Consider the following 114,821-nt stretch of genomic DNA (forward strand, 5'->3'; position numbering starts at 1 on the left):
GCCTGGGAGTAGGTAATCTTGGAGGGAGCTCTGAGTGGCATGCCTTCAGGCACCACAGACCCCTACCCTAAGTACTCTATGAAGTACTACAATCATTAATTATCCCACATAAACCAACCCATCACCCACTTGGCATTCCCAATCCCCCTCACCCTGCTCTGCTTTTACTTTGTTCCATAACACTTTGTTTCATATCATTAAATGTTCATGATAACAATGAGAGGAATGTAATATCCAAAATTTACGAGTACACCAAGGTTAGTAAGCTTAGAATGTGCATTCATTACAGGATTCCCCAGGGTTTCATCCTTAGACTTTATCTTCTTAATTCCATTGTCACAGATATGCTGTTAATAATGATAGTTATTTTGATGGTGCCATAACAACATTATTGAGCATGTGTTATGTGCCAAACACTGTACCAAGTACTTTACCTGCATTATTTCCTTTAATTACTACAAAAAATTTTGTGATTAGTATTACTCCCATTTTTATTGATGAGAATACTGAAGTTTGGGGAGGGAACACATAGCCAGTAACTGGCAGAAACAGAAGTCATGACTTGGTCTGACTGCAGAGCCTTATCCCTTGTCTGCCAGATTGATTTCTGGGGAAAAAAAATCATTGAATCATTCCTTTGCTTAAAATTTTTCATTGCCTCTCCAGAGCCTTTGAGGGCCCTCAAGAGCTAGCCTAGCCCACCTACCTGATCTCATAGAGGTGAATCTATCTATTTATCTATTTATCTATCTATCTATCCATCTATCTATCTCATTCCTCTCCTCACTCCTTTAGAACCCCACCTTTGAGCTGTACTAGACCATCTCACCTCTGAATGCCCCAGATACCTTGTCTTCCCTCTTTCATTCCTGCTACCTCTCACTCCTTTTTTTTCTAACTCATTTTTGTCCTCAGGGACTCAGTTCAGATGCCACCTCCACTAGGGAGATATCTCTCACTTTCCAAGTCTGGGCTCAATGTCTCTTCTTACATTTTCCCACGGCAACTTAGTCTTCTCATAGAACTCTAATCCACTGTACCATACTTATAGGTCCCACCAGACCAAGTGTCGGCAAGCTTTTTCTTTAAAGGGCCAGGTAGTATATATTTTAGGTTTTTTGAGTTTTGTGGGAAATGTCACAACTACTCAACTCTGCTGCTGTAGTGCAAAAGCAACCACAGAGAGTATAATAATGAAAAGCATGGCTGTGTTCCAATAAAACCTTATTTATGGACATCGAAATTTGAATTTCATATAATTTTTATGTGTCACGAAATATTATTCTTCTTTTGATTTTTTTCAACTATCTAAAAAAATAAAAACCATTTTCAGCTTGCAGGCTGTACAAAAATAAGCAGGTGGGCCAGATTTTGTAGTTTGCCAATCCCTGTACTCTTCCATGAACTTTTAATAGCTAGAGCAGTGTCTCATCCAACTTCATATCCACAGTGTTTAGTACAGCATCCAGCTTATAGTGAGTGCTTAATAAATGTTAAATAAGTAAAACTCATATAGCTAGTAGTGAGTGATAGTTTCAGGATTCAAACCTGAGTCAACTTGACCTGGCAGTGTGATGTCACACTGCCCAATCTATGGCTGATGACATAAGTAATGCAGCACACTCAGAGCAAGATATTCAAGATATTAGCAAAGTAATTCTAGCTAGGAGTGAAACTGCTGGGCCATATGGTAACTCTATATTTTAACTCTAAAAAAATATTTCTTCTAGAATCAGCTTTGGTAAGTTACATTGTCACCAGAGATTTCAATTTTAATTATTTTGTTATTGTCTTTTTGTATGGGGGGTGATATTGCCTCTTTTATTTTAAAAATAAAATCTCATACAGAGTGGCAACATTGCCTAATTGCTAAGAGCACAGCCTTTGAAGCCAGACTGCTCCAAAAACTACGTTGAAACTACGTTGTTTATTTGAAGTTCCCAAGAATATTAAAAATGTATATCTAAACAAAAATTTGTACATGAATGTTCACGAAATTATTCATAATAGCCAAAAGGGGAAGCAACCTAACTGCCCATCAACTGATGAATGGATAGTGAAATGTGTTATATCCATACAATGGAATATTATTTGGCAATAAGGAAATAAGTACTAATACATACTACTTCATGGATGAACCTTGAAAACATTATGCTAGGGGCACCTGGGTGGCTCCATCCGTTAAGTGTCTACCTCTTGGTTTCAGCTCGGGTTATGATCTCACAGTTTCATGGATTTGAGCCATGCATTGGTCTCTGTGCTGGCAGCATGGTGCCTGCTTTGGATTCTCTCTCTCTCCCTCTATCTCTGCCCTTCCCCACGTGTGCTGTCTCTGTCTCTCTTTAAATAAATAAACTTAAAAAAAAAAAAAGGAAACATTATGCTAAGTGAAAGGGTAGTCACAAAGGGTTATGTATTATATGATTCCATTTATATGAAGTGTCTAGGATAGGAAATCTTTACAGATAAAAAGTAGACCAGTGGTTGCCTAGGGTTGTAGAATGGGAGGGTAGTGGGGAAAAGGCAGTGACTACTAATGGGCAGGGTTTATTGGGGAGGGATGAAAAAATTCTAAAATTAATTGTGGTGATGGCTATACAACTCTGTAAACATACTAAAACCCATAGGACTGTATACTTTAAATGGGCGAATTGTTAATTATGTTTCAATAAAACTGGTATTAAAAAAAAACAGAGAAAGAAGTAATTTCCAGAAGTACCTTTGCGTCTGGCTCTTGATGATCATTTAAACTGTATTGTTACTGTTATTGGTTGCTGCTCAAGTTAGCCTACCATGTACCCTTCTCCCCACCACCATTTAATTTGGCCTTATTTATTGTGTTTTCAGATGTTTAATACAGTCCAAGTCTTGGCTATTTCATTTTTAAAAAATATAAATCCTCTTCAAACTGTAGCTTTTCAACCAGAGACTCCAAATTTCTTAAGTTACATAAATGCTTAGAGCAGCATAGTTTTTTTCCAAAGGATATATATAACAGAAAGAACCCTGAGTATTGTCAGGTAATTCATTCTCTTTCTATACAATCTTTTGCACCATCGATTATCTTCTTTATTTTTTCTTTTACAGTTAGAACAGAGGGGTTCCTGGCTCTGGCTCAGTCGGTGGAGCATGTGACTCTTGATCTCAGGGTTATGAGTTCCAGCTCCACGTTGGGTGAAGAGATTACTAAAAAGTAAATAAATAAGAATAAATTTAGAACAGAAAGACCCTAAAGAACACAGAACTCCAGCACATGGACACTCCCTGTGACCTCACCTTTCAATTAGGATTTGGTTACCAGGGTGACCACATTAATTATACATGGAACATCAGAGGCTGACATCAGGTGACAGTGGGGTAGTTTGGACCAAGGCTGGGAATCCAGGCTGATCCTCCTGTCTGGTAAAGGCCAACAATCCTACAAAAAGCGTAATGTCAGAAGTTAGTCACTAAAGGGGTGGTATATAAGGTCACGAGAAGGGAAACTGGCCTGAAACCAGAAGTCTGTTTCATAAGAAAAGAAATTTGTGATTGGTAACTCCAGTAACTGGTGGAACTGTATGGTCTATTAATATCTTAGTTATTTGAAAGCGTAACTATAAGGCAGTTACAGGAGAGAAAGGCAAAACCATTTAATAGAGAAGAGCAAATCAGAGTAATATTAAGAGAAAGAAAAATGAGGTAAAAATTACTTTGAAATACAATTAGAAGGCATGACTTCCAACTAAAAGACTAGGAGGTTATTTTCATTTTCTGAAATTTGGTTTATTAATCTATAAGTGATTAAGTTGAATTCACTTCTCACTGAATACTGACTTATCCATATATCTAATCCCTTCCAGCTTTAAATATTTAGGAATTCAACACTTAGTACTGAAATCACAAGTTGTTTGTCTGGTATCCCTGAACAAAGAGTTAGAAAGAATTTACAAATTAAAATTTAGTGGTTTTATAGAGGCAACAAGCCAACCAGCTGATAGGAATCAGCTCTCCTATCTCTGAGAGACTACTGTTTCTTACATTGTGACATAACTGTGATATGACAACTTTTTTTATTGCTCTTACAAGCTGTGTTGCTTCAACACAGATCAAAGCTTCCTAAACTTCATCAAACATTTTCATTATACTGAGAATACAGGAAACAAATTTAAAACAAAATTTTTATTGTAGATTTTCAAATCTAACCAATGGGCAGGGCATCACACTTTAAAGCTGTAGAAAAAGGAGAAGTAGGAAAGAGACCATTAGACTTCACCATGCTGGAATAACTTAAAATGCCTGCAAAAACTCATGTAGCATTTCAGCAGTAGCATTATACCCATGCAAATGTTTGCCCAAGGATTTCATCAGTAAAGGGATTTGTCAAGCAGTCTTTATCTTCTTGTAGTCCAGAGAAAAGCATATTTTGAAAACAAAACACTGATTTGGTTTGCTTTGTGTAAGTTTGGTAGCTATACCAAACCTAGGGTTGACTGAAGGCCTTTCTATCTAGCAGTGGGGCGTTGTGAGAAACCAGCGAGATGGTCCTAGTTTTTAAGGCTGGATAGAGAAGTCAAGTCCCAGGTCTCACATAGGTTGTCTTTCTCAGCTGTTTCTTAACAACACAGTAAGCTAAACACTGGGTCCTTAATGTATGAATTGATTCCTGTTTGGGGTGGGTTCAATCATTCTCCTTCACAATGAATCTGTAGACATTCCTTGAAGGAATACACAGAAGTCTAGCAATTTCAGCTTCAATGAAGGCACCTCTTACCACACTTTTCAGTTAGGACATCTTTGTCTACCTATTTTACGCGTTGCCAAGCTGCTTCGGACGTTCCTTCTTCTGTAGTGCATTGCACAAATGCGTCATCAAATTGTCCGTGTACACGTGCCAGATTCGCCTTTAAACTCTCATCTCTTCGGAGTCTTGAATCGTGTACCTTCCAGTATTAGCAAGCAATACCTGCAATATCAGTTACTCAAGTAATAAGTAATGAATAGCTGAAGCTGCAACCTGTTGAATGAAAGAATGAATGAACCCTCATTACGCACTCCCGCCTTCCTACACGGCTCCGCTGTGAAAACACTGATTTATCAACAGCGTTAACATTTTGACCTGTTATAGGGGAACAAACAAACAAACAAACAAAACACACAGAAAGAGGCGAATAGAAAAAAAAAAAGGAAGGACGGGCTGCCCAAACTCCGGCAGTTCTCTCGGCCAGGCCCCGCCTCCGGCCCCGCCCCGCTCCGTCGCGTCTGTGCGCGTGCGCCGGCGGGTGCGCGGCAGCTGGTCTGAGCCCCGGCGCTGGGGGCGCGCAGCCGGGAGAGTGTTTGACGTGGCAGTTCCCAGCCCAGCTGCAACTCTGTGCGCGAGACCAGCCTGTGGGGACACAGGGCCGGGGGAAAGGCGCCGCGGGAGCAGCGGCCGCAGCGGGAGCAGGGTCACCGGGGGCAGCTGGCGCTAGGAGCAGAGCGCAGGCTCTCGGAAGTTCAGAGGCGTGCGGGAGCAGAACAGGTAATGCCTCGCCCTGCCTAGCTACGCTCTGGCGGGACAGCCCCTCCCCAGGCACAGCTGGAGCAGGGTGCGGTGCGGGGCCCGGGATGGGGGTTGGCGGGAGACTGGATGCTAAGCTGTGGCAGGGCAGCGGAGGAGACCTCATACTTAGCTCGTACAGCCCTTTCGTGCAGTTTAATAATGGGGGTGGGGTGGGTGGGCGTGGGCATTTTTTTACCCGCCCCCGCCCCCATCTTTTTGTCTTGGGATGCTGGGACTGCGTGCTTAGAGTCCTCACCAGCCCCAAGATTGCAGGGACACTGCCAGCGGTTTTCTTGTCTCCGTATCAACTTAATTTCCTTTTTGGAGGAAGGCAATATCGGAAATATTGATAGTAAAAATGGCAACTGTATCTTCAAGCTTCGGGACATCCTGAGAGTGCAACCAATTTGTCCAAATCCGAACCTGGTCCAGGGTGAGAGGCACACCTCAGCGATAATTGACCAGTGACAATGGCCTGGGGCTCCCCAGATTTTGATCCTAGGCCTGCTGTTGCCAAGTGGCTTTCTGCCATGTCGCCGCTTGAAGCTGAGTCAGGTTTCTGTAACTTGGTGCTGTGTGAGGAAGTTTGACGTGGCAAACCGGGCTGCGTGAGGAAGCAAATTCCTGTCAGGACCAGTAGAGAGGGACCCGACTGCTTGCTTCCTGCTGTTCGGAGTGAACATCCCGGCCTTGCCTCTCCGTCACTCAGCAACAGGCTGCTACGTAGGTGTGTGCTCCTGCTGACTTCCGAAATGTGCTTGGTTGGATGAGCTTGACCAAAGCTCAGGCTGCCACGTCTCTCTCTGCTGAAGTGGGAGGAGGGAAAAAAGTGTTGTCAGTAACAAAGTGGACCAGCAGGCTTCTTCCTGTCTCTCCTCTCTGCAGTTCTTTCCTTCCGAGGAGAGGAAAGCGATCTTACGATATTTTCGCTTGGTGCTTTTAATTTTGGAAACGCATAGTTTAATAGGAAAATGAAACCGAATAAAGAATGACATTTCCTGAATGTAGGTCTATTTCAAGGCTTAGCAGGTATCACCGAAATTTACCTTAAAAGGTAGTATCGTAAAATAACAACAGGAAGGGTATTTCTATGCCAGGTAAAAGAAACCGGAGAGAAATCGTAGTATCAGTGTTTTATATCTGCCAAATCTTTAGAAACTTTATTTTGTAAGAGGGACCTGAGGCCCAGAGAGGTTCTTCACCTTATCCCATGTCACACAGCTAAGTATTAGTATATTTATAGTGAAAGCCTACTTCCTTTGCTAGGATTCACAGCCTTTTTTGTTACAAAAGATTTTTTGACAGTAGTTCTGTGTGAAATGTCTCTTGTCTTGTGAAACCTGGAAAAAATGGAAAATTTAAAACAAATTGATGTTTAGCTTCTGAGTAGAATCAAGGTGGGTATGTTACATTTGTGTGTGTGTGTGTGTGTTGCCTGAACATATATGAAATTGCTTTTTTTCTTTGTTCCTTAAATATATGTGCATATGTTTTCAGAAGTGTGATATTTAAATTAGAAAGAGAGTCTGTCATCTCTGAATGAGAAACCACTGACAACTCCCAAATTGTTGTAGGCTGCAACCTGCCTTAGTCATTTCATGACTCACAGAGTGAGTCCATTATCCGCTCCTTTATCTTCTGCTATATTTGTTGGACTATTGATCTCTCTTCGTCCTAACTGCCTAACGAAAATTACTAATTAGGATAGCACTGAAATGACACGAGCCAAAAAACATTTGGTTGCAGACCACTGGCAGTTGTGCTGGTCAGTGAATTGAATGACTGTGATTATTGCCAGTGGCATGCTTTGCGCTGAAACAGGGCCATGGAAACCAAAGGCACAAACATAGGAGACTATCTGTGAAATAGTTCATTCTTCCAAAGAAAAAGTGATTGGCAAGTTGTTATTCATATTTTGTGCCTGAGAATTTGCCTATAGAAGCGAGTTACTGAGTTACATAGAGCTATGATTAGAGCCTGTTTAGGGGATAATGGTATGATATGTTGTGTGATATGAAGACGTCTCGTGCACCTGATATTTTCCTCAAACCATTGTAAATATTTACTAACGGCATTCTTATTTTTAATAGCATTAAGTAACTCAAAACTCTCTTGTTGACGTTTTTTTTCTTCTTTTGCAGGCTTCTTTTGTAGAGCTATCCCTTGGAATGATATTTTCATAATGAGTCAACAAGGATATGTGGCTACACCCCCCTATTCTCAGTCCCAGCCTGGAATAGGTCTTTCTCCACCACATTATGGACACTATGTGGACCCATCTCATGCAGGTTCTCCACCAGGTAAAGTGCATTATTTTGGCTTGTATGTGATTATTGATTCTCAGTACTCAGAGACTTAAGACATTCTGAAAGAGCAGCTTTGGGAGTGTTGAATGGTCATTATATAATGCAGTGGTTTGAGAGTATAGGCTTATTTGGAAAAGTATATTATAGAAGAAGCCTGCATCATCAGTTTGGTTATTGCTTGGAATACAATGAGTTTGGTTTTAAAATATAGATTAAAACAACTGACGAATGGATAAAGAAATTGTGGTTTATATACAGAATGGAGTACTACGTGGCAATGAGAAAGAATGAAATATGGCCCTTTGTAGCAACGTGGATGGAACTGGAGAGTGTGATGCTAAGTGAAATAAGTCATACAGAGAAAGACACATACCATATGTTTTCAGTCTTAAGCGGATCCTGAGAAACTTAACAGAAGACCATGGGGGAGGGGAAGAAAAAAAAAAAAAGGTTAGAGAGGGAGGGAGCCAAACCATAAGAGACTCTTAAAAACTGAGAATAAACTGAGGGTTGATGGGGGGTGGGAGGGAGGGGAAAGGGGGTGATGGGCATTGAGGAGGGCACCTGTTGGGATGAGCACTGGGTGTTGTATGGAAACCAATTTGACAATAAATTTCATATTTAAAAAAAAAATAATTAAAAAAATAATATGACCTTTGATTATTAAAAAAAAAATAGATTAAAACAAAGAAGCTCCTGAATGTTTTGTTTTTACTGTTAGACTTGTTCTTGCTATTAATCAGTTGTGTGGGGTTATTTAAACATTTAATAAAAAACCGAATTAAATATGTACATATATATCGTACATACTGTATATATTATATATGTATATACATACACTAAAGTGCTTTTGGCAATCATAAAAAATCAGGCTTGATATTGGAAAAATATGATTAGATTCGTATGTCAAAGATTACAAAGTGATAATAACAAAAACATGGCCTTACCTTGAAATAATTAGTGATTGAAATCATTAATGGAGTGGGATTACCATTGCTCTGATGGAAGTTGGCACCATGAAGCCACCTCCCTTTATCAAAAGGCTGCTCTGAGGGACCCAAGTTTCAGGGTCAGGGGTGAGGCTAATAAGAGCTTGTTTCAGGTCTAATGGCCCCAAATTTCCTAAAAATATTTGTTTAAGACAGTTATTAGGAATTCCGAGAGAATGCTGAGGAATTCATCTCAAATCGTTGTGTAAATCAGTGAGTGTCTCTTGGGGATCACTAGGACTGACTCGGATATGTAGAATCTGGGCTCTGCTGGATAGCGTGTATGGAGTGCAAATCACTGAGGGCTGGGGAATGCCCTGTAGGGAGGCTTGACTGCAGCAGCCACACAAAGTTTGTTTCAGAAGATGCTCTAAAGACTGAATTTCCTGTGGAAAGTGACTCTTGTGATTTAGTCTGCCCCTAATTTTTAAAAACCTTCAGATGAGGCATCCCCCTCTTGTCCAGAACCAATATTCCCCATAATATTTATAGATCTGGATCCTGTAGGAACTTTTTCTTGTTTCTCTCTATCTGGTGGTTCATTGCCCCTCTGCATTTGTATATGATGAAGATTATAAACTGCTCTTTTCGAGTGCTTACCATGTATCAAAAACTGGTCCTAAAAGCTTTACGTGCATTATTTTATTTAATCCTCACACAATGCTATGCAATAGATTAGCCCTGTTTTGCAGCTAAGGAAACTGAATGGCTGGTATACTATGATTTATCCAAGGTCACAGAGCTGGTGGGGTAGCGAGGATGCATACCCAAGTATCTCAAGAAAACAAACAACAAACCCTAATACACACCTAAGTAGAACATTCAGTATCATTCACTCTTCCTTCCTCTCTTCAAGACAGCCATGTTTTTAAGAAATTACTTGCTTTCCTCAGTGACTCTCCATCCTTGCCTCTCAGTCCCTCCATGGCTCAATGTAGTCTGCTCCATAGCTTGGGCCCCATCCACTCTTCCCCTTCTCCCACCAAGGTCATCAGTGGCCCTAACACCAGATGCAGTAGACACTCTCCTGTCATCTTTTGAATTTGACACTGCTTATGGCTCTTCTTTGTATAAAGCTCTCTTCTCCTTTGGTTCCAGTGACACCATATTTTATTATTTTTCTTGGTGGCTTTTTGGACATCTTTTTCTAAGGAGTCCCCTACCCCTTCTATATGACCATCAGTATTGCTGTTTCTCCTTCTTTGTTCTTCTTATTTTTTTTTTAATTTTAAGTAATCTCCATGCCCAATTTGGGGCTTGAACTCATTACCCTGAGGTCAAGAGTCACATACTCTACCAACTGAGCCAGCGAGGTACCCCTCTCCTTCTTTGTTCTGTCATCACCCCTCTTCTCTCACTCTATAGGTATTTCCCTAGGCTGTAACCTTCCATATGAAGTACTAATCTCTCAGATCTATTTCTCCAGCCCATATGTCTCTCTTAAGCTACAGACTCTTATTTTCAATTGCCCACCTGTGTACGTGGGCACATTGAACTCATCATATCCAAAATAATTCAGAATGTTTTTCATAAAACCTACTTTTCCCTGGCATTCCATATCTCACCCAGCATCATCATCATTCACTCAGTTATCCAAATTAGAAATTTTCACTATTAAAAACATTCTCTCCCTTTTACCTTCTTCAATCCAACTGTCCTCCCAATTTCTTTTTTAAAAACAATTTTTTAAATGTTTATTTATTTTTGAGAGAGAGAGAGAAAGAAAGAGGGAGAGAGAGAGAGTGCTGTCAGCACAGAGCCTGATGCAGGGCTCGAATCCACGAGCTGTGAGATCATGAACCAAAGTTGGATGCTTAACTGACTGAGCCACCCAGGCGCCCCCCTCCCTATTTCTTTTGGGGAAATTGTAAACCTCTTTCCTACCTGCTTCCTCCTCTCTATCTTGTCACTCGTCTTGTTCAAGCCATCCATTTCTCATCTGGATTACTAAAATAGTCTCTTAACCATTCTCTATCTTCAGTACTGCCTTTCTCCAGACCATCCAGTCCTGTGCTAGAGGGATATTTATTTTTTTTAAGCTTACTTATTTGTTTTGAGAGAGAGAGAGAGAGAGAGAGAGAACATGCAAATGTGAGCAGGGGAGGGGCAGAGAAAGAGAGAGCGAACCCCAAGCAGGCTCCGCACTGCCAGCACAGAGCCCAAAGTGGGGCTGTGAGGCCGTGTCCTGAGCCAAAATCAAGAGTTGGAAACTCAACCCACTGAGCCACCCAGGTGCCCCTGGAGGGATTTTGCCTTTCTTTTTCTTAAAACCTTTTATAGCTTCCCATTGCCTCTGATTGAATTTTAGGCTCCATAGACCTTCATTAATTTACCCATTTTCTTTTTTTCATCTGCCAAATTATCATACCTGTTATTGCAATCGTACTAAGCCATTAGTCATTTAGAGTCTGGTTTGTACTGGTGCTCTCATTTGCACTCCACACTACCAGAAGGTGGATCCATGCCTTCATGTTGTCCTCCACACTCCTGCTTTAGACTCACTTCAAGCGCTGTGCCTACAGATGTTTCTGACCACTGTTCTTTCTCAGGCTTGTCTATAAGTCCTTTTTTCCTTTTGTGTTCTTCTAACATCTGTGCAGGCCTCTATACCATTTGCCACACTGTAGTTTAATAGATGTGCCTGGAGCAGGGAAGGTACCCATTAAATGAGTGTGTGAATGACAAGCTGCTCCATTCATCAGCAACTCTGGTGTTTACCAGTATTAAAACAATAATAACAAGGAAACTTCCTCTGTTGGATTAAAACCTTCACACTTTAAGCCTTTTTTTTTTTTTAATTTTTTTTTTTTAACGTTTATTTATTTTTTGAGACAGAGAGAGACAGAGCATGAACAGGGGAGGGGCAGAGAGAGAGGGAGACACAGATCGGAAACAGGCTCCAGGCTCTGAGCCATCAGCCCAGAGCCCGACGCAGGGCTCGAACTCACGGACCGCGAGATCGTGACCTGAGCCGAAGTCGGACGCTTAACCGACTGAGCCACCCAGGCGCCCCAATTTAAGCCTTTTTCTGCTTATTCAATTCTCAGATGGATACCAGGCTATCAGACTCTATAAATATACCTTTTTGTAAAATATGGTGTTTTTGTTGAATTATTTAAGGCTGCTACTACATTACCCTAGCCTTTATTTCTCTGGGCTAAGTGACCCTAGATGTCCTAATCTTCAGTCATCAGGTGCCTTCTTTTCTAGTCTTTTGGTGACCCTTTTATTGGTTTTCTGGCAGATAACAGGCGATCTAGTTGTGGTTCTTTGAAGTATCTGTTCTACCATAGATATGAGCAGTGCTAACTCTTGTTTTGTGTTTCTCACAGATCATACCTCCATTTGTGCCTATTGTGTGATGCTAGGGCTATGTAGTAAAATTTAACACATTTATTGAGTGAGAAAAATACTTGCGGCAATATAACAATGAATAAAATAAACCTAATCTCAGCCTTTAGAGTACTTACTTACCTAGTGGGACATGTGTCAAGTACCTTGATAGTGGCAATACAGGGGGTGTAGTAGTATGATAAAGGAGATGGAAGGTGGTATGGAAGTACATGTCAGGGGCACATAACCAAGACTTATGGATAAAGGGAATCCTCCTGGAAGAAATGACCTGGAAGATGAGTAAGAGTTGGCCAGGTAGTGAGGCAGCTTAGTGGGGTCAGGAGGTGGCACTTTTGAGCCATTTGCAAGAGGTTCAGCATGGCTGAGATGTAGAGTGCCAGCAGTGAGGGGTATGCCTGGAGTGGAAAGCAGGGCCATCTTAAGACTTTATTTAGGCTTTATTTTAAGGTCAGTAGGATGCCACTGAGGCATTTTAAGCTAGGAAGGGTCATAATCCCATGTATATTTTAAAAAGAGTTATATTCTACATTAGAAAGGATGGAGAAGGCATCAGACCTGGACACACTGCTTTCTGGAATAGGGTTTCTCATCCTCAGCACTGTTGACACTTGGGGCCAGTTAATTCTTTGTCGTGGGAGGTTGTGCTGTGCAGTGTAGGATGTTTAATAGCATTCTTGGCCTCTACTCAGTAGATACCAGTACTCCCCCTCCTATCCACACCTGACCCATCCCCATCCCCAGGCCTTGACAACCAAAAATCTTAGACATTGCCCAAATGTGTCTTCAGAGGAACAATCATCCCTGATTGAGGACCACTGGTCTGGAAGCTGAGAGGCAAGAACTAATATTGATGTCCTGGAACTTATAAGGTAGGGTGATGGAAGTGGTGAGGCTTATAATAAATAGCAAACTTATATACATACACTACCGGGCACAGTGCCTCGGGAAAAGTAGTCATTACATGTCCATGCAATAGGGAATTTATCTTTGTTTTATTTATTTAAAATTATATGTGTGTGTGTGTGTATGTACACATATATATACACATACACACATATATATATTTAAGCATGATAAGTGCATTCCTTAATCACCATCATCTATTTCACCTGTCCTCCCACACTCATCTCTCTAGTAACCATCAGTTTGTTCTCTATAGTTAAGAGTCTATTTCTTGGTTGGTCTCTCCATCGCTCTCTTTTTCCCCATTTGCTCATTTGTTTTGTTTCTTAAATTCCACATATGAGTGATATCATATGGCATTTTTCTTTCTCTAATTTTGCTAGAGTTAATACCTATTCTTCTCAAACCATTCCAAAAAATAAAAGAGGAAGGAAAACTTCCAAATTCATTTTATGAGGCTAGTATCACCTTGATACTAAAACCAGATAAAGGCACCACAAAAAAAAAAAAAAAAAAAAGAGAGAGCTACAGGCCAATATCTCTCATGAATGTAGATGCGAAAATCCTCAACAAAATATTAGCAAACCAAATCCATCAATACGTTAAAAAAATCATACGTTAACGGGAACCCTCTTGCTCTGTTGGTGGGAATACAAACTGGTCCAGTTTTCTCTGGAAAACAGTGTGGAGGTTCCTCAAAAAATTAAAAATAGAACTACCCTATGACCCAACGATAGCACTGCTAAGAATTTACCCAAGGGATGTAAGAGTGCTAATGCATAGGGGCACATGTACCCCAATGTTTATAGCAGTGCTTTCAACAATAGCCAAATTATGGAAACAGCCTAAATGTCCGTCAGCTGATGAATGGATAAGAAGATGTGGTTTATATATACAATGGAATACTACTTGGCAATGAGAAAGAATAAAATCATGCCATTTGCAGCAATGTGGATGGAACTAGAGGGTATTATGCTAAGTGAAATGTCTGTCAGAGAAAGACAGATATCATGTTTTCACTCATATGTGTATCCTGAGAAATGTAACAGAAGACCATGGGGGAAGGGAAGTAGAAAAAAATAGTTACAGAGAGGGAGGGAGGTAAACCATAAGAAACTCTTAAATATAGAGAACAAACTGAAGGTTGATGGAGGATGGAAGAGAGGAGAAAGTGGGTGATGGGCATTGAGGAGGGCACTTATTGGGATGAGCACTGGGTGTTGTATGTAAGCCAATTTAACAATAAATTATATTTAAAAAATAAAAAAATAAAGTGCAAAAAAAAATCATATATCACAATTGAGATTTACTCCCAAGGTGCAAGTGTGGTTCACTTTTTGCAAAACAATCAACATGATACATCACGTCAACAAGAGAAAGGATAAAAACCATATGATCATTTCAATAGATGCAGAACAAGCATTTGACAAAGTACAACATCCATTCATGATAAAAACTCTTTGCAAAGTGGGTCTAGAGGGAACATACCTGAATGTAATAAAGGCCTCATAAGAAAAATGCACAGGTTATATCATACTCAACGATGAAGAACTGAGAGCTTTTCCCCTAAGGTCAGGAACAACACAGGAATGTCCATTCTTAACCACTTTTATTCAATACAGTACTAGAAGTCCTAGCCACAGCAATTAGACAACAGAAAACAATAAAAGGGATAAACTTTTTTTTTCACAAGTGGTTTTTAATTTTGGTTTTAGTTTATCAGATCCAGGGCCAAGTCCAAGATATACTTTTCTGTGATGTTGTTTTGGTCAGGAGTTTTTTTTGTTGGTAGCAGAGACTATTATAGTAGAAAGTGATTTGTTAAAGGTATCAGGAAGCTAAGAGAATGTAGAGAAAGCCAGAACCAGCTTGGGAGTCCATGGTCCATAGAAATGCACACTCCACACAGGACCATTAGCAGCCACTGCCTTTCTACCCCAGAACCACCATTTCCGCTTCCTGGCCAGGGTCTCCCAGTGATGTGTTGCTTTGTTGAATTTAGAATACATGGCAACTACATTTGTAAGAGGTTTATGCAATGGATGTTCCGTCTTTCTAGCTCAGGACCATACAGAAGGGCAAGCCAGAAAGGAAAATGGAATTGGTATTGAGTAAGCCAGTCTATATCTGCCATGATATTAAAGACCAGTTTGTGATTTTAGATATTTTTCTTTTGGCATAAGCATAGTTATTAGTTCTTTCTTCTGGTATGGTTTTTCTTATTAAAATTCTCGTACTGCTCTATAAAGAATTCAATTTCTCTTTATCTCTGACCACTTTTGAAAATACCTGTAACGTGATCAGGAGAAGACTGTGACTTTGCAGATAAAAGTGATACTGGTTTCCCTTTGCCCTGAGGATAGAGTCCAAATGGCACATAGGACTTTGCAGCCTGACCCGACCAACCTGGACAACCTCTGTTCCAGCCACTTTCCTTCATAATCTCTCTGCACTGAACCTTCTGCCTGTCCCTGATCATGCCATGCTCTCTCATACCTTTGCTCAAGTTTTCCCTTCTGCCTGAAACCCTCTATCCTGTCTCTACACTAAGAAAACTCTTGCTTGACTTGCAAGATTCAGCTCAACCAGTCCTTTCTCTTTGAACTTTTCCTTGATTTCTTTAGGAAGAGTTAGCTTGTCTTTCTGCATGTTGTAACATTCATCACATGACACTGTCATTATTTGTTTACATGGTTGTGAATTCCATAAGAGCTCTCAGTGTCTCAAAGGCACATTGAATGTATATTGAACAAGAATGAGTTTGAAACGTTGCCATAGAGTTGATTTTCAAAAACAAAAAGGAAAGAACATTTTAGTGAAATTTGTATATAACAATACTGCTTGAATATATTAAGCTGTTTTTTTAAATTTTGTTTTTGTAACCAGAAATTTATTAACGTGTGTGTCTCATGGATACATATGGGAATACTCAGCCATAAGTAATGCTGAAAACTGTTTTTTTATTTTCTGGAACTATATATGAGGATTGTTGATGAAATTGGTATTTAGCTATTACTTAAGGAATTCGAATATTTCTGGTTTCTTGTAGTACATATAATTATTATTTTGGCACTAGTGTTGTGGATTTTCTACTTTTGTCCAAAATAATGTTTCAAAAATGAAAATGCAAGTGTACATATAATTATGGTGTATATGTTCTGTTAGAATATAAATCCTTGAAAAAAGGAGGACAGGGGCATATGGTCAGAGGAGAGGAAAACAACATTTGTTGATCAATTACCTTATTTATCAGGCATTTCTGGGTGCTATTATACCTATTGTCTTATTCAATTCTCAAAACAGTCCTTGGAGACAGGGAACATTACTGCCATGACACAGTGTTAAAAGTTGAGGTTTCAAAAGACAGAGGTATCTTATCAGGGTCTCAGCTGTTAACTGATGGGGGAAGGAATTCAAACCCAAGTCTGTGTAACTGCAAATCTCGTGTTTTTCTAACTTTGCTGGCTTTGGAGTTTAGAACTTTGTATAAACATGTGGTGTTATAAGACTATTGGGGTGCCTGAGTGGCTCAGTCAGTTAAGTGTCCGACTCTTGATTTCTGCTTAGGTTCTGATCTCATGGTTCGTGAATTTGAGCTCTGAGTCAGGCTCTGCTCTGTCAGCTGGGGATTCTCTCTTTCCCTCTCTCTCTGACCATCCCCATGCTTGCACTAGCTCATTCTCTCTCAAAATAAATAAGCATTAAAAAAATATTGTTTTTCTTCTTAGTATATAAAAAATTGCTAAGTAAGACTGTGACTGTAAAATTAATAAAACATTTTTCTTAAGTTTGAGGAATCCTGTTTTAAGAAAATAAAACCTTTTTGAAAGTTTTGATAATATTTATGAATACAGCCATTTCACTGGTTATATTACATTCTGTATTACCCAAGCATCTGAAAGCTTGCTGTCAAAAGTATTATGATGATAATATAAGAAACTTTAATTGGGCAACTACGTGGTCACCCAGGTAATTCTCTTGCTATCTGAGAGAATAAGCTCTCTAGAGGAAGATAAAAGAAGAAAGGAGATGTTGGATATGAAATATCATCATGAAATCAAGTGGAGGAGTGCATAGAAGCCATCTAGGAGGTCACTGATAATGGTGCCAGAGAGAAGGGTAGAGTCAAAAGTAAGTTGAACAAGAGGTGCCTGGGTGGCTCAGTCGATTAAGCATTCAACTCTTGGTTGTGGCTCAGGTCATGGTCTTGAGGTTCATGGGTTCCTGCCCTACACTGCGCTGTCAGTGCTGAAGCCTGCATGAGATTTCTCTCTCCCTCTCCCTTTGCCTCTCTCTCTCTCTCTCTCGAAGTAAACAAATCAACTTAAAAAGAAAAAGTAATTTGAATGAGCTGGTACAAACCAAGCAGGTTGGAAGTGGAGAGAACAAATAAAGACATGTTGTCACAGATGATCTAATCGAAGCCTTTCATTTTGCAGTGAGGGAAACTGAGGTCCTTAAAGATAAAATTTTTACCCACACCGTGCATGTGTTAGTAAATGGCCAGGTGGGGCCTTGAACTCCTCTGACCCACACTCAGTGATTTTTCTTCTGTACCGCAATTACTCTAGAAGAGAAAAATGTCTGCAAATAGTTCTAAAGAGAGACCTTTAAAGATCTATTTGACAAGAGCTGCATGTAAATGAAAACAGTTACTGCCAGGAGCATTTCATCATCACAAGGGATCCCACCTTGTGTATGACTGAGTGTGATAACTTCAGCAGTTTAGCACCCAGCTATTTGGAATCTTGGAAGAATTATTAACTCTGAAGGCTTGCTTTGCCTTTGTTGGAAAAACAGATGCTACTTTCCTTTTGTTTTCCTCATGCTGTAATTCAAAGACATTTTCTAACTTTTGATTTTGGCTCAGGTCATGATCCCAGGGTCATGGGATTGAGCCCTGTGTCCGGCTCTGCGGAATGTGGAGTCTACTTAAGATTCTCTCTCTCTCTCTCTCTCTCTCTCTCTCTCTCTCTCTCTCTCTCTCTGCCCCTCTCTACACCTCCTGTGTACGTGCACACTCTCTCTCTCTCAAAAATAAAAAAAATAAAAATAATAAAACACAAAGGCATTTTCATAGAATTTTTTTCCCATAGTTAGAGTTAGGCTCTTTATGATACCTCATATTATTTTGTTGTTGTTGTTGTTGTTGTTGTTTTTGGAGTTATTTTCTGAAATCCAGAATGGCATTTTTCATTGCATATTCTAGCATTCTTTGTGTGATTGTGTGTTCTATCAAGGTTTTTCTACCAAACGCAAGTTTATTTCTTCTGTTTTAGTTTCTGTTTATTTTATTTTAATTTTTTTTTAATGTTTATTTATTTTTGAGACAGAGAGAGACAGAGCATGAGCAGGGGAGGGGCAGAGAGAGAGGGAGGCACAGAAGCTGAAGCAGGCTCCAGGCTCTGAGCTGTCAGCACAGAGCCCGACGCGGGGCTCGAACTCACGAACTGTGAAATCATGACCTGAGCCGAAGTCGGACGCTTAACCAACTGAGCCACCCAGGCGTCCCTTAGTTTCTGTTTAGTATTGAGATAATTCTCTTCTTTCTGCTCTCCTATCATTATGATGGTCAAATAACTATGGGAGAACCTGGTGTTGATAGGTCTGTGATGGTTAATGCAAATTTAAAGGAGAACTTGTCTTAATCCATTTTTTCCCCTCCTTCCCCTCCTAGTTTTCATTTTTAACCTAATGGCATGGCATCCTCTCTCTTTGCACATTCATACTCTTCTAAATTCATGCCCTTCTGTTGCAGGTATGATGAAGCCAGCAGGGCCTTTGGGGGCTGCTGTCCCTGGGGGGATGTTGCCTCAGGGCCCTTCACCTCCTGGACCCCATCAGTTTGGCCAGAATGGAGCTCATGCCCAAGGGCATCCTCCCCAAAGGTGAGCTAGGTAGATTTCAACCCTCATTTGTATATTCTACTAAAATGGTCTCACAAGTCCCTTCTAAACTTGCATGTTTATTGATTGAAAATTTGACCTCTTGATTCTGCCCACACCCTTGAAAGGACTTGCTAGAAGGCTGCCCTAGGAGACAAAGCATTTAGAAAAGGTAGGAGGGGGAAGAAAAAAACAATGCTAGTACATACTAAAAAATATATAAAAAATTACTTGTATCAATACCACATTTTAATTTTGGATTATATTCCTCTTGTTTTAGAGTTCTGTATTAATCTCTAATTCCTTCAGATGTCTATGGCCTGTATTCCCCAATAAATTTTAAATTCTCTATCCTCTTGAATCCTTCATAGAACAGATCTCAGTGCCAGTAGGTGCTTCATAAATATTTTAAAAATTAAATCAGATTGTGGCCAACGGTAAAAACTGGATTTGATATGGAAGGTACACAGATGCCGATGAGGGATTTTTGCAGGACAATAGTAAAAACAACAGAGGAAATAAATCTTCTGTTTGTGTTTTTATAATGAATTCAGGAAGGAAAAAGTTGAAAGTTGGAGGCAGGCCTGAAGAAGCCACGATAGGAGATGTAGGAGATATGTAGAGATGTGCACCCCACTGGGGACTGTCACTTGGGAGGGGAGCCAACATCACACCTTCCCTGCTGGAAGTCCCATTATTGTTTGTCCTGTGAGCTGCCACTGTTGAGACTCCTAGTGCCAAGCTGTATGTAGTGTTCACTTTGGAATTTCTCCAAGGGTTACCTGGAGGCTTCATTTCCCAGGTTCCTTTCCCAGGCTGTTAGGCTGTAGGGTTGGGTGGGAGGAGTAACCCCTCAGTGTGAATCTGGACCCTGCTGCTGCTGAAGCCATTTAGTTATCCTTTCAAGGAGCCTGAGAGTAGTCCCTGTTAGTGGGAAAACTCTGGAATTTTAAAAATCGGCAAGTTAATTCTCTTAGAGGCCATTGGTGAGGTTCGTACTTCCTGGCTCGTTTGTCATGATAACTTCTACCATTGGAACGGTTGCTGTGAGATACAGAGTGAAGGTTAATGCAGGAAACAGGATGAGTGAGTCTAAGTAATTTGGTTTACATGTGGTTTAACAAGGAACACAAAGTCAATGGACCTGACTCAGGACCTGAGTAGTCTCCTTAGCAGTGGTGGTGGGGCACAAGGATCAGAGTAGAAAGGCTAAGAACCAAGATGCCTTTTCCGGCTCAAAAAAAACAAAAAACAAAAAACAAAACAAACTAGTTGTGTGATGCTGGTGAAGTTCCTGGGCCTCTAGGCCTCCTCATTTTCTTCACTTGTAAAATGTAGAAATAGAACTCCTAGTCCAGAATACAGAGGAGAAGATCTGGAAAAGTTTATTGTGAACTGCCAGCATTTCAGATTTTTTTTTTTTTAAGAAGAAATGCAGAAATTAAACATCTGGTTTGAAGCTAAGAAAGCTTTTGGTCACTGATATTAGCCTTCATTGTATTGATCTTTTTGGTTCTTTCCATTTATTTCACTTGAATTAGGTTCCTTAGAAATAAGTAAACTGTGGATTTTGCCATCAAGACAGACCTTCGCTGTGTGGTTCTGAGCTCAGCACAGAGTCTGGCACAGTGAAGAGTGTAGACTGTGTAGAGTCAGGACATGTTTGCTACTCTTGGCTGAGGCAGCTGTGCCTGAGTTCCCTCATCACAATTTTAACAGTAATAATGTGGTTGTAAGGATTTTGATGATTAATGCTTGCAGAGAATCTTGCATAGTGTGCAATGCCCAGGAAAGACTCAATATGTGTTAGCAGTTATCAGTACCATTTTCAGTGGATATAGAAAGTCTACTGTCTGTAGCTTGTCCTTCCTACTCATTCATTCTAGCTACTCATGACAACTTAACTTAGGAATTTGGTTTTATTGTGATTCCCAGGGAAACCTTGACAGATTTTTCCCCGCTCTCTCTACTATTTGCTTACTTCAACTTGAACTTGAATTAAAGATTGGAAATGGGTTTAAAAATGAAAAAGTCATGGAAAAGTCAAGTATTCAGACTCAGCGTCCATGTTTTCCATGTTAATTTGCCCTCATGGGACATATTTATGTGTATATAGTTAAATGAAAGGGCAAAGGACACAATGATTATGCAGGTGAATCACACAGGGATGGTCAGAGAGTATAGATGGCTCACGACATCTTCGTGTGACATCACAATTTCTTTGATGATTATAGCACTTCATAGGTGTTGTTTGTACTTAGAGAACCCATCAAAAAAATCTCTTAATTTTTACCATATCTAAACTGTCTACTAAAAACAAGATATAAATCAGTTATTATGTTGATTAAAATTTAAAAATTTATAATTTTTAGTTTTAAATATTGCTCCTTCATAGGCAATGCTTCATAAAATTTAAAAATCATACTTAGTCATTTGTTTTATTGATCTTGGCTGAGGCAGAATAAATGTCTTAAACGTGTAAATGGTACCAAAGTTATCTTCAAACTGTTACTGCTGGGTGGGATTAACCTAATGAATAAAATCTATAACTAAAAATCCATTTTTTAATTAGAAGAGGAAAAGTCAATTTTAAGTTATCTATTTTGATCAAAAAATGATAGATTGGGGTGGAGAGGGTATGAAGAGGAGACTCATCTTCCCCAGTTAAACTGATAGGGTGAAATCTGCTAAGAACTTGGTTGCAGTGAAAAGGAGGTATCAGGAAAAATAAAATAGTTGTTTTCTCTTTATTTCTTTTTTGTTTTCTTTCTTCTTTGTGTGTGTGTGTGTGTGTGTGTGTGTGTGTGTGTGTGTGTGTAAAGCAGTGATGTTTGGTACAGGTTTTGTTTACTCTGTGGACTGAGTATTTAAAACCCAGGCCATTTTACTTCAGGCCAATCTTGAAAAATTTGTTATCTCCACATTCTAACAAACTTCAGCACAAAACTCACTACTTGAACAATTCATTGCAAACTTAAAAATAAGAAGTATTTGAAGTTGAACAGGCCACAGACAATGGAGTCAACTCTCCAGAGGGTTAGGACTAAACTGAGCCTAAATATTCATGTTTTATTAACCCTCTGATAGTAACTCTTTATTGACTGCTGTTTTTGGGGGCACCTGAGTGGCTCAGTTGGTTGTGTCCAACTTCAGCTCAGGTCATGATCTCACGGTTTGTGGGTTCGAACCCCATGTCAGGCTCTGTGCTGACAGCTCAGAGCCTGGAGCCTGCTTCAGATTCTGTGTCTCCCTCTCTCTCTCTGCCACTCCCCCACTCGTGCCATGTCTCTATCTCTCAAAAATAAATAAAAGTTAAAAAATATATATTTGTATGTTTAAAATGTTCTGTTAATTTCATTTCCCTTATTTATTTAGCCCTTTAATACTACTTTACTCTTAAGTAGTATTAAAATTGCTTTTAAAATTCAAATATGTTTAAGATTTATAACATTTAAGTTGGTTAGAAAAACAATTTATTTCTAAAGCCTCATTCCCAGGACATATATTAAGCAATGAAGGATAAGTGGCATTTATGGGTTAAAAGCATGGCCTAATGGTTGTGTATTCTCTCATTCTTTATTTTAAATCATCAGCCTTTTGTTAAGTTAAAAAATACTGAAGGTTGCTTGTGTTGTAACTTCCATTTGAAACATACTTCATCCTGTTTGTACTATCTATATAATAAATTATTCATATAATTTTATATTTTAAAAATATGATTAACATTTGTGACGTATTTGTGAATATATTTTAGATAATTTTTTTCTTAAGCAATTGAATAATGTCCCCCTGTACCCAATTTAACTGCCAGTTCTCAGTTCCTGCTTATTAGATCCAACTCCTATAACAATTCCTCATTCTACATCTACTAATATATTCTTATATAGAATGTACATTCTGCCTGTGTGCAAGTATTTCATGTATGTATCTCTCATAACTTTTGTAAAAAGACAATACCATTTCTTCAAAAAAAGATTTTTAATCAGTGAATTTATAAAACATATTATTAAGACAATTCTTGAAATCATTTCTAAGTGACCAACAATATTTTAAATGTGTCAACACTAGAGTTATGTTTTGCCCTGCCTTTTTTACTCCTAGTGTCATTAATAAATTAGAGAGATAAAGGAAACTTTTATGTGAGAAGTTAACTTTTGTATTTTCTATCTTTATTCAGTTTTGTTACACAAATTATTTAAATCAAAAGATGCTTAATGTAACTGCGTTGGTCTGGTTTCAGTTTTTGGCAGGAGAGGAAATTGACAGCTTTGCTAAGCAATATTGTTTGGGCTAAAGTGTTAATCATTGTAGCTTTATAACCCTTTATAACCAAGTATTTGCTATACGATAGCTTGTACTTTTACATAGAAATAGCATTTTGATCATCATCCATTTAACTCAAAGTGTGGGATATCATCATTCTGTAATATACTTAACACCATACAGCATAATGGTCTGAAGGTTAATTGTAAGTTTTGTTATAGTAATTATTCAGTTTAAGATATATGGAGGAAAATGACAGAAGAGAATTAGTGTGATGTTTGGAAAGTGTGCTTGCTTAAGACCTAGGGAGAGGTTAGTCCTGGTTTTGTCACACACAAATTGTGGGACTTCAGGCAAGCCACTGGCCTCCCTCAGTGGCAGTGAAGGATGGAAGGCAAGAGCGTGGGCCACTCTGGATATAGTTTCCAGTTTATGGAGAAATTGAAATCAGAGTATACTATCTGGGAAATTTTCATTTAACATTTTTATTTAACACTCTAAATTAAAAGGAAGTTATAATGTAATTTGAAGGGAAAGCTTTAACTTTATTCAGCAGATGAACTACAATAGGAACACTGTTCAGATGGAATAAACATACAGTAAGTCCAAACTAAATTAAAGGTTAAAGCATGGTGAAATTTTTAGATGAAAAAGAATGAATGACTTCAAAAGTTTTTACTGAGTTGTTCACTTTCAGGTCCTGTTTTGCAGGGAATGTCCTGATTGCTGAAATTAGTGTGCAGTTGACATTTTATTTTAAAAAGCTGGGTAGGGTATAAGGATAATGATCATAAAGATACAACTACAAAGCATTTTCTTTTTCTAGTTTCCGTTCTGTTGATCATTAACCCTGGTACAGATAAGGCTGTGGTGGACTCAGCTTCCAACTGCATTTCCAAAGCTGGTTCTCTGTTTACATTAGGAATTTTTTGCTAAGTATCTTGTTGAGCCTGTGAGCATAGATATGAGATGATGTTACATGATTCATTTTAAGTTTACACTCAGATTAATTAAAGACTTAGCCTAAAATATCAGTCATTGCCCTAGTGCCCACAAGATGGGCTTATTTAATTTTACAAGTTTTTGATATTTGTTGTTTATCATTTCGTGTGAAACTATGATACTGTTTAACATTCTTTTTTCTCTCATAGATTTCCAGGTCCTCCACCTGTCAACAGTGCAGCATCCTCCTATGCACCATACTCACCCTCTACACAATCATCTTATCCAAGTCCTGCATCCACTTCATCCATCACCCAGCTGGGCAGTCAGCTCAATGCTATGCACATCAACAGCTATGGTAACAGTTTCATTATTAGTGTTCACTGACTGTCTATTTCATTAGCATTTTTAATGAGGAAGGTTTTCTCCACCTTAAAACATACATAACTCTGGCACACCATACTGAAGTAATTTTTTTGACATTTTTATATAAATCATCTATTACGTATGGCTATAATTAATTTTTTTCCTGATGATGCTGCCATTTATTTCAAAATAGTTTGAAGACCCTCAGAAAACCTTATGTTCAATATTAGAGTAATAAAAAAAAAAAACAAAAAAAATTTCTGACTTTACAAATAAACATAGAACAGTGAAGTTAAAATAAGAAATGTGAGGCTAGGTTTAACCTTGTGTTGTTTATAATGGGGCCCTAAAATGAAAAATATAATACTCCTTGTTTCACAGTGTGTTTTGATTCTGTATTTAAATCATGAAAAGAATGGAAGCTCAGATGTTGTGAGGCAGAAAGGAGAATAATAGGAGAGAAAACAGTTACAGTACTGAGATTTGTATCAATAGAAATGCTGTATATTCCAAGTGTGATAGGAATCTTCACTGTAATAGGAGCATAGTCAGCCATTGATCTTGATGAAGAATGTTTCCATTACTTAAAGTTAGTTTTCTGGAAGTATCTGTTAAAAAAACCCCTCTATTTCCTATCTTTTATTGATTTCAAGATGGATAAGTCTCCAGTAAAGCAACTAAATTTCACATAATCAGAAATAGAAAAAATAATCTGGTGTCACATCTATTTCCAATATGATTAGAAAACATGTTAGTGGCCCATCCCTTCTCCCTTGTTATTTCTACCTAATTCTGAAATCTATTTGACCAAGTCAAGCACAGGCCACAAATAATTTATTGAATGTATGAGTTACCTGGATCATGCTTGTTACATGATAAAATTTTCTTCTATATGATTTTCTAGATTTTGTACCAAAATACAATTCCTTAATTAGTGACATGTATCATGTAAAGTTAATGCAACATAGTTAAAATTCATCCCATTAATTTTCTCACCAAATGCTTTTACTCTTTAAAAATTCTCCAGTTGTGTAAAATGCCCCAAATAGCATTTGTATAGCTTTCTGAATGAAAATTCATCTTGTGGCAAAAAAAAAAAAAAAAAAAAAGAAATTGGTGTATAAGTGTGCCTTCTTGTTTTATGTCAGGAAAAGAGGTTTCCCTGTTACATACTTTGTAGAAGTTGGAGAGTTGAGAAATTCAGTGTTCAGTGGTCTGGTCTTCTTTCTCACACAGGTTCAGGCATGGCTCCCCCTGGTCAGGGGCCCCCTGGCCCTCCACCAGCGCCTTCCTTCCAGGGTCCTCCACGACCTCCGCAGCCATCTATTATGCAGCCTGGATCTCAGGTTCTCCCACCACCACCCACCACACTGAATGGCCCTGGAGCCTCACCCTTGCCTCCGTCAACTCACAGGCAGGACGGGTTCCCCGGGCCTGCTCCTCTGAATACCCAGTACCAGCCCCCGCCTCTTCCAGGACAGAGCCTGGGCAGTGGATATCCACCACAGCAGGGTAAGCAGCTTTGCTCTGTGTTACTAGGCATCCATCACTTACTTTTAAGGAAAGCTAGTTTTCGATTAGTGTGGCAAATGCAGAGAAAAGGGGAACCATAGATATTCACACTTAACTCTCTGCCTTTATATAATAAGATGAAAAAATGCAGCATGCTTGGCCGAATAGTGTAATATGGTCAGTGAACACTGCATCTGGGACTTTGGGTTCTAGTCATTTCTTTTTTAAATTTTTTCCAAGCAGCCAACTATGGTCCCCAGATGGCAGGTGGGCAGCTCTCCTACCCAGGAGGCTTCCCTGGAGGTCCTGCACAGATGGCTGGTCCACCACAACTCCAGAAGAAGCTGGATCCTGACTCCATCCCCAGCCCAGTAAGTGCTCTCTCTCACTCCCACCATCTCCCTCACAAAGGACCATTCTTTATTCACTGTCTCGGAAACTCTTCAGTTTGTTAGCATTTATCCTGTCCTTTATTGTTGAAGCACAATACCCATCACATAGAGGCTTCCTTCTTTATGTATGGGGGTGGGGAAACTGGGTTCTGGCATATCAGGGATCTCCATCACAGAAAGCCTGTGTAGATTTTTGTTGTTGTTGTTGTTATCACATAAACTTAACAATACTATTGATGTTTATATTGGCATATATTAGCAGTGTTTATTGATTGTTTAATGAATAATTAGTAGAGTATATAAACATGCTAGTTTAAATAAATAAAGGACCCTTTTCAATAAGGGTAAGATACCCATAGGAAGTGAAAGCACAAGGTATTTTACATTTTGCCTATTGAAAATTGTTCTATATAAAATTAGAGCTATAACTTCATTCTTCTCCATCCAAGTGATTTTCTTTGGAAGATTACTCTTTCGTAACTGTATCAGTCAGCTTTTATTAGGTTATTCTCCATAACACACAATCCCCAGTTTTACTTCCAAACATGAAGATTTATTGATTGCTTAGGTGACCTGTAGGCTGTAGCAGCTGCAGTTTGGCTTTAGGTGCTGCTCTGTGTGTCCTTATCATTCCAGAAACCAGCATGAAGGGGAATCCTGTGTTTGGGACATGTTATTATCACGAGAAAGGGAGAAAAGAAAGAGAACTGGCCAAAAGGTGCAAGAGTTCTTAAAATTTTTGCTCAGATGTGGTACATGTCACAACCACTCACATGCCTTCGGCCAAAGCAAGTCATGACAAAGCCCTGGGTCAATGGGGCAGGGATGTATACTCCTGCTTCAGGAGAAACTGCAAGTCTGTATCAATGAGCCCATATGTATAGTCCTTTTGGAAGAATAATGAAATTGATACAGTTAACTTGGGTCTTTGAAGTGGTTCTATAAACATGAGTAGAAAAAGTTAGAGATAGCCCAAAGAGTACAAAGAGCTACCGTATTAGCCAACTTTTGCTATGTGATAAACCATCACCAATCTTAGTACCCTACAGCCACTATTTATTAATACTCATGAGTCATGGGTCCTCTGGGCAGTTCTGCTAGTCTGGGCCAAGTTCGATGGATTTGGTCTGGGCTTGCTTGTGCACCTGGGGTCAGCTGGAGGGTTGGCTGGAACCTGAATGGCCCAGGATGGTATATTAACTCTCTGTGGCTGCTGTGTCAAATTACACAAACTGGATGACTTAAAACAATAGAAGTTTATTCTTTTGTGGTTCTGGCGGCCAGAAGTCTGAAATCAATGTGTTGGCAGCACTGTGCTCCCTTGAAAGGCTCTATATAGGAAAACACATTCCTTGTCTCATCTAGCTTCTGGTGGCTGCAGGCATTTCTTGGCTTATGGCCACATTACTTTTATTTCTGCCTCTGTCATCTTGTCGCCTCCTCCTCTTCTTTGTGTCTTCTCCTCTTGCCATCTCAAAACTCTTTCTTCCTCTCCATGAGGAAGTTATGCATGATTCCTTTCATGGCCCACCCAGGTAATTCAGGAGAAGTGCTTGTTTTGAAGACTCTTAATCTAATCAGTTCTTTTACCATGTCACAGGTAATAGTCAAAGGTTTCAAGGATTAGAACATGGACATATCTTTTGGGAGGGCCACCACTGATGGTGTTATTCATGTGCCTGGTACTTGGACCCATTTGTTAGTTGGGAATTCTTGGACTGTGTTACCAAGCAGGCTAGCCTGGGTTTGTTCATGTGACTGTGGGAGAGATCTGAGAGGGAAAGTAGGAATATACAAGGCCTCTTGAGGCCTTCCTTGACTTGGAACTAGAACATTGCACTTCTGTGGCATTCTCTTGGCCAGAGCAAGTCATAGGATCACCCCAGAGTCAAGGAGTAGAAAGATAAGACTCTGCCTTTTGATGGGAGGACCTGAAAAGTCCTTGAAAAAGGCACACAGAGGGTAGAGGATTTTGGTTATTTTTGTGGTCTACCCACTTATTCTATGTTTATTTGAATATAAACTTGAAGATTTGTGATAAAGTGTCTGATCCTATAACATGTTAGAAATTAAGGGTTAATGACTCTTAGTGCCTCTATAGATAATTATGTTACCAGCCATTACTTTTATGGCTTAATATTATTTCATTATTCTAGTTAAAGGAATATCCTATATTTACATTGAATTCATCATTTTATCTTAACTTCTTGTTTCTCTGCTTCTATATAACATCTATAGACCCTCTGGTTCATTCCACTTTGTTCTCTGAAGTTTTTAGCTCCAGGTTCACTGTTAATCTCTCCAGTACTAGTTTTTGTCACAATTATTGGCAATTTTACTATCCATCTTTAGAAACTTTCTTTTCTTGATCTTCTTTGCTCCCCGTGTTCTTTTCATCCACCCCACCTCAGTTATCCATAGTCTTACCGTTAATCTTATCATAACCAATTACAGGAAACTTCAACATCTCATTTGAAACCATCTTATTTTCCAACACTGCCTCATATATTTTTGGCTCATTCCCTTTAGGACTACTCAAACCTGAATAATGATTCACCCATCAGGACATAACTCACCACCTTTTCTCTTATATCGCCTTCATCTTCTCACTTATCTTTTGCAACTTAGATTATTTGATCCATGATTATAGGTCTGTCCCTTATATCCTCTACTCTCAACTCCTTTGCCCCTCTCTCTCCACTGCATTCATCTAGAAAAATCCCATTTGTTAGTAAACCAACTCTCCACCTACTCCATGCCTGCACCCCAGATGCTTCCTGGTACTTGAGAAAAATCACACCGTACTTTTAATTTCTTACCACTAAACTAAGGTGAACCTATAGTTGTGTGATTCTAAAACCTGGCTGCACAAAAGAATTGATGGTGGAGCCATAAAAATATTGATGCCTTGGGGCACCTAAGTGGCTCAAGTTGGTTAAGTGTCTGACTCTTGATTTTGGCTCAGGTTATGATCTCACAGTTTGTGGGGTCGAGCCCCACATTGGGCTTTGCACTGACAGTGCAGAGCCTGCTTGGGATTCTTTCTCTGTCTCTCTTTTTCTCTGCCCCTCCCCTGCTGTATCTCTCAAAAATAAATAAGTAAACATTAAAAAAAAAAAAAGTGCTGGTGCCTTGCTGCCCCCTGCTAACTTGATTTAATTAGACTGGGATATGGACTGGACATGGAGATTTTTTTTTTGAAGCTCTCTTGCTGATTCTAATGTGTAGCAAGTTTGAAGACCATCACTCATTTTCCTGGTGACTGTCATTTCTTCTCTCTTCAAACTCCTAACACTTTCTTCCCCTTTCTGACTCTTTACTGATAATCTTGTTTGTTATTTTAGTGAGAAAATAGTAGCAATCCAAAAAGAACCTCTGCATGCTCCGCTGCCACGTCTCCCTGCATCTGTGCCCATTTATCCCCCTCTCCCATTACTGTGTATGAGCTTCTCCTCCCAACCAAGGCTATCACCTCCTAGATTCCTTATGGCCTCTCAAAGATAACTCTTCAGCAAGTATCTCCTGTATTAGAGTTCTGCAAAAAACCAGAACCAATAGGATATATTTGTATGTATCTCTATCTATCTATCTACCTACCTACTTACCAAGAGGATGTATGTGTGTGTATCTATCTATCTATCTATCTATCTATGTATCATCAACAGGATTATGTGTCTGTCTATCTGTCTGGCTATCACTCAATCAATCAATCAGTCAATCAACAGGATGTATGTGTCTGTCTATCTATTTGTCTGGCTATCACTCAATCAATCAATCAACAGGATGTATGTGTCTGTCTGTTTATCTATCTATCTACCAACAGGGTGTGTATGTATATCTTTATCTGTCTATCCATCCATCCGTCTATCCATCTATCCATTTATGTTTCTACTGAGAGAGTTATCTTAAGGAAGTTACCCACTCAGCTGTGGGAACTAGCAAGTCTGAAATCTGAAGGGCAGGCCAGCAGACTGGAGACACAGAAAAGAGTTGGTTTTGCAGCTCAAGTCCAAAGAAATCTAGAGACAGAATTTCCTCTTCCTTGGGATTCCTCAGTCTTTTTCTCTTAAGGACTTCAAATAATTGGAAGTCCTCACATTATGGAGAATAATTTGCTTTACTCAGAGTCCACTGATTAAATGTTAAATATATTAAAACATTTTTTTCCTAAGGCACTAAGAGTCATTAAACCTAAATTTCTAACATGTTATAGGATCAGCTACTTGATCACAAAACTTCAAGTTTATATTCAAATAAATATAGAATAAGTGGGTAGATCACAAAAATAACCAAAATCTAGATTGGCATTTGACCAAAACCTGTGCCTAGCCAAGCTGACATATAAAATTAACCATCACATTCCTCTTTCCTGCATCATCTATACTTGTTTGAAGGTAAACTTTAATTTTTCACTGTCTAGATCATTTTCAGCAGAATATAAACATCCTGTAATACCTTCATCATTAATAAAAGAAGACTCCCTTGGCTTTTCTCAAATTCTCCATCTAGTTTCTACTCATTTATTGGTTCTTTTATAGCAAGAAATCTCCAGAAGAATTGATTCTGCTGTATTCAGTTCATCTCCTCCCTTCTTCTCCTGAACCTACACCAGTGTAGATCTCTTAACCACAGCCCCACCAACACTTGGTGCTTGTCGAGGTCACCAGTGACTTCCATTACCAAATCTAATGGTCCATTCTCAGATCGCATCTTTCTCAACATATCAGCAGAAATTTGACACATCTGCTCATTCCATCCTCCTTGAAACACTTTTTTTCATTTGGTTTCTGGGATACCACCACTCAATCTCTGCTTATCTCACTGGTGGCTCTTTCTTATTTCCTTTGTGGTCTCACCCTGTCTCTCTGACCTCTTACTATTAGAAGTGTCCCAAGGCTTCGTCATTGGACCTGTCCCTTTCTCTGTCGACATTTACTCTATAGATTGCCACTCAAAAGCATGCTGCTCCCAGGATGGCACCATCAGCATCAGCTGGGAGCTCACTAGAAATTCCTGTTCCTAGCCTCTACCCCAGACCTACTGAGTCAGAATCTTTAGGGGTGGGGCCTTGGAATCTGTGTTTAAATAAGTTCTCCAGATGATTCTTAGTTATATTAAGAAGCACTGATGTAGGTGATCTCATCTATTCACATGGCTTTAAATGAGGATTCAGATATTCCTAGTCAAGGTATTTCCTTGAAATCCAGATTCCAGTCCCATTCTTCCAGTTCCTCAGGCCCCAGATCCGGGAGTCATCCTTTGTACTTTCTTTCTTGCACATTGTCCTTTACCTAATTCTGTTGGTCCTGGTCCTGGCCCTGCCTTATGTGCCTATCCTCGTTCAAGCCACTATCATCTTTCCATATCAATTATTATAACTCATCTCCCTGATCTTCCAGCCTGCATACAGCATCCAGGTTTATCCATTCATATTTTGAATCAGATCATGCTGTGACTCAGAACAAAACTCTCCAGTACTCCTCCAGTTAAAAACCAAAGTTCTTACAATGACCCGAAAGACCCTACATTATTTGCCACCTCTGACTCCCTCATGCCTCTCATCTCACACACACACACACACACACACACACACACACACACACCACCCCTCTGACTTAGTCTCTTACCCCTCTTCTCCATCACTTTGCTTCAACCACACCAGCCTCCTTATTATTCCTTAAACATACCAAGTGTACTCCTGCCTCAAGATCTTTGCACTCGATATTTCCTCTCCCTAGATATATACAGGACATGGCTCATTTCCTCAATTCCTTCCTGTCCTCATTACTCATCACCAGTGTCCCTTATACTGTTGTACATATCACTCCATATCCACAGTACTTATTATTACTTGACATAGATCCATCTTATTTATATATTTATTTATTGTCTGTCTTCCATACAGTGTTAGTTCCCTGAGGTCAAGAATTTGGTTTTGTTCTCTACTGTGTCTCCAACAGCTAGAACACAGGCTGGTACATAGTATATACATTCATACAGTTGTTGAATGAATGAATGAATGAATGAGTGTTAACAACAAAAGCAATAATAACCAGTAGTGCTGTGATTCATCTGAGACCCTTAAAATATATACATACAGGTCAGTCCAGTATAATTTTTATCATTAAGGTAATGAAATAACAATACCAGATAGAGCCTGTTTATTTTCCTATTCCCAAAGTTACCTGCTTTAACTGACTAAATAATCTCTTCCTTCTGGAAAGAAAATATAAAATCATGTTTACTAAATTCCTGTTACATGCTAGTCCTGAGCTAAGTGCTCACTCTAATCCTTTTGGGTAGTGCTATTATCCACCTTTTGAGAGTGAGATCACTGGTATCACCATTGAAACTCTTCCTCACTCCCTTTCTGTATCTGCAGGAGGACCACTGAGAAGTGGGGCTCTTCCTATTCCCCTCTTTCTCACCACCCTGAAGCTTACATAATTCTGCTTTGAGCAACCTGCCTTAAGTGTGTACACATCTCCTACCTGGCTTCTCCCTTATTGTTCATTTATCTCAAGAGAACCACTCTTTTTTTCTTTCCCAATTCTGTGATCCCAGAATACTCTATTCATAGCAGGGAAGTATAAAAGTAACTCTAGTGGCAGATCTTCTGAAGGAAAAGGAAATCTATACATTTTGAGGTATCTTTGACATTATCAAAAGTCACTGTCATCAAATCAAAATCCTTTAAGTACCAAGTCATAGTAAAATATCTCTATTGAAATTTCCATGCATTGTTAAATCTCCAGGCCTGTTTTTCGAGAACATGCATTTGAGGTAAAATTAAAAACCTATAGTATATTTTTAAAAATTACTGGAAGTGGTTTTTTAAAAAAAATTTTTAACGTTTATTTATTTTTGAAGGAGAGAGAGAGACAGCGTGAGCAGGAGAGGGTCAGAGAGAGATGAAGACACAGAATCCAAAGCAGGCTTCAGGCTCTGAGCTGTCAGCACAAAGTCTGACACAGGGCTCAAACTCACAAACTGTGAGATCATGACCTGAGCCAAAGTCGGATGCTTAACCAACTTAGCAACCCAGGCACCCCCAAAATTACTAGAAGTGTTTTAGTATTTCTTACTCCCTTTATAATATTCTAGCCAGGATGTGAATTAGTTTAGAAATATAATTACCACATATGACATTGTTTCTTTGGAGCCTGTGCTTTATAAGTTGCAGACAACTAATTTAAAAACAAATTTTTTTTGGAAATATAGTCTATTTTAAGGTTGGAAACTGTTCAATATGTAGATTATTATGCCTTTTAATTTGCTTGCATATTTGACACTTCATTGGTTGAAGTGATTACCATAAATTTTGATTATATAAAAAGTACTCCAATTTTGAAGGAACCAGGTTAACCTTAGGGTGGAAATATAGGATGTAATAGTGTTTTGATTTTTCTGTTTGCTTCTTGTCTCTGTCCATGGTAGCTTTTGGTCTCTTCTGTATCTTATGGTAGTTCTGTTTGGAGCATATTCTTTCTATATCATTAATAAGAACTCAAATCCTATGAAATTAGAAAAACAGAAATGTGTGGATTTAAGGCAGTTTAAATTTATTTCTGATATGCCATAAAACCAATGATATCAGTGCCAGCTAGGGCCTGGATTGGATGAGATGGGAGGGGAAAATGGAGAAGGTAACATTTCAGAGTTTGGGGAAGACAATTTTCATATTAATAGTTTCTTTAGGAATATGAAAAACTATATATCCTCCAAAGCTGTGTAGTACAGTCTGGGCACTTGTCACATTTTTCTGTTTTTTCCCTCTTTTTACTTTTTAACCCCTGTCTCTTGTCACAAAAGAAGTGAGGGCAGGGAGAAGATAAAGAGGTAGAGGAAGGTAATTATTAGGATGCCTTCTTGTTTTCTTCTTAACTCCAATTACTAGATTTTGCTTATTATTTTCATCCCTAGACAACTACAACAGAAAGACAAATTTTTATCTCTACATTATTCATCAATATATATTTTAGAGACATATGTGTCCAAATTAGATGACAAAACCTAAGGACTTTCGTGTCTTCTCATATCTGTACAAAAGGCAATTTCCATGTGGAAACACTATGTTGTTCGTTTTTTACAGTCTCAAGGTGGGGGTGGAAGAACTTGAATGGCAAATTGAGGATCAAGAGGAACTTAAAGTAAAAAGGTGTTTTAGGTTATATTGTAAATCATTTATTCTGCATTTAATGATTTTAGCCTGTATATTTCCTTTAACTACAAAAGTTATTTTCTTTATAAACTATTTTCAATTTCCTTTTCTACCAGAATATATATATTTATATATATTAATGCTTATCTAAGGTCCCAGTGACCAAATTGAGTAAAAGTTCTCTGAAAAGTCAGAGCTCAGAGTATCACAGAACAGAATTTAGCAGCTACTGCTCTAAACTTATGAAAGTAACAAAAAAAAAAAAATTATGAAAGTAAACAAAGGTGGATCTGAAGGCCTGGTAGGCTCTCAGTGAGAATTTGATCTGAAATGAACTGAAAGGATTTAGAAAATACTTATTTGTATGTGTGTGACTAATGGAAAGGAGGGAGAGAGAAGGAATGTTTGGAAGAGTCTTAACTAACTTGCTCTTGATATCTTATATCAGATTCAAGTGATCGAGAATGACAGAGCCACCAGAGGAGGACAAGTTTATGCCACCAATACCAGAGGCCAAGTCCCTCCCCTGGTCACTACAGATTGTGTGATACAAGACCAAGGTATTTATTTTCAAAAATGTTTTTCATTGAGGTTTAAAAATTTTCACCATTAAAAAAAAAGTTTTTAGCGTTTGTTTATTTTTTGAGAGACAGAAACAGAGCATGAGCTGGGGAGGGGCAGAGAGAGGGGGAGACTCAGAATCTGAAGCAGGCTTCAGGCTCTGAGCTGTCAGCACAGAGCCCTATGCGGGGCTCAAGCTCACTGACCATGAGATCTTGACCTGAGCCAAAGTTGGATGCTCAACCAACTGAGCCAGCCAGGCGCCCCAGAATTTTTCACCATTTTAAAAAACTGGATGTGGGGCTCGAACTCACTGACCATGAGCCTGTGACCTGAGCCGAAGCCAGACGTTTAACCAATTGAGCCAGCCAGGTGCCCCAAAATTTGTCACCATTTTAAAAAAGCAGATACACTGACACCCTTCAGTAATCCTATCATTGACAGGGAACCTCTTTATAGCTGATAATGGGGACCAATTTTGTCATCAATTGCTCAAGTTCTGAGAATGTATTATCAACTTAATTCTATTTTCTGCTTACAGAAGTCTAAAGAGTGTCTGGTGAGATATAGTTCAATGTACTAATTTAAGAAAATTGTTTTAAGTTATGAGCTTAAAATAGTACATGCTGTACCTTGGCTTAATTTGTTTACTACCTTAGAAACATGGCAAAGATAGCATGAGTAGAGCAGTAGGGGATTGAATATGAGAAATCAGCATACCTGATTCTAGCCCCAGTGATATTTTTTTTTTCAGCAGGTTCTTTAACATGGGTGCTCTGTTTTTCCAATTTTGAATTGGGATGAGTAAAGGCTGAGCTCTATCCCTACCTAGATGTCCTCTGTGTGTACCGCCAGTTTAATATATCTGCCCTTGTACAGGTTTGTTCTTTCCAGGAATATATTATTTTTCTACCGCTTGTGGCAAGTTAAAACACAGCCTGATGACATCATTATTTATTTATTTCCAGAACGTGTTTTTATCATCCTACACTGAAACTCTATACCCGTTAAACAATAACTCCCCGTTCCTATATTCCCTGCAGCCCCTGGTCTCCTTTATTTTATTTACTGTCTCTGTGAGTTTGCCTCTTCTAGGTACCTCGTGTAAGTGGAATCATACAATGTTTATCCTTTTGTGTCTGGCTAATTTCACTTGGCATAATATTTTCATCCATGGTATAGAATGTATCAGAATTTCATTCTTTTTTAAGGCTGAATAATATTCACTTTTATGTAAATACATTATGTTTATCCGTTCATCTGTTGTTGGACATTTTGCTATTGTGAATAGCCATAGCAGCCATATGTCTGCTGTGAACATTGGTGTACATGTATGTGTTTGAGTCCCTGTTTTCAATTATTTGGGGTGTATCTCGAGACATGGAATTGAGATCATACAGACATAAGGAAGACGTAAGGAAGAGTACGAGGAAGGCTAGGAAGAGAAGCAAGGACTGGTGAGGTGGCAAGGTGCAGGTCTTCATCATGTCTCTTGTAGCCCCGCCCATGGTGGGGAGACACAGCTGCCTGCCTTGGAGCCCTGAAGTTGGCCCAGCCACATCCCTTTGCTGTGACGACCCTTTGTCCGGCCTGGTTTATTAGCCGATACTTACTCGTGCATTTTTCGGGATGGAGCCCAAATCTCAGACATGTGCAGAAAGTCACAGACACACGTAGGATATAGAGGCGGAAGGAACCTTGGCCTCCATTTGCTCAGCTCTTCCACTTTACAGGTGTGAGGGCACTAAGGGCCAAGGAGCTTAAGCGACTTGCCAAAACTCCACAACTGTTTAGGAGTGGCACCTATAAAGAAAAGCATCTACTTAAAAAACACTGTTTGCCTACAAAAAATGTAGATAATGTTTCTTTGGCTACAGTATCGAATGTAAGACCCAACTTGTCCCTTGATTCTGTGCTTCTGCCTATCCTATGAGACCCTGTTCAGGTACCACATACTTTGTATAGTCACCTCTGATCCACATGGTGGCTCGTTGCCTCCCTGGGCCACTTTTTAATGAATTTGCTCTTCTATGATACTTACTATGCTGTATTACAGTTACCTGTTTTTGTTATCACTCTCTCCTACCAGACTTTGAATTAGCAATAATCGCATCACGGATAAACCTCTTTGGCGACAATACTGCCACTGCAGAAAGCTGTCTCCTACCAGACTTTGAAACCAAAGGCTTCATTAGCTCTGTCCCTAAGCCTGTAGCAGGGGGCTTACCTTCATAAATATTTATTGAATGATTAATCTGTTGAATGTTTTCCAGTCAGATTATCCCATAATGCTCTTTATTAAGCATCTCAAAGAGTTTTGAATCTTAATTACTGAACTTGCAAAATTATCTACTCTAGCCATATCTTTCATGCCCCACTTTTGCATACCAATTTATGAACACAAATGCTCAGTGGCTTTTTTCAAAATTATCTTTGTGCACATTATCTTCCTGAAACAAAAGTTTGTTTAGTCACTGTTAGGAGCTCGTTTGTGTGCATATTGCACCTTCAAAAACTAAACCTTTCAAAGAACAAATACTCAATTTCAATATGTTAGTGGTAATTTTGGCTAGTAAAAATTGAGTACAATGAAAAATTAAAATATACTTGAAAATTTTCAAAAATCTTTATTTCACAGTCTGTAAAATCATGTGATGAGGAAGATCTTCTCTAAGTTGTTTTTTTTTTTTTTTTTTCTGGTTTGAGTTATGTGAAATGTGTAAAATAATAGGGTTTGGGCTTGAGCATATTTACATTTATTGCTAATATTTCTTTTTATTTTATTTCTGTTGCCGAAACTCTGGTTTTACTCCATGTTGGTATTTATCTGGACTCTTAACAGTAATGACCAGCCCACCTATCTCCAATGGTTTCCTGCCTCCAGAAGCTGCCTGGCTAGTTTAGTTTTCTTTTTTTTTTTTTCAAGTATTACCTTACCCGAGCTAAAAAAAAAAAAAAAAAAAAAGAAAAGGTCCCATCTTTGCCTGTGGGCAGAAGGATTGATCTTAATTCTTCATCCAGAATTCAAGGCCTTCATAACTATATCCCAACCTACTTGGGATATAGTAAAGAGTTGTGATAGGTTCTAATACCACTTTTGTCATTTACTGACTCCTTAATCTTTGGCAAGTTACTTAACATCCTGATGTCTTAGTTTTCTCCTCTGTAAAATGGGGTCCTACAGGTATCAATCTCATAGGGCAGTTGTGAGACTAAAATGGTTCACATGTAACCATCCTAGAATGATGCTTAATATACTGGCAATTACTGTCATAATTATGAGTCCCGTTTTGGGCTCTCCTGCAGAGAATCTGAGAGACAACAGAAACATGGTACCAACAACAGCTGGATTCAGCCTGCAGTCATGTTAATTTGTCATGCACAGTATTTTGTCTTATTTCTATTTGAAGTCATTGCCATTATGTAAAATCAGAATATTTTATGTAAAATCCAGATTTCTAGCTAGTCCTAAAAAGTAAAATTTGGCAATAATAGTTTAAAGCTAAATAGAAGAAACTCAGCTTTTTTATGTCCAACCTTCCACTCATTCCAGGCCTACCTGTGCCACAAAACCTGGCCAGGGAAAGGCTCCCAGCCCTGCCACAGTACCCAGTCAACCATGCAAACTCAGGACCATGCGCTTCCCAGCACACTGTACTTGCCAAGTCCTTTCACTTTTCCACTCTCCTGTTTCACACTCCTTCCTGAAACCTGCAACTCCTCCTCTCCCAACCTTTTACCTGCTCATACGACCTCCTTTGTGAGAGAACTGCACAATCATGAGTACCCTTCCATGAATTTTCACCATCATATCAGCCCCTGCTGAAATGTGCACCTGTGCTCTGCCTTTCTGGTTTTGGCTGAAAAGGAATGATCTGTGCTCCAGTCAGAAGCCAGCCTCTCTTGCTGTGCAGTACTCCAGTATATTACTGCAATAAGTCTCCCTTCTTTCTCTTATGCCATCAGTATCTCTCTTTTTACACGATTGTCCCATTGTGTTACACTCTCCCCTCTTAAATAATAAAAATGTTTTCATGACCTGTTTCCCTTATAGCTACCCTTCTTTTCTTTCCTACCCTACACAACAAAACTTGGAAGGATTATTGCCAATTCCTCTCCTTAAAAGTTAGGAGTCTCTCAAGCTCACTATAGGCAGGTTTCCCACCCCACCCTCATTCTGCCAAAACTCTCTTCTGGATCTCTAGCAACTTCCATGTTGTTAAATCCAGTGGTCTTTTTTTTTTTTTAAGTTTATATTTAAATTCCAGTTAGTTAACATACAGTGTTATATTAGCTTCAGGTGTACAATATAGTGATTCAACAATTCTATGGGTTACTTAGTGCTCATCACAACGAGTGCCCTCCTTGAATGCCCATCACCTATTTCACCCATCCCCACAACTACCTCCTCTCTGGTAACCATCAGCTTGTTCTCTGTAGTTAAGAGTCTGTTTCTTGGTTTTCCTCTCTCTCTTTTTTTTTCCCTTTGCTCATTTGTTTTGTTTCTTAAATTCCACATTTGGGGGGGGCTCCTGGGTGGCTTAGTCGGTTGAGCATCTGACTTCGGCTCAAGTCATGATCTTGCGTTCATGGGTTTGAGCCCTGTGTCGGGCTCTGTGCTGTTCATGGGTTTGAGCCCCGTGTCGGGCTCTGTGCTGACAGCTCAGAGCCTGGAGCCTGCTTCAGATTCTGTGTCTCCCTCTCTCCCCCTCCCTCCCCTGTTTGCACCCTATCTCTCTCTGCCTCAAAAGTAAATAAACATTAAAAAAAAATTCCACATTTGGGTGAAATCGTATGGTATTTGTCTTTCTCTTTCTGACTTATTTTGCTTGGCATAATACTCTGTAGCTCCATCCACGTCATTTCAAATGACAAGTAAATCCAGTGGTTTTATTGATCCAGCAGCACCACCATGAACAGATAATCATGCTTTTCCTTGATGTACTTTCTTCACCTCTGGGACATCCGGTTAGTGCTTGTTTTTATCCTTCTCAATCCTTTAACTGGTTTCTCCTTTTTCTCTGGCTTCTTTATGTTAGAGGACCCAGGGCTTAGTTCTTGGCCATCCTCTCTTCTCTGGCCACACTTATTCCCTTGGTGGTTTAACCTAGTTTCATGGCTTCAAATACCATCTATATGCTGAAAACTCCCAAGTGTATATCTTTATCCCAGTGCCCAGACTCACATATCTAGTTGTTTACTCAGCTTCACTGTGGGATTGCTTAATAGAGTTCCCAAAGTGGACATGTCCAAAGCCAGATCCCTGATCTCCACCTACATACCCATTAACACACTCCTTCCCTTCCTGCTTTTCTTCTGTCAGTTGGTGCAACTTCATGCTTCTGGTTCCTCAACCCAAAAACTTTGGAGTCATTCCTGATCTCTTTCTATCTCACCTCCCATCTTCACACACACCTCAGACATCACTCCTATCAACAATCAGTGAACTTTTAAAATGTGTGCAGATTCTGGCCATTTGTTAGTACCTCTACTGCTATCAGGCTGGTCCCTACCACCACCATTCCTCCCCTGGTTTCTGTACAAATTTTGTTACTTCTCTGAACTCCTTAACAGCTGCTGTGCCCAACACATGCTCCATGCCGGCCACACAGGCCTCCCTGATACTCATCTTCCATCAGGCCAGACAAGCCCTGCCCCCAGGCATCTCCTTGGGTAAATCCCTTGCTTCCTTGGAGTCTTTACTCAAATGTTACCTTTTAAATAAGGCCTACTCTATAACTATTTAAAGTTGCAGTCTGCCTCCCACCAAAGTTCACCTTAACCAGATGCTTATTTCATAGCATTTATCATTTTCTAATGACCTATGTAATTTACTCATTTACTGGGTTTTATAGTTATTATCTGTATCTTCTGTAAGAACATAAGCTCTACAAGGGAGCAATTAGACAATGTCTAAAACTTAGTAGACATTCAATAAATATAAATATGAGCATAGATTGTAGAATTGCATAATACTACTTTTTTTTAGAAATCATGAAGAAAGTTATATAAATAAGGCAATGTGTTATCTAGAATTACCTTGATAAATATTTAAACATTATAGGGCAGATTTTTTTTCTCTGCAAATTTTAAGTGTGTTCCTTTGACCTTTTCAGGCAATGCTAGTCCTCGATACATTCGTTGCACAACTTACTGTTTCCCATGCACATCAGATATGGCCAAGCAAGCTCAGATTCCATTAGCTGCTGTCATCAAACCTTTTGCCACAGTTCCTTCAAATGAGGTAAGAATGATGAAAATAGTAATTCAAGGAACGCCTGGCTGGCTCATTCGGTGGAACATGTGACTCTTCATCCTGGGATTGTGAGTTCAAGCCCCATGTTGGGTGTAGAGATTCCTTAAAATAAAATCTTAAAAAAAAAAAAAGCAATTCAACAATTTACCAATTCAAAATCCTTCTTTCATCATTGTTTTCTTATTCTGTATTATAAACAGAAAATTGGAGAATATTTATATAATGCAAAAACATCTAAATAGATGAATATTCAATAGAATAACTATTCAATTCACTAGGAAGACAAAAATCTGACAAGCTATCTTTTTTGGCAACCTGTGTACCAAACACTAATGGACTGGATCACTTTTGGCTCTGTTGTAACAATGTGAATACTCAGAAAATATGGAATGTCATATACTCAGACCTCTCATGTGGCCCTTATAGCCTAGTTCGAAGCCCCAGCATCTAGGTGTTCTGGTGAAGGAAGTTAACAGAGCCCAAGGTTCATGGTCTTATTAAGCTGCTTTAATAGTCATGGGCCAAGCTGTTCATAAACTCCTACTTAAAAAGTCGGTATGATTAGAAAGCATATGTCTTGAGTTGGAAAGATGTAGCCAATATATAATTCATTTGGGTGTTTATTTTAAATTTCTGATATTAGGATGGAGTTAATGGATGTTGTGATTAAGACATCCCCCCACACTGCTGTGATTCTTTCTTTTCATGTCCTGAATGGTGGATACCCACATATACACAGAGACATAAGGTACTATAGTAGAGCTAGTAAAATAGGTTAGGAAAAGCTTTAATTCTGGCTGGAGCTTTGGCCATAACCCTATTGCACTAGTCCAGTCCAGTCAGCTACATTGAACCCTGGATTCCTTTTGCTGCACCCAGATTCTCTTCCCAACTGAACCCTCAGCTTCCCTTTAATGGTTCTTTGAGCTTGGCTGATCTAGTGAACACCTAACAGCATCTGAGCAAAAGGCAGACCATCTGCACAGGAGAACAGATTTGTCCCCTTTCGTGGTCTGGCCATGCCAGCTGGTATGGGCAGCATGGTGGGAAGGGGAAGAGGGGTCTGCTTTACATCACCTCAGGGATGGAGGAAACAGAAGAGAGAACGCGTCCGTGTGGACACTGGCTTTCATGCCCTTTGAGATGTCCACTCATTCTCCTTGTAGTATGGCAGAAGGCTGCCCTGTCTTTGGGAGTGGAGTGAACTGGTTTAGAGTGGAGCATAGAGGGGCTATTCCTGGAAGCCAATATTACATGCACTATGGTCTCATATTTGTAAATCAAGAAGTACATTCAGTATTTACTATACTTATTTTAAGGGTGGCCTTTTATATGATGGACCCAGAAATTTAATATAATGGCTATAAAGTCCTCTTTGAATCTTTATGCTTAATAAGGATAAGGTAGACCAATATGTAATGGCAAAGAGATCCATGTTTAAATATGATATGTGTTTCAAATAATAGCTAGAAATAATTTTTTAGCTATTTTCACATTTCATTATGAAAATTTTCAAGCATACAGAAAATTTGAAAGAACTTTATGGTGAACACCTATATATCTGCCACCTAGATTCCACCATTAATATTTAACTATTCTTGCTTTGTCACTTTTTGAGTCATCTGTCCATTAATCTGCCTTTTTTAAATGCATTTCAGAGTAAATTGCAGACATTAATTAGTACACTTCCCCCTAAATACTCCAGCATTATGGCATTAGTAAGAGTTCAATATTTACTTACAGATTGTTTTTCCTTTTGAGGTAAAATTGATTTACAGTAAAATGCACATATCTTAAATACGATTCACTGAATTTTGACAAATGGATATATCTGTGCAACTCAAACTCCTCGGAAGATGAAAAACATTACTGTCATTCTTAGAAGTGTCTCCTGCCCTTTCCACCAGCCTCCCCTAACAACCTTTCTTCCTTGGCAAGCATCGTTCTGATTTTTTTTCCACCATAGATTTGTTTTGCCTCTTCTAGGTGCTCATGTGAACAGACTTCTAGGGTATGCACTCTTCTGTGTTAGGCTTCTGCCAGCAGCTTAATGTTTTAGAGCACCATAAACATGCTATTGCCTGTGTTAGTATTGTGTTCTTTTTTTTAGTGCTGAATAGTATTTTACTGTTTGGGCATACCGGTTTGTTTAGCTAGTCTTTTATGATGAACATCTGGGCTGTTTCCAGTGTTTGGCTGTTGTGAATAAAGATTCCATGAATATTCTTGTACAAGTCTTTCTGTGGACATATATTCATTTCTCTTGGATTAATACCTATGAGTAGTTTGCTGGCTCATGAGGTACATGTTTATTTATTTTATAAGAAACTGCCAGGGGCACCTGGGTGGCTCAGTCAGTTGAGCATCTGACTCTTGGTTTCGGCTCAGGTCATGATTTCACAGTTTGTGAGTTCAATCCCCAAGTCAGGCTCCACACTGATGGCACGGAGCCTGCTTGGGATTCTCTCTCCCTCTCTCTTTGCTCCTCCCTTGTGCATTCTCTCTCTCTCTCTCTCTCTCTCTCTCTCTCTCTCTCAAAATAAATAAATAAACTTAAAAAAAAAAAAAAGGAAAAAGAAACCACCAAACCATTTTCCAAAATGGGTGTACTGATCTACAGTCTTTCTAACATTGTATCAGAGAGCCTCTCTGTTTGCTGTTGTCGTCTTTTTAATTTTAGGAAGTTCTGATGGCTCTGTAGTAGTAACCGTGAGATATATTTTTAATTTCACTTTTTATACTTTGAACAAATTTAAATTAAAAGAGGACTAGTGAATAATATCACACTCACATACCTACTACCCATCATTAACAAATATTAATATTTTGTGATATTTTCTTAAAATAATTTTATGGGAATTAAAGCTTCCTAGCTATATAGGGTATTTCCTTTATCAGGCCATTCCTCTCCTCCCTCCCCTTTAGGGGCAGATGCTATAATGAATTTGTATCTATCCTTCCTATATGTGACTTTATATATAGACTTCATGCTCATGGGTCCATGGTAATACATAGTATTGTTTTGCTTTTTAATGAATCAATTAATTTTAAATAAGTAAAATATAAACTTATATGAAAGGGGTCTACAGTGAAAAAAGGTCTCTTCCTACCATTCTATCCTCCCCCTTACAGATGACCTTTACCTATTCTTTATGATTCCTTCTAGAAATGAAAAATGCATATACCAGCATGTAAGTACACATCCTTTAAAAAAAATAAATATATAAATGGTTGTATAGCATAGAGACTCTTTTTCACATTTCTTTTTTCAATTAAAGTGTCTGGGGGGCACCTGGTTGGCTTAGTCTGTTAAATGTTCGACTCTTGATTTCAGCTCAAGTCATGATCTCACTCACGGTTTGTGTGTTTGAGCCCCGCATCCAGTTTTGTACTTACAATGCAAAGACTGCTTGGGATTTTCTCTCTCTCCCTCCCTCTCTGCCCTTCTCTCTCTCTCTCAAAATAAGTAAAATAAACATTAACAAAATATCTGGCACTCCTACCATGTTGCTACCTACAGAGCTGCTGCCTTATTCTTTCCAACAGCTGTGTGGCATGATATATGAGCAAGATAACCACTGTTGTCAACTGTATGTATCAGTTTTAAAATATGTAAGATCCCAGGGATTTACAATTTTTAAATGTGAATCCTAAAATTGAGGGAAATACAGTAACATGAGTGTGCTTTAAAGAATGTCAGATCAAACCCTTGACACATCTCCCGGAAGGGAGCGGCCGGGGAGCAGGGGAGGAAGGATTGCTCTGGATGTACACTCTCTACCTCACTCATTCCTATGCCACCTGAATCATTTTGCAGTAATCTGTTCTTTTCATAATAAGAAGGTAACACTTGGACCTTGAAAGAGGCTTGTGCAGCAGTTTTGTAATGTATCAGTGTGTGTGCTACGTGGGATTTCTGCCCCTGGGCAGTATTAGCTTCTGTGCACTTTGTCCACAGCAATGAATTTGCACAGTTTTCAGCTACACACTAGTAAAAACCTCTCCTCCTTGCTCCTCCCCATGACCCAGGTGCCCCAGGCCAAGCTCCCACGAAACAGAACAAAACTCAACAGCTATTCATACCCAACACCAGAATCTGTAACCACCTTCTTATCACCATTTAGTATTAACAATGAAATTATTCAGTAATAGGTTCCTGAAAATGATGTAGTATTTAGTTGAGAAAAGCTTTCAAATCTTAGTTCAAGCCCCACCCCCAATACGTATACACATTTCTTTTTCTTTTTTTAAAAGTTTTTATTTTATTTTGGAAGAGAGAAAGCAAAAGCAGGGAGGGGCAGAGAGAGAGGGAGACGGGGGACCCAAAGAAGGCTCTGCGTTGCCAACAGAGAGCCTGATGTGGGGCTTAAACTCATGAACCGTGAGATTGTGACCTGAGCTGAAGTCGGATACTTAACTGATTGAGCCACCCAGGCGTCCCATCATATACACATTTCTCACACAGACCAAATGTGTGTGCTTTCTATTTTCCAAAATTGTTTGATCTGACCAAATACTATTTCCTCACCAGCATGAGGTTTTCCTTCCTTTGGTGAAAATTTATGCTGCATTTTAGTCTTGTGCTTCCCAAAGTAATAAATGGATGAGTTTAGAGTGGTGGCTTATTTTTGGAATCTGACTTAGGGAGAAGCTCTGCTTGAGAAAATAACACACTTTATTCTTTTCATGTTGCTAGAGACTCTGCACACTAAGTAAATGTATTTTGACAGTACTGTGTTTTCTATTGCAGTTCTCTCTACAGAAGCTCTTCCTTTTCTTTAGACCTTTAAAAACAGGATTACTCTGAATACACTGTGTGTGTGTGTATACATATATATATGTACTGACATATATATATATATATATATACACAAATAAAATTGTAAGATATTTAATGAATATACTATATTTAGAAAGGATTACTGTCTCTTACATAGCAGTGTCTCCTGGGTTGAATGAAGACATTCTCCATTTAAAGAACTACACTTACTTTTATATGTTGAAATAGGCTTAGAGTTAAAAAAAAAAAAAAAGAAATATTAAAGGGATATTAAAACACCAGGAAGAAGTTCCTAAAGGTTGTGTTCTCAAAAAAATTGTCTTCCTCTTTGGGGATTAACTTCACCTGAATGAGGTGAGCCACTAGCATTAAGGAACCATCCCTGCTCCACTAGTGATGAGCTGGGTGAAGTAGGATTTAGGGCTCCTTGACAGACTCTCACTTTGTGGTTTCCATGACACCTTACTGGTGTATTTTTTTCTACCTCACAGGCAGGAAACATTTTAGTTCCCTGTGTTTTTTTTTCCTGATGTAATATTGCGGTTCACCAAGGCATGGACTTGGGATCTTCTCTTTTTAGGCTTCTTTTCCTTCCAAAGACCAAATATCATCTGTAACAGCTGCTCTATGTTACTTAAGGGACTAATAGTAGTCAATCTTACAGAGTACTAATGAGTAAAATTATAGGGGTTTTTAAAAAATTTATATTAATTTTTAAATTTTTAAACATTCATTCATTTTTGACAGAGACAGAATGTGAGCAGAGAAGAGGCAGAGAGAGGGGGATACACAGAATCTGAAGCAGGCTGCAGGCTCTGAGCTGTCAGCACAGAGCCTGATGTGGGGCTTGAACACACGAATTGTCAGATCCTGACCTGAGCCAAAGTCAGAGGCTTAAGTGACTGAGCCACCCAGGTGCCCCTGTAAGGTTTTTTTTTTTTTTTTTTTTAACTTTTTAATGTTTATTTATTTTTGAGAGAGAGAGAGAGAGAGACAGAGTGTGAGCAGGGGAGGGGCAGAGAAATAAGGAGACACAGAATCTGAAGCAGGCTCCAGGCTCCAAGCTGTCCGCACGAAGCCTGATGCGGGGCTTAAACTCGTGAACCCTGAGATCATGACCTGAGGCAAAATCTGACACTCAACTGACTGAGCCATGCAGGCACTCCTCTAAGGGTTTTGTTTTTTTTTTTAATGTATGTTCATTTATTTGTTCTTCACATCAACCTATTTATTATCCCACTTTAGATACAAGGAAAATGAGGCACAGTCAGGTAACTCATTAAGGCCAATGGCTACTAAGTCACAGAGGTAGGATTCCAACCCAGGCAGTCAGACACCCAGGTCCTTAACTCCAGTCACTGTGTTGTTACTGTCTCACTCAGTCATTCCTACTTATTCACATACCCAAATACTTTTCTGAAATCTCTCCTTAGGTACCTCATAGAAACCTCAAGCTTAATATGTTCAATGGTGGATTTCTGATCTCTAACCCTAAACCAGTTCATTGTTCCATGTATCTATAAGTGATACTATTATATATTTAACTGCTTGAGCCAGAAACCAAAAACTAAATAAGCAATTATAGTTAATAATAGAAAATGAGGAACATGCTGAAATTTGATATTTATAATCTATAATCAAGTAAATAAAATTTAAAGTATCTTTCTTAAAGGTAAGTGGGTTATATGAATACTTTTATTCTCCATATGAACAATATTTTATTTACTATTTTTAGGTATAGTAAACTTTAAGGTTTTACTCCTTATCTGAGTAATAATTGCCATCATTGCTGCAATTTAAAAAAAGGATATCTCTAAAGATATCTTGATTTGGCATCTATCAAAAGGATATAATACAGTTTTTTTTTTTTTAGTTGCTTCTATTTGACAGAACCTTTTAAAGCATGCCACTGTGTTAGCAACGGCCGATAAAAATAAACCTAATCCAAGCAGTTATGATCAGAGAATGTTCCCTGTGAGCATTTGCTTTGGAGATGTATGCTGTTTCCAAGAGCATATATATCATTGTTGTTTAAGATTTCATGTTCCTTACCATAAATTTTAATTTTTGTATGTTTTTCAAGTGAAACCCATTGCCACATTCAGTGTAATTAACTATGAAAGTAATTGGTTATCTTTTGTTTAGTAACTTGTGATTTTATTTTTGATGCTGTATTTTAAAAATGGAGGTAGACACAGGTTTCAGTGCAAAAGGATTGAAGATTATACTTAATTTTGCATTTTCTTCAAAATAGGAAATCTTCACATTTTAGACAAGTGTGTAGATTTAATTATACATCGCGTTTAGTAATTTCACCTATAAACCAGATGACAGAAGCTTTTACTACATCTGTGACTAGAAATCTGAAATATGTGTATATTTTTAAAATTGTAAATGGATATAATAGTCAAAGTAATTTCTTTTCTTGCTGAATTAATATAGTGCAGATAAGCTTTTATCCAAGTCTTTAAATTTCACTTGATTTATAATCCCCTAATACTCTGTGCTAGGAACTGAGGTGAACTTTAGGGATATGAGGGAAGACAAGACAATTACTCTTGTCTAGGACTTACAGAAAATTTCCAAGTACCCAGCTAATTTTGGTGCAGTGTGGAAAAAACTCTGATGGGTACAACTTTGTTCTGTGGAGTTTAGGTTTCAGGAAGTTTTTTTTTTTTTATTTTTTTTTATTTTTTTTTTTTTTCAACGTTTTTTATTTATTTTTGGGACAGAGAGAGACACAGCATGAACGGGGGAGGGGCAGAGAGAGAGGGAGACACAGAATCGGAAACAGGCTCCAGGCTCCGAGCCATCAGCCCAGAGCCTGACGCGGGGCTCGAACTCACGGACCGCGAGATCGTGACCTGGCTGAAGTCGGACGCTTAACCGACTGCGCCACCCAGGCGCCCCTAGGTTTCAGGAAGTTTTACCTTAGTTATGACTTAATGAAGAAGCTTGTTCTGTTATTAAATACTATTTAAATTCTGTTTTCTTTTTTTTTTTTTAATTTTAGAAACAGTGCGAGTGGAGGAGAAGGGCAGAAGGAGAGAGAGAGAGAGAGAGGGAGAGAGGTAGAGAGAGAGAGAGGGAGAGAGAGAATGAATCTTAAGCATGCTGAGCATGGAGCCTGATGTGGGGCTTGATCCCATGAGCCTGGGATCATGACCTGAGCTGAAATCAAGAGTCGGATGCTCAACCACCTGAGCCACCAAGGTGCCCCTAAATTCTTTTTCTTTAACGATTATTCATATTCTCATAGATTCAGTAGATATGAAGAAGTGATTGCAAAGAAAAAGGAATGGATGTCAAAAAACTGACAAATGAGGTTAACAAAAAAGGAAAAGACTGTCAGATTAGACCCAACACTAACACATTACATCAGGGCTGGACTTCCTATGCATCATTTGCGGGAGGGATTGCTTGGTCATGCATTTGACTTTTCAGTCTTGCCGGCATGAATTAACATTTTGGCAGAGTTTACACTGCAATTTAAGCATCAGAGGAAAAACAATTCTGTCTCACTATAGTATTATGTCTGTGTGTTACCCTTCTTTCAGGAAGATAGCAACTTGTGAAATAGGTGTTATTCAAGTTTATAGATGTAGAAGCTGTACAGGTTCTGAGGCTATTAAAGTCAGAGCTAATGAGCAATGCTGCTGGAATTCGAGATTTCAGATTCCAAGTTCTTTTACTACATCTGGCTATAAATGAGCTTGTTGAGGTTTTATTTAATTAAACATATAAAATGGCATTCCTTTTTCTTGCTGGCAGTCAGTTTAGCAGTGGATTTCTTGCTCCTCCTGTAAACTTGTGAGTTACTGTGAAATGTCCGTCTTAACCTCTTTTCTTGCAGCCTTGTGACTTTAAGCTACTGCTTCATACTCCTTGAAGGCAAAGGCTATCCAAAATCCATAGGCTGGGCATTCAGTAAAGTTACTAGTTGAATAAACGCACTCTCAGGGTTAGATAGATATTTAAAAGACAAAGATAAACCAAACTATAGAGTGGTGGTTGATATCTAGATATTTTAAGCCTCTAAATTAATAATATTTTTTGTACAGTACGTCTTAATTATTAAGTTCCTTGGTAGCACTTTGAGTCTCTTGATAAACATGTCACTTAATGAAGTAAGGGTTTTATCTTACTTTGGCTATCTGATTTTATTTTGTACTTTTGAATGACTACAGTCTAATCAGACTTTGTGGGTAAAGGAAAAAAAATCATTTGAGAGATTATAGATGTATTTTAGCACATACTAATGAATACACATATCAGTATATTCCATCACATATTAATGAGGGGTTATATTTCATTATAAAGAGCAGAACAGTGAAACAAGTAGGAAGAAATCTTGATCATAATAAAGATATGTCCAGAACCAATAAAAATCAACTATCTTCTCCAAAGTACAATAGATGGTAACCAAATGGTGGGACACAGGGTTAGGATCCAGGAAATGACTTAGGTCTCTGCTGTGCCTTATATTATGATCTTGGGTGTTTATTCCCAAGAGGGAGAAGTCTGGCTGTGATGTCCTATAGATCTAGAAGACTGCTAGTGTCTACTTTTCCACTCTATGGTGCATTCAGTGTGGATTATCATGAACTTATCACACATCCTATATATTGTTAGAAATTCTTGTGAACAATCTAACACAATCTAACCCAAAGTGGTTTCATTTATATTATACTTTTAATAAAAGAAATCTGAAGTGTATTATTTGCTTAAAAAACACATGAAGATTGTGAGACTACACATTTTTACATATAGCCCAAATTTAGCTAGCTTTACTGAAAAACATGCTCTGAAATGAAATTGATTACAACATAATATTGTGTCCTTTAAAAAACTTAAAGAATGCTTATAACTTAAATTAGAAGTTATTTCACTTCATTCTGACAGGAAAGCTTCAAGAGTCTGAATCTATTTTTAATATGAGCATTATAATCTGAAGTTGTCTGCTTTAATGCAGTATTTAAAAAGGTATTAACATAAAAACTTGGAAAAATAAAATGCATATACTCAAATAGAAGTAGAATTATGAATATAACATTTAAAATACTTTAATGTATAAAGTTACTTTAGAAACTGAATTTTATCCCTTGATGATTGTGGTCACTGTTGATATAGTGCTATGAAAAAGTTTGGCAGCTGAAGAACAGAATCTTGTCCCTTTTTAGAATGGTGTTATAGCAGACGTACAGAAAGAGTCACATTTGTCAGGGCAAAGGTTGTTAGAATTCTATTTTAAGTTATAGTTTAGAAGCTAACTGCACCAAGCTTATTTTCTTAGTCACTAAATTATTCACATGAATCTTTTTTAGTAAATGGAGAATACCTTCACGAGAAATAAGAATAAAAAAGAGAATATCATGCCTTGATTTAATTTTCAGTGGCTGTGGGTTTTATGACTTTCCATGCCTGGTGATTTAGTGTGCAACATCCATAACGTAGGAGCCAAGACCAGTCTCATTAGACATAGAGCGCTGGGCACTCATGAGGGGCTGCACTGGAGAGGAAATATTTTAGTGCCTCTTGCTACCGTTTTCATCAATTTTTTTTTTTAATTTTTTTTCAACGTTTATTTATTTTTGAGAAACAGAGAGAAACAGTGTGAGTGGGGGAAGGGCAGAGAGAGAGGGAGACACAGAATCTGAAGCAGGCTCCAGGCTCTGAACTGTCAGCACAGAGCCTGATGCAGGGCTGGAACCCACACTGTGAGATCATGACCTGAGCTGAAGTCGGATGCTTAACCGACTGAGCCACCCAAGAGCCCCTTCATCAATTCTAAGGTCCACATTTCCTCACATTTTAACATTTCTAAAACAGGAATATCTCCTATTAACAATGACTTCTTAGCATTGTGTCCTGTTCAACTGGAAGCTTCTCTGTCTCTTATAATTGATGAGATTTTAGAATTAGTGAAATGCACTAATTATGCCTTGCTTTACTAACTTTGCTCAAATTTTGTGGACTTGATAATACAAGGGCTTAAAATGTATACAGTTGATGTCCTTGTAGTGCTCAAGTACGAGAAAAGCAAATATTTCAAAGTTTCATATTTGAAAGTTTACTAGGCATCCCACTGATTAAAACCAAAAAACTTAAATTCAATCCTATTTTGAGAAGGAAGGAAAGAGGGCAGGAGAGTAGTTAGGAAAGGAGAGAAGAAAGAAAACCTTATGCAAACCTTTCATATCTGAAAATGACTCTGAAGTTTTTCTGAACCACAAGTGAGTTTTGAAGCAGTTCTTTGTCAGGAGTTTAGCATAACTACAAGTAAGGTAACAAGGGCAGGAGTGTAGGAATCACACGAAGCTGGGTCTGCAAATTCACTCTACCACTTCTAGTAGTGCGACCTTGAAAAATTTACTTAACTTTTTGGGTCTCATTTCTCTCATAAATGAAATTATGATAACCTCCTTACATGACAGTTACTTAAAAATAAAATAAGCTGTTATAAGGAATGATAGCTATTCTTATTATCATCTTTACATTATTGTTGTGGTTATTTTTTATATGATATTAAATTCCTCCATGGAAAATTTTAACTCAGCAATCACTGATTTTGGGAGTCTACTATATACAAGGAAGAGAAACAAAAACTACAGTAATTTAGGTTTACTGGAAATGGACATTTAAGAGAGATGTTATCACACCCCTTCAGTGATTCCAGTTATACATCTTACATAAGAAGGAGGAAACTGTTAGATATGCCACATTTATATTCATTTATAAGTGGAAAGAGTTGGCTGCTCATTTATATTTTTAAAAAGAAGTGTTGCATAGGACCTGTCATTGGATAGTATATCATAATTTTCTTTTTATTCAAATCATAAACACTCACCATTACATAAACATTTATGTAACTTTTGATTTTCCATAAGATGCTTCATGGACATTTGCTGGAATAATTTCCCCTCAATCTCTCACACCCTGTCTTGTATTTTTAGCCTAATTAGTTTTTATTCAACTTTCAGATTTTGGTTCAAAGTCACATTCTCAGGAGAGCTTTCCAGGATGCCCCACATTTATACTCCTTGTAGCTCCCCTTATAGCATGTCACAGTTTGTGGTTTTATGCTTGTGTATTTGACTGAAGGAAGGGACCACATGTGAATTTTCCTCACTATTGCTTTCCTAAGGCCTGAAATAGTTCCTGGAACATTTTTGCGCTAAATAAATATTTAATACATTTTCATTACACAATATCATTTATATTTGGGAGTAAAATTAGAATTTTGAAGCCAAGTAACTTGATGAGATTTGCAGAATAGAGATCTTTGCGTAAACATTTATTGAACATCCACTTCATGTGTAAATGCTATATTTCTAACCAAATGAGTTAAAAGTAAATAAAATTGAACTATCTAGGAACCAAGCTAAGGCTAGGACTTGCATTTTGGAGTCATCTCTATCCAGGCATCTGACATTTACTTGCATCTCTGTGTTCTATATCAAAGAAAATGTTTTATTTCCCACACATATGTTCTTAAGAAAAATCACCATTTGGAGACTCACTGCAAATTATCCTTGCTTTTAGTGTTGCTGGCAGACAAAACCACCTGTGCTGACTGGGTAACAGTTGCTTAAAGAATTTCCTGGACAGTTAAATTCTTCCTAAGTTTAGCTTAGGTTTCAATTTTATCCCTCCGATGGTTGTTTCTTTCAGTATTATTTCACTATAAATGTGAAAATATATACTGTGTATATGTGTGTATATTTATGAAGAGTGAGAAAAAAGGTGGTATATATGAGACATGTAAAAAAAAAAAAGAAGAGTAGAGTCTTTAAAATGTTATTCATTGTTTGGGAAAATAAGAGCATCCTGGGACAATATTTCTGCAAAAGCAGGTAAAATAGAAGAGCCATAATTATAAAATCTAGTGTAGGTAGATATCATAGAACTCCTCCACCAGAAATCACTTTTATTAGACCTAAACTGAACTACGGAGGTAAACTGAAGTAGCGTATCATAGTCTTGAACATGGGATGAGATCTAAACTTCTTTTGGCTTACTTTGTTCCATACTCTCTTGCTGCTACAGTTTTACAAGTTTTGAACCAATCTTTTATTTAAATACTTCAAATATATAATTTTGACTATATTTCTCCTTTTTCCCCACATTTCTCCTTAAAGGAAAATGATATAAAATGTATATTAGATCATATTTATCAATTTTATTTATTTGATAAATTATGCAGCCATCTTCCCTCTCAGCTCATTAATGGTATATAATAAATATATAGATGTACTTATTCCTCCAGATGCTTTTGAATTGGTCACATGCATTTTTTAAGTAAAAACTTTTTTCTCAACTTTTTTTAACCCTGTTTTTAAGTCTTTCCTCCAAATGGCTTGTGGTTATTTGCCCAAATGAAATTAGCTCATAAAGGATGATATCCTGTGTCACTGGGAAGTGGTCTAGCCAGTAGATGTGGCTGCCCACCAGGGACGGTAACTGAGCAGTATTTACATTGACAGCAGATTGGATTGCATGAAGAACCAGTAATTTACTTAGTCTGCCTTATTAAATGAAGATTTAATTCAGCAAACATTTATTGTTCACCCAATATGTGCCACTTCCTGTTCTTGTTACTCGAGACATGTCAGTGAACAAAACGGATAAAGATCTCTGTCTACCCTCATGGAGCTTACATTTTAACTGAGAGAAGACAAGACTATGAACCTGAAAATGAGAAAATGATGTAACATATGGAGAAAGGAAAAAACGGAGCAGGGTTAGGAAGATGAGGGCTGCCTGGGGAAAGGGCAGTTGGCAGGTTTCAGATTAAGTTGGGTGGTTGGATAGGCCTGATTGAGAAGCTGCCATTTAAATAGAGACTTGACTCATGCACAGAGGACAGTGATTTGAAGGTGTTTTCATGGCCATATGAAGAAGTGATATAAATGAGGGAAGACTTTGGTTAACTTACAATTCTGCTGAGAGACAAAGGGAGTGTGCTCCTAGGCTTATTATTTTTAACACTTTCACCTTTAAAGTGCAGTATTTTATAACTTTCCTTTGAGGAACAGAAAACTGCCACTTATTTTTTTTATGGAAGAAACAAACTTGATTCATAGAGTTTTTAAGTCTAAAATATATTTTCTTCATCCACGCATTCTTATAGCAAATATATCTTCTGCAATTGGTCTATAATTAGACAACAAAATAGAATTCTTCCTTAGGGATAAAAGATAAACTATAATAGGTCAAGGTTTAAATGCATTGTGGGAAAATATCTCTCAACTGTAGAATTCCTAAATATCATAGCTCCTTAAGAAGGAGTGTCTTACTCAGAAGTTTCCAACATCTGTTCCAGCAAGAAAAGTGGTGCTGATCTTTGCAAATATACCTGTAACTTGAAAACCTGGGTCAGCAAAACCAATCTAAACTGACCATTTTTTTTTGCTTTAGGATCATTATCTACCATTTATAATCTAGTCATGAAGTAGGACTGCCAGTCAGGAAAACTGATATAATGCTTTCTTCACTGTATTTATTTTCTCTTTTGAAACCATGGGTACCTTCTTAGAAAAGCACCCCTTCCTTAAACTTTAGCATATGGTCCAATTTGGCCTTTCCACTAAAGAGCCTTCCTGGCATTAGAGACCCCAAATAGAAAGATTACAGCTATATTGCTTTGAGATGCTTTTGGCCATTGTAGGAAAAGAGTCTCCTAATTGTGCATATTTTAGGGTGAACTTAGCATATTAGGATTTATTTCATCCAAACCTAATCTTCTGTGATTATCCTCAGGTTTACACATGACTTCTGTATTTTCCTTCTTCCTTCATTTTTTGGTTTTCTTGTTGTTCAGACTTCTTTTATTTTTTACTTATTTATTTAAAAACCTTTTTTTAAGTTTATTTATTTTGATAGAGAGAAACTGCAAGTGGGGGAGGGGCAGAAAGAGAAGAGAGACTAAGAATCCCAAGCAGGCTTTGCGCTGCAGCCTGACATGGGGCTTGATCTCACGAACCATGAGATCATGACCTGAGCCAAAGTCGGATGCTTAACTGACTGAGCCACCCAGGCATCCCTGTTCAGACTTCTTTTAAACCTGTTTTTCTCTTCTTCTATCTTTCCCTCCTTATCAGTCATTCAACAAGTATTTTTTGAGAATTTACTTTGTAATTAAGGCCCTAGGGATCAGTGGTGAACTTGAAACTTACATATAGTATTAAGGAGTGAATTCTTTAAGTTAGAAACTTACTTTACTTAAAAAATACTTACTTTAAAAATGCTCATTCAGTTAAGCATTGGACTCTTGATTTTGGTTCAGGTCATGATCTCACGGTTCATGGGTTCAAGCCCCATGCATGGCTCTGTACTGGAGGCTCAGAGCCTGCTTGGGATCCTCTGTCTCCCTCTCCCTCCCTCTCTCTCCCTCTCTCTCTGCCCCTTGTGCTCTCTCTCTCAAAATGAATAAGTAAACTTTAAAGAAATAAAAATAAAAATTAGAACTAATATTCAAATATCTTTTGAGTTTATTTTTTAAAGAGTTTTATGAATTGAATAAAATATAGGAGATGATGAAACAAATTTTACAAGTCTCTCGTGTTGATTGTAAAACATGATAGAATTCACTAATTTATAAGAAGGTTTTAAGACCTATACCGAATGAACCAATTTTCTAAAAGCATCATTTAATTTACTGAATGGTGAAATCTCAGTTATCTTCTGAATCGTTACCATATAGTCTGTTTTGTGGCCTGTGTTGTAAGCACAGCCATTTGGGACATACCTGGTTTTGAAAGCTCTCCTCAAAATCAGTCCAGCTTTCCTATTTATCGCCCTCCATCTCAGCTGAATTAGGCTACTTGCTTACTAAGTACCAACATACCCAAGCTTTTCCTCCTGTGTTACACTATTCTTCCTGATTGAAATTGTCTTTTTCTGTCAATCACTGAAACTATAACTCCTCATAACTGCTTATCTCTTTTTGAAAGACGCTTTTGTTGACCCTCAGCACAAGTGGTTTCTTCTCTTATTTGCACCTTTTGCTTACGTGCCTATCATGAGCTGCCCTGGGTTTACAACAGTGTGTTTGTGAGTACCTGATAGATGTTTTGTTTGTTCATTCAAAAACTGTTGACTGCCCACTCTCGCAGGTATTGTGCTCTTGGAAATACAATGATAAACAAATGAGACTTGCAAGTCAAGGACCTGAGAATTTAGTAGTGATACTGAAAAGTAAAGCAGTGTGATGAGTGCTGTCAGGCACAAGATAATATGGGAATGTACAGCTCAAATGTCTAAGCCAGTCCTCAGGGGCCAGGTTGAGACAAGGTCTCCGTGAAGTCAGGAGGAGGACACCCCTTCCCTTGTAACGAGAGGGAGGTAAAGGAAAATATTAGGTAGAAGCTGGCAAATTGGTGGAGGAAAGTCAAGGAAGTTCCTGTCTGAGGTCTTCTATTTTCTTTTTGAACAAGGAAGCAAAATTATCTGCTAAGGGATGTGGAAAGAGAGCTTATTTGGAGATTGGAAAGGTATAAAGTAGCTGCTGTAGAGGAAGAGAAAAATGACAAGAGAAATTTAGTGGTTACCAGGGATCACTGAGTGCTTGATTCAAATCAAAGATCATGAATAATGGAGCCTTTCTCTGAAACTATAGGCTTTTCTATAGAAACAGTCTGCAAAGCAGTTTCTGTATATGTATCACAGAGAAGGCAAATAGATGGAATAAGTGAGTGAGAATTCAAGCTGCAGTCCTGCAATTTATTGGACAAGTTACTTTTCGTCACGGACCCTCCATTCCCTTCTGAACCCATGGATGGCAATTCCAACTCCCAAGGTGGAGTATCTCAATATCAAATTGATATTTTCATATATTTGAAAGCATTTTAAACTATAGATAATACATAATAGTTATGATCTTACATGTATTGTAGGTTTTAATCGGTAAAATTTCTCAGAATTTTTCAATGCTGGATAGACAAGACGAAACACATCCCCTCAATGCAAAGGATCCATTTCCAAATTAAAAAGATGTTCAAATCCAACACAAGCTCTAGATATAGCTATAGGAATAAATAGGCTTACAGTGATGTTGAAGAGAAAAAAGCTGAAAACATCTTTGAAGTGCATTTAACAAGAGGATACTTTTCTGGAAATATGAAAACACAAAGCTTTAGGTTAACAAAGGCCAACTACAAACATCCTTAGAAAGTGTGACAATAAATTCCATATTAAAAAATAAATAAAAATGCTTATATAGGAAATCTATGAAAGTAAATATGGAACATCGTCATGGCATTTTTAACATCTCATTGTGTGGTGTAATAGAGTTTGGCTACATTTGTGTATAGGCAATAACTTTTGGGCAAAAAGGTGGATAAAGATTTTCACAAAATGAGAAGAAGTTTTATGACTCCCAAGAGATGTTAAGATTGCTTCATTCCAAAATACAGTTTGACAACCCTGGACTGAAATCAGAGACAATTATAATCTGCGTGCTTTCTTATGGTGCATTGTGTGTATGATAAATAAAACATACTTCTCTTAAAAAAAAAAAGTGTATGTTTAGAATTAGTACAGTGCACTGAATGTTTTTATTATCAGGCTCTGTTTCTTTTCAGAAGATGCATAACATTTTTAAAAGGCATTCAGAAAATATTCTTTCATGCTATATTTGTTATTTTAAAAAAGTCAAACAAAACAGTACTGCTGTTTAGGAAATATGTGTACAGTAAGTACCTATTGCTCTGTACCCTTTCTTTCCATGTAAGCTGACTGAATATCCTATATGGCAAGGCTAGAAATAGAAAACACGTACAAGCTGCTTCCTATTTCTCTGTCCTATGGAAATGTCTTTACTAAGTGCACTTGATACAGGTTCTCTTTTCATTTTAGCTTCTGGGCATAATCCTCTGGAATCTAACCCTGCTCGTCTTCCAGCATGTCTAATAGTCTGAATGTTTAACATTTTTCAAGGGTAGTTGTTCATCACAGGTTCTGGATTATCTTTTCACATACCATTTCCATGCTTCTCCTTACATCCCCCTGATTAATCTAAGTTATCAGCTGACCTCTTCTTGATATAGATCCAAAAAATAAGCAGTACTCCAATCCCAAGAAGTAGCTACATGCCAAAATACATTTGATAGTATGAAACTATTGCTGCTAGAGATATCTATTTATAGTGGTTTACTGGGGAATATAATTGATGTTAAATACGACCCTTTATCAAGCTGGAGGACTGTGTTACATTTCAGCAGGTTATCTTACTTTAAAACTTTTGATCTGAGGGGCGTCTGGATGGCTCAGTCGGTTAAGTGGTTAAGCGTCTGACTCTTGGTTTCAGCTTGGGTCTGGATCTCATGGCTCATGAATGTGAGCCCCGCATTAGACTCTGCACTGACAGTGCAGAGCCTGTTTAGGATTCTCTCTCTCTCAATCTCTCTCTCTCTCAATCTCTCTGTTTCTCTGTCTCTCTCTCTCTTTCTCTCTGCCCCTCTCTTGCTCACCATCTCTCTCTCTCTCAGAATAAATACACTTAAAAAAAATAAAACTTTTGATCTGATTTAGGGCCCACTATAAGCAAAAAAAATTATCTCCCATTACCAGATTTTATAATTTTGTTTATAAATGGGCTTTAATCTTTTAGCTTCTAGTATATTTCTGCCTGCTCTTTCTTTTCTGTTCTCTTCTGTTCTCTGTTAAGGTATTTCTTTCAGGCACTAAGTAAAGTAGACTATTGGTCATGTGAAGACAACGGTGTAGTCCAGGAAGGAGACTGATTACTTTCTTTGATACTTTAAAAAATGTTTTTAAGCTTATTTATTTATTTTGGGGGGGGGGGAATAGAACAAGTGGGAGAGGGGCAGAGAAGTGAGACAGAATCCCAAGCAGGCTCTGTACCATCAGCACAGAGCCTGATGAAGGGCTCAAACTCACGAATTGTGAGATCATGACCTGAGCTGAGATCAAGAGTCAGATGCTTAATCAGTAGCTCCACCCAGGCGCCCCTCTTTTATACTTCTACTGAAGGAAATAAAGGGAGAAAAAAGGAAAGAGAAATGTATGTTGAAAATGGAAAATATGTATTTTTTCACAATTAGTAAACAAGTATTAAAAGACAGAGGGACGGTAGGTTGTTACAGAATTTGTGTGTGCGTGATTAGAACTTCTAGGACTCTTATTTAGAACTCTGGTGCTGAAAAATAAGGAGGCAGGTAGTCGGGCAATGTGAGACAGTTTTTGCCCAGCCATATCCTGGATATGGGCAAGTGTAACCTTCCTACAGCAGGGTGTTCGTGAAATCTCCGATTTGGCCTCTCTGCCCTACCCCTCCCTTCACGCACACCACTGCCTATGGTTTGATGTTCCAGCAGGAAGATAGATGTTTGCTTTAGAAAATAATTTCTTCATCACAGTGTGCTCCTGAGCACCGTGATGCAAGCTTCTCTGACTTTGCTTTGTTATTTTGTGCTTGGAATGCTAATGTGGCAAGCAGGAGGTAGACGCTGGCAGCAGGAGCATCAGCTTCCTCATGCCCTTCTCTTCCCGGGCTGGGCTGTCTTCAGGTTGCTCGCTGTGCTTTGGGGCTGCCTGTTTCCCCACATGGAGTCAAGGAAAAGTTGGCAGGGGATTAGAAACGTAACGTAAATTTTTCTGGACTATTATCTTCAGTAATTTAGGCAGATTCTATAATTTCTATATAATTTATATTTAAAGTAACCTGTATTTCATGTTGTTTAATTTTGTTTCCCTCAATATTTTTAACCATTAATTTTTCTTTCAAGAGAAGTATAAGTTTCTTAATTTTGTGACAGTAATAGCTGACAGAAGTTTAATGTTATTAGAGCTACATTAAATGAATGTAGCATAATTATCTTGAGTATTTTATTACCTACCGGGTAAATTATGTAGTTTTGTTTTAATTTTTAGTTGCACAGTGCCATCTACTGGATCTGTGCTATAAAAACACCTTCATATTTTCCTTAGCTTTCCAGGTTTGGTTATAAGCTTTTACTATTTAGGTGCTTTCTGCTTATTCATTACTTGCCTAAAAGACTACACAGCAGGACTTGTGTATTCAGACTTTTCTTAGTTATAGAGATACCAAAACAAAGGACATAGGCTACAAATTATAAGAATTCTTCATGTGGGATCTTTCTACATTGTACTTCATTTTTCTTGAGTATTTTTCTTTGGGGATGCGATTCAAATAGTTTAACATTGCTTTTTAAGCTAAAGACAATTCTTACTAATGACTATTTCTCAACTATTCTAATCCTACTTTGCTCTTTTAATTGCATATTTACATGCTTGTTTGTTTCGTGTATTTTCTATCCTGATCGACTGACTACCCCACCAAGGCACATCATATACCCAGCCCCTACTGTACAAATGTTACAGTTACCTGAGAGAATGACAGGAATATTGGGAAAACTGATAATATATTAATATGAGAAAACATTTTAAATTGTAGTAGTAGTACCAAGGAGTTATTGATTGATACATCTTATTATCTATTCCTTTTACTTGGAAAAATAACCCCAAGGTTTTTTGTTTGCTTTGCTTTTAAGTCACATCATTTTAACACTCAACCTTATTTCTCAGTGAGTTATATACTTTCTTGTGGCCCAGAATTGAGCATGGTATTATACATGCACAAAAAAAAAAGAGAGACATTTTATTCAATTAAAGCATCCTAATTAAAATTAGTATCAGTAAAGTATTTGGCATAGCCCTGGTAATCCAAAACTACAAGCAAAAGATTCAAATGTTATTCTTCCTCTTCCTAACTCAGCTTCCCCATCACTTTCATGTTGTATAAGTTCATGCCACACAGGATCAGAACCAACAATACTTTTTCTATTAAAGAGGAGAACAGAAAAGAAAGAGCAGGCAGAAATATACTAGAAGCCAAAAGATTAAAGCCCATTTATAAACAAAATTATAAAATCTGGAAATAAGTTTAAAGTAAATATGATATAATGTTCTTGATAAGGAAAAAACACTTAGAGATTTTTTGGGAAACTAATTAGATTTTTTTTTTTAAAGCCATATACACTAAAGTTGAACTGAGAAGAAAAGTGAGATTAGCTATTTATGAGCTCACACAGACTACTGTACAACAGATAAGCGGACATCTGGAGAGAGCAAAGAAAATCTCTGATAGTTTTCAACATGGCCTGAGAGAGATGAAACAAGGCAGTGTAACTTAGAAACTTTGTTCTGTTGCCCCCAATGAAAATGTAAACAGTTAAAAAGCTTTTAACATTCTTTACTGTCACCTCAATTGTCTGAAGACCTTACTTACCTATCCATCATCCAGTTTCCAAAGAGTGAAAATAGAAAAAAAAAAAAATGTAAATGTATTTAACAGCCTAGATACAGTCACTACTCGACTCCAGTTTATTACTAGACATTACTTTTTGGTTCTGCAAGTTTGAATCTGCCAGGACTGGAATGCTAAGGTGTTAGCTGCTGACAGTTTCACAGTAATTTTAGGCTGGGCCTGTCTTTGGGTAAATCATATCAGTAAAAATATGGTTAATTTTCCTCTTGTTACCTCTGCTTTGTTTGGCAAATAATGGCATCATATTTCTAAAGTCTCTCAGGGAATTGATTATAGTCTTTGAACTCTCAAAATAAAAGGATGAGAGAAGTAAAGTTGGCTGGAGTGCAGGCAAATTGCAGACTTTCTCCCTGGTTTAATTCTTGAAAACATCTTCTGATCTCAGAGGTTGCAGCTGTAGAGAAGAACAGCAACAAAATCATGCTTGATAGTTTTGATCCAGAAATAGCTATGTTGTTATTGCATTTTTGTTATCTTTCACTTCTTATTCTAATTCTCCATTCACTGTCCTGACAATTTCTGGTTGGGTCCTGTATCTTTCTGCTTGCTTTCCTTTTGTTCCCTCAGATTAGTTATTATTGCCAGCTAAAGAGGACAAACATTTGTCAGTTTTTGCCTCTCAAACACAGTGTATAATAAAAAGTATTGTATGTGTCAATATTTGAATATGTATGCATTTAAGTCAAATTCCTGGGGAGGGTTTTTAAAATCTTCCATGGCTCTCAACTTTAGCCATTAGCCTGTATCAGAATATCCTGGAAGGTAGGTTCCCTCTCTTCTAGATCATTTTAACAGTGGCAGTTTACAGTAACAAGTTAGCTAATTAACATGTTTATATAAACAAATGCCTTTAGAAACTCAAACCTATCTTAAATTTATCAAACTATAATTCTCTCATTAAACACAGTCTCTTCTTTTTTTTTTTTTAAAAAAAAAAATGTTTTTTATTTATTTTTGGGACAGACAGAGACAGAGCATGAACGGGGGAGGGGCAGAGAGAGAGGGAGACACAGAATCGGAAACAGGCTCCAGGCTCCGAGCCATCAGCCCAGAGCCCGACGTGGGGCTCGAACTCACGGACCGCGAGATCGTGACCTGGCTGAAGTCGGACGCTTAACCGACTGCGCCACCCAGGCGCCCCTAAACACAGTCTCTTCTGAGCTGAGTGATTTTGACAGAGGAAAGGTTGTTCTGTATAGATACAACAACACCAGTTACCTTTTGTCCAACAATTTTGTGCCAGGCACAATGCTCTGTACTGCACATGTATCCGTCATTTAATCCTTGTCACAATCCTACCAGTGGGGCACGAGAGCTATGCCCATGGTGTGGATCAGAAGAGACCCCATATAAGAAAATCCAATCCATTTTCTGGCTTCCTTGAGGCAAGAGGAGGGGCAGAGGCCAATGCAGAGGTAATGGGAAGTGATCCTGATTTTTTTTTTTTTTTATCCTTTCCCTGATTCTTTCATGTATTATACTAAACCTGTGGTTGTTGTTATTATTTTCTGCTATGTGTTGTGTTATTGTTTTCTGCTATGAAACCTCACAACTCATTTCTCAAACCTCAACAGTAGATTAGTTTTCACACTGAACATCTGGACAGGGACAAACAATAAATCTCAGTTTTGTAAGTTGAGTAGAAAATGGCCTTATGACCCAGCCTCATCCGCCACCTTCTTCCTCCTCCTCAGGTCTCCATTAAAAAGCAGTCTGCTACATCTTTTTCTTTAAAGAAAAACATAGTTAACATGCCAAACCCTGTAATTTTCAAGCTTTTCTAGAAATGTTATCTTTAAAGGAGATTTATAAAAACAAGAAGAATCTTTGTGGTTTTATTCTGAAAGCCAGAAGGGCTGAAAAACAAGGCAGACTCTAATGCTGAGTTTTTCCACGTTCAAGCTGTGTAATGGTTTTTATGCATGTTTATAGGAAGAGCAGTGGAAATATTTATTTTTTCAGTTCTGGCAATTCATGACCAATGACACTGAAAGTACATTTTGTCATGGGATAAAGAAGCAGAAAAGGCAGAATCAGCGTCCTTGCCTAAATAAGTGAATATTATTGCATATTTATTCAGATAGTTGCATTTTTGAAGAAACATTTTGTATTCTTTGATGGAACTATCTAGACAAACTAGACCTGTATACAAACGAATGCTTTTAAAATCAGACCCAATTCGCTGCCTTATTTATAATCAATGAACAAACCTTGCAAAATATGTGATACAAGGTGTCCAGGACATTTTTAACATATGCTTTATTAAATATTATTGCCATCATTGTATTGTTTCTCTGTCTTCACACACTTACAGATAAATATATATACACACATATACATAAATACACAAACATACATGTGTCCTTATTAGTGAGATAAAAATACAAATTAATTTTTGTTTGGGTATGGCCTTGAATTCAGAAGGTATCAAGAGAGGCATCTTTACCTTCCTGGCAAACACTAAGAGTTAAGAGTTCCTTAATGAATCCCTTGGAAGACTTTTCGAATTACAGTTATTGCATAGCATTCTGAAGTACCTTAAAGTCCTATACCCACCTGTCTCTTCATTTCACTTCTTCTAGACTCCCCTTTACTTGGTAAATCATGGAGAGAATGGACCAGTCAGATGCAACAGGTGCAAAGCCTACATGTGCCCCTTTATGCAGTTCATTGAAGGAGGAAGGAGGTATCAGTGTGGATTTTGCAACTGTGTGAATGATGGTAAGTGATGCCAATAAATGCTCTTAGTAAAAGCTCTTCATTAATTGAAATATATTATACTTCTTAGTTTAGGGGAAAATATATATATTAAAGCTTTTAATTACACCTGAGCTTTTCCTAACTACTGGTGAGCTCACATTCAAGAATAACTCAGAGGCATTGTGAAAGAAAAAGTCTCTCAGTTTTATCATCTATAAGCATGAGAGGTAAAATTTTATTTTGCCTCTAACTGAGCCTTTGTGGAAGGGGATTAGGAAATAAAAGGACTTACCCACTTCTGAAATGTTTCTTATAAAAATGAGAAACACAGAAACTTTATGTGGGAAACTGCAGGTGCAAATAAATGCACTTATATGAGGCTGGGAGGGGCGTAGAGCACGTTCTGATTGGTTTCCTTCCATGGAAATTATAAAGAACTTTTATTTTATCTGTGTTTATGGATGATAAGTTGGAGAGATTTTTTTTTCTCTTTATTCCTCTGAATTATTCCTGAATGTGAGCTCATCAGTATTTAGGAAAACTCTGGTATAACTAAGGGCTTTAATATGTGTATAGATTTTTTTTTCCCTTCAGTATGAATGTTGCATTGTTTAACAAGGAAAAAAAAAACATTATTATGAAGGGCTTTTCCAGATTCTTTGTATTTTCAGTTTCATTCCAGTATGAACTGATGTTGGAAAAAAAAAACCCACAAACTTGGTAAAAGCAATTTAGCATTTATTATATTCATAATGTGTCTATTTTTTTTTTAGTTTTTTTGTGTTAAGTAAAGCACATACTCAGCCTGAAACATTCCCACATTCATTTACGTTTCTAGAGTTTTTCTAGAACCATGTAATGATTATGAGAGCATGAACTTTCTACATGTTTTCCTTTGTTCCTTGTCTTTGTAGACATGCTTCCCTGCAGATCATTAAATCTGAAGAATGTATAGTACCCTATCTGCCCAGGAGCCATGTGTCCTGTGGCTGCTGGCTACTCCCTACTGATGAGTGAGCTAAGGCACAACTTTCTGCCTATGTCATTGCATTCATGGCACCTCAGCTCCGTGAGTGTTTTCTGGTGGGAGAGCTCCTTGTTTCCCTGCCCCCTTATTACAGCCCATGGTTTTGTCCTACTTACAGGGCTAGAAAGTGGCATTGTGAGTCTCACAAAACCTTTGGTCAGTTCTTAAATGCCTTGCTATGGAGTGGAAGCATTGGTTTCTAGCCTCATCTCAAAAACTGCCATCCTCTTGGGATGTCTCTCTCCTTGCTATAACTGTGGCATCCACTCAGTGCAAGTTGGGTCTCCCTGTGAGGCCAGATTCTTTTGGTTCTCCACCCTTACTTCTCTTTCTAGGGAAGAATTTTTTTTTTTTTTTAAATTTTTTTTTTCAACGTTTTTTATTTATTTTTGGGACAGAGAGAGACAGAGCATGAACGGGGGAGGGGCAGAGAGAGAGGGAGACACAGAATCGGAAACAGGCTCCAGGCTCCGAGCCATCAGCCCAGAGCCCGACGCGGGGCTCGAACTCACGGACCGCGAGATCGTGACCTGGCTGAAGTCGGACGCTTAACCGACTGCGCCACCCAGGCGCCCCTCTAGGGAAGAATTTATTCCTTGTTTCATCTTGGATGAAATCTGCAACCAAGTCATTGGCTACTACTTAATGTTGGGACCTGGATTTCAGGAGCCCTGTGACAATTCATTTCCCTATACTTTAGTTTTTTGGGGAAGAGTGATGAGAAGGCAGAGACCTCTCCTGCAGCATTTGTATAAATGCCTCCACCAAAATCACCCACACCTCTGTGTCTTTATCCAAGCCCTCAATTTTCTTAGAAAGGTGATCAGAAATCTATGTGGCTTCTAGATCCAAGATCCTCAGTTTGGTGTAACACCCTGGCCTCACACCCAAAGTGTCAGCTCAGAGCACAGCCACTTCCTGGTAGAAAAACCACTCAGAATTCTTGTATCTCCCCGTAATGAATTCTCTTTCCTTGGGTATTCGCTCCTAGGAGGCTGCTATGTTCATTTTCCTATAGGGTTATTCATACTAGGCTCAAACATTTGTCCCTAAGAGGAGCCAGACTCCCATAGATTTACACTGACACCTGCATTCTTCATTTAGGTCTAAAGAAGACAGAGGTTTATGGAAGTTAGAAAGAACCCGGCAAGCTTGATCACATGGTTTCACTCTATTTCCCTTCAAAGTGTCCAGAGATGACACAGTGGGAAGCATGTGGGGTCAAAAGGCATGCAGGAGACAACTGTAGTGCATAATTTACAGTGTGACTTGAATTTTGTCTTATAAACACAACAGATAATATTAAATGCTAATGAATGTGAAATTCATTTTAAAAGGAAAAATTTCATGCGTTACATGTAGATGTGTGAATGAAACTTAACTATAGGTTACACTATGTAGAATTTATCACACCATAATCGTAAATAGCCAACATCATCTACCTCAACTAAAAGTAACAAAATAGCAGGATTAGGCCCTCATAGTTTACTTATCTCAGCTGAGACTGTTAGTTTCCCACTTCCCTCATCTTTTCAAAACATTGAATTTTCCAAATTCAGAAATCCATATGTACATAAGAATGTTATAAAACTTGCTTAAAAGAAATGGCCACGATATAGTAAGAAAATAGAAAAATCTTGGTGATTATTTTTAAGTCCAAACTGCAAAAATAGTCTTGTAAATGTTAGTTCACAACTAAAAATAAAGTAGACTGAGTTGTTCATTTTAACAGAAAACATATTACTTCTGTGGTTTTGCAAATGAAAATGTTGTTCTTTATGAAACGCTTAAAGCCAGAGTATTGCTGGTTATTCTAAATACTTCTATTGTCAGTGGTTTAATAGCCAGCCCTATTAATCTCAAGGCAACAGGAGTTTGTTTTCACAGAGATACCAGGCCATATTTGTCCAAGTGTTCAGTGTGTGACTCATAAGTGTTCCTGTGCTGTTGGATGACTTCCAGGTCTTTGCCAGAACTAACCTTCTTAGACATTTGAATCAAATTAAGAGTTCCTCAGCTGAGGTCTTAGTGGTATAGTCTTTCCCTAATACAGTAATCCTCTCTACTCTGAAGCCCAAACATTAAAAGATTACCATGCAAACTTTCCATGGCTGAAGACGTCTATTAATTAAAGGATAATAAATATTGTAGTTAATAGTACAGTCCAAATAACCAATGTATATTTCTGTTAGGTGTATTGAAAATTTAAATAGTTAGAAAAGCCAGAATTCCTTTTAAAAGAGGTAATTAAATAGGGGTAAATTTTCTTTGTGACAACTAAAAAACACCAGTACTTTTATCCCCTGTTTCTTCACAGTGGTCTAGATCATAAATGTTATGTGTCATCAGTAACTTGCAAGAGGATTTTTTAGAAAACCTTTGTACTTTCCAACACATGCTTTTTAAATAGTGGATATTTAGAATATACTACATTCTAGCTTTAAAATACTTTTTTTTCCTCAACTAATTCTTTTCCTCCCATAATAAATTTTAAGAACTTATTAAGTTGTCTGTGTTATGAAAACAAAAGATTTCCTCTCTTATTTTGTTTTTATTAGTTCCACCATTCTATTTCCAACATCTGGACCACATCGGGAGAAGACTGGACCACTATGAGAAGCCGGAACTATCTCTAGGATCTTATGAATATGTTGCTACTTTGGATTACTGCAGAGTAAGTGTTCCCAGGACTTCAAGTGTTTATATGTTGATGTCAAATTCAAGTGAATAACTTTCATATGTAAAGAACTGACTCTTGATTCACAACCAAAGCATTTTGGTGGTGTCATGGGGATGTAGAAATGCCTCAGATGCAGATCAAGGCTTCTAGGCTGTTGAGATGATTAAATTGCCAAACTGCTCAGTGCAGTGATTATTTTTAAAAACTAAAAAGCGGTGTCAGAAATAGAAAACAGTAATTTAATTGTTGTATCCCTATCAGATAATGTAATCTGGGTTCTTAAAGCAACAGTTCCATATAGTGCCTCTGCTTTTTTTGTTTTGTCAATACTCTCAGAAAATTCTCCCTTTCAGGGCAGAAGCTCAATCAATATGGCCAATAGGACAATGACAGGTTTCTTTACTGCCTTTCTGCACGCTAGCTGTCACCACAATGATTTAAGGCTCTTAGAATTTTCCTTGGACTATCTGAGAGCCTGGGATTCTGGCTTCTGGTTTCTTTCCTTTATGATGTATGCATGAGACTCCTCCTCACGTCCTTAATCTAAAAAATTAAATTCAAAAATTTAGCTTTCCTTATAAGAAAACATTAACTGTTGGACTCCATACTCCCACCTCAGCTATCTCTTCAGTTGTATAAAACACTCACCACGTACTCTGAACTCATCACTCCTTTTTACATCCCCATGCTTTTAGACAAGATTGTTTTGACCAGACTATCTTTGCATCCTCCTATTACATCTATATATACTCCACGTAGCAAACTCCTACTCTTTGTGTAATACCCAGCTGAAATTTTATTTTATGTGAGTGTGTGTGCATGTGTGCACATGTACAACTTTATTTGATTTCACTATGGTAGTTATTTACTAAGTCTTCTATTTTTTTTCTTCCCCATAGAATTTGGTTCATATGTTTGTTTTTGCAGGTATCTCCATGAAATTTAAATCTTCTTAAATGTTTTCCCTCTTCATAGATTTCAATATCCTTGGTGACAAGAATCTTGTCTTTATGGCATCTACCACAGTGTCTAGTGCAGGAAAGACAGTTGATCAGATTATGTGGAATGAATGAATGAACGAATGAATGAATTTGCACGTCTGTTACTATTCCTAGGACTGGCTATTTCCCTTTTCCAATGTCACAGTGAAAGTGACATCATTATGGGTAACTTGCAGGCCTTTAAAATTCTTCAGTGATTTGGAAATATTTTCTTGGGTATCAATCAGTTCAGATTTCGGCTTATATCCAAAGTACCATATGTAGGTAGACCTGAAGAAAGAGTCATCCTGACTTTTTTTCTTACTTCCCTTCCAAATATCAATGTTTACTGATGCCCAGTTCTCAGAAAACAGCCTCCGACCCACAGGATTCTATCAGGTGTTTACTACAGGCCTAGTCCACATATTGAGTATAAGTTGCAAAGAACATTTTTCCTAAATAGAAGTGTTTTGAACTGATTGGATTTACATGTTTTTCAGTTAATATAACTTTGCATGTATTTTAGTGTTTTGTATGATTTTTTCACTACATTACCTGTAACGAGTTATTAAAGAAGAGTTAATACTTTATTAATTCAAAATGTAACCTTTGAACATATTTTGAGAAACACAAGAACATTATTGGTATACATGCTTTATAACAGACCAAAAAAATCCTAAAGTACCAACTACTGTTGTTCTTTACTGCTATTGACTGAAGGTGAATGATTAAGTAGACCATAAATACTTGCATTCTAATTAAATGTAATAAAACCATTATAACTAGTGATATGGAAAATTTATTGATTGATCTTTGCAACCATGGTATAAAAATAACTATGCTCTCAGTTACTAGTTCTCTGCCAAAAAGGCTATATTATCTTGATTTTATGCTTTTTTAGTAGAAACTCCGGCAGAGAGTCAAATCTATTTCTGGGAACAAAAGTCTCAGTATCTTCAAACTCTGTTATCTGGAAACGTTCCAGATGTCTAATTGATGGGAAATTTCACCCAGCAGGCAAGGAACCAAATAAAAAATATCTATATACATTTTGAAGAATTTTTTTGTAAGCTTAATTTACCTTTTATTATTCCAAATAAGGTTTAAAATAAAAGATGGTGTAAGTATCTTCAAATTTAATTATAATTAAAAATGTAAATAATGTATAATAATTAGTTGCTTTAGGGATTTGGACAATGAAAAAGGTTTTATTTAATTTTGCCATCTAATTTTTAACTACAAACTTAAAGGAGAATTACAAAATTACATTTTTTCCGTATTAATTTTATTTTATCTTGATACCAATTTTATATAATAAAATTAGCATTGATTGAATATTTACTATTTGTGATGCTTTGTGCTAAGTGCTTTTTATGTGTTGTTTCGTTTAGTTCTCAAGTGACCCCATGTGGCAAGTACCACCATTACATGGGGAACCTGAGGCCTAGAGCTCTTACGTGCCATACTCAAATCACACACATAGAAAGTGCTGGAGCCAGACTGAAAGCTGTGTTGGCATGTCCTTATTCTTTATCAGTATAGGGTGGATCTGTAAGCAATTATTTAGAAAATCACCATGGTGCTCCCCTGGAAGAAAAGATCCCAGCTCTGTTGCTTAAGTTTTTCATGTAAAATTTTACAGAATATATCTACATACAAAGTGTACCTGAAATATAAAACCCCATTCCAAGCCAGCCTTTTTCTTTTCTAAATAAAGATATCATCTCTCCACCTAATTTTATTATTTTATTTTATTTTTAAAAGTTTATTTATTTTGAGAGAGAATGAGAAAGGGGGAGGGGAGGGAAGGAGGGAGAGGGGTAGAGAAAGAGGGAGAGAGAGAATCCCAAGCAGGCCGATAGCATGCTATCAGCATGGAGCCCAAACTCATGAGCTGCAAGATCATGACCTGAGCCTAAATCATCAAGAGTTGGATGCTTAATGGACTGAGCCGTCCAGGTACCCCTCCACTTAATTTTAATTCATTGTGACATTTAACGAATACCTAACATGTCCAAAACACTTGGTTATGTGCTATGAGGGATACCAAAGCTAGCAAGATAATGAACCTGATTTCAAGATATTTCCCATATATAGACCTGGTAAGTGTATAATTATGATATAAATCCAAATATGATAAATGCCGTAAGAGTCAAATAATTACAGTGCCATAACAAAACAGACAAACGATAATGTATGATTTGGAGGATCAGGGATAAGTGATATTGGAGCTGGTTATACCAGGAGCAGAGTCTGGACATGTGGAAATGAAAGAGAAAACTAAATAGTCAGTAGAAGCAGAGGACTTGCCATTTACTCCACTTTCTTCAGGGGCAAGGCCGGTATTGTAAATGAGTGACGTGGAGTTAGTATGGGGACTAGGATAATTGGAGAGTATGTTCCCTTTCCCCCAAAACACATTCATATTCAAATATTTTTTAAAACACTATGCCAAACAAAATACTTTTCTGGCCAAATTCTTGGCCCAGACCCATTAGACTGTGACTTCTGGATAGGAAATGTTATGAAAATGGCAAACACTTAAATTAGTTGAAGGAATGTGTATTGAGAAATAATGGGAAGTAAAGCTGGGAAGTTGTTTTGAGATACAGACTAACTTTTTATATTCCACTGGGTTTGGCATCATAGCTGTGATCTCCTGGTTTTTATACATGTTGGTTAAATGGGTATTATAGGGAGTCTTAAATTTAAATGCCAGGCCATAGAGAAATTTATGTTAATTCAGTAAGTCATGAGGCTCCTTAAAGGTAAAGAGGAAGTTGTTTCCTTAATCCTTTCATCCATACATTTATTCATTCATTTGGCAGTATTGAGCACTCTTCTGTGCCATGCTCTGTGCTTGACTCTGAGGACTCAGTAAACATCCTGTCCTCAGAGGCAGTGGTACTGTGATCTGTATTGTCTTTTGGACCATTTATTCTGACAGCAGTTTGTATAATGAGAGGAAAGAGATTGGAGACAGAAGGATATTGGAAAATTAATGCAGTGGTCCATGCAGGAGAAAATAAAAGGAGTATAGCAGTTCCTCAAAAAGTTAAAAATAGAATATACCCAAAATAATTGAAAACAGAGTCTCAAAGAGATATTTCCACACCCATGTTCATAGTGGCATTATTCATAATAGCCAAAAGGAGTAGGAGTCCATGAGTCTATACACGGATAAATGGATAAACAAAATGTGGTATATACATATGTGGAATATTACTCAGCCTTAAAAGGAAAGAAATGTAGACACATGCTAAAAACATGGATGAACTTTTAAGGACATTATGCTAAATGAAATAAGCCAGTCACATGAAAGACAAATACTATGATTTTACTTGTTACTTATATGAAGCACCTAGAGTAGTCAGATTCATAGAGACAAGAATGTAGAAGTGTAGAATGGTGGTTGCCAGGGTCTGGAGAGACCAGGGAATGTAAGTCATTGTTTAATGATCATAGAGTTTCAGTCTTACAACATGAAAAAGTTCTGGGGATGGATGGTGGTGAAGGTTGCACAGCAGTGTGAATGTACTTAATACCACTGAACTGTACACTTAAAAATAGTAAAGGTGGCAAATTTTATGTATATTTTACCACAATAAGAATCCAATTGGGGGGCACCAGGGCGGCTCAGTCAGTTGAGCATCTGACTCTTGATTTTGGCTCAGGTCAGGATCCCATGGTGGTGAGATTGAGTCCTAAGTCAGGGTCCATGCTAGAGGTGGAGCCTGCTCACGATCTCTCTCTCTCTCTCTCCCCCTCTGCTCCTTCCCCACTCGCTTGAGCTCACATGCGCGTGCTCACTCTTATCTCTCTCAAACATACATACATACATACATACATACATACATACATACATACATAAGATCTTTTAAAAAGCTTCCTATAAAAAAGAGAAATAATTTTAAAAACAGTAAATGAGGGTCTAAATTTGGGTACTGGAACCAGAAAAGCTTCACAATTAACTGGCTACGGATGGTAAGGAAGGTGGACAATTCCACAGAGAAAATGAGATTTGAAACACAGATTACTTTTGAGGATCATGCTTTCTGTAAAGAATATGATGGGATAAATGTTGTCTTACTTACAAAATTCTGAATGAAGATGCTGACAGGATCTTTATGTGGAGGTGTGCTATAGTTAAATGGAGTGCTGGTCTGGAGCTCAGAAAGGAGACCATGATAAGAAAGAATTTGAGGAGTTGCCTATATAGAGGTGCTAGTTAAAAGAGGTGCACAGAGATTTCTGTGATAAAGCAGGTGGTAACAAAAGAGAAGATATCATTTGAGGAAGATAAGAAAATGAAAAAGCAGTCAGAAAAGTGGGAGAGGAAATGACACCACAGCGCTGTGATAGCTAAAAAAGTGAAAATGGTCTGTGATGCCTAAAATTGGATAGATAAAAGAGAGTTAGGGATGAGAGCTGGATTTTACTTAAAGTCTTTCGTTTGCAGTCAAGAGGTCTGTGACCCTTAACAGAGCGGTTTTGGTAAAGTGTCATGGAAAACCAGGGTTTTATAAAGTTCATACCTGTTAGGCTTGACTGTACAAAGCAAGCTGGATTAAAAGGAGTAATTGATTAAAAAGACAACCAATAATGAAGTCATTAGAGTTTTCTAGGCATGAGATGACAAGCTTCTGGATGGTTAAGAGTAAGGACTGGGTAAAACATGTAAAAGAAGCATTTTGAAAGAATAGTCAATGGGACTCAGTGGTTGAAAGAAAAGGAATAGTTAAATCTAATTTTATGTTTTTAAGCCTTTGGATTGATGTGTAGTGATGTTATTGATAGAGATGTTGGAAGAGAATATCATTTAGAGGAATGATGAATTAGTTTCACATACGTAGAAAACAAGTTACAGTGAAGGACTCCATAGATTTATGGAAACTGTTCAGTGGGGAACTAGTAATGCTGAACTTAAGAGATCACAGAATGGTAACACACATTTGGGTTGGTCACAAAGAGGCTTTGGTTTAATTAATGGAAATGAGAGTGATTTTTATTTGATTTAAATTAATGTAACTCTGTGTTATAAGTTAGATTAGGTGGGAATCAGGAATGATTTGCAAAAAAGTTGCTCAGATAGACAGCAGTAGAGTTCTTTCATTTCTTTGTTGGCCTGATTTTGAATGTGGCAAAACAATGAAGCTTCTATGTTGATGATTTTTAAGTCCTGCACTTCTTTTCTTATTTCAAATGGTAGACTTTTATTAGAAGGCTGTTACCTCTAAGCTTGTAGTGGCTAGAGAATGAACCAGTAGATGAATTGGAGACATCATCATCTAATTTTATAATTATAATAATTAAAAGAATTTTACTTTGGAACATTTTTTTGTCATTTATCATAAAGTTAAAAATTGAATTAACCTTAACTCTTTTTTTTTTTAGTCACTAAATTTGCCTGAGGCTGTTTTCTAAATATTTTGTAAGACCTAACTGAATAATCGCTTCCTAAGAGCTCTTTGAACACCAGCCAGTAAAGGGACCAACAACTATCAAACATTTATATAGCAGCTGCTTTATGTTGTAGTGATTGTTTGAAACAGATAGAGAAAAGGCCCAATATTCTATTTTTAACATAAATATGTAAAGAATACGTAAATATTTGGTAATATAGTACAATTTTAAAGTATACAATTATATTTTAGTATACAATTTCATATCCTTAAAACTGAGAGAGCTTACAAAGGAAGAGATTTGAAAATGGCATGATCCAGTTAATGAAATTCTACTAGTTTCAAGACAAATACCAATTATTGTATGTATTCTTTGGGGGCACAATTTGTCAAGTTTCCAGACACACCTCTTCTTTTTTTTTTTTTTTTTAAATTTTTTTTTTCAACGTTTTTTATTTATTTTTGGGACAGAGAGAGAGCATGAACGGGGGAGGGGCAGAGAGAGAGGGAGACACAGAATCGGAAACAGGCTCCAGGCTCCGAGCCATCAGCCCAGAGCCTGACGCGGGGCTCGAACTCACGGACCGCGAGATCGTGACCTGGCTGAAGTCGGACGCTTAACCGACTGCACCACCCAGGCGCCCCCAGACACACCTCTTCTTAGAAGGAGAGGGTTGTAAGCAAGGCTGGTCACTAGACTGTACTCACCCTTGGGTAATTGTAGTGAGAAAGTCTTCAGGGTGCTACAAAAATGAAGCTTCACTGTTAGATATCATAATCCTGCCAAATTCAATACAGTGTCGCAGGTCGTACTCTGGAAAACAAACAGCTTTTATCTTTTTTTATAGCATCAGAGACTGTGTTCTAAAAAATGATTTAATTCCCCAGATGTTATATCCTAAAATATTAAATGAAAAGTTTGATGATATCTTCAAGGGTTTGAGTGTTTTAATTTGATTATGCAATGTATATACTTTTTAATTACATTTATGTGATTTGTTTGCTTTCCTATAGAAAAATAAGCCTCCCAACCCACCAGCCTTTATCTTCATGATTGATGTTTCATATAGTAACATCAAGAATGGACTTGTGAAGCTCATATGTGAAGAACTGAAGACTGTGCTGGAAAAACTTCCAAAGTAAGGGAACTGCCATTATTTTTCTAATTTGCACAATATTACTGAATTAATTTATTGGCCAGAAAGCAAGTGCTGAACGCCCCGTGGATATCTTTTGCTAATGAGGACATTGGGTAAGTATTTCTAAATTAAACAGCCACCAGCTCATTGAGTCCTTAAAAAGTCAGAGTTATCTTTTGTGCAAAGCAGAAGAAACAAACTGATAAAAATTAATGCTATGGTAAACAACATTCTGAGTACATTTTAATTATAAGGAGAATCCCAACAGTGTGCTGGGAAAGACTTTGGAAGTCTGTTGTCCACTTTCAAAGGGGCTGGTTTTTCAGTGGAAACTGCTAGTTGTGACATGTGGTAGGTAGAGTTCTAAGGGGTGCCAGGAAACTGTACCGTTGTTGTATGGCAGACGTGGTAGCTTTTTAGGCAAATTTCCTTTTTTCCTGTATTATGCACCGTCAAACCCCTTTGTCACTTTACTGCCTCTAGGTCCTATGACTTAAAGCATAAGGTAGATCACTTTCCTTGCCACAACAGGGAGCAGTACACAAAAGGAAAGGTGGAAAGGTATTTCAGCAAACATGGCTATTTTTCATAATATACAAACTAGTTATTTAAGATGGGAGCTGCCATCCAGTAAGGAGACCTGGGAGTGGAGAAAGTCTTCCTTTATGAGAGGAGACATGCTTAAGAAAATAAAAGAGTCTAAGAAATATCATCTGAAACCTAGTGTCTATACCAGTCTCAGCATCTTCCACCCCTCCGTATCTCCTGAATGATCTCTGTTCTGAAAAGGGATGCTTTGAGGGATGGGCTATCCATAGCCCTTAGGGCTCCCTGAGTCCTTGGGTGTCCATTCCTCTATATTCATTCCACATGTGGCTGCTGCACTGGTGCATGTGAGGCTCAGATGAATGAACTCTGGACCTCCCAGGAGTAGTTTTGTTTGTATCTGTGAAGCTAAAGTCATAATATTCTCAAGGATGGTTTGGAAAAGCAGTTGGGGATGTTTAAAAAACATTGAGGTGATTTCAAACTGAATTCTAAAATGAAGAATGAGCTGGGAGCAAGTTGAAGATGGGGCATAAGAAAGGCATGTGATGCCTGCTGACACTTTGTGACTCTAGTTTCTGTTACTTCATTCTCCCAGATACTTGAGAACTGTGGACTTTCTGCTGAATAGGACTTACTTTATAATAGACTTCTCTCACAGGGCTGTTTTAATTCTAAATCTGAAGTTGGAGCTTGATTCATATGAAAGAAAACTATCATTTCTGGAAATGGTGTCTCTCTCTTTCCCTTCTCTCAAACTGGTTAAATTAGACTATGCTATTCTCATGGTTACCTTGCCAACCCCTAGCTCCTTTTCAACACAGTGCTGATATGAAGTGTATAACCTATTGATATGAGTTAATGAAATCACACTCCTTCCTGAGATGTCATTATGACTTATATCTCATTGGAGAGCAGATTGTGGCTTCAGCAAAAAGATAGGAGAAAACAATAAAACGATTTTAAAACAAATCTGGTTGCTTTTTTTCTTCCCCAAAGTTTATTTTGGGATCTGTAGATACATAATTTTATACTTTTTATTGTAAGATAGCCATCAGTTTGATTTACTTCTTTGAACCAGGTAATATGCCAAATAGTGTTTTTAAAGCACAGTATAAGTCTTGATTAATGTCTAAGGTATGTTCATCTCTTACCTGATCTTTTGAAAAGTAAAGGCCCCATTCTTTACTATTAAACTTTGAATTTACATCTTTGATTTTGCCAGATGTCATTTCTGTCTGACTTCTCTGAAATAGAAAAGAAAAGATTTGAAATATCTTATCTGTTGTTCAGATCAAGCAATCGGGTTTTTTCTTGTTGTTTTTAATGCTCCTGTAGCAAAAATGTTCAAAATGCTTGACTTTGGAATATTCCAGTTCATCCAGTTACTAACATCCTCAGTTTTGCTCTGTCGGATTCATTCCATTAAAATAATAAGGACAAGTGTTGAGGGGAGTGGTAATTGAAAAATAGAAGAAGAAACACATGTTGTTTTCTGTGATATCCCTTATATACCTTTATAAAATTTGCATAGAATTAATCTGAAGGAGAGGCTGAGATTTCATTTTCTTCTGGTCATGATTTAACAAGGCAGTTATACTGTTGAAAAGAAAATTTTAAGATAGTTCTTTGTTTCTCAAACAAATTGAAACAAATATGTTCCCATGAAAACATGTTATAATATTTTGCAATAATGTGAAATGTTCTGATTAGATGTTTTTAAAAATGTTAATTTAGATTTTAAGTGAACCCTGTGAATCCCAGGATACTCCTTTCCCATCACTTGAAAATGTTCAAATCCAATGGGAAATAGCAATCCAGACTCTTCTCTGTAATTTTTCTTTTGTGTCTTTTGCCTTAATTGACTCTAAATTAACTATTAAAAGAGAATAAATGCCCTTGGGATTTGACAGACATTTATCACCTTATGTAATAAAAGGTTTACTCGGAAATGGGAGCTTAACCAGTGGTGCTCTGGTAAACTGGATCTCAAATAAATAAAGCCTTTACTATAATGTTTGCTCATTCCTGTGGTGTAAAATATGTCCAGCCATGCTGATTTTAAACTAGCAAGGTGACATCACTAAACAGGAGTTGGGAAAAGATGCATACAATCAGTTTATCAATCTGGGCTCTAACTTGCCATCCTAAATAAATACAGCATTTCACCTTCACGATAATCATCCTGAGCAAACCTCTAATTCTTTGCGTTATACTAGACCCTTCAGGAGCAGGGAGCATAAACTTTGAGACTTTATTGATTTATAGTCAAGGATTCATGCTATGTTAACTAACAGGTACTATATACTAAGAACCCAGTGAGAATGATTTGTAGAAATTCAGAAGAGGAAATAACTTCTGGTTGGTAGCATCAGGGGAGGTTTGAGAGAGGAAGAGTATCTGTGCTTGGTCTTAAAGAGTAAAATTCTAATGAATAGGGGGGCAGGGAGAACATGAGTACAGTATCATATAATGGTTAGTTGCATGAAATCATCCAGTTTAGGATATTCAAGGGTGTGTGTGTGTGTGTGTGTGTGTGTGTGTGTGTGTGTGTGTGTGTATAAGTCTGTGTACGTGCAGTTACAAAGGATTAGGTACTATTTCTGAAAATGTTCTAAGAGTCCACAATATTTTAAACATTTACCAAGTACTTTTGGAACGGATTATGAGGATCTGTTTAAACTGCCCACCCATTCATGAAGGCCACAATGAAGAACAAATACCTTCAATTAGCAAAGGAAGTAGAGAAGAAATAAAGAGTGTAAAGTCAATAGTGTGTCATCATGTACTCTGCTGAAATTGGGAAGTCTGCAGTGGGATCAACAATTTGAACTTCAGATACTTTCATCCGTGTACTTTATTTTCCTTTCTCTCATACTCGAGTAACTATGCTATGTACAAAGTTTAAGAGCTGAGCATACTAGGTTCTTTTTTAAAAAAAAATTGTCCCTAAGCAAAATAAGTTTTACTGATATCTAAGGATCAAAGAAAACGGCATGTATCTTTTGTGGCCGTCATGTCATTGAGCACTGCTGTATACACCAATGAAAATCAGGAAGTGTTGTTGGAAGGGGGAGAGTAAGGGAGACAAAGAGAAACCTGGGTAAACATTAAAGAGAGTTTAGACCACTCAATTCAAGTGTAGACTTAAATAAACATTCACGCCTTATACTCTTTTCAGGAAGATTAAGGCCTTATCTTGGATTTCTTTAAAAAATTTACTTTTTGGGGTGCCTGAGTGACTCAGTCTGTTAAGCGACTGACTATTGATTTCAGCTCAGGTCATGACATCACAGTTCCTGAGATGGAGCAGCAATGGGGTCTGCGGTGACAGCACTGAACCTGCTTGGGATTTGCTCTCCCCCCACCCCCCCACGCCCCCCCACCCCCGTGCTTGCACGTGCACTGTCTCCCTCTCTCAAAATGAATACAGTTTTAGAGTTTTTATTACTTTTATTGTCTTGCCAAGACATCACAAATGTTTACTTAATTAGAACTATATCATCAATTCGTATATGTGACTTTTTAAATATATTTACATTATATGTTTATATGGCATATAGCTCTCAAAATCTAGTCCAATTTCTATTGCGATTCTCTAGAATCTGTAAGAAAAGAATCACACAGAAGGAACAAGTCCTTTCTTGATAAAAATAGCTATCCTGTTTGTAATCTGAATGTGCCTTTCTCTTGCTTCAGATGTTCCATTTGTTCTTCTGACCTTGTTGTGACTTCTGAGAGAACTTTGTTTATAAAGAATGTAATAAACCTAGCTTGTTTATTAAAAAAAAAAAACACATCTTGTAATTGCTATGGATTGAGCATACATATATTAAAGAAATAAATATTTTAAAGAAATGTATTTTCATATCTGTTTGATTTTTTTTTTTGCCTAGAATTTTGAGAATTTTTTCCTTTATCAGCTTACTTATTTTTGTAATATCCCCCACCCCCTACTGTGACTCAGTATTGTTTATATACGGTAAACATTCATTAAGAGCAAAACTTTAAACATGTCTTCCATTTATTTTATAGAAGGTATACTTACTGAATTTCGGATAGAAACATGTCTCATAAATATATGAAAGAACTTCAAACACTGTGTTTTTCTCATAGGGAAGAGCAAGAAGAAACTTCTGCAATCCGAGTTGGTTTTATCACATATAACAAAGTGCTGCATTTCTTTAATGTAAAGAGTAATTTGGCCCAGCCTCAGATGATGGTGGTGACTGATGTTGGAGAGGTCTTTGTTCCTCTGTTGGATGGTTTCCTTGTCAACTATCAAGAATCCCAATCTGTGATTCACAAGTAAATATCAAGTATTTTATAATTTAGATAAAAATCAGGTATCTGTTCTGAATTATTTTGATTCAATCACATGTTGTTTTGGCATTAGCAAGGGAGTTTTAATGTATGGATTGTAAAACTCTGTCGTTTATGTTAGTTCTATTTTAAATGTACACCAGTATCTAGAAGGAAGAGTTTTGTTTTTTGTTTTTTTTTTGATACACTCAACCAGTCCCTTCTCTTTGCTAAAAAAGTTATGCAAAGGAAATATTTTCTGCATATTGATGAGTCTATTCAATGATGATGGTAATAGCTAAAGATATAGGTACTGTTCCAAGAATTAATGGTCTAAGAGGTCAAATATATAAATAGTGAAAAAATATTTACAAAGAGTGTGCTTTTGTAAATGTTACAAATAAGTCATAAATTTTGGTTCCAGAACATATCAAGATATCATTCCCTTAGGGATGACCTGTGAAGGTCACCCATAGGTGTTCAGCATAAAATAAAACCGTATGTGTTCAGGCTTGAAATGTTAATGACTTATTTCTTGAAGTTTATTACAAATATGCTTAACACTTAAAACCTTTTACTCATTCACTTATTACAGTTTATTGGACCAGATTCCAGAGATGTTTGCAGACTCTAATGAGAATGAGACTGTCTTTGCTCCTGTCATCCAGGCTGGCATGGAAGCGCTAAAGGTGAGAAGTCTTTTTTAATTGCTAATAAATAAATTTTTAAAACCACACACACACACACACACACACACACACACACAGGAAGTTTCATCTATGAAAGAAATTACAGCCTTCATTAGAGCATGTAGTTTGCTAGAGGCGCGTTCCAAACTTCCCTACAAATCTCAGGAGGAAAATGGCCAAAATCATGGATTGCTCCCAGCGTTTACATTCCAGAACTGTTATCATCTGAGCAACTGATTTTGTCAGTATTTCCAGTTTAGCTCCTCCCTTTGGCTTTTATATGAACTTTATATGATCTATTTTATTTTTATTTTTTAATTTTTTTTTAGCGTTTATTTTTGAGAGAAAGAGCGCAAGCAGGGGAGGGGCAGAGAGAGAGGGAGACAGAATTGGAAGTAGGCTCCAGGCTCTGAGCTGTCAGCACAGAGCCCTACGCAGGGCTTGAACTCACAAGCTGTGAGATCATGACCTGAGCTGAAGTTGGATGCTTAACTGACTGAGCCACCCAGGTGCCCTATATGATCTATTTTAAAAATACTTAAGCAGTATCAGAACTACCAGATATGAAGGGAAAAATACCCCTATTATCCTCTCCTTCCTTAGGGTTTTCAAACATGCAAGGGCAAGGCCTCTGACAGTGACAGATGTGAATGCCACACAGGGCATTGCTGAATGCCAAAAGCAGATGCGAGGTTGGCCATGTCTTCACTTGGGGAGCCGGGCCCTAATGACTCTGGCCATTTTCATAATAATAAAGACAGCAATCTGAAGAAGGCAAAATGATTGACAGGTACTGACTGTTCATCATTATTACCTTAGCACAAGAGTCAGATCACTTTAGCCTGCATAGCTAGTTCCTAAAGACTTATTTTTTAATTTTATTATTAAATTTAAATTGAAATTAACTTCTAAAATATAATGGCTATTGGTAATAACAATAGCAATAATAACAGCAATAGTAATGCTATAAAACTGAATTTATGAAACCCTTCCACATAAATTTTGTGTCTAAACATTGTGGTTTGGTTTTAGTACACCGATTCTTACCTGGATTTTCTGATCTTCAGAGTATTTACTCTTGCAGATGTCCCTCAAAAAGCCTCAGATTACATGTCAATTTAACATAAAATTAAAAATAAATTTTACATCATAAAGTGATTTGGACATGTTAGGTCCATGTAGTCGAAACCAACAGTGATCTTGGTTGAACTACAGAAAGACTTGAGAATTCCTATTTTATTCCACATTACAAAAAGCAAATACTTTCTATTTCAGTTTGAAAGTGTTTTGTTGTTGTTCTCTCTTCCAGTAAGGTGTCTAGAACTGCCATGTAAATTTCCTGATTTATAATCATTGTACATGGCCCAATGAGTTTTTCTACTCTCAGATATTAGTACAGGGAATTGTATTCATGTGCTAGTGCCTGAGAGGAAAGATGAATGGATATCCATAAGCCAGTGTATCAGTTAAGACAATAGAGTGGAAAGGAGAATATGGGCATGTCTTCTAGAGCACCGAAGTTCAGAACCCCAGCTCAACCCCCTTTTTTTCTGAAAGGGAATAATACTGTCTTGTAACAATGGGTTCACACTGGCAGTACACAAGAGGTCTAGAGGCAGCTTTGAAAGAAAAATATAGGTAAAGCAAATTTGCCTACATGCATTCCATGTGTCCAAAATGTGATGTTCCTTATGATGCATTACTGCAAACCCACTGTGTTGGTAATAACTGTAATGTTCTTTGAGACTGCTCGTTCACCACAGCTGGAGCAGTCAGCAGTCTCAGTGCTCATGCAGCAGAGGCCAGTTCCTTTCATCCGGTGGATTTTTGTATCTTTTGCATGTTATTTTTTGTTGTATTTGCAATTCTTTTGTTAGAGTAACGTATACTTTTACACTGAAGTTTAAAAATGAGAAGAATTCATATCTAAATGTAGCAACTCAGAATAACTTCACAAATATCAAAGTTAGTAAGTAGCATTCTTCTTACAAAGTAGAAGCACTATCTTTATAAAAGGTAAAGAATTGTCTTATTAAAAAGATAGGGAACTGCCTATAAAGTGACACTGTTGGACATCATGTTGGTGGCAGTTGCTGTCGTGTGCCTGCTGGCAGAGCAGACCTTGTTCCACCAGCACATGTCTTCATGCAGAGCAGAATGGTGCTCCGCTCTGTGCAAGGGTAAGGGACACAGTAACTCCTCAACTAAGGAGTCACAGAGTCATGTGTTAAAGGGCGGCTACAGGGGCGCCTGCGTGGCGCAGTCGGTTAAGCGTCCGACTTCAGCCAGGTCACGATCTCGCTGTCCGTGAGTTCGAGCCCCGCGTCAGGCTCTGGGCTGATGGCTCGAGCCTGGAGCCTGTTTCCGATTCTATGTCTCCCTCTCTCTCTGCCCCTCCCCCGTTCATGCTCTGTCTCTCTCTGTCCCAAAAATAAATAAAAACGTTGAAAAAAAAAAAAATTTAAAGGGCGGCTACATTTTTAAAATGCAGATTTCTGGCCCCACTCCTAGAGATTCTAATTCATTAACTCCTCAATTTGTTCTACTGATCATCCATATTTGAGGACTACCAGCACAAGGAATTATTCCTTCTGCAGTCTCTGAGAACATCCTCGCATTATGTTAACTCACCAGCAAATTGCCTGACCCATATCTGCCCCGTACAACTTTGTATGTTACTTTTGTACTAGGAATGCTTTCACTTAACCATGATTTAACATCTTGCCCTAAGCTTTTCATTAATGGTTAAATTAAGAGCAAACACTAAGAAGACAGTTTCTTCCTTGTGTAGAACATTAAATGAAGATATTATTGCATATGAATCAATTTCTTACATGTAGAAAGATTCACTGGCTGGTTTCCTAGAGTCAGATTTTATAAGCATTCTAACTCTTAATGTTTCTTCTAGCCTCAACTACCAAAAAAGATACCAATGATACTTAGGGTAAATTTTCTAAATTTAATTCTTTTCTTTCCATGACTACCTTCCTGATTTCTAGTTCTTTACATTTGCTTTGGTGATTCCATTGTATATGTATCTTTAATCTGTTTCTTCAACACTTTTTTTGAGAAAGAGAGAGAGAGAGCATGGGAGTGGCAGAGAGAGAGAGGGAGAATGAATCTTAAGCAGGTCCATGCAACGTGGAGCCTGACGTGGGGCTCAATCCCACGACTGTGAGATTGTGACCTGAGCCAAAATCAAGAGTCCTTCACTTAACTGGCTGAGCCACCTAGGTGCCCCTGTTTCCTCAAAACTTTTCTATAAATAATAGATAGTTGATAAAAAAAAAAAAAAAAAAAAGATTAATGAAAAAGTTTCCCCTGCATCTGCCAGAAAGATTATGGGTCATTATAATTCATTGTACAAGAGCAGAAACTGCTGTAATATAATTGGAGTGTGTCTGCAGTTTGTGTTTTCTGCCTTGTAGCAGCTTTATAGGTTTGGATGAAGACAAATTTTTCAAAATGAGGTCAAAATGTGTATGCGTGTGTGTGCGCACACGTGTACCTGGTGTATGTGTGATTATCTACCTCTGACAGTGATACTATCTCATCATCTTTTTAGGTCCTCTACGGCAACAAGCAGTCAGACTTAAATTTGGGTACCTGTATACAAGGGCACTAAAATGCTTGCCTGAAGTCAGTATTAGGCAAAGAGCTAACGTTTTTGACAATTTGCAGGGTATTATCTAAATATTAAGGAGACCTCATCATTTATTTACTTGTTCTTTCAATCAAGAAAGATTTATTAAATGTTTTGTGAGGCATGTCAGGACTACTGTTTCTACTTCTAAGTTGCTTACAGTGTGCTAGAAGAGATGTAACTCTGTAACACAAGACATGATATTTATTGCTTGTATTCCTCAAAAGGTGGGGGGAGGAGAGCAGAGAATAATTTTGGAAAGCCCAGGGCTGTGGGTGTTCAGCTGAATTGCTCAGGGTATTACGCACAAGAGGCCAGAGGTGAGAGTCTCACCCTCTGTGGACAGGGAGTAGAAACTGAAAGAACATCCAAATGTAGGCGTTTTTATGTGTCCAAGTAAAGACATTTTAGAACTGGACTCCCCCATTTGAATTAGAGCTTTATTTTCTACTAGATAGATGCCAAGTAAAATCCATATATAATTAGCTGTAATAAACTTCTTGAAGCACAGAAAGTAGACAAAAATTAACAAAAAACATGTGCTGATTTGTCACAAAGATAAAGAGGCAAGATTTGGAAAATTCTTATACATACTTTCTCAAAAGTCCCTGAACTATTCAACTGCAGGGTTTGATACACTTTTTAATGTTGCACATGCTTCTGTGATCACAGCATCTTGTTCTCTAGTGTCTTTTTTTCCACAGTGTTTCAAAATCTGCATCTCTTCTCAAAATTTGACACTCATAACTCAATTATGTGTGAATTTCTGGCATTGTCTTTTAACTTGGTCAAACAATAGTTTTCTGAGTTACTTATTACTTCTACCAGAAAACTAAGTAAGTAGTATTAGGCAAAAAATGGGAAGGAAGTGGCCTTTAATGGTTATGCTTCAAATATATCACTAATTGGGAAATTTATCTTTAACGTATCTTCATGTATATCTAAATTTGATTTCCAGTTGGTGCATCACAGCATTTCTTCCATTCCTTCTAAAATTTATGGAGCACCTATAGAGTGAAAGCTCTAGACCCTGTAGGGCTTGGAGAAACTCGCTGTAGAAAAATCAAGGTCCTTTCTTTCTCATGAGCCTGTGACTTATAGAAGATAGTCAGACACATAAATTGTGATATGGTGTTATTAAGTCTTATCTGCAAAGTAGAGGGAGGACATGGAGGTAGAGACAGCCGACTCTGTTGAGGGTGATATTAACACATCTGTCAGAGGAATGGACGTTGGAGTTAAATTTTGAACAATGGGTTCTCCAGGCCAGCCTTTCTCAAACTGTTTTCCATTGTAATAAAAATGTCATATGTCATTGTCATTTATCAATTCTATATGATACACTTGTGTGGGCACAATAAGATTTTGGTAAAAACATAACATTTTATAGGGATATAAGGCATTAATGCCCTAGGAACTTTTTCTTTTATTGCTACTTACAGAAGATTTTGTAAGTATGCGATTAATGAAATTATAAATCTAAAATTAAGCCATTATAATTGGCTAATGAATTAGAAATAAATACGGTTACTTTATTTTTCTCAGTATTTGACTTTGTTTTGTTAATGAGCCTGATTTTTCTCGATGAGTAATCTTAGCAAGGCAATTATATATAGTTAGTTATGATTAACGCCATGTACTGGGTCATTGAATTCTCTCAACAATATTTTATATAGTTACTATTTTTTCTATGTTGCATATTAGGTAACTGAGGTTTAGAGAAGTTAAGTAATTTTCCCATTATCACTCGGCTAATAAAATGGTTGGGACTCTTATCCATGCAGATAGGAACCAGGACTCATGCTCCTAATTACAACACTTGTATGAGCAGAGACTAGATGGATAGAAGTGAGGGAATATCTAGATGGATTGACAGTGAACTCCTTAGAGGAACTGGGTGGGCCAGCCAAGAAAAGCTGGGGAGAAGATGGACTTTTAAAAAATGTTCTAGGGGCACCTGGGTGGCTTAGTCGATTGAGCACCTGACTCTGGCTCAGGTCATGATCTCACGGTTCCTGAGTTTGAGCCCCACATCAGGGTCTCTGCTATCAGCACAGAGCTTTTTTTGGATCCTCTGCCTCTCTTCTGCTCGTTCTCTCTCTCTTAAAATAAATAAATGAACTTAAACATTTTATACCTTTTCTGCTACTTCAATTAAAATAACTTTCATAACAATGAAATACATAACAATACTTTCATAACAATGAAAGTGATATAAATGAAAAAATTAGTCATAGAATTTAAAAACTTTAGCATGTTTTTTTCATTATTGCCATAAATTTTACCCAGGTCATAGGAACTAATGTGTCTTAATTGGCCACAGTGTTGTTAGCATCTTTTTCCTGTGTATGCAGGTAGGGTCACTATCTTTGCTTCTTCATTCATCCATGCCTTTGTTCTCATTTACCTGTATCGATAATTTGTAGAAGTAGAAGACTAGTGCAGCGATAAAATCACTGCTCACTGCTGGCCATGACGAACACAAGACGGGGCATGGGTTATGCATCCTTCCCCATGTGTCAGCTGTGACCCCCACCTCTGTGACCCACTCACCACACATGTTGAATGTCACTTAATGAGACACATTAGGGCAGGGCTAACCTTGAATTTTATCCATTTGTATTTTAGGGAAGTAGGCACAAACTCACATGTCTTATTAGTAATAGCAAATAATTTACAACACATCTTACCGCTGACCCAGACATACCACTGTGTGCTGCTAAACCCGTCTTTTGCACACAACAGCTCCAGGCCAAGAAGAGGGAGAAACGGATTCCAGGCTAATGGAACAAAATGTGCAAAGATGTGGAGGTGTATAAAGCACGTGGTATATTCCAGGAAAGCAAGAAGCTTGTGTGGCGGAAACTTCCCCTGAAAGGGGTGGCAGGGGTGAGGAAATGTAGAGATTAGACTTGAAAGGTATATTCGGGCTAAACTCCAGAGGGCCTGGAAGGGCAAGAGGGTCACTGGCTGTGTGACCTGGGGCATAGTGGATGAGCCTCAGTTTTTTTAGCCTTAGAATGCAGAAAACAGTTTCTTCTCCACAAGGTTGTATTAAATAAGAAATGTGTGTGAAGGGCCTGGCACAGAGCTAGCTGCACACAGCAATTGCTTGCAGCAACCCATCTCACTTTTTTTTACCCTTCCTGTTCCCACACAGATAAAGGAATGTGGACTTTATCACATAGTAGAAAGTCTCCACGATTTTTAGGGAGAACTGCCCCATACATGATCAGAACAGTTAGCTTTATTTCAGAGAGTGCCCTGGCAGCAATATGTCAGGATAGTTTGGAGAAAGGCAAGATTGGAGGGGTCAATATAATGAATCATTTAATCTCAGTAAATTTTACTTAGTAGATTACTTCTTAGGTCCTTAAGATTTTAAATATTCTTAATATGGAATTGACTTTTGTGGAACCTAAGTTCATCTTTTTGTTGCTTCCCAGGGACTACAGATACATAATCTTGATCACGTATTTTCCCTTTTGTCATTTTGTCTGATAGCTGGTTCCTTATATCTACTGTTGCTACGTTCATGTGCATTCTTCCTTGAAATACCACTTTAGGTTTAATCTATGTTTACTCAAGGTTTCAAAGAGGAGCTTCTGTTGCATCATCATCCTAGGAATTCTTTTACTTTTGCATCATGGGATTCACTTGACCCTGAAAGTCTAGGCTAAACAAGAAAGTATTTTCCCTGTAGTACATCCTTTTTAGTTTATCAAAGCATCATGTGTATGGACCTACAATCAAATATTGGCTGTTTCATTTACAACTTATGTGACTTTAGGCAAGTCCCTATCTAAGCCTCAGTTTCCTAGTCTATAAAATGGAGAGAATAGTACCTGCCTAAGGACACAACGGTTACTGAGAGGATTAAATGAGATATGTATAGTGCTTGGCTCATAGAAAATACCTGTATTTTAATTTATTTTCTGAGTCCCTTAAAGTAGAACTTTCCCACCCAAAACATTTTCTGTAATTTTTTTTTCTTTTAGGCAGCAGATTGTCCTGGGAAGCTGTTCATCTTCCATTCCTCCTTACCCACTGCAGAGGCACCAGGGAAGCTCAAAAACAGAGATGACAAAAAACTGATTAATACGGACAAAGAGAAGGTATTTGTAAACAATAGCTCTTTGAAGTATCCATATGTCAGTTTGTAAAGGGGAGTAAAGAAAGAGGGAATGTGTCCTTTGAGTAAGAAAGGGAGAGAAGCTAAATGTAATGTATAAATCTGGGACATTGTATATTAACGAGAATATTTTGAATTGCAAATAATTTAAGAAATTTTATATTCCTAGAGAAACCAATGTCTGAAATAAACTTAAAATAAGGCCTCAAACTTTTCATGTATAAACTGTGTATGAGACTGGGATGATACAAATGGGAGAAATGGGGGGAAATGCAGGAAGAAGATAAAGGTAGAAGGAGAATGTAGCTGGGACCATATAATAGCACTCCTGAGACAGGAAATAGAGGTGCCTGACGCTCACAGTGTGCTTTGCTCAAACCCTCTGACAGAATCACCATGGGGTGGGGGGTAGACAAATCAGTGGGAAGGATAAGACCAGGATATAGGCATCCAGCTACTGGCCACATAACACCAGACAGGTTGTTTCATCTAGGTCTGTAAAGGTAAGACAGCAATGTCTGTTTCATTAGCATTGTCGGAGGATCAAATAAAATTGCACGCACGTGCGCGCGCGCGCACACACACACACACACACACACACACACACACACTTCACACAACATGAGCCGGGCACACACTGGGTGCTCAATAAATGGCTGCTGCACTGATGATTACTGTTAATTCATTCCTTCAGCCCAGTTCACTTGACTGGAAAAAAATTTTCTTTCATTTTAAAAGAATTCAACAGAAATAAAAAATTGAAACCAAAAACATTTTGTGGTTTTCTTTTTCCCTTTGTGCATCTTTTTCTTCAGATACTTTTCCAGCCCCAAACAAATGTCTACGACGCACTGGCCAAGGACTGTGTGGCTCACGGCTGCTGTGTGACCCTCTTCCTCTTTCCCAGTCAGTATGTGGATGTAGCCTCTTTGGGTCTCGTGCCTCACCTCACTGGAGGAACCCTTTACAAATACAACAATTTCCAGGTAAAAGCCAGCAACGTGTTCACCTCAGGTTTTTGTACTGCCATTTAACTTTTGGTGCTTAAATCATAAGAACGCTGTGCCCCCTTGTGGGTAAATGACAAATGTAAATCTAGAGCCAGTGGAGACCATGTATATGTGATTAGGCAATTGCTTTCTTACTCCCTAAGTGTTTGGGAACAGATTGAGCTCATTTAGTCTCAGAGGTGAATTTCAGCGTAAGCTTCAATGATGAGGAAACATATATTCTATATAAAAAGTTTAGTGTTTTAAATATATTTAAGATAATTGTTTTTAATTTTTTTTTAGCATTCATTTTTGAAAGGCAGAGAGAGAGAGAGAGAGAGAGAGAGAGAGCGTGAATGGGGGAGGGGCAGAGAGAGAGGGAGACACAGAAACAGAAACAGGCTCCAGGCTCCGAGCTGTCAGCACAAATCCCGATGTGGGGCTTGAGCTCACGGACTGTGAGATCATGACCTGAGCTGAAGTCGGTCACTCAACTGACTGAGCCACCCAGGCGCCCCTGAGATAATTGTTTTTAAAAGTGACTGTGTATTTGTTTTAAATTGTTACAGTTTTGGGGTCAGTTCATTATACCTCTCTCTTCCAACCCTGGATTGAGAAAGTCATGAGATAGGAAAAATGTCAGCCCTGTACAGACATATGTCTGAGGGCAAGTGGGCTTGCTAATGCTTTACCTTTCAATGTGACAAACCTGTATACCCAGGCACAAGGTGGGCATATTACAAGCTTCTCCTGTGGACAACTGTACCTTCAAAACTTAGCAAATTGGAAGGTAATAAATGTGTGCCTCCTGCAGGCAGGCTGCCTCCTCAGAAAGAAGATACAGAGTAGACTGAGCTATGTCCACCCAGTTCCTTTACTCAAACTTACTAATCAGATAAATCACCTGTCCTCACCTGAGAGGAAGGGGCCAGGGGAATGTCTCTAACTTACGTACCTATACATGGAAACATGGAGTGAGAATAAGTGTTTCCCCAACATAAATGATAAATGTTAATCATCATCTGTTTTTATTTATCATCAATAAAATTATTTTTAATCACCTAGTTACAGATTTATACGGTAAACTAATTAAGGAATTTGTTAAGGCCAAAGATTGCAAATGAAATAAAATTGAAAAAGTTTTAAGAATCCTTTTTAAGACTTCTGGATAAGAGTTTTAATCAAGATTTTAAAAAATAAGGATTGTTATTTTAAATGTTTTGCTGCCATCTGGTGGGGATTGATGCTACTTTATTTTTTAGATGCATATGGATAGCCAACAATTTTTGAATGACCTCAGAAATGATATTGAAAAGAAAATAGGATTCGATGCTATTATGAGGGTTCGTACCAGCACAGGTAATTTTCAATTATACTGTTTTTCAGGTCTCCATTGGTAATTGTTTCCTATTCAAATTAATAACAGGCCAACAGAGAAAATAACAATAAATTAAATAGAAGAAAAATTCCCTTTTTCCTCATCATTAGGTTTCAGAGCCACTGATTTCTTTGGTGGAATTTTTATGAACAACACCACTGATGTAGAAATGGCAGCCATTGATTGTGATAAGGCAGTGACTGTGGAGTTCAAGCATGATGACAAACTTGGTGAAGACAGTGGAGCCTTAATCCAGGTGATTTAAAGCTTATTCCCATCTTTTGTGTTTTAGTTTGTTACAGCGATCACTGGGCAGACTAAAATACCATCAACTATGTCAGTCTTTCTGTAAAGAAGTTGAACTCTATTTCTCCAAAGACAAAAGTCATTAGATTATAGCACTCCATTGTGTATTCTCCAGAGCCTGATTTATATGTGCTGCTTGTATGAAGTAATAATTGTAAGTCCTCACATGAGAGCCCAGCAAACTGTGGTCAGTATTGTAAGCATTAGCAAACTGACTGCCAGCAGAGTTCAATTCTTTAAGGCTTTAGAACCCATTCATTCATTTGTTGCATTCCTACCAAATGTTAGACACCATGTTAAGTACATTATTATGTTATATGCAGCTATAAATAGAATTTGGTTCTGTAGTAAATAAAATTAAGTCGAAGCCATGGAGATTTTGAATTAAGAACAATTATATTGAATGGTTATAGTTTTCAGATACTGTCATCACCCTTAAATAATAAAGAGGTTTGTCATTAAGTTGAGGAAGAACTCTAATATTTATTTTTGATCACAGACATTTGAAGAAGTGGATACTTGTTTGCATTCTTGAAATATATATGTCATCAGCATAAGACTTAAGTACATCATCAAAGTTAGATGTTTGTTTTTGAACATGAAAAGTATTATTTTTGGACCTGAACCCCTGGTAATAAAATCTGAGATATGTGAAAGTACACTAATATGCGTGAAAGCCCAGAGTTACATATGCGTGAAAGCCCAGAGTTACATATGCGTGAAAGCCCAGTTAAAATTTAAGTTTAAACCAGTGAAATGCTACATAGACGCTCAATGTATGAATTGTCATTATTCCTCCCTTATTTGTTGTTATTCAGTCATTAGCAACAATATACAAAAAAAAGTCTGTGGAGGGGTTTAGAGGTCTTTGACCCATATATAGTGCTCTGTAAATGTAAGATCAGACTAGCGTGGGTGGACATGGCTGAGCATAAAAGCATGTGTCCTTGATGTCGCCTCTGCAGTGTGCTGTGCTTTACACAACCGTCGGAGGTCAGAGAAGACTGCGGATTCACAATCTTGGCTTGAACTGCAGCTCCCAGTTGGCTGATCTCTATAAGAGCTGTGAGACAGATGCCCTTATCAACTTCTTTGCCAAGTCAGGTAACACTCCACTAATCCTGTGCTGCTGTGTATCTTGCCTAAGAATTCAGTCAGACTTGTTGGTTAATTGAATTAGTAACTGACAACTATTGTGGAAGCACAGCCTTTCGGTGGGCAAATCCAGAATTTATAAAAACAGAGTGTTAAGGAGAATACTCAGCATCTCCAATTCCAGATTAATAATGAGAGATCTCCGTCAGGCCCACACTATACAGTTCTATTCAAAGTTTCCTTCTTGGGGGCATGGGGGCATTCTGAGTTGAAATTTAGGAAGGTGATACTTAGACTCTTATTATGGTATATGAGTATGCCCTCTGGCACCTGGGGCTAATGGAAGGAGACTGTCCCTAATGTTAGGCTGAACTTGCTTATCCACACCATGATAATTATGAAATTCCATGGGTCTGAGTTGGCCCCTCTTTGGTTCCTTCTCCCCTTCATAACCTCTGTTTGAGATTCTACACCAAGGTTTAGAAGAAACAGCAGTCCAGTCCGTAGGAATTCAGGACATCAGAAGATGGCACGTTGGTCTTTCTTTTCTCCGTGTGTAGAGTTCTGTTTATAATATTCTGTGGAAAAAGTCTGAACTAGTGACCTACCTTCTGTTAGAGGTTGGCCGTTGTTCTCCATTGGGTATGTTGTCATACTTAGTAAAATGGAGAACATTAGCAGATGACTTTAACCTTTTAAACACTGTTATTCCTTGCTGGATGGTCTGAAGATAAGAGCATTTTTTTTATTGTTATTATTATTACCATTTGAAAGGACTGATTTCTGAGCCAGAGCTTTCATGCTCTTTTCATTGTTTTATGCAACTAGCATTCAAAGCAGTTCTATACCAGCCCTTGAAGGTCATCCGGGAAATTCTGGTTAATCAGACTGCCCACATGTTGGCATGTTACCGGAAGAATTGTGCAAGTCCATCTGCAGCAAGCCAGGTAAGCCACCTGTTGTACTTAGATTCTAAAGCGTTACAAGTGATTAGGTGTTCTTTCAGCATTTAGCTTCCGAAGGCTTATGCTGTTCCAGGCACTTGGATGCTATACGTAGTAAACTGTACAACTAAGAAGACTGAGTCTGCTATTTGGAGAGGCTATCGTCTTTTCATAGCCAACATTAAAAAACTCAGTGGCTTTACAAGATGCATGAACCAAAAAATATGTGTGCATTTTGGGTTGACAGTCACTACATTATATATAAATAACAGAATGTTATATGTAAGAAATGTCATAATATAAATGGGATTCTCTTTTGCTTATAAAGAGGGATATTTAGTTGAGAAATGTGTATGCATAAATATATTTTGGCATATTAACAATCATAGTTGACATGAGCAAATGGCAGGAAGGACCTCTTTATATTTTATAAACATGAATATAAGTTATAAATATTAGAATTTTTTATATTTAAAGGTTAATAATAGGTATGAAGAGTTTTAAAGGAAATGTCTCTGGGTACCATCTACTAATATGAAAATTTTAGAAGATCCTTTACATAAATCTCATTTAGACTCTTTCCTGTAAAAGAAAAAGCAGAACCTCATGTTCCCATTTATTTTTGCATCTGTTCTCTTATTCACATTTTTCCCTATGTCAGTCAAAGCTAGATGCCACTTTTCATAATTTTATGTTGAATATCCGAATATAGAATTTGGATTGAAAGAGAAGACAGGGAGCAACAGATGGGGAAACCTTCTGGTTAGCTCATTGTCAAAAGTGGGTGCTGAGAGGACATCTGAAACCCCACTCAAAAGTAAGCCCTTAGCAACAGAGATCATGTAGATAAAATTGGGGGCCAACTTTCATAATCTTGGTAAAGAAGGAAAATAAAACACAGTTTTATCTTGGACCTTTCACAAAAATTCTGTGCTGTTCTGAGTGATTAAATTAGCCATCTCTTCTTCTGTCTCCTGGTGTTGACAGTCGCATAAGCAACTCTTGAATCTATATGTGAGTGCTGATCTTGTTTATTATCCAGGAGATTTGGAACTTTAGTAACTAAACTTCAATACCAGTACTATTTCACAGTGTGCTTGTTCAATTTATACAGAGCCCACCAGATGTACCTGGATACAGTCCAATCATGAGCACTTTACACCCCCGGTTTTACTATTTGTTTTATGGCTCTGGAAACATTAGTCTGTCTCTGGAGTGTCTCACGCTTCAGAAGGATTAGTTGAAGGAGAACAGGTACAGTTAGTGTCCTCAGAAAGTTTATTTGCTAACGTTAAAGCAATTGGATTCAAAGACCTTAAGTTAAAAACAAATCTGTTGCCTATTTAAGAAAAGAAATGAAATCTGCCCGTTCCTTCTGATTTAAAAGTTAAAAGCTTTGTCTCTACTACTAGATCATCTGTTCATGCAGTTTAGTTATTTCTGCAGGAAAAATATTATGATGCCAAATTTTCTCTGAAAAAGTTGATAGAGATTATTTTTCTTATGATGAGATTTTACTTTCTCCATGAGCACATGTAAAAGGTACATTTCAACCAATGATGTGCTTTAAGAAATGACATAATTTAGATATGATTATCCAGCTTGGAGTGGGGAAAATGCAGGGCTTATAAAACTTAGTAACAATAGTATATTAAAATATAGCATTATTTTAAATACATGAAATGGCTGGACTTGGGGTTCTCTTCAGAGAATGTAACTTCAAATGTGCTGCCCTTCCAGAGTTCCTTTGTAAGAAATAATATCTGGGGAGAAATTCCTAAGGAATTCCACTCCTTTACTGTAGAGTCCAAAGTTTCTTTGATCCAAGCAGGACTATTAGGGATCTGGATACTTGGATTATATGACACTGGATCTCAGAAGATCTGCTTTTACTGAATCTCCAGGGCCAGGACTAGCTTGAGGCAAGAGAGGCACTTAGTGTGCAAAGTTTAAGGAGGCCCCTACTCTGGAGGTCATATTATAGATGCTGGTTTAACACCTATAACTACAAACAACATTAAAGCAATTTGTTAAGCTTACATAAGCAAGGTAGATTCTTAAATCTAATAACTCACTGTTCTGAACTTAAGTATGTTACATCATATGGGAGTACAGTGACTTCAAAAGGAAAGTCAAATGGACTTAACTGCAATGTAATAGTTTTTTTTTAATTCACTACTACTTCTGTCATTTCAAAACTACAGAAGAATTCTCCAAATTCAAGCAAACTGGACTTATGTGAATTTTTTTTTAAGTTTATTTGTTTATTTTGAGAGAGAGAGTGTGGGGGTGGGGCAGAGAGAGAATGAGGGAGAGAGAATGAATCCCAAGCAGGCTCTGACCTCTCAGCTCAGAGCCCCATGTGGGGCTCGAATTCACAAACTGTGAGATCATGACTTGAGCCAAAATCAAGAGTCAGACGTTCAACCAACTGATCCACCCAGGCACTCCTCGTTTTTACTCCTTCCTCACCTGTACCTTTTCTCCCCAAGAATAGTGTCCATCTGTTGCCACATTTTCTTCCCCGCTATCTCCTTGTTTTCTTTCACCCTAATTCCATTCTTCTATATCAATTTTCCTCCTTATTTACCTCCTCAGTTTTCTTCTTTCTACCCCTTCTCATCCAGGCTCCTCTGATCACACTTTTAGTCCTGTAGGGTCATCATGAGCCAGGCTCATCCCTCGGTGGCATTTAGGTCAACAGATTTCTAAACTGTCTTAATATGGCCTGATTAATGAGAAGCAACCAGTGAAATTACAAGATTATATTTGAAAAACCATGTGTTTTTCTAAGAATATTCTTAATCCATAATATGTAAGGCTGGATGGCTCTGGGATATGATTATGATCTGGTTCCTACATATTTGATCATATCTTTCCTTGGTTGAAAAAGTGGTAGCAAGCGTTGTCACATAAAAATCTTTTATGCTAGAGAAAAAAAAATTAGAAGAAGAGTATGGGGAAACATGCATTTAACTGTCTTTGATTCTCTGAAGAGATTAGAAGAGGAGGAACAAACTGCAAAGTAAAATTGTCCTGAAATGTTTTACTAAACCATTTGGAAAACTGTCTTACACATTCCTTACTTAGTAGATCATGAGAAGAAACTTAGGATGTAAAGGTTTAAGTTGAGGAGTAAATCCTAACAGAGCCCCAAAGGAAATTTTCTTTTCAGGGTGGATTCTGATAAGTGTATATTCTTTTTCATCATTAAGATAGAACACTAAAAAATAAATGGTGAATTTATAGACCAGATGTTTCTATTTGTAAATTGTCATTATCTCCCTATGTATTCCTTTTCTTTTGAGTATATCCTTTCCATTGACCTACTGTTAAATAGAAGGAAGTGACACTCAGATCAATCTTGATTCTTACCTATTTTTATAAAATTGAGTTGAGAGAAGGTTAAACAACACAGACAGATTATTTGTAATTTTTTTACCCAAGTTATGTTTCTACAAGTGCTGCATTGTGTTGTTATTTGCAGCATCATATTACAATACGTATTTTGAAGTAGAATGAGGTCACATAAGCTAAAGTGGGGATGGAGAGGAGGGTACAGGTGGATTATAAAGACAAAATTAAAATAATTCATTTACTAATTGAAGGTAAAGAAAAAATGAAATTAGGGTTCATCTGGTAGTTAAGTATCTCAAATAGGAAACGTAAGAGGAAGAACATGTTTGTGGAATTGTGGGAGTTTGATTTTGCTTGTTACCATTCAGTAGTGACATACCTAAATCCAGGAAGCATTTCCTGTTTTAGTTTGTATCTGTAGTATTGCAATCTTCTTGTTAGGTTTTATCTATTTATATGTCTGTCATCTTTATTTGACTTCAGGCATCTTGTCATGTAGACTATCCCTCGTTCCTCTGAATATCACTGACACTTTGCTCTATAGAACACGTGACACAGTGGCATTCAATAAGTGTTTGATGAGTTTATGACTAACTGTGTGAGTTTAAGATGCATGAAGAGCATAAAGGAAGAGATATCTCACAGGCAGTCGAAAAAAACACTGTTTTTGAACTGAAGAGGTAGAAGGTGGTAAAATTGATTAGGAATCATTTATTTAACTTTATCTAATAAACGTGTGTGATACTTACTATATGCTAAGTACCATTACATGTGCTTCACAAATTAATAATCATTTAATCCCATGATCATGCTGTTGATCATGGCTATTCCATTTTTAGATGAGAAAACCTAGGAAAAGAGAATGATTTGCCCAGGGTCACACATCTGGTAAAAGGCAGAGTTGAGATTGTATTCTAGGCAGAGTGTGCTGACAGCCACCATGCCAAGCTGCCAAAGTGCTAGATAAAACTAAGTGCCGTTCTGTGAGTACCTACTGTGTGCCAGTTTATATGGTCCAGGTGCTTTGTATGATCTATCATTTAATCCTCAAAATCACCTCAAAAACAATTGATGTTTCCATCTTAAGGATAAAAGCTCAGGGGTTCTTTCTCATAAAGGTCAAGCACATGAAACAAATGACTTTCTTTTTCAGCTTATTTTACCAGATTCCATGAAAGTATTACCAGTGTACATGAACTGTTTGTTAAAAAACTGTGTGCTGCTTAGCAGACCAGAGATCTCAACAGATGAGCGGGCATACCAGAGGCAGCTGGTCATGACCATGGATGTGGCCGACTCTCAGCTTTTCTTCTACCCACAGCTTTTGCCAATCGTAAGTACACTGTGGTGGTGCATTTCCTAGAGGAGTCTGGAAGGGAATCGTATTTTGTCCTTTCCATATGTTATGTCTGGAATATTTTCTTAAGAAGAAGTTTAAAGTCATAAATGCCTTCAGAATGTGTATGTGGGCTCTTTGAGCAAGTGGTGTACATGCGTCAACATGTGCTCAGTATGGTGATGGTGATGGTGATGGTGGGGGATTTGAGGTGTTCCTACTTCAGTGAATTGCTCAGATGATTGGTTTTCTTTTCCTCATTCCCACATTGGCAGATTGAAAAGTCAGTAACAAGTTGGAGCAAGCCAAGCTTCAATTGTTCAAGAAATCTACCTTACAGCATTAAAGGCAACTGATCTGTATCTGTGTATGGGATCTCATGTGCACACATGTATTTGTTTCTATACAATGTATGAATGTCTAAGAGTCACAACATTTCATTAGAATGGCTGTGATTAGCCTTGACCAAATACAATTAAGGATTTACAAATCAGCATATATTTGAGGGCACCTGCATTGTATAAGGGACCAACTTCACTTGCCCTCAGAGAATTTACTTTGCAATGTATTCTACTTATTTGAAGTCAGTCGTTAATGTCTTGAATGCCCCTGTAATCTAGACTAAGCCCTTCCCCCTTGAGACCTAACAAGTTCAACTTATAATTGAGAGATAAAAGAGAGGAAGACTGATGGCTTATTTCAAATTCTTATATTGAAACTCATATTCAGGCTCTCAGTAACAATGCAGTCAGTATCAGAAAGACTTAAATTAGGTTGGGAATTGAAAGCTATAATTCTTTCAATCAATATGAATGTTAGGTATAAATTATTACAAAATGATTGATTTTCAGATAAAGTTGGATTGGCAACAATCTGTATGCCAGAGAAACTAGAACTCTGAGGGATAAGAACATCACCACTCCACTAAAATCCTCTTACCAAGGTCACCAGTGGCTGACATGTTGCTAAATCCAAAGGGCGGTTCTCAGTCCTTCTCTCTTCTTTTTTTTTTTTTTTTTTTTTGAGACAGAGCATGAGCAGGGGAGGGGCAGAGAGAGAGGGAGACACAGAATCGGAAACAGGCTCCAGGCTCCGAGCCATCAGCCCAGAGCCTGACGCGGGGCTCGAACTCACAGACCGCGAGATCGTGACCTGGCTGAAGTCGGACGCTTAACCGACTGCGCCACCCAGGCACCCCAGTCCTTCTCTCTTCTTATTGTCAGCAGCATCTGACACAGTTTATTTCTCCCTCCAGAAACACTTTCTTCACCTAGCTTCTCTGCTTACCCGGCCACTTCTCCTTTCTGCCTTTGCTAGCTTGTCCTCTTCTTTCTGTCAGGCTACCCTGGGGTTCAGTCCTTGGGAAGCTTCTCTTGTCTATCTACACTCAATCCCGTGTAGGCCTCATCTGACCTTTCAATGCTGTTTATATACTAATGATACCCATGTTTATATGTCCATCCATACCATATGGGTCCTGAACTCTAGATGTGTCTATCCTGCAGCCTATTGAGCATCTCTCTCTGGGTGTGCAATGGGCACCTTAAACCAAGCCCTGATTGCCTCTCCAAGCCTGCTCTCCGGCAGTCTTCTCCATCCCCATTTACCACTACTCTCTCATGCCAATTCTTTAGGCCAAAACTTGCGGTCACTCTTGACTGCTTTCATTCCTGCATCCATCACATCTCATTTACCAGCAAACATGTCAGTTCTCCTTTCCAAGAATATTCAGATTCTGACCACTTTCTCTCCACCTCGTCTGTCATACCCAGGTTCAAGCACAATCATCTCTCCCATGGACTGCTGCAGTACTCTCCTAACAAGCCTTCATGTGTGCACCTTTGCTTCTTCAGTCTGTGTTTGGCGTAAAAGTTAGAGTGATTCTCTTAAAATAACTGGCCATCCCTCCACTACTCAGAACACTCTGGATTTCCCATTTCAGTAAACACCAAATCTCCTACTGCCTTTGCCAAGTGTCATCTATACTACCTTCCCCTCCTTTCTATCTGACCTCATCTTTTGATCCTGAAACATCGGAGACAGACTCTTGCTTTGGATCTTTGCACCACCTGTCCCCTCCATCTGGAATGCTCTTCCTCAGTTATCCCTATGGCTCCTTCTCTCACCTCTTTAGGTCTACTCAAAAAAGTTACCTTCCCAACAAGCCTTCTTGGATTACCCTATTTAAAATTGTAACCACCAGCACTAGCACTGACATGCCCTATCCCACTTTCCTGCTTCTTTTTTTCACAGCACTTTTATTAAAACCACTTAAAATTCGATGTATTTTACTTCTCTTATTTGTTGCTTCTTATTTCTTCCCAAAAAAAATTATTAACTGTTCAAGGCAGCTTAAACAGTGACTGTCTAATAGCTAGAATAATGCCTGGCACATGGTGGGCATTTCTTAAATATGCCCTGGATGGAAAGAAGGGAGGAGGGAGGTGAAAGGAAAAGGGGGAGAGGGGAAGAAAGGAAGGGAAGGAGAACACACTTACTAACTCTCTTGCCTTTGCCTGCACAGCACACGTTAGATATCAAGAGTACTACACTACCTGCTGCTATTCGTTGCTCTGAGGCCCGTCTTTCAGAAGAAGGGATATTCTTATTGGCTAATGGTCTAAACATGTTCTTATGGTTAGGAGTTAGTAGCCTACCAGAACTGATCCAAGGAATATTTAATGTGCCATCTTTTGCACATGTCAACACGGATATGGTGAGTATTTTTTTTTTCATTATTTTTGTGGTAACACACAAACTCTTGAATGTTTTGTGCTCATGTGCAACCATATAATACAAAGTAGAGGAAACGATAATGGCATGCAGTTCTTTATAAGAAAGAGAATTTCATGTTTTAATGAATAACAATGAGCTGGTATAAAGTTATTTGTATAAAGTATTATCAAATAACCAAAATATATGACTTTAAATAGGGATTGCCAGAACTTCCAGATCATTTGCTATGTGTTAGTCACTGTGCCCTAAATACTTTAAATACACCATTGCATTTAATTCTTTCACAAATCAGTAAGACAGACATCATCATCAACATTTTGTGCATGAATCGATTGAGCTTTGGAGACAAGTTCTTTCAGGTAGCAAGTAGCAGAGGTAGAAAGCGAATTCAGTTCTTACACTCAGTACTCTTCTCTGGTGTTGAACTCAATATTCAAAAGAAAGCAGAAATCTTGCATCCATATTTAGCTACAGACTAAAACTGTGTCAGATTAATGAGTTGCAGAATAACAATCTCACAAAAACAGGTTTTATTCCCCTTTGTTTTAAATAAGTTATATACTCCACTCATTACAAAAGAGATTGTGGATTTGTTGTAAAATGAATACAAATGACTTTATTTTTAAAGTATCCTAGGAAAAACCAGCAGTTGTAATTTGTTTGAGAGTATTTATTGCAAATCTTATTTGTAGACCATTGTTGCATGAGCACCATTGCTATGAAGGTTATTGTCTTATTGTACTTCATGGTGCATTTCTTACGAATTCACATGTAGAACTCAGCAGATAGTTTGTTCCCTGAGGCCTCACTTGTATGATGGCAAGATGAATTAAGTCTAGTTAATTCCCCAATTTCTGTTATGAAGGTAAATACATAATATCCTGGAGGAACAAGCAGGATCAAAATTCCACCTCTGTAGGTGGTCAGTTTAGGGAGCTGCATATCTGTTATGAATGTCAAAAATATATTTTGGGGACGCCTGGGTGGCTTAGTTGGTTAAGCATCTGACTCGTGACTTCAGGTCAGGTCATGATCTCACTGTTGTGATCTTGAGTCTCGAGTTGGGTTCCGTACCGGATGTGGAGCCTGCTTAAGATTCTCTCTTTACTTCTCCCTCTGCCCTTCTCCCCCCACACACACTCTCACTCTCTCCCTCTCAAAAAAAAAAAAAAAAAAAAAAAAAAAAAAATACATATATATATATGTGTGTGTGTGTGTGTGTGTACATGTGTATATATATATGTGTGTGTGTGTGTGTGTGTGTACATATATATATTTATATTTTAAAAGAATTAAAGGTGTCCATATCCCATTAAGAGACTATTTCTAAAGACCTAGAAATAGTAAGATCTTTGCATGTGGTTAAAATTAAGGAATGATTAGAAATGCAATTTTTAAAAAATAAAAAAGTTCAAGTTCAATAGACAAAGGACTGTGAATCTGAAGAATGTTTATATAAAATTTAAGGAAGCCTCCTCATCTGTCACAATGTATTGTTAGAGTAAGTGTTAAATGCGTATTTGCTGAATTTGCTGAATGTACATATGAAATCACCAGCCTGTTTACCACAGAGCAGCAGATTAGTAGGTTTGTGCTTATACCAGTGTGCCTCCTTCGACCTTCTTCAAAAAAATAAAACAAAAGAAAAAGCAAATGTCACTTTGATTTTAGAGACAGTTGGCACTTCGAAATATGTATGTGACGTATACTTATGTTGTTTGTTACATAAAAAGATCTACCTTAATGTCAAAAAATACACATAGGGGATGGAATGTAAATATAAATAATGAATTTTCTGCCTTTTTCTTTCTTTCTTTTTTTTACAATTCCTGTGAAAACTACCGTCCATGATCTTTTCCTGAGGCTTGAGTCTTTGTGGTAAAATGTTCTACATTTTTTTTAAGTTTTCCCCATTTATTTTATTAAAACAATTTTTTTTAATGTTCATTTATTTTTGAGAGAGGGAGAACATGAGCGAGGGAGGGTCAGAGAAAGAGGGAGACAGAATCTGAAGCAGGCTTCAGGCTCTGAGCTGTCAGCACAGAGCCCGACACGGGGCTCAAACTCACGAGTTGCAAGATCATGATCTGAGCCGAAGTCACTTAACCGACTGAGCCACCCAGGTGCCCTGAATTTTACTGTCTTACTGGAAGAAATGAAATTCAGATTCTTCATGTCCCCTGAAGGCCATGTGCAGTAGTTATCTTTTATAAACTATTAGCCAGATTTCAGAAACATCTCAGGGGGCATATTCCCCTTGAGAAATCAGCATTTGGTGGTTTGTTTTAATCTTGGAACAGTAGTATTTGGATGGTGTTTTCTAAACATGGTCATGATTCACGGTCCTGCAACTGATCCACTGAAGGAATAAAGTACATCCTTTTCTCCTGTGACAAAGCCTTGAAAGAGACATCTTACAGAGGGATTAAACGTCATGGTGTATGATCCAAAGATATCCTTTGCATAAAACATATACCCGTTGTGTCATTTAAGTGATGTACATGTGTCAAATTTCAGACAATATTTATTTTCAAATGATGGAGAGTAAATTGGTGGAAATGTATGCCAATAAGAATGAATAATTTTCAGTGCATTTTTTTCACAATTTTTGGTTTTTAGGTAAACAGACTAAGTCAAAAATCAAATATATGGTCTAGAAGGATTTTTTTTTAACTTTAACATTCTAATAATCTCATTACCAATTACACTGAAGCTTAAACTTTGATTTTCTCAAATTTAGACATTACTGCCTGAGATTGGAAACCCGTACTCTCAAACACTCAGAATGATAATGAGTATTATCCAACAAAAGAGGCCATATTCAATGAAGGTAAGAATGAGATTTTATTTTTTCCTTTATTCAAATTTTTAAAAAGATTTTACTATTATTTTTTAATTAATTTATTTATATTCAAGTTAGTTAACATACAGTGTAATATTGATTTCAGGAATAGAACCCAGTAATTCATTGCTTACATATAACACCCAATGCTCATCCTAACAAGTGCCCTCCTTGATGCCCATCACCCATTTAGCCCATCCCCCCACCTCCCCTCCAGCAACACAACACTTTGTTCTCTATATTTAAGAGTCTCTTATGGTTTGCCTCCTCTCTGTTTTTATCTTCTTTTTCCTTCCCTTCCCCTGTGTTCATCTGTTTTGTTTCTTAAATGCCACATCTGAGTGAAATCATATTTTTCTTTTTCTGACTACCTTATTTCGCTTAGCATAATACACTCTAGTTCCATCCATGTTATTGCAAATGGCAAGATTTCATTCTTTTTGATCATCAAGTAATATTCCATCGTGTATATATACCACATCTTCTTTATCCATTCATCAGTCAATGGACATTTGGGCTGTTTCCATAATTTGGCTATTCAAGTTTTTTTTTTTTTTTTAAATTTCATTACAGACTTTTAAAATGCATGTCCTATATTTTTATAACATGATCTTTGATAGAAAACTCACACTGACCTTAAAAATCTACCTACTTAACAGATACAAACATAAAAAAAAATAGATATCACCACAGGTTAACCATGGATTATTTTAGTAAGTACTAACTTAGTAATCATGCAGATCTTCATGGCTTAATAGCAACTGATTTCATTAACAGACTGTGGAATGACTGCTTCAGTGCTTAAAACTACTTAATTACAGAAGTATCATTCAGAACATTTTTTAAATTTTTTTATAACTTCAGAATTGTGATCTCTGAGTTTTGTTATCCTAGCCCTTCTAAGCCCTTCAAGGCCTCAAGTTTGGGTAAAAGAATATAAAATATCTATAATTCAGGAAAATTATGCCTTATTACCAAGTCCCAGCTACTCACCCATCTTCCTTCTCAAGTTAATATTGAGAAGATTCAATATTAAAGTCTCCTAGAATTTGAAATGTACAGATGATGGTGGTTTATTATGGTGCTATTCCCTGCAGAAGTGTAAGACATTCACCTAGACGCAGGCCTTTACAACATTCAGAATATTATGGGCCATTTTCCCCTGAAACATAAATATGATAGTAATCTAAGTCATATCCTTGACTGTGAAAGATATTCATGCATGCAAACATCAACTTTAGGCAGAGCTTAGGTAAATTGAACTAATGAAGAGCTTTATAACTTCTAGGGTGCCTCGGTGAGCACAGAACCTTTCCAGAACTATTTTCACACCACACACAGTTTTAAATTTTTTTAATGTTTATTTTTGAGGGAGAGAGGAGGGGGTGGGAAGGAGACAATGTTTGCAGGAGGGGCAGAGAAAGAGAGAGAGAGAGAGACACAGAGGATCCCAAGCAGGCTCTGCACTAACAACAGAGAGCCTGATGTGGGGCTCGAAACCATGAACTGTGAGGTCATGACCTGGGTGAAGTCGGACGCTTAACCAACTGAGCCACCCAGGTGCCCCTACTTGGGTTCAGTTTTAGGGAAAGACCTAGAGATGGCAGAGAAGGCTCAAACTAAACACATTCTTCACATGACACTGAACACCCTCGAGGCATGTAATGAAACCTAAGGTCTCATGAAACAAACATTGAAAAGCACTGGTATTGAATACATAGCAGTGATGATCCGTATACCTTTATCCTAGCTGCAGCAGCTACATCCCCACAACCTGCCTCATTTGCAGAGAAGAGTCTAGACTAAACATAGAGATCATGTGCCCAAGAGCCTCTCCGTCTAGGAAAGATAAAACTTGTCTCTCTGCTTTCTCCCACCTGCTCCAATAGTGGGAGGTCATGTTAGCTTTAATTATAAAAATACCTGGGGGGCACCTGGATTGCTCAGTGGGCTAAGGTTCCTACTCCTGATCTCAGCTCAGGTGTTTATCTCCGGGTCATGATTTCAAGCCCTGCACTGGGCTCTCTACTGGGCATGAAGCCTACTTAATCAAATCAGTCAATCAATCAATCAATCAATCTGGGATAAGCTCTGAATACATGTGAATAAGATAAAAGCAGTTGCATGTTAAATAATTTTGGCTTGAATACTTAAATCAGATTTTTTATGTGCCACTTGCAAATGTATCTGTTGCTTATAAGATTTCTTTGGCTTCTTCAAGAGGTATATTATCTGTGTAACAAATTTGATCTACAGATGTTAGAGTTGAAAGGAAGCTAGAAGATACCTCATTCACCTGCTGCCTTTCAGCTCCCTCTAACACCATCTAACAGATAGTAAAGTGAGACTCAGAGGAGCTCACTCACTTGGTTACTCTCTCAGAGCTAGATCAGGGCAGATGAAGGCCTAACTCCAGTGCACTCAGCATTGATACCTTTGTCTCTGACATTTGAAAGTAGACTACATAAAGGAAATAAAAACACATTTATAGAATCTTTAAATCTCTTCTAAAGAGTCATGGTTGAATAGGAGAACAAAAACTGGACTGGAAGGGTCAAGAACACAAAATCAAATCCAGAAGCCACTGCTACCTTCTAGGCTATGCTAATTAGCTTTTCAGACCATCGACTCTTTTAGACCTCATCATTGTCTGCATAGTCTTACTTTGTGGAGGAGCAAAAAAAGATTTCTCTCACAGTATATCTGGGAATATTACCTCAATCAAACGTCTCACTGATAAATTCTAGTCCTGCCCTGCTCAAAGTTCTCTGTGCTCCAAGTGTTTGCCATTCTCTTCTTCGTGTGTTTTCTACATAACTCCCCTCCCACTGGCTTCTTTCTAGTTTATAAGCTGTTCAAATCTACTTTCATTGAATCTTCTTTCTCCAAGATTCTGTTTCCCTTTCCTTTTATTTCATTCTACAAATTTGTATCAAATGCTAGCAATGTACCAGGCATTGCATGTTTCTTGAAAAAGTCATCTGTTAACTGCTTCTATTTCCTTATTCCCATGTCTCCAGTTATCTGAAAATGGCCAAACCGCCAAGAAATTGATTCTCAGTCCCTTTACAGCATTTACAAAATCAAATGCTACCTGTTTTCTCAAATGTTCTCTTCTGTCAGCTTTTAGAACATCATATTCTTATGATGCTCCTTTCTCACTGAACTTTTTCTTTGGCTTCCTTTCATTTATCTGCCCCTTAAGAAGAGCTGGTGTTCCCCTTAGTTGTGTTTGTGGCTCTCTTCCCATTCAGTTCATTCTTTGGGGGCCACCCTAATCACTCTCATCATTTATCTATTTCTTATGAGGCAGGCAATGAGAAATGAGAATGGCTTTGAAGGACAATGATTCCTTTTTTAAAAATTTTTTAATTTTAAAAAAAAAATTTTTTAATGATTATTTTTGAGACAGAGAGAGACAGAGCATAAATGGGGGAGGGTCAGAGAGAGCGGGAGACACAGAATCTGAAGCAGGCTGCAGGCTCTGAGCTGTCAGCACAGAGTCCGACACGGGGCTCGAACTCACGGACTGTGAGATCATGACCTGAGCCGAAGTCAGACGCTTAACCGACTGAGCCACCCAAGTGCCCCTGAAGGACAATGATTCCTTAAGGCCACTGGTACTGTGACCTGGAAAATATAAACTGGGACCACTTGAAATAGTACTTCCATGAAGAGGGTACCTAAGAGGTTGGGAGGGACACCAGCAATAATCATTTTAATATTCTCTTCCTATTCTACAAAGCTATGTCCCTCCCTTTGGAAATGTAAAGGGAGAAGGATTATAAAATATGGATTCCCCAACCCACCCCAGTATTTTTTTCCTCATCTTTGTGTGATCTAAGACCACCAACATGTCAAGACAGCTAAGACAGTTTGCCATACTTCCATGAATCTGCTTCCTGAGACCATCCACTATAGTTTCTGTGCCATGCTGGAATGAGTGGTGGCCGGCTCAACTTTGTAGAGACTCAAATGGTACAGCAGGATATTTGTTACTTAAAGCTCAGTTTCTCCCAAGGCTGAAATTCATTTCCTATTCTATTTCCCACCTCAGATCATAGCCAAACACACTTCATCAAAGGAGGTTTTACAGTGAGCATCATGGGAAAATGGCAGCAACAGAGAATACCCCTCAGATATGTAGTATGAACTTCTTCCCATTAATTTCCATAGAGAAATTAAATTCTAAAGAAATTGGATCCTCAAATTCTTCCCTTCATAATGTCTCATTCTGCCCAGCCTCAGCCTGGGCTGTTTCACTGAGGCCAAACACATTGCCGTTGCCCATCACGGCCAATAGTAGAATCCTAGTGGCATGTGGGAAAAAGTGGATACCACCAGTAAAAAAGAAAAGGGGCTTGGCTTCAGGCTCACCAGGATGCAAGTCTTAAACTCCTTTGGAGAAGTTTCCCTCGAAGGTTAGTTTTGCTCCCCCATGTTGGGGTGGAGCACACCTGTCCAACATAGCTGTTCCCGTGCTGCCTCCCTGTGCCAGGCACTGACACCTGAAAGCCAAGACATCACACGTGTCCATATCCACATAGAATTAGCTGAGTTGTGTGGTAGCAGCAGCAGCAGCAGCAGCAGCAGCAGCAGTTTTATATTTTAATCAGGTCAGGGTGGTTTAAAGCTTATCAGCCTAGGGCCCAGGCCAAAATAACATAAAGGAAAAAAGCAAACTGTGTTGACAAAATTATCCTGCTTGATAACTAAAGCAAAAGTGGGGAGGGTCAGGCCCTCCTAGTCAAAATGGCAGATACCTTCCTTGCTGCAGCTGGTAACTGCAGACCTTTCTGGTGGTTTCACCTGGTGAGAGGAAGTGAGGGGATACCATGGCTCCTCCAAATTATACAGGAAGCAGGCAGGGGGACATTGTTTTGCATGTGTGGCTCCATTAACTCCACTCATAGCTCAATCAGATCATCAGACCATCATCTCTGACTTCCTGAAACAGGAGTGAGTAGAGACCAGCTAGATAGAAGGGCTCCAAGTGTTCATGACAAAGCTACCCCCTTCTGGGCTTCTTTCCCCTGCGCTTCTTCCCCTAGAGCAGCACTGTCCAAATAATGCAAGCTGCAGATGTGATTCTAAATTTTCTAGAAGCCATGTTAAAAATGTAAAAAAAAAAAAAAAGTCATTTTAATAATATATTATTAATCCAGTATATCCAAAATATCATTTCCACGTGTATAAGCAGTTACTGAGTTTTGCATTTTCTTTTTCCTACTATGTCTTAGAAATCCATCGTGTATTTTACATTTATAGTACAACCCAGTTCAGACTAGCCATGTTTCATGTGTTCAATAATCACACATAGCTGGTGGCTACAGTACTGGACAGCATGGCCCTAGATAATTTCTGTAAGCAGGGAACAAGAGTCCCCTGTGCGATCCACCTCGGTGGTGCCTCTCAGATCTCCTCCCTTTCCACCATCACTGCTCTGTAATTCAGATCCTGACCATCTCCCACCTAGACACCTCCCAACTGCTTCCTACCTAGCTTCCCTCATCTCCTAATGCATTCTATATGCTACCAGTTCACTGTCTCATTTTGTTCTGCAGCACTTTCACTGGATCACAGCCCCTACAAAAGCTTAGACTCATTAAGGTAGTTTGTCCCTAACCTTCCACTGACTGTAAGACTGTTAACTCACATCTAGCCATGTCTGTCTTTGGCACATGGTACATGGCACCCCGTTATGGAATGCTCTTTAAACCCTACCCCACCCCCATCCTTAAGGAAATCCTACCTTATTCTTTAAGGCTCAAGCAATAGTTAACTACCACTGTGAAGCCTTTCACATAATGGTTTTTCATGTTTCATTGTTGGAACTTACAGTTGTATGTCTTGGGTTTTTATGGTTTTGGGGTCAGTGCCTTCCTCCACTCTAGATAATAAGCACTGTCCCATCATTTTATAAGGCCTTACACACAGTGGACATTATGTAATTTGGGTGAAATTGAAGCATGTATAATTGAGCCACATTCAGAGAATGTTTATAAATCACCTACCTTGTTATTTTTCCTAGTTGACAATAGTAAAGCAGCGAGAGCAGCCAGAAATGGTTTTCCGACAGTACCTGGTAGAAGACAAAGGACTTTATGGAGGATCATCTTATGTGGATTTCCTTTGTTGTGTTCACAAAGAGATCTGCCAGCTGCTTAATTAATTGAATCTTCTCTGTTGTTGATGTTGCATTTTTAAGGAGATCATCTCCTTCTTGGTGCCTAATTCTTCAGATGATAACAGGCTAGTTTTGATTTCTTGCTCATTTTCAAAATAGCTTTTCCAAGAGGACATTTAGGACTTCAGCTTTGGTGCTCAGGTATAAAGTCAATGAAGGTACAGTGGTACCTTTTAAAGGGAACAGTCTATTTCTGATTGCACAATTTTTAACTGTTAAAATCGATACAGTTTGCATTTCATGAAAGGCATAGTTTACAGAACTGTAAACATTCTTAATTTTCTTTCTTTGTGCTAGACATATAAATTATTTTTCAAAATGTATAGATTTGGGGTAAAAAGTTGTCTTGGCTCTCCCATTTGCAGTGAGGGAAAAAAACAATTTTTACATTATACCTAATTTTTTAAAACCATGTAACACCCCTTGAACATGTTTTTCAACTTAAGGTTTGCATAGCAGACTTTTAATAACCTTGGAATCTATTTGGTAGAACAATTTGTGTTCTACTTTTTTTTTTCATAATTATATGTTGTGTATGTTAAAACTATTTTCCAGTTGTTTTGTCTATAAAACTGTCTTTATCTATATTCTTAATGGTTCTCTGTACAATTTTGAGGGTTTCTACCTGTATATAATGGATCTTAACCAGTACCAATAAATCACTTCATATGCTCTTACTCAACAGGTAGAGAGCATTTTTTAGGTATTTTGAGATTTTAAAATAAGGGTCATACTGTGTCTTGGATAAAAGTTGTTTACAAGGCTCACTAAGAAAAAATGGGGAAAACTATTTTTTTTTTGAGGGTTGGGAAGTGTTAAGTGAATAAATCAGTCTAGGAAATATCAGAGACTATGTACTTGAGAATTGCATTTTTAAAAATTCTCCAGTATGTCCTTATGGGCAAATAATAGAAATGGGTTATATGAGATCATTATTAATAAATAAATATAAACCTAGGAGAGTGGTTTTGAGTGGTATGACACAGGCATCTGTCCTGTATCTGCCCTAATTCAACTCTGATACTAGTGATATGAATAAATAATAAGAGTTAAGTATACTGAGTACATATAATGTTGTAAGAAGTACACTATATGTTTTGAGAACATTTATTCCTCACAGCAACCCTAATCTTATTACCAGCCCCATTCACAGATGAAGAGATAGGCTTGAAGTGAATAAATCAGGACCTTGTCTACGATTGCATGGCTAGTAAGGTTTATTTATAAATCAGTAGATGTCATGAAATTGAGTAGAATAACAAATACACTGACAGAATTAAAATCTCTTCCCATGTTAACTGGCATGATATTTCAGACTGACTCGGATGAGTTTAACAAGAAGAAATGTATGATCCTGAACTTGTGTCCAGAAAAATGAACATGCAGATGCTCCTTGGAAACAACGGTAAAACAGAACCGAGGGAGTTTGTCAGCATGAATCTGTAGTGAGATGAAAGCAAATGTGATCTCAAGTTACTCTATTACCAGAATAACCTCTCAGATGAGTAGAGCTACTCTGAGGTGAAACCACATTGAGATGTGTGTTCAGTTCTAGGCACCATGCTCCATGTGAACTAGAAGCCCAGAGCACATTCCTTGATTCACTCGAAGATAAGTCTCTGATTGCTCTGTATGTTCCCTAGGGTAGAAGACCAGAAACAATATGTAGAAGTGACAAGGTGCCACTCAGTTGAAAGAAGAACCTACTAAGTAATTAGATGCTCAAAGAGTGTGCCATTCTGGGAGGTAGTGTGTTCTACATATTTATTTATTGCACATCTTCTATGTGCCAGACGCTATGCCCTCTACTGGAGAGACAGACAACAGTGAGCAGCACAAACAAAATCCTCTCCATCTCTATAATTACAGTAGTTTTCATTAATGCTGTGACATGCCATAGTATTTTGTTATTTCATATATAAATTTTATATTATACATTTTATGTGTGTATATATATATAAATTTATAATATATATTTACATATGTAACATAGAAATAAAATCAGGTATATGTGATATAACCTAGTCTAGCTAGCGGGCACGTATAGTCAGTAAAGATTTTCCATTAGTTATATTAAAGCTGGGACCTGAAAGAATTAGTAGACATTAGCCAGGTAAATGAGAGTATTGGTAAATATGATGAAGGCTCAGAGCGGGAGAGAGCACGTATCACCCTTTCAAGAAACTTGCAGAACTTAAACTTAGCTGGAACTTACTAGGGAGAGACAAAGTGACCAAAGATAAAGCCTAAGGGATAGTAAGAGTGAGTCCTAGTCAAGGGGGAGTTTAGATTTAATCCTAAAGGCAAAATGAAGACAATCAAACTGATTTCAGTAAGTGACAGGACTCTCTTTAGGAAGATCACTCTGGGGTTGTAAAGTGGTAGAACTAGAAGCAGAAACACCACTTAGGAGGCTGAGTAGTCTACTGGAGTATATGGCGGCCTGCACTAAAATAACAGAGGGTTTTGACAGAGGGAGATAAGGAGATGAAGTTAGTGAAGGAGAAGTGTTTCCCTCAGAAAGGAAACACCGGAGTAGATGCGGACTGTGTGTATGTGTGAGTCTCTGTTTGCACAAGAGGCAGTAGTTTACAGCTGTCCATGCTGAGGTAGCTTGCAACCTATGCAGGTGGGATAAACTATACCTAAAAGTAAAGGCCTAAGCTCAAGCAAAAACTCTGGGCTGGAAATTTGCAAATCATCTACGTACAGAGAAAGAGAAATGGCACAAGATGAAAAAACCTCTGACAAGACTGGGAGAAGGGCCAGAGAGGTAAAAAGGAAAACTTGGCAAGAGGATGTTACAAAGCTAAGGTAAGAGGGGTGCATGCAGAGAGTGGGGCAGCCAAATTAACAGCCTTCCTAGAGGGAACTTAAAGACTAAAAGGGTTGGTGGAATTAGTTAAAAAAAAAAAAAAAAAAAAGGTCATGGCTGAGTTTGGTGAGAGCAGTTTTACAGGGTGAGTGAACTTGAATGCTACATTGGAATATGTTGAACAATGGGAGTCAGAGTGGAGGCAACTCAAGAAAGTGATGAGAGAGTCACAGAGGAAGGACAGGATTTTTTTATTTTAAGACAGGGATTTGACATTTAAATGCTGGTGGAAAGAAGCCAGTATTATGTTGGAAAAATAAATAGTGGCAGTACTGTTTCATCAACAGTTCGAAAAATGTTGAAGACTAAAGACAAAAAAAGGTTTAAAAGAACAAGATTCTTAGAAGGCAGAAGATAATATAATGCAGAGTACAAATAGATTAGCTTTCAATGGGAAGAGAAACCCAATACATAATGGAGGTGCTCCAATAAATCCTGAAGGACAACTTGCCAGAAATGTTGAGTGCTGTTCTAAGGTGTTCTGCAATAGAGCATCGTGGTTTCTGGAACGAATGACATAGGTTTCCATACCAGCTCCACCCTGAAATTGAACGTCAGGGCATGTTAGAAACCTTTCTGCCTTGGTTTCCTACTCATTTGTTAGTAAGTGTTAAAGGTTTAGAATAGTCCCTGATACACAATGCTATTTAAGTGTTCATTGCTGTTATTTTATTAGTATTTTTTATTTTTTATTTTTGTTAAACCTGCTAAGGATCACGAAAACTAGGACTACTCTGATTCCTAATTGTATTTGCTCTTGATGCCATGAGTATATTAACTGGTATCCTCGAAATCAAGCTATCTTTAAATGCTGTAGAAATGTCCAATTAAATGACGGTTTCAGAAATTAAAATAAATTTATCAATGAGAAAACTACTTAAGCTGCTTTAAGTGTTAAAAACCCAAACTTGTAAAATATAAACCAAAGACAACAATTTGTATTTTGTGTTTTGAAGAACTATTATGAAAAATAAGAGTTTACTCCCTCAAGAAAGCATATCTTTGAGGAAGTTACTAAATGGCATTACCTTCACTT

General features: G+C 37.9%; 1 protein-coding gene and 1 long non-coding RNA gene across 6 annotated transcripts; both read left to right on the top strand.

The window, feature by feature from the left end:
• The first annotated feature begins 3,382 nt into the window (after window positions 1–3,382).
• SEC24D (SEC24 homolog D, COPII coat complex component) lies at window positions 3,383–111,587 on the top strand. Of its 5 annotated transcripts, none has more exons than XM_058721515.1 (23): window positions 3,383–3,402; window positions 7,663–7,821; window positions 18,832–18,961; window positions 24,373–24,521; window positions 25,766–26,041; window positions 26,282–26,412; window positions 35,043–35,154; window positions 41,272–41,399; window positions 65,083–65,221; window positions 68,786–68,901; window positions 76,304–76,428; window positions 81,091–81,282; window positions 81,872–81,965; window positions 89,607–89,723; window positions 90,556–90,726; window positions 91,992–92,088; window positions 92,218–92,363; window positions 93,379–93,517; window positions 94,337–94,455; window positions 98,963–99,142; window positions 101,670–101,861; window positions 104,622–104,711; window positions 110,755–111,587. In XM_058721515.1, the coding sequence occupies exons 2-23, from the start codon at window positions 7,704–7,706 to the stop codon at window positions 110,893–110,895; spliced, it is 3,102 nt and encodes a 1,033-aa protein (XP_058577498.1). In that variant the 5' UTR covers window positions 3,383–3,402; window positions 7,663–7,703; the 3' UTR covers window positions 110,896–111,587. The 5 variants fall into 5 exon arrangements, with proteins under 5 accessions (XP_058577498.1, XP_058577496.1, XP_058577500.1 ...); XM_058721513.1 differs by lacking the exon at window positions 3,383–3,402 and adding an exon at window positions 5,370–5,500; XM_058721517.1 differs by lacking the exon at window positions 3,383–3,402 and adding an exon at window positions 5,370–5,500 and having other exon boundaries at window positions 26,285–26,412.
• LOC131507155 (uncharacterized) lies at window positions 47,172–50,396 on the top strand. The gene is made up of 2 exons (XR_009259359.1): window positions 47,172–48,846; window positions 49,105–50,396. It is a non-coding gene; the product is annotated as an uncharacterized LOC131507155 (long non-coding RNA).
• Window positions 111,588–114,821: the final 3,234 nt, after the last annotated feature.

Source organism: Neofelis nebulosa, chromosome 3 (assembly GCF_028018385.1).
Source record: "Neofelis nebulosa isolate mNeoNeb1 chromosome 3, mNeoNeb1.pri, whole genome shotgun sequence".
NCBI classification, from domain to species: domain Eukaryota; kingdom Metazoa; phylum Chordata; class Mammalia; order Carnivora; family Felidae; genus Neofelis; species Neofelis nebulosa.

Excerpts from the sequence above, each read along its gene's own strand:
- SEC24D (XM_058721515.1), top strand. The coding sequence starts at position 7,704 with ATGAGTCAACAAGGATATGTGGCTACACCCCCCTATTCTCAGTCCCAG. Across the intron at positions 90,727-91,991 it reads ACAAATACAACAATTTCCAG|ATGCATATGGATAGCCAACA; the intron begins GTAAAAGCCAGC and ends TTTATTTTTTAG. Across the intron at positions 92,364-93,378 it reads ACAGTGGAGCCTTAATCCAG|TGTGCTGTGCTTTACACAAC; the intron begins GTGATTTAAAGC and ends TCGCCTCTGCAG.